A 144,179-nucleotide genomic window follows, 5' to 3' on the forward strand; every position below is an offset into this window, starting at 1 on the left:
CACAGCTTGTAAGGAAGCCTCAATACACATGTATGCAGATGACACAATCCTGTATGCACACAGCCATAGCCTCTCTGACCTTCAACACATACTTCAGTCTGACTTTTTGAGACTCGAAAACTGGATTTCCCAAAACAAACTGTTTTTAAACACTGACAAGACTGTAACAATGGTATTTGGGACCAAGACTAAATTTGTAAAGCTTCCAGTGACTGAGCTCCTGATTAGAACCAACGCTAAAACCACCCTAACACCTGTCACTAGTTTTAAATACCTGGGCTTATGGTTTGACTCCCACTTAACATTCGGGATGCACATTGATACCCTGACAACCAAGACCTATGCCAAACTAGGGGTACTTTACAGGAACAAATCCTCCCTAAGTCTCCTGGTCAGAAAGCGTATTGCACAGCAGATGCTAATGCCAATTATTGACTATGGAGACATAGTATATGGCTCGGCTCCTCAAACCCACCTTAGCAAACTTGACACCCTCTACAATTCAATTTGTCGTTTTGTTCTCCAATGCAACTACAACACACATCACTGCGAAATGCTCAAAGAACTAGATTGGTCATCACTAGAGTCTAGGCGCAAAGTTCACCTTTCCTGTCTCACCCTCAAATACTTTCTGGGCAAGCTACCCAGCTACCTGAACAAGCTCCTCACCCCTACCACATGCAGTACCTATCACCTGAGATCAGACTCCAAAAGACTATTCATGGTCCCAAGACTCAACAAAGTATCCGGACGTTCCTCCTTCTCCTTCCGTGCACCCCAAAACTGGAACAACCTACCAGAGACTCTCATATCCACCACCAGCTTAAGTTCTTTCAAATCTAAGGCTGTCTCACACTTTAATCTGGTCTGTAACTGTTTCATACGCTCATAATATATATTTTCTTTAACTGTGCATGCAATGTCTTGTATATAAATGTATACCTTGTTCATTTATGTAACTGTATTTGTAACCATGTATTATTTGTTTTACTCTGTGCCCAGGACATACTTGAAAACGAGAGGTAACTCTCAATGTATTACTTCCTGGTAAAATATTTTATAAATAAATAAATAAATCTTCATGTGAGCGGGGACTTCCACATAAAGACTGCAATAAGTAAAAACGTCAAGCGCCGAGCACACAGCACGCTGAGTGCCGGCGGGAACGCAGCCCATAGAGGGGTGAGCAGTTTGGAGCCGCGCTGACGCTGAGGCTCGCCTGCTGAATTCTGTGCGATTTCATGCACATGCAGACGAGCCAGCGTGCGCGATCGGGAGGCGGGGGGAGGCAGAGGGAGGCGGGGCTGTGATGTCGCTGGGCCAATCGCCTGTGCCTCAAGCACCAAAAACATAGATTGTAAGCTCCACAGGGGGGCCTATGCCTGCAAAATGTCTCTGTAAAGCGCTACATAAAACTAGCTGCGCTATACAAGAACATGCTATTATTAATAAGCATGTCTTTCACACGGCCTCTAATTAACTGTGCAATTGCTTCATATAGTCATACACTAGCAGGTGGGGAATAAACTAGTGGCAACCAACACGTTACACAAATGGACGCACCTCAGCAATTACATGTGGCTTTTGTTAATGTATGTTTATGTCTCGCATGCCCGCGTGTTCTCTGAGTGCGCGCGACTGCCATCCTCCCGAGGCTGCCATGGGAGCGCGCGCAGCCCGACATCACAAAGCAGCGTTTGGAGTGCGCGCGCATCTTAACCTCACATTGCCGGGTAGGTGCGCGCGCGCGCGGCTCGTCCATTCACAAATGAAAGCAGCGCTTGGGGGTGCTATTGCGCGCGGCCCGACGTGAGATTTGAAATCCGGGGTACGGATTGTCTTTGAAACGGATCACGGTAACTTCAAAGCAAGCGCGGCATGAGCCCGTCTCCTCCCGGTTGTGCTTCGCGCGGATGGCGGGACGTCATGTGCTGTAGAGAGAGGCGGCGCTCCAGCAGAAACCCGGTGCAAGCGCTGGCTGGGTGTGAACACGCCAGAATGTGCATCTGTTCCACGGAGGGATGGGAGAGGTAAATAACCCAGGCCTGATGAAAACAGATCTCTTCTGACTTTTTCTTAGATTGTAAACTCTTTGGACAGGATCTCCCTTTGCCATATGCTGTGTTTTTGTTTTTGTTTTTTTAACCTGGTCTACTTAGACCCATTGTTTGTCATTTATTAACCTTGTATTGTAATTTTGCAACGCTTTGCGTATTTTGTGGTGCGATGCAAGTAAATTTATACATACATTTAAATTAAAAATGTCTATTTAATGGTGTCCAGGTTGCAAAAGTTGGCCATAGTTGAATCACTTTTGCACCTGGGGGATTGAAAAGCCTGTCCCTTTTATTTATCATACACACAAAACAATTTATCATGATTAGCCATAGTGCACGTTATATAATAAGTGATATTTTTTTATTTCCCAAGCCGACTCTTCCTTTGATTCCATATAGATCCCAAAATATTGGGCCTATTTGTTATATTTTTTTGCATTATGAGGCTCGGCCCAATAAAGCATATATGCAGACATGCTTTGTTTTCCCACAACTTCCATAACTGGCATCATTACTTTAGCAAATATTACACATCTGCCATTTCAATCACTTTACCAACAATGTAAGTTTTGGAGCACTGTTGAGTTTAGTAAGAAAGATAACAGTTTAAGCATAATGTGTCTTGTTTGCAGTTTTTTTTTAATTAGATTAGTCATTTTGATGCTGTGATCTAACATTATTGAAGTTTTTTTTTTTTAATCTTGGTGTCTAAGGCTGAGTCCCCTGTGCCGCTGAGCGCGCGGTGCTTGGCGAGATTGCTTCTGGCAATTTCAATTTTTATGTCCCCGCTCACGTAGAGCGCGCAGGCACGGACGTTCACCCACGCTTGGCTCTCCAAGCATGAGCGTGGTCAGCGGCACAGGGGACTCAGCCTAAGCTAACCCGCACTCACGCTTGGCAGTGAGCCCCTGCAGCTGCAATGAGAGCGGCTTTAGCAGGGGCTCGCGTGCGGAAGCGTAGCCGACAACATTTTTTTAGTTTAAGCACTCATGGGAGCGCAGGGCCGGTCACGTGAGCGGTTCGCCCAATGAGGGCGAACCAGCTTTGTGATGTCACTGGCCCGCCCCACGACGCCCCAGGACGGCGCGCGAACTAAGGCCAGGGAAAGCACCCGCTTTCCCTCAGCCTCCGCGCGGCTGAAGTCTCTATGGACTCATCCTAAGGCTGCGTCCCCGCTAGTGCTGTTAGTCCCCGCTGACGCGTTGCCTGCACGCTCACCCATACTTGGCGCTTGGGAAAACAAACAAATATAAACTTTTGAGCGCTCCCAACTTGCCCGCAACGAGCCTCCTCCCACCGCACTTCAGAAATAGCCAGGACACCCGGCGCTCATGATTGAAGAGCTGGTGATGTCACCGCTCTCAAGCATGAGCGCGTTCATCGCTAGCGGGGCCGCAGCCTAATGCTTGCCTCTTTGTCAGAGTTACGTTTTATTTAGGTAGTTGCTATTTCAATAACCTTCTTTTCTCATTTTAGGTTCTCGGTATGTTCCAGATAGACCTCCACTGTAATTTACAATGAGCATCAACTCTTCTGATGGAAATGTGGGATCGGGTACTACAGTTGAAAATGGCGCTACCATAGTGGCGGAGTCTATTGCCATCATTATTATTGACATTCTCATTTGTCTGGGGAACCTTGTCATAGTGGTTACCCTTTACAAGAAGTCTCATTTGCTTTCACTCAGCAATAAGTTTGTGTTTAGTTTGACACTTTCAAACCTCCTTCTTTCAATGCTTGTTCTTCCGTTTGTTGTTGTTAGCTCAATACGAAGAGAATGGATTTTTGGAGTTGTGTGGTGCAACTTTTCTGCGCTGCTTTATATGCTGATCAGTTCTGCCAGTATGCTTACCTTAGGAATTATAGCAATTGACCGGTAAGCCTTTCTCTTTCTTCTCTCTCCCCACGTATGTTGTTGTCAGTCGTCAGAAGAAAACATAGGGTAGGTAGTATGTAATGACAATTGACACCTTTTGAATGGTAAGATATGCACTCACAGAATAGTAATTTTAAAGGGCCTTTTATCCACCCTGGGATCTGGGTGGGTAAGAGACACAAATATAGTGCAACTCTATTTTATAAAAAAAAAAACATTAGTATACCATGATAGGTAAAAAAAACTCACATTGTATGAGCCCTTTAAAAGCAGTTGAGGATGTTAGGAGTATCTCACACTCATCCTATGAACCGGATCTCACAATGTCCTGCAGTCGGTATCTCAATATACCTAACGTTTTCTGCGTAATCTCTGTGATTACCGCTGGTCTGTGGACTCCCTCTGGTGCTTGTTACAAGCACCAGAAGGAGTCCACAGACCAGTTGTAATCACAGAGATTCCACAGAACAAGTCAGGTATATTGAGATACCGACTGCAAGACATTATGAGATCCGGTTCGATTTTTTTTTTTTTTGATTGCTAGTTTGTCCTTGCCCAACAGGATTTCATTATTTTGCTTAATTGTTTCCTGTATGAAAAAATATAAATATGCTTGTATGAAATTCATCATGATCACATACCATTATTATTCACACTGCTAGAAGTGAAGAAAATAAGTACTGTATCATATTTATTTATTACAAAAGAGCAAAGAATATGCCTGTAGTTGTAATGGTTCACAACGGCTCACCAAAAGTACCCAAAAAATAAAAATGGATTTAAACATACAACAGAACAATCCAACGTTTCGGTGCTGCAGCACCTTCATCAGGGTTCACAAATAGTCTCATCACGAAAGAGATTTGATAACGTTTGTAACAGCCCTTGGCTGCAACGAAAGGGCTTGTGGGCCACATTTTTGGGCATTGTTGGTCTAAAGGAATGGTGTGATGTCTGTGTTGTGGGTATACTTTAGCCCAATATGATGATTCACAAATACTTCCTTCTTCAATGTATGGGTTTCACTGCTAGTGCTTTGGAAAGGTTTACAATACAGTTGGGAGGGCGGGGGGGGGGGGGGAGGCTGCAAGTATACCATTGGTAAATGATGTAGATCCCAAACACAGGTTTTAAAATGGATAATTTTGGCATTGACGACTTGACTGACCCTATAAAATACTGTATCCCATATGTTAAATGTATCATGGCCTAAATTATAAAAGCTATCCTGTAAACGGAGAGAAAGTAAAAACAAAATATATTACAACTATATTTTAAGAAGTATGCATGATTGGGTTTTGTTTAATATCCTTCAGTGTACAGTTATTTAAAAGTGTGTGAAATGTCTATTTTATTATTTTTTTTTTTTTTTTTTTTGTACAGATATTATGCTGTTCTTTATCCAATGGTTTATCCTATGAAGATTACTGGGAACCGAGCAGTTCTTGCCATAGCCTACGTTTGGCTGCATTCTCTCATTGGATGTCTTCCTCCCCTGTTTGGATGGTCCAACTTAGAGTTTGACCAATTCAAGTGGATGTGTGTAGCTGCATGGCACAAAGAGGCAGGGTACACAGCCTTTTGGCAAATATGGTGTGCTTTACTACCGTTCATCATTATGATGATATGCTACGGTTTTATCTTCCGTGTGGCCAGGATTAAAGCACGCAAGATTCACTGTGGAACTGTTGTAATTATCCAAGACGTTTCCCAAAGGAACGGGAGGAAAAATTCCAGTACTTCTACATCCTCTTCAGGAAGCAGAAAAAATGCCTTTTCCAGTATTGTTTATTCTGCCAACCAGTGCAAGGCCTTCATAACAATATTGGTTGTTATTGGTGCTTTTGTTCTTACATGGGGGCCTTATATGCTGGTAATAAGCACTGAGGCGTTGTGGGGGAAAAACAGTGTTTCTCCCGTATTAGAGACTTTAGCTACCTGGCTATCATTTACAAGTGCCATTTGTCACCCACTCATTTATGGACTGTGGAACAAAACAGTACGGAAAGAACTACTAAGTATGTGCTTTGGAAACAGGTATAGAGATCCCTTTCATCAACAACATAGAACATCAAGAATGTTCAGTATTTCCAATCGGATAACAGGTAATAAAAGCAGCTTCTCAGTAACATATTTTTTGGGGGGTATTTAAATTCTTCAACTTGATATAATGTTGCTTCTGAACTAAAGTGGTTGTTATTTCTGTAAACTAAGAATAGCATATGCAATAAGAAATTTACTGTACTGCATTACCTTTTTTCTAAGTGCTTATTTCATATTTGTTTTGTGTATGGACAGATCCAATTACTCCTAGTATTTGACAGAGAAAGGGTGGTATACCATTTTAATTAAAATGTAATTCTTATAGGAATAGCATTTGTAAACATGCTTTTATAATGTTATTTTTCAGTGTAGTTTAACTTAAATGTTTGGTCCTACCATCAAATCTGGAAGTGCACCTACATATTTTAACCAGTTTACATATCAATTTTTACGACTGAGTCCCATTTCCTAATGATGGGAATTGCTTTCCCCCCGCCTTTTGTCCTTTTGTAACCTCTGGTAATCTCACGGCATAGGCTACCGAAATGCAATGATGGAGTCGAAACATATTCAATGGCCATTCATCACATTCATGTTGGCAATATCATATTTTTATGGTAACTTGTATTTTTTTGTTTGTAGTGGCGTTACTAAGCATTCAGTGCAAGTGAATGGTTGCCAATTAGTGACTTTTTGTAATGTTATTTTAACATTTTATATCTCGGTTACTGGGTTTTCATTGCTTATTTTATGAGAAAGGGGCCCTTTTTGTGCCCCATAAAGAGCAGAGGCTATGATTTTAAGAATGTTTGCATTTTATTTTTTATGATTTATGTGAGGATCTCGTTTTACAGACCTTGGATCATCGCCCCATCTCACTGCTCTTATGGCCAGTGGTAAGGATTTAGATCACCAGAGCACTACAACAAATACGGTCAGCTATTCAAATGATTCAGGTAATTCTTTCCATTTAGTATTTCTTTTTAGATCTTGTTTCTCAACAAACGCTTTGAATTGTGTCCATGTGGAATTATTACTCTTCATTTTTGTACAATTGAACATTGCAAGACTACCCATTCCTGACCACTCGGCACCTACCATTTTATCAAGGGTAGTATTTGTTACCAATCGGAAGTATTCCAAAAACAACCTGTTTTCTTGGCTGAGGTGGGAGAAGATACCAATAAAGTTCAACGTAGGAAAAAAAATAATAATAATGGATGGCTATATATCTGATTCCATGTAAATTCTGGAGATTATTTTCTTCAGTATTTTTGAGCAGTGAGCTGCCGTCCTATTTTGGCCACTGCCACCCTTTTTTCCTGCTGCCACCCCGAAGAAGCAGTCTTTCATACCCTGCAAAAAGGTAGCCATTTGACTGCCGTGTACCACCCTATGACATCATAAAACCAACCATTTCCCCCTGTCTGCCTCAATTAACGTGGCCATGTCCCTAAAGAACACAGAAAACTTCACGGTCCTGATGTGAAGCGACAGCTTTTTGGTGGTATTCTACAGATAATAAAAATGTTACTGAAAAAGCAATCCAGCTTTGTTCTGATTTTATGTACTCTTTGTTTACTTAGCATATCTTTGGAAGTGACAGCAACATTATAAACAGAATTCTTTTTTGCGAAAACATATTTTGGTGACACCATAATTGAATTGATAACTCCTATTGTATTTTTAATATAAATTTTTTTTGCTAAAGACGAATCAGTGTACATTTATATTAAATAATCTTAATATGTACTTAATATTTATTATAGTGGTTTTATTTTCTTTCCCTTTCTAGGTACTGATGTTATGTTGCTTGAAGATTACAGCTCAGATGGTGTACAACAACCTAGACTTATCTATTCTAGAAGGAAGAGTTCTGTGACATTTGAAGATGAAGTGGAGCACAAAAATGGTATGCCAATAAATGACAGTTCAGGATAGTACATAAACTTGCCAGCCAAGTCATAATCCATTAACTACTAATAAGGAATGCAGTGTTGGCTATATTCTTGAATTATCTCCTTCAAAGTATATATTATTTAATGTTCCTGTTTCTTGGTTACTAGTCAATCCATTTATTGACTGTATGTTTGCAGGAGTCCACAGAAATTTCATAAAACAATTATTATAGGCAGAGGTGGACCCAAATTAAAAAAATAAAAAAAAATCAGGAGCTACAATTTTTAGGAGCCAAACATTTGAGTCGCGGGGTGGTTATTCTCGCTACAGTGTGGCAGCGAGGGTGTCAGTGTGCAACACGTGACGCACTGAAACACTACAAGCACACTGACTGGTGACGGTCACACTTGCCACTGTGCACTGACCACTGATGCACACACCCCTACCCCCCTCTTTCGCACTCACTGGCTTAACCTGTCAGTCACCGGCCAGTCACAGCGCTCCCAATCCTGCTCAATCGAGCAGAATCGATCACGCTGGGGACTGACAGATCAAGATACTGCTGCATCGCCGTTTAGGTAATAAGGAGGAAGTCCCGGGCACCCAGGATTTTCCATCCCTGATTACAAGTCATTAATGTTTTCAAGTCTTGTTAAAAATTGTAGGAGCCTATGGACAGTATTGATCAATGGGGTATTTCATTTTGTAAATTACATTTTATTTGTGTTTACAAATGGTATTGGGGAGAAAAGATGTTCCATATAAATCTTGTATTTTTTTACATAGTGACCTTGTAGAAACTTTAAATTACAGATTACTTGGATACTTGTATGTCATTTGTGGTTTATGTGTAAGAAATTAACAAATTGGTGCATTTTTTCCCCCCACAGAAGTTAACACAATGCCAGCTCAAGAAAATGCATCAAGTACATCTTTGGAAGCCTATGCATTCAGTTTAGCCAAAGCAATTGAAATGGATGCTAAGGTCAGTTTGTTTGGAGGAGAAGCAATGCATGTTTCTCCTATTGAAAATATGCCAGGAATTATTGGTACGAACAGAAACAGCAGAAATCATGGGATTCAAAGGCAGAAGCTGCAACTGCAAAGCATTGATGAAGGAAACATTTAACAGGACAAATGAATACAAGGGGATATGTATCCAAATGGTGCAATGTGCACCAGAGAACAGAACAGAATTTGATGAAGATCTCATGTAAGCAGGTGTTGGCACCACGTAAAACCTAAAGGATTTATCTGATGCAAAGAGAGACGGGGGGGTGGGGGGGGGCTACGAATTAGAAGTGCACAGTTTGATACATTTGGTCTACTATTGTGCTGATGGTCTTTCTCTAACTCCTACAACCACTCCCCCATAACACTCACTGCATCAATGTATCAAGGTGATTTGCTCCACTTCTGCCACAGTGCAGCAGAATCAAAATGTACTTCTGCTTTTAGAGCAATGCTTTAGTTTGCCACACATAACCCCTTCCGTGATTGAGGGTCCTGCGACCTCTGTTGCACCGGCCCCATCTGGCACTTGCTGATCATGTGATCTCTCAATGTCATTCTGGGGACGTGAACGGAAGGGGAAGGTTTTTTCCTTCCATGCAGATTGTGGTGGGAGCGCTAATTCCCCAGAAAACAAACATAGTGCCATGATGTACAGGGTGTGCCGGCCCTCATGACGTACGCTATACTTCATAGTACAGTAAAAGGTGTTAATACCCCCAAAGTGTTTTAAAGAGATAACAATGGTATTGATCAAATTGTTTTCCTTGAGTATTTCAAGTCTCTTTGTATTTAAAGAAAATGTATTTTATTTGCATTGGAAAACAATAAGACTAATGTGTACTGTGTACTGCTGTTAATTATTAAAACGTCAAAATACAAATTAATCAAAGCACGCCAAATGAGATGTGTTGGAAGAACCAAGTTAGAAATATTTCAATTTGTATTCATTTTAGAGCACTAAGAAAACATTTGTTTACATGATATTTATTTGTATTGAAATAGCGATTGGCTGTTAATATTGAGGACCCTTGTTCCATATCACTTGTTGCTGTAGTCTGTCCAAATGTAGTGGACAATTTTGAGGACACTTGGTACCAGCACTTTTACATTTTAGATTTATTCTGTAGTCTTTTTTTTTTTGTTGTACAAATGTATTTAACGAGTGATATTCACAAAAACTATATACTGTAGTTGCACAATTATCTTTTCTGCTACCAAAAGGTTTAACGATTTTACGTTTTTTATTTTAAAATGTCTCTCCATGCGTTTTGGTTTTGTACTGATTTTCACATTTTGTACTGTTTTTCTATGGATTTTCTACAAATATATGCAAGTTTTTTTTTTTAGTTTTACAATTTCAGTTTTGTGAGTATTTCTATTGCATTATAAATGGAACACATCTTACAGATAAAACCCGATTGTGACTTTTAAAGGTATTGCATTCAGTTGATTATAGAATCAAGCTGATTTAGTGCTTTATTGAATGCTTTAATTGTATTTTCATACAGTGTCTTCTGAAAAATGCCCCGTTTCAGTATTTGATAGTAATATACCAAAAATATGTCTGTAGAATTGATTGGTGTCACGGGAGACCAGGATCCTTAACATCAAACAGAGCAAGAGGTTAAATAAAACAAGTTTTTTTGACTCAAGTCGACAGGTGCAACACTAAACACTGCTCGCTACAAACTCACCTAAAACGGAATACAGGTGGAATTCTATCTCAACTAGGTGCCAAGTGCCGCATCAAAGGATTATCCGGGGGAAGCTTCCACTCTGTCCGCGTTCGGTACCGCAGTAGTTCATGGATGCGATTTGAGCTATAGCACAGTCAAAATACCCTGCTCACTTCCACTACGAGCCTCGCTTTGATGTCTGGCAAAAACCTTCGATAACACCTACTACACTATGACCAGCATCGTCTGTGAAATTGAATTTGGCAGTTCTTTATTAAGGCTTCCCGTCTCCATAGAAAGGCATGAAAGATGGGGTGCCAACCACTCGGCATGCAAAGGACCAATCACTGAGTGGAGGCTTGTCTGTGAGGGGCCAATCCAGGATGTAGGCAGTGACCGTGCCTCTAAGCTAGCCCACAGAGGTGGGCTTGCAGAGTAATATAGGAAATTCAAACTGGCCAATAGGAATCATACCTATGGGACTCATACCCAGCAACGGTTCCCTCAACCAGCCTGATATCTCCCTCAGAGTCTGTGCTGAACAATGGCTCGGACATTGCTGCCCAGACGAGTCAGCACCTCATCCGTACTCCTAACTGGCTGGAGCAAGTTAGGAAAAAAAGTTGTATTAGTGTAAGGCTAGACTCCAGTTCAACTGTTTACCATCCTCCCTTGACACCTCCTGTAGCCATCTGCGGGGGTTGGGATCAGTGACCAACGTAAAGAGTCACCCATACACGTACAGTAGGGCTGCTGATTTTTGAACGCCCAGACGTTAGCTAGACACTGCTGTTCGATTGTAGCATAGGAAGCCTCCCGTTCTAATAGTTTGCGGCTGAGGTAAACAATGGGGTGCTCTACCCCATCCTCGCCGACCTGACTGAGCACAGCACAGATGCCGAAGTTGGAGGCATCGGTCTGTACAAGGAACCGGTTTCTGTAGTTGTGGGCTGCCGGGATCCGAGCGCTTGCGAGGGTGTTTTTGAGAGCCTGAAAGGCGGTTTCACACCGGAGACCAGTTCACAGTGGGGGGAGTCTCTTCTGTGAGGTCCGTCAAGTGTTTGACTAAAGCGCTATGCTGGGAGACAAACGGTCATAGCCATCAGTACCCAGAAACGCTAACACCTGTTTCTGGGTATTGGTACCGGCTACTCCACAATAGCCTCCACTTTGGCCAACTCAGGTTTGAGGTACCTGCCACATACACAATGCTCCAGGTATAGGACCTCTGCCATCCCGATCTGGCATTTGGCTGGCTTCAGGTCAACCCTGCCTCCTTTATCCGGTCTAAGACCATTGCTACATAGATGAGCTGGCCCTCTCACTGAACACGACTAGATCTAAGCACACCCAGACATACTCATGCATCCCTTCCAGCAACCAGTTGACCAGGTGTTGGAAGGTAGCCGGCGCGTTCTTCTCAAAAGGCATGACCAAAAATGTATTCAAGCCACTCGGGTGAGCTCGTCTAGCAGCTCATCCATGTGGGGCTTAATGTAGGCATCCAACACGGTCTGGGCATTGAGTTGCTGGTAGTCTACACCGAGTCCCAAAGATAGTGTGTGGGGAATACGGCAGATAGAAATAAAACTACAACATTTTTCCCTTTCTGTCCCCCTGTTCTTCAAGACTCAGAAGTATAGTAAACTATACCCCAATGTATGAAAATATACTTTATTAAATGTAATGTGTTCTTTACATTCGGAACCGATATCCAAACAGGCTGCCCAAGCTAACCCATAGGCGCCGGTAAGTCTGTGGACATCGGAGTTCAAAGCAGTCAGAGAATGCCAGAGGTGAGAATAGCATTTGGTCAGTGGGGAAAGGCGGAGTACCAGGTCCGGAGATCAATGGCAGTCGTCCGGGCTGCCACTTGCTCTGCCAGACCTGGTGAAGCCTGTCCCAGCGAGTGGCATTGAGATAGCCATGCAGAAAGGTGGCAAGCTTGTGCATGTCCCTTGGCTATTTCAGTTTTCCCGCTGACTCGGCTTTCTAGCCGGCTTGGCTCTATTTGGTTGCGTGGGAATTTTCCCACGCATTGATTGGCTGCTGAGTTTTGTGAATGAAACTCAGAATACTATAAGAATCTGTGAGCCAATCAGATTGGAGTTCTCCGATAGAGCGCAGGCGGGTTTTTTCAAAGTTGCTCTTGCGCGAATAGTAGAGCAACCGGCTTCAATTTAAAGCCTGCCAGAAACTAAGTCCCGACTTTTGCGCCCAGGTTCTCCAAATCAAACGTAGCGGACGCGGCTGGAATTTTTTGCCGATTTGAGTTTTAGGAGATTTTGAGTAACTCACGGTCAGGAGGGACCAAGTTCTCAGAAGAGAACGTAGCGGTGGTATGTGGAACTTTATGCCGATTTGGGTTCCAGGAGATTCTGGGCTAAGTCCCGGTCATGGTAAAACTCGCCTAAAGAGTTCCCTGCACCTAGGAAAGCTTAGTTTTCAACCCCAGACCCAAAATAAGTGTCTTTTTGTCTGTAATTTGTGTATCATTGTGTGTAAGCTAATTTATGCAAATAAACTACAATTTATTTCATTACCTTGTTTTGCTCAATGTATGATGCCGGTAAATGGTGTAAATAACCTGGTCTCCTGTGGCAGTAGCCACGACCACTACCTCAGGAGTGCATTCAGCCCCGCGGGCCTAATGCCACTCCAATTCTCTTTCTAGGAAAGCCTTAGACTACCTATATTCCGGCAGGCCATAGCTTTGACACCGGACAGCCACGGCTTCCTGACTCCAGGACCTGTTCCATCCAGACCAAAGCGCCCAGCCTCAGCCACTACCCCAGGAGTGCAGTCAGCCCCGCAGGCTTCATGCTACTCCAAGTCCTGACGCAAGACTACTACGGGTCTGCCGTTCATTGGCAACCCATACTGCTCTCACCGGCCAACCACAGATGCCCGATCCCAGGACACATACCTTCCTTTTGGGGTCCACATCTTCACGTTTCAGGCACTAATTACCTAAGGGGCACTGAACAGTGTGATTCCCTGCTTTTGTATAACGTGTTTTCCAACACCACTTGTTTTGAGAGCTTGCAATCTACAAGCTCACTTTGCACTATAATTCCCACAGGAAGCTATAGTGCAAAGCCTTATGATCCCACATGCTGCCACCAGAAAAATAGCCTGTCACTGTAGACCAGGTCTTTTAACACATTTATATTTAAGGGATCAGTCACAAGGCAATAAAATAAAATGAGGTTTATTTGGATAAGACCTCAGGAACACAAAATACAGAGAATATACACGTACTGGGGGTTGAGATCTAGCCCTTCCTAGTTGCAGGGCGCCTGCTTCAGCAAAAGGCATTACCCTGTTCGCTCCGGTTGGTTCCAGGCTGCTGGCTGCGCGCCTCCATGCTTCTCTGGGGGGTGTATAGCTCTTTCACATGGAAGCACCTTTGAGAAGTCCGCCAACAGCTCCTTGTCTCTTCAAATCTCCAACAAAAAAAAGTTATCTGCTACACTGCTCTCCCTTATATAGGGATTCATGCCTATCTAATACATTGAGAGGGCTGGCAGCCAATTAGAGCACAGATTGTGGTTGTGCAATCAATGACAGGACAGTAAAATTAAAAACTTGCCAATGGATATTGTGCCTATGAGTTTGAAATCCAGCAACCGTTTTCCTGGCTCCCCTGTGTCTAGGTGAAACGAAGGCTTTCTCTGAAGATAGCAAGTCCACAGCCCTTCCCCCTCACCATGTTGCAATTAACACAGGGAATCCCTATTCTTGGGCTGGTGGCATTGAAATGCTAATTCACATCTGCCTGCCTTTTGTCCTGTATGCCGTTCAGTTCACAGCACAAACACAAAATGCACTGTAGTTTAAAAACACTTAAAAACTAACATTTGGTCCCTAGAGCTTGCACTCTATAATTTGGACCTCAAATGTGGGGTCTGTGAACTGCGGTTCTAAAACCTGTTCTAGGACACCAGCACCTACACTCAATACAGTAACAGTAACATTTGATCCCTAGAGCTGACACTCTAAAACTGGGATCTGCGAGCTGGGGTTCTAAAACCTGCATTAGCATGCAAGCCTTCTAGACCCAGCTCTAATACCTTGCTTACAGGCAATACAGGTTAACCCCATTTGCCCCCAACTATCCCCCTTTTTTCTCATGTTCCAGAAGTCTGCCCTGCAGCTATTTCTCATAAGGGACCACCCATACAAGGCTACCCACTTATAAGCGTGCACAGGCAGCTACGGGACCATGAGTCAAAGGGAATACAGAATAGAATGTATTAACTGGCCCTCTAGGCTTACATAGTTAACACCACACACACTGCTCCTATCTTATAACTGAATCAGGGGAACAGAATTACAGGGCAACATGGTAAGGTACAATATTAGACCCAAGAGCTGATACTCTCAGCCCTTGCCACATGGTTTCAGGGGCAGCAAGCCGGGCTCAACCTTTATTAATGAATGCCGGCTACCCCTACCGTCACATATTAATCCACAATTTTTTGTGGTTACTCGATGCGAGTAGGAAACTTTTTGTATCCACCTTCTTAAAGAAAGTTGTGGTGGTGACCAAATTACCTGGAATCGCCTCCACATGGAGATCTTAAAAGTCAATATTCGTGTCATCACTTATTGATGTAAAGATCAAATTAATATTGTTCAAATAAAGTATATATTCATCAAGGGAATCAGAGTCCCATTCCCATACACAACTGATATAATCTATAAAACGTTGCCAAAGAATAATCTTCTCTGAATAAATATTGGTACGCCAAATAAATTGATTCTCCCATGCTCCCGTATAGATATTGGCATAGCTAGGGGCAAAACGCGTCCCCATTGCTGTGCCACATATCTGAATATAAAATTCAGTAAGTAACATGAAATAGTTATGGGAGAGTATAACCTGAATAGAATTGGTAATAAATATTTAGCGGATGCAAATTCTTATCGCCCATTAGACAGTCCCTTACAGCTTCTATCCCTTTGCCATGTGGTACAGTATGTGGGTATATGGGTGTACAGGGATTGACCATAAAAAGTTACCCATTTGTATGTCTCCTTCCATTGAAAATTGGTAAACAAATTCAAACTGCTGTTATGTCTTTAATATAAGACGGCAATAAATGTACATATCTTTGCAAGAAAAAATCAACATACTGGGACAAATTTGCAGTTAGTGAATTGATTCCCGAGACAATGGGTCGTACTGGTGGATTAGTCAGAGATTTATGTAATTTTGGAAGATAATAAAATATTTGTATAAGTGGGAATTCTAAAAATAAAATGGAATATTCAACTTTAGAAATAAAAATTTTCAATAATGCATCATCCAACACATTTTTCAATTCGAGGATAAAGTCAGCAGTTGGATTAGTATATTATTTGCTATAGAATACAGAATCTTTCAGAATCCTATTGGCCTCCTGCTCGTAGTGAATTCTATTAAGGAGTACCACACCCCCACCTTTGTCTGTCTGTCTTATGACAATTTCATTATTGTCTTGCAGACATTTAAGTGCTTGATTTTCTTCTCTAGTGAGGTTTTGTTTGACATCGGAGGTTTTAAAACCCTTTACAATATCAGTAAGTTCATTACTTACAATATTAAAAAATGTATCTATAAAACACCCAGGACTGGGTTGGATAAAATTTAGATTGCATTTTAAAATCAGTGTGTTGACAGGATGCTCAATTGTCAGCAACAGGCGATACTTCAACTGCACCAGCAGCCTGCTCTGATGCAGAAAGAGTGTCATTCTTAATAAAATTACGTTTTAAAGATAGGTTCCTAGTAAATTTATGCAGATCAGCAATCTCTATCGATCTCTCTGTGGGGGTACATCAGGGCTCTGTCATGGGACCTCTCCTCTTTTTTTCTTTACACAAACTCTCTAGGTCAGCAGTGCACAAACTTGGGGGCGCTCAAGATTGTCTGCGGGGTGCGCAGGGATAATAGAGGCCCTTAAAGGCACTTAAATTAAGTGCCAGGGAAGCAGCGAAGGCCTCTGTAAACTTCAGTTACCTTGGCTCCGGAGACGCGTCACCATGGCAACGCAGTGTCAAATGACGCCGCAAGGTCATGTGATGTCACGTTGCCATGTCAAACGCCGGAGCCGAGGTAAGAGGCGGAGGCGCAGAGAGAGGGGAACAGCCAGCAGGGGGCGCCGGGAAAAAATGATTGCGTTCCCCTGCTCTAGGTGATTTAATCAAATCTCTTGGGTTCAAATATCACCTCTATGCTGATGATACACAAATTTACTTTTCAACCCCTGACCTTACACCTGCTGTACAGACCAAAGTTTCTGAATTTCTCTCTGCTATATCATACTGGATGGCACTCTTCCGACATAAAAAGAGCTCCTCATTTTTCATCCCAAACCTGGCCCTATTTCCTCCTTCCACATTACTGTTGGAAGTACTGTCATACACCCAGTAGCACAAGCACACTGCCTAGGAATCATACTGAACGCCTCTCTCACATTCTCCTCTCACATTCAAAAGGTATCTAAAACCTGTCGCTTTTTCTTCGGCAATATTACAAAGATATGCCCTTTCCTCTATTGCTCGACTGCTAAAACTCTGACACAGGCCCTCATTCACTCCTGTCTTGATTACTGTAACTTCCTGCCTCTCACCTGTCTCCACTACAATCTATCCTAAACACTGCTGCTAGAATCACTCTACTCTTTCCTAAATCTGCCTCAGCGTCTCCCCTGAGATCCCTCTCCATGCTTCCTATAAAATCCTGCATCTAACACTCAATTCTCCTCCTCACTTTTTTAAAGCTTTACTCTCTTCTGCCCCTCCTTACATCTCAGCCCTAATTTCTCGCTATGTACCATCCCGACTCTTGCGTACCGCTAACGGATGTCATCTCTAACCCCTATGTATCTAAAGCCCTCCCGCCTTAAACCTTTATCACTGACGTCCCACACCTCTGGAATGCCCTTCCTCTCAATATCAAACTAGCACCCACTCTATCCAACTTTAAGACTCACCTTCACAATCACAACACTCACAACCAACACAACCAACACACACACTCAATCACAACACACACAGACAGACAACCAACAGGCACAGCACACACACACTACACCCACTCAATCACAACACCCACACACAGCACACACACTCAATCACAACACACACACACACAACCAACACTCACATAATCACAACCAACACACACAACACCCCCTTTTTTATCCATGACTAATAAATAATTTTTTATAGGATACGCACCTTCTTTTTCCTACTTTTTGATACTTATAGTAGTTCTCCTCCAATTTCCTCTATTCTAATTCAATATAATGTTGAAATTAAACACGTGTTACCTACATATGATTACAGTATTAATTATACGTCAAGTAGGAAAATAGGGCAGTGCACTGCCAAAAGTAACAGAAGGAGGCTCACGGTTTGTAGCAAAAAAAGTTAATTTATTACATTAAAAAAGTGGACAAATAGGTCCCCCCTAAGCCGCCGCAGGGGTCCACCAACGTGTTTCGGGCAGTATGCCCTTTAACAAGGTGTTTATTATGCCAAACAGGACTTGTTTTTTCTGATGCACTGGCTTTCTACACAATCTTAATTATACGTCAGTCACACATACATGGGTTGGGCAGTTCAAGTGAACTACAGGCCACGACTTAGACATTACAGACATGTAACAATAAGTAACAATTTTTCAATTTAATCTCTATAGTAATGTTTATAATAGCCTCACAGAAACATGGCTAACTCCTAAAAACTCCGATGCAAATATCACCATGTATGGATACTCTATTTCTAGGAAAGATAGGTCAAAGAGAGGAGGAGGGGCATTATTTTGTATTGCAGACACCTTACAATTTACACTGTTAAATTGCCCCCCAAGCCCACCCTTTTTTGATATCCTAGATGGCAAAATCTGCCTCCCTTTTTCTAAGCCTGTCTTGATTTCTGGCATCTACCGCCCCCCCTAAAGCCCCTCTACTGTCCCTGACTCCCCCTCAATTTCCTCTCTGAATGAGAAGAGTGAGATGCTAGTTTTTGGGGATTTCAACTATAATTGGCTCGACCTAAAAACCACAAAATCCTGATACAACTCAAGTCACTTAACCTAACGCAACTCATTCCCCAACCCACACGGACAAAAATGCTATCCTTGCTAGACTGGGTTCTCTCCTCAAATCCCAGCAGAATCCAATCCTCTGGCACCCTTCCTGACATTTTCAGTGACCATGCAAAGAGTGTACTGTGTAAGGAAAATTAAACGACCCCAATCAAGCCCTAAAGTTCTCACTAGAACATTTAGCAACTTTAACCCACAACAGTTTCTGGCTGACCTTACCAACTGCCCTTGGTACAGAATCGACTTACTGTAATTCCCGACCCTGATTATGCGCTAGACTATTTCCAAACCGAATTCTTAAAACTCTGTGATACCCATGCTCAACTATGCAGAGTAAGAGTATAGGGGGCACACATTTGTGGTTTACAACTGACCTTATAGTGCAATACCATTTCCGGAATGCCTTGTGGAAAAGTTACAATGTATGCGCTGGATTGAAAACTGGTTGAATGGTTTGTGTACAAAATAAAGCAAATTGGACTCAGTAAAAATATATGCACCTGGATTGAAAACTGGTTGAAGGACAGACAACAGAGGGTTGTCATAAATTGAACTTTTTCAGGTTGGGCTAAAGTCGTGAGTGGAGTATTTCAGGGATCGGTACTGGGACCCCTACTTTTTAACTTGTTTATTAATGACCTTGAGGTTGGCATCGAGAGCAAAGTCTCCATTTTTGCTGATGATACTAAATTGTGTAAGGTAGAAGAATCAGAGCAGGGTGTAACTTATCTTCAGAAGGACTTGGAGAGACTGGAAATGTGGGCAGGTAAATGGCAGATGAGGTTTACTTCAGATAAATGTAAGATTATGCATTTGGGATGCAAGAATAAGCGGCGACTTACAAATTAAATGGGGATAAATTGCGGGAATCCTTGATGGAGAAGGATTTAGGAGTGCTTGTAGACAGCAGGCTTAAAGTCAGTGCCCAAAGTCATGCAGTAGCTGCAAAGGCAAACAAGATCTTATCTTGCATTAAACGGGCAATGGATGGAAGGGAAGTAAACATAATTATGCCCCTTTACAAAGCATTAGTAAGACCACACCTTGAATATGGAGTACAATTTTGGGCACACCTTAGAAAAGACATGATGAAACTAGAGAGAGTGCAGAAAAGAGTGACCACATTAATATAGGGGATGGACAATCTAACTTATTAGGAGAGGCTAGCTAAATTAGATTTATTTTTTATTAGTAAAGATACGTCTAAGAGGGGATATGATAACTATGTACAATCATATTTGGGAATAGTACAAGGAGCTTTCAAATGAACTATTCGTCTCAAGGGCAATACAAAGGAGCATCCCTTAAGGTTGGAGGAAAGGAGATTTCACCAGCAACAAAGGAAAGGTTTCTTTACCGTAAGAGCAAGTAAAAATTTGGAATTCATTACCCATGGAGACTGTGATGGCAAATACAATAAATTTGTTCAAAAAAAGGTTGGACATCTTTTTAGAAAAGAAAGGTATACAGGGATATACCAAATAAGTATACATGGGAAGAATGTTGATCTAGGGATTAATCCAATTACCAATTCTTGGAGTCAGGAAGGAATTTATTTTTCCCCTTATGAGATATCATTGGATGATATAACACTGGGGTTTTTTGTTTGCCTTCCTCTGGATCAATAAGTAAGTACAGCCATACCCCACATTAACGTACGCAATGGGACCGGAGCATGTATGTAAAGCGAAAATATACTTAAAGTGAAGCACTACCTTTTTCCCACTTATCGATGCATGTACTGTACTGTAATCGTCATATACTGCTGCGGCCAAGTTTATTCGAGCATTTGCCCGTTCTTGGCCGCAGCAGTAGCCTGGCGCGCGCCCGAGTGTGACGGGCGCGCGCCGAAGCAGCGGAAGAGCGCCCTCCGATCGGGGCACTCTCCCTACCGCTACCGGGTCCGCCGGGTCCCCCGGAAACCCCTGCCGCCGTCCCGCAGATCGCGGGACACCAGGGCTCCCTCGGGGAGCCCTGGACGCGCGTGCAGGGGGCGCAGGCTCCCGAAGACGCGTGACCGCGCGTCTATGACGCGCGGCACGCCGAGGGGCAGCCACAAGCAAGCCGGGAAATATCCCGGCTTGCGGTACTGGCCACACTTTAATAAAGTGTGTCGGTAGTGTACGTGCATAACTGATGTAAATAACGCATTTGTAACAGGCTCTATAGTCTCCACGCTTGCGCACAGCTTCGGTACAGATAGGGAGCCGGTATTGCTGTTCAGGACGTGCTGACTGGGGCATGCGTGAGCTGCCGTTTGCCTATTGAGCAAGATGTACTTACTCGCGAGTGTACTTAAAGTGAGTGTACTTAAACCGGGGTATGCCTGTATAGATATATGATAAAGTATCTGTTGTCTAAATTTAGCATAGGTTGAACTTGATGGAGGTACATCTTTTTTCAACCTAATCTACTATGTAACTATGTAACTGGCACTACCAAGGATCTTAATAACTGTCAGGAATCGGCGTTCTCCTCGCTTCTCACACAAAGCACTCCCTCTCCGCAAGGAGTCCCTGGACACACTAAACAATCCTGCCTTACCGGTCCCCACGGCTCCTCGCCCCTGCCGCTGTCGCGGGATCACTCCCCTCGGCGATTCCTCGGCTCAGCGCCGGTCGCGCCCACGTCCTCCTACACGCACGCCAGCCCCAGACGTTATGTGCATGCATTCTCAGTTTACAGAGCACACGCCTAACAGAGCACTTTTAACTGCTGCTACTGCAGTGAGGCGTCGCCCTCAAGCATCACACAGTTCAAGGCAAATCAATGATTACACTCAGCTGGGCTGTAACACCTCTCTCCTATCAGGGAGGACTCCTTGCAGTCCTCCAGGCCTGCCCCCTTTTCCCATTGGCCTGCCCAGCTTTATTATGCCTGTGCTTCCCATCACTCGTCGCTCGACATAGTTCTGTATGGAAGCATTTGACTTTTCTATCAGTGACTCCTCAGGTATTGACGCGGATTGGACGACTACCCCCTCTGGCTCTCGACTTTGGCTCTACTTGGACTTCGTGACTTCTGGCATCCCTGATCTTGGCAACGGCAATAACTACTCCTTCTCTACTACCGGTACCGGCAAGTATTGTTTTCACTACTATACCTGGCCTGGCAAACAATAACACCACACTCCGGACACGCTCCCTTTGCTGTGGGTGCGTGTATCCCTTCGTCCCACCTCACCACAGGGGACGGGTCTGGTCTGCGGGCAGCACCGGCGTAACATTATGTCGAGCGCACAAGACGCAGACCAGACCGAACTACAGCAGTTTCTCTCTAATCTGCTTCAGCAAAACCAGGCCATGGCGGATCAAATTGTGGCACTTACACGCCAGGTCGCAGTACTCTCAGACAGGGTACCGGCCGCGACCCCGCCAGATGTAAGCCCCCACTCCGCAAGCGCAGTTAGCAGCTCAGATGTAAGGATTCCTCCTCCCAAGCCGTATGCAGGTGAACCGCAAGATTGTAGGGGTTTCCTAAACCAGTGTGAGGTGCAGTTTGAAATGGCTCCCCATCTCTACAATACAGATCGCAAGAAAGTAGCCTACATTTATATCCTCCTCACTGGCAGCGCCCTGGCTTGGGCTTCCCCGGTTTGGGAGCGACGTTCTGACCTTACCCAAGATTACCCAGCATTTAAAGCAGAGTTTCAACGGGTATTCGATTCCCCCGCTCGTCGGGAGATGGCATCTGTTTCTCTCCTCCAGATCACGCATTGACGGCGGATGGTGACACAGTATGCTGTGGAATTCCGGACTCTTGCAGCCGAGACTAACTGGGGACAAGAGGCTCTCGTCTCCATATTCTGGTAAGGCCTGGCAGATCCCATCAAGGACGAACTCTCTCGCCAATCCAGGCCGGATCAACTGGAGGTCCTGATTGATTTGGCCATCCGAGTGGATCAACGCATCCAGGTACGCCGCTCAGAGCGTCAGCGCGCTCGCTTCCATAACTTTCAAGTTCCGTTCTCCAGTACTCTCAGCAGCACTCCTGCTCCCTCAAGTGCTACCACACCTCTTCGTCCTGCACTGGAGTTGCCAGAACCAATGCAATTGGGGGTACAACGCATCCGCACACCGATACGGCCGTTCCGCCACGCCGGGGGATTGTGTTTTTACTGCGGATCCATGGAACATCGGGTTCGGGAGTGTCCATTGTGTCCGGGAAACGGGAACACCCAGTGAGTACAGAGGGGCTCTCTCTGGGTGTAATGTCTCCACGTCCCCTTTCTAAAGGTGAACTCCCTAAGAAACTTACATTTCCAGTCTTCCTTTCAGGCGATAAGTTCAAGACTTCTACCGCCGCTTTCATTGACTCAGGAGCTGGAGGAAACTTCGTGGATCTAGAATTCGCCAGGGTTAACCGCATACCACTAGTGAGAAAGAAGGTTCCCATCGCACTTGTCGGTATCGATGGACGTCCTCTTACCCCGGCCCACATCTCCTTAGAGACGGCTCCCTTGCTTCTGTCTTCACATCTACACAAGGAGACCTTAGTTCTCAATGCCATTCACGCTCCTGGGATACCCATCACCCTTGGTCTTCCTTGGCTACAGCTTAACAATCCTCTCATTGACTGGACTTCCTCCGCTCCCATTTCCTGGAGGCCGAGGTCAGGCGAGACTCATCAACTGCTAGCCAATACCTCTGTTCCCGAAGTTATTCTAACTTCCGTTTACCATCAATTCCGGGACGTTTTCAATAAGGTACAGTTAGACCTCTTGCCGCCACACAGGACTTACGATTGTCCAATCGATCTAGTTCCTGGTTACTCCCTACCCAAGACCAAGACCTACCCCTTGTAGTTACCAGAATCTCACGCTATGGATGAATATATTGAGGAGAATCTCAAGAAAGACTTTATTCGTCACTCCAATTCCCCAGCAGGGGCTGGGTTTTTCTTCGTCAAGAAAAAGGATGGGTCGTTGAGGCCTTGCATCGACTACAGGGGTTTAAACCACATCACTATTAAAAATCGTTACCCCCTTCCCCTTATTACCGAACTGTTTGATAAATTACAGGGGGCCAAGATTTTTTCCAAGTTAGATCTACGTGGTGCCTATAACCTGGTGCGCATCAGGAAGGGGGATGAATGGAAGACGGCCTTCAACACGCGTAGTGGACACTACGAATATCTGGTAATGCCTTTCGGCTTATGTAATGCTCCCGCTGTCTTCCAGGATTTCATCAACGACGTCTTTCGTAAGGTACTCAATATTTTTGTTATTGTATACTTGGATGATATCCTGATTTTTTCCAAAGATCTCCAGGACCATATACGCCACACCTCATACGTCCTTTCCCGTCTCCATGAACACCATTTATACGCTAAACTGGAGAAGTGCACCTTTCACACGACCTCTACTCCGCTCCTGGGGTATATAATTTCCGATGAGGGGTTTATGATGGACTCCGGTAAACTTCAAGCGGTCACTGAATGGCCAAGACCCAATTCTCTCAAGGCCATACAACGTTTTTTAGGCTTCGCTAATTATTATCGTAAGTTTATACGGAGTTTTTCCACCATTGTGGCACCCCTTACTGCGCTCACCAAAAAAGGAGCTGATCCTACTGCTTGGTCATCCGAGGCCATCTCCGCCTTCGAGACACTCAAGGAAGCCTTTATATCCGCACCTATTCTCCGTCATCCCGACATTGAACTTCCCTTTGTACTGGAGGTCGACGCTTCTGATTGCGGCGCTGGTGCCGTTCTGTCTCAGAGACCCACGTCCCAAGATAAGTTACATCCCTGTGCATATTTTTCCAAGAAATTCTCGTCTGCCGAGAGGAACTATGACGTGGGTAGCAGTGAACTTCTGGCCGTGAAGATGGCTCTTCAAGAGTGGAGACACCTGCAGGAGGGGTTGAAAGAGCCATTTTACTATTCTCACGGACCACAAGAATCTTCTTTACATAGAGAATGCTCGACGCCTTGGTCCACGACAGGCTCGTTGGGCTCTTTTTTTTTCTCGATTCGATTTTCACCTGTCCTATATCCCCGGAACCAAGAACGTAAAGGCAGACGCACTCTCCCGAATACATTCTTCTGAGGAGAGTCCAGAGGAATCGTTGGAGACTATCCTTCCACATGAGCGGATTCTCGCCACGTCTACTTTCAAGAATCTTGACAAGATTTTGCACTCCCAGAGACGCATTCCCAAGGACTTGGTCGTTCCCGACAACACACTCTTTGTACCATCCAAATTTCTTCCAGAGGTCCTGTCTTGGGGTCACTCCTCTAAATCTGCAGGTCATCCAGGTTTTAAGAAGACTACTGATCTCATTCGTCGGAATTTCTGGTGGCCAAGGATGTCTCAAGATATTCTGGAATTTACCCGCGCATGCCCCACGTGCGCTCAAAGCAAGACTCTCCGTCAAAAGCCTCAGGGTTTTCTGTTACCCCTTCCAGTTCCCGACCGCCCCTGGTCCCACATTTCTATGGACTTCATCGTGGAGTTGCCCAGGTCCAGAGGAATGAACACTATCTTGGTGGTCGTGGACAGGTTCTCGAAGATGTCCCATTTCATTCCACTTAAAGGATTACCCACCTCCCCCGCCCTTGCTGATATCTTTACGGAGCAGATTTTCTGGATTCATGGGATTCCTTCGTCCATTGTCTCTGACAGAGGTTCTTAGTTCGTATCCAAATTTTGTAGAGCTTTCACGAAGAGAGGGCATCTCTTCTTCATTCTCCTCCGCCTATCATCCTCAGTCCAATGGACAAACGGAGAGAATCAATCAATCCCTGGAGAAGTACCTGAGATGTTTTATATCCGATTTCCAGGATGATTGGTCTCAACTCCTCTCTTGGGCAGAGTATGCTGTCAATTCTGCAAAAAACGAGTCTACCCGGGAGTCTCCCTTCTTTATAAATTATGGGTTCCACCCTCCCTGCCTTCCCATCCCCAACATTCCTTCTGGAGTACCAGCCGTAGATGAACGCATTTCTTCCCTCCAAACCGCCTGGTCCAGGATTCAGTCTACCCTTCTCAACTCCTCCCGCAGATCGAAACTACAGGCCGATCGTCGTCGTCGTTCGGCATCCAGTTACAAACCAGGGGATTTGGTATGGCTCTCCTCTAGGAATATCCACTTCAAGGTACCATCTCCTAAACTGGCACCTAAGTTCCTGGGTCCCTTCCCTATTTGTGAACAAATCAATCCTGTGGCATTCCGGCTCCAACTACCACCCAGTATGAAGATTCCCAATGTCTTCCATGTGTCCCTCTTAAAACCATTTATCTCCAGTCACTTCTTTCCGGATCAGACTCGTAAACCGGATCCCATTACTGTACAAAATAACGAGGAATACGAAGTTCACTCTCTTTTGGATTCTCGCCTATCCAGGGGTCAGCTTCAGTTCTTGGTGCAGTGGAAGGGCTTTGGCCCTGAAGAGAGATCCTGGGTACCTTCAAAGGACATTCATGCCCCGGCCCTTCTTAAGTCCTTCAGGAAAAAGTTTCCAGTAAAACCGTTCTTGGACCGTCCTGAGGCCGTTCCTGAAGAGGGGGGTACTGTCAGGAATCGGCGTTCTCCTCGCTTCTCACACAAAGCACTGCCTCTCCGCAAGGAGTCCCTGGACACACTAAACAATCCTGCCTTACCGGTCTCCACGGCTCCTCGCCCCTGCCGCCGTCGCGGGATCACTCCCCTCGGCGATTCCTCTGCTCAGCGCCGGTCGCGCCCACGCCCTCCTACACGCACGCCAGCCCCAGACGTTATGTGCATGCATTCTCAGTTTACAGAGCACACGCCTAACAGAGCACTTTTAACCACTGCTACTGCAGTGAGGCGTCGCCGTCAAGCATCACACAGTTCAAGGCAAATCAATGATTACACTCAGCTGGGCTGTAACACCTCTCTCTTATCAGGGAGGACTCCTTGCAGTCCTCCAGGCCTGCCCCCTTTTCCCATTGGCCTGCCCAGCTTTATTATGCCTGTGCTTCCCATCACTCGTCGCTCGACAAAGTATCAGAAGGAGGCTCATGGTTTGTAGCAAAAAAAGTTAATTTATTACATTAAAAAAGTGGACAAATAGGTCCCCCCTAAGCCGCCGCAGGGGTCCACCAACGTGTTTCGGGCAGTATGCCCTTTAACAAGGTGTTTATTATGCCAAACAGGACTTGTTTTTTCTGATGCACTGGCTTTCTACACAATTGTGTAAGGTAGAAGAATCAGAGCAGGGTGTAACTTATCTTCAGAAGGACTTGGAGAGACTGGAAATGTGGGCAGGTAAATGGCAGATGAGGTTTACTTCAGATAAATGTAAGATTATGCATTTGGGATGCAAGAATAAGCGGCGACTTACAAATTAAATGGGGATAAATTGCGGGAATCCTTGATGGAGAAGGATTTAGGAGTGCTTGTAGACAGCAGGCTTAAAGTCAGTGCCCAAAGTCATGCAGTAGCTGCAAAGGCAAACAAGATCTTATCTTGCATTAAACGGGCAATGGATGGAAGGGAAGTAAACATAATTATGCCCCTTTACAAAGCATTAGTAAGACCACACCTTGAATATGGAGTACAATTTTGGGCACACCTTAGAAAAGACATGATGAAACTAGAGAGAGTGCAGAAAAGAGCGACAACATTAATATAGGGGATGGACAATCTAACTTATTAGGAGAGGCTAGCTAAATTAGATTTATTTTTTATTAGTAAAGATACGTCTAAGAGGGGATATGATAACTATGTACAATCATATTTGGGAATAGTACAAGGAGCTTTCAAATGAACTATTCGTCTCAAGGGCAATACAAAGGAGCATCCCTTAAGGTTGGAGGAAAGGAGATTTCACCAGCAACAAAGGAAAGGTTTCTTTACCGTAAGAGCAAGTAAAAATTTGGAATTCATTACCCATGGAGACTGTGATGGCAAATACAATAAATTTGTTCAAAAAAAGGTTGGACATCTTTTTAGAAAAGAAAGGTATACAGGGATATACCAAATAAGTATACATGGGAAGAATGTTGATCTAGGGATTAATCCAATTACCAATTCTTGGAGTCAGGAAGGAATTTATTTTTCCCCTTATGAGATATCATTGGATGATATAACACTGGGGTTTTTTGTTTGCCTTCCTCTGGATCAATAAGTAAGTACAGCCATACCCCACATTAACGTACGCAATGGGACCGGAGCATGTATGTAAAGCGAAAATATACTTAAAGTGAAGCACTACCTTTTTCCCACTTATCGATGCATGTACTGTACTGTAATCGTCATATACGTGCATAACTGATGTAAATAACGCATTTGTAACAGGCTCTATAGTCTCCACGCTTGCGCACAGCTTCGGTACAGATAGGGAGCCGGTATTGCTGTTCAGGACGTGCTGACTGGCGCATGCGTGAGCTGCCGTTTGCCTATTGAGCAAGATGTACTTACTCGCGAGTGTACTTAAAGTGAGTGTACTTAAACCGGGGTATGCCTGTATAGATATATGATAAAGTATCTGTTGTCTAAATTTAGCATAGGTTGAACTTGATGGACGTACATCTTTTTTCAACCTCATCTACTATGTAACTATGTAACTGGCACTACCAAGGATCTTAATAACTGTCAGGAATCGGCGTTCTCCTCGTTTCTCACACAAAGCACTCCCTCTCCGCAAGGAGTCCCTGGACACACTAAACAATCCTGCCTTACCGGTCTCCACGGCTCCTCGCCCCTGCCGCTGTCGCGGGATCACTCCCCTCGGCGATTCCTCGGCTCAGTGCCGGTCGCGCCCACGTCCTCCTACACGCACGCCAGCCCCAGACGTTATGTGCATGCATTCTCAGTTTACAGAGCACACGCCTAACAGAGCACTTTTAACTGCTGCTACTGCAGTGAGGCGTCGCCCTCAAGCATCACACAGTTCAAGGCAAATCAATGATTACACTCAGCTGGGCTGTAACACCTCTCTCCTATCAGGGAGGACTCCTTGCAGTCCTCCAGGCCTGCCCCCTTTTCCCATTGGCCTGCCCAGCTTTATTATGCCTGTGCTTCCCATCACTCGTCGCTCGACATAGTTCTGTATGGAAGCATTTGACTTTTCTATCAGTGACTCCTCAGGTATTGACGCGGATTGGACGACTACCCCCTCTGGCTCTCGACTTTGGCTCTACTTGGACTTCGTGACTTCTGGCATCCCTGATCTTGGCAACGGCAATAACTACTCCTTCTCTACTACCGGTACCGGCAAGTATTGTTTTCACTACTATACCTGGCCTGGCAAACAATAACACCACACTCCGGACATGCTCCCTTTGCTGCGGGTGCGTGTATCCCTACGTCCCACCTCACCACAGGGGACGGGTCTGGTCTGCGGGCAGCACCGGCGTAACATTATGTCGAGCGCACAAGACGCAGACCAGACCGAACTACAGCAGTTTCTCTCTAATCTGCTTCAGCAAAACCAGGCCATGGCGGATCAAATTGTGGCACTTACACGCCAGGTCGCAGTACTCTCAGACAGGGTACCGACCGCGACCCCGCCAGATGTAAGCCCCCACTCCGCAAGCGCAGTTAGCAGCTCAGATGTAAGGATTCCTCATCCCAAGCCGTATGCAGGTGAACCGCAAGATTGTAGGGGTTTCCTAAACCAGTGTGAGGTGCAGTTTGAAATGGCTCCCCATCTCTACAATACAGATCGCAAGAAAGTAGCCTACATTTATATCCTCCTCACTGGCAGCGCCCTGGCTTGGGCTTCCCCGGTTTGGGAGCGACGTTCTGACCTTACCCAAGATTACCCAGCATTTAAAGCCGAGTTTCAACGGGTATTCGATTCCCCCGCTCGTCGGGAGATGGCATCTGTTTCTCTCCTCCAGATCACGCAGGGACGGCGAACGGTGACGCAGTATGCTGTGGAATTCCGGACTCTTGCAGCCGAGACTAACTGGGGACAAGAGGCTCTCATCTCCGTATTCTGGTAAGGCCTGGCAGATCCCATCAAGGACGAACTCTCTCGCCAATCCAGGCCGGATCAACTGGAGGTCCTGATTGATTTGGCCATCCGAGTGGATCAACGCATCCAGGTACGCCGCTCAGAGCGTCAGCGCGCTCGCTTCCATAACTTTCAAGTTCCGTTCTCCAGTACTCTCAGCAGCACTCCTGCTCCCTCAAGTGCTACCACACCTCTTCGTCCTGCACTGGAGTTGCCAGAACCAATGCAATTGGGGGTACAACGCATCCGCACACCGATACGGCAGTTCCGCCACGCCGGGGGATTGTGTTTTTACTGCGGATCCATGGAACATCGGGTTCGGGAGTGTCCATTGTGTCCGGGAAATGGGAACACCCAGTGAGTACAGAGGGGCTCTCTCTGGGTGTAATGTCTCCACGTCCCCTTTCTAAAGGTGAACTCCCTAAGAAACTTACATTTCCAGTCTTCCTTTCAGGCGATAAGTTCAAGACTTCTACCGCCGCTTTCATTGACTCAGGAGCTGGAGGAAACTTCGTGGATCTAGAATTCGCCAGGGTTAACCGCATACCACTAGTGAGAAAGAAGGTTCCCATCGCACTTGTCGGTATCGATGGACTTCCTCTTACCCCGGCCCACATCTCCTTAGAGACGGCTCCCTTGCTTCTGTCTTCACATCTACACAAGGAGACCTTAGTTCTCAATGCCATTCACGCTCCTGGGATACCCATCACCCTTGGTCTTCCTTGGCTACAGCTTAACAATCCTCTTATTGACTGGACTTCCTCCGCTCCCATTTCCTGGAGGCCGAGGTCAGGCGAGACTCATCAACTGCTAGCCAATACCTCTGTTCCCGAAGTTATTCTACCTTCCGTTTACCATCAATTCCGGGACGTTTTCAATAAGGTACAGTCAGACCTCTTGCCGCCACACAGGACTTACGATTGTCCAATCGATCTAGTTCCTGGTTACTCCCTACCCAAGACCAAGACCTACCCCTTGTAGTTACCAGAATCTCACGCTATGGATGAATATATTGAGGAGAATCTCAAGAAATACTTTATTCGTCACTCCAATTCCCCAGCAGGGGCTGGGTTTTTCTTCGTCAAGAAAAAGGATGGGTCGTTGAGGCCTTGCATCGACTACAGGGGTTTAAACCACATCACTATTAAAAATCGTTACCCCCTTCCCCTTATTACCGAACTGTTTGATAAATTACAGGGGGCCAAGATTTTTTCCAAGTTAGATCTACGTGGTGCCTATAACCTGGTGAGCATCAGGAAGGGGGATGAATGGAAGACGGCCTTCAACACGCGTAGTGGACACTACGAATATCTGGTAATGCCTTTCGGCTTATGTAATGCTCCCGCTGTCTTCCAGGATTTCATCAACGACGTCTTTCGTAAGGTACTCAATATTTTTGTTATTGTATACTTGGATGATATCCTGATTTTTTCCAAAGATCTCCAGGACCATATACGCCACACCTCATACGTCCTTTCCCGTCTCCATGAACACCATTTATACGCTAAACTGGAGAAGTGCACCTTTCACACGACCTCTACTCCGCTCCTGGGGTATATAATTTCCGATGAGGGGTTTATGATGGACTCCGGTAAACTTCAAGCGGTCACTGAATGGCCAAGACCCAATTCTCTCAAGGCCATACAACGTTTTTTAGGCTTCGCTAATTATTATCGTAAGTTTATACGGAGTTTTTCCACCATTGTGGCACCCCTTACTGCGCTCACCAAAAAAGGAGCTGATCCTTCTGCTTGGTCATCCGAGGCCATCTCCGCCTTCGAGACACTCAAGGAAGCCTTTATATCCGCACCTATTCTCCGTCATCCCGACATTGAACTTCCCTTTGTACTGGAGGTCGACGCTTCTGATTGCGGCGCTGGTGCCGTTCTATCTCAGAGACCCACGTCCCAAGATAAGTTACATCCCTGTGCATATTTTTCCAAGAAATTCTCGTCTGCCGAGAGGAACTATGACGTGGGTAGCAGGGAACTTCTGGCCGTGAAGATGGCTCTTCAAGAGTGGAGACACCTGCAGGAGGGGTTGAAAGAGCCATTTTACTATTCTCACGGACCACAAGAATCTTCTTTACATAGAGAATGCTCGACGCCTTGGTCCACGACAGGCTCGTTGGGCTCTTTTTTTTTCTCGATTCGATTTTCACCTGTCCTATATCCCCGGAACCAAGAACGTAAAGGCAGATGCACTCTCCCGAATACATTCTTCTGAGGAGAGTCCAGAGGAATCGTTGGAGACTATCCTTCCACATGAGAGGATTCTCGCCACGTCTACTTTCAAGAATCTTGACAAGATTTTGCACTCCCAGAGACGCATTCCCAAGGACTTGGTCGTTCCCGACAACACACTCTTTGTACCATCCAAATTTCTTCCAGAGGTCCTGTCTTGGGGTCACTCCTCTAAATCTGCAGGTCATCCAGGTTTTAAGAAGACTACTGATCTCATTCGTCGGAATTTCTGGTGGCCAAGGATGTCTCAAGATATTCTGGAATTTACCCGCGCATGCCCCACGTGCGCTCAAAGCAAGACTCTCCGTCAAAAGCCTCAGGGTTTTCTGTTACCCCTTCCAGTTCCCGACCGCCCCTGGTCCCACATTTCTATGGACTTCATCGTGGAGTTGCCCAGGTCCAGAGGAATGAACACTATCTTGGTGGTCGTGGACAGGTTCTCGAAGATGTCCCATTTCATTCCACTTAAAGGATTACCCACCTCCCCCGCCCTTGCTGATATCTTTACGGAGCAGATTTTCTGGATTCATGGGATTCCTTCGTCCATTGTCTCTGACAGAGGTTCTTAGTTCGTATCCATATTTTGTAGAGCTTTCACGAAGAGAGGGCATCTCTTCTTCATTCTCCTCCGCCTATCATCCTCAGTCCAATGGACAAACGGAGAGAATCAATCAATCCCTGGAGAAGTACCTGAGATGTTTTATATCCGATTTCCAGGATGATTGGTCTCAACTCCTCTCTTGGGCAGAGTATGCTGTCAATTCTGCAAAAAATGAGTCTACCCGGGAGTCTCCCTTCTTTATAAATTATGGGTTCCACCCTCCCTGCCTTCCCATCCCCAACATTCCTTCTGGAGTACCAGCCGTAGATGAACGCATTTCTTCCCTCCAAACCGCCTGGTCCAGGATTCAGTCTACCCTTCTCAACTCCTCCCGCAGATCGAAACTACAGGCCGATCGTCGTCGTCGTTCGGCACCCAGTTACAAACCAGGGGATTTGGTATGGCTCTCCTCTAGGAATATCCACCTCAAGGTACCATCTCCTAAACTGGCACCTAAGTTCCTGGGTCCCTTCCCTATTTGTGAACAAATCAATCCTGTGGCATTCCGGCTCCAACTACCACCCAGTATGAAGATTCCCAATGTCTTCCATGTGTCCCTCTTAAAACCATTTATCTCCAGTCACTTCTTTCCGGATCAGACTCGTAAACCGGATCCCATTACTGTACAAAATAACGAGGAATACGAAGTTCACTCTCTTTTGGATTCTCGCCTATCCAGGGGTCAGCTTCAGTTCTTGGTGCAGTGGAAGGGCTTTGGCCCTGAAGAGAGATCCTGGGTACCTTCAAAGGACATTCATGCCCCGGCCCTTCTTAAGTCCTTCAGGAAAAAGTTTCCAGTAAAACCGTTCTTGGACCGTCCTGAGGCCGTTCCTGAAGAGGGGGGTACTGTCAGGAATCGGCGTTCTCCTCGCTTCTCACACAAAGCACTGCCTCTCCACAAGGAGTCCCTGGACACACTAAACAATCCTGCCTTACCGGTCTCCACGGCTCCTCGCCCCTGCCGCCGTCGCGGGATCACTCCCCTCGGCGATTCCTCTGCTCAGCGCCGGTCGCGCCCACGCCCTCCTACACGCACGCCAGCCCCAGACGTTATGTGCATGCATTCTCAGTTTACAGAGCACACGCCTAACAGAGCACTTTTAACCACTGCTACTGCAGTGAGGCGTCGCCCTCAAGCATCACACAGTTCAAGGCAAATCAATGATTACACTCAGCTGGGCTGTAACACCTCTCTCTTATCAGGGAGGACTCCTTGCAGTCCTCCAGGCCTGCCCCCTTTTCCCATTGGCCTGCCCAGCTTTATTATGCCTGTGCTTCCCATCACTCGTCGCTCGACATAGTTCTGTATGGAAGCATTTGACTTTTCTATCAGTGACTCCTCAGGTATTGACGCGGATTGGACGACTACCCCCTCTGGCTCTCGACTTTGGCTCTACTTGGACTTCGTGACTTCTGGCATCCCTGATCTTGGCAACGGCAATAACTACTCCTTCTCTACTACCGGTACCGGCAAGTATTGTCTTCACTACTATACCTGGCCTGGCAACAATAACACCACACTCCGGACATGCTCCCTTTGCTGCGGGTGCATGTATCCCTACGTCCCACCTCAGCACAGGGGACGGGTCTGGTCTGCGGGCAGCACCTGCGTAACAATAACTACAGATGCCTACGGAATATGTGCACAAGGCAAACAAGACATGCAAAAGCACAAAATTACTCTGACAATCTTCGCCAGAATACATCAAACCCATCTAACTTTGGGAAGGTTATCAAAAATATATTGCAGCCTTCCAGCCATCAACAACCAAGTAATATCACTAAGGAGGATATTAATCTGACAAATCCCACTGACATTGCAAATGCATTCAATGATTACTTTGTGGGTTGTGCTACAAACTTCTTAGCGAAACACAACCCAAACCACAAACATGAACCTCATTCTGAGAGTACCCCTATAGCCTCACCCTCTCCCAACACTGCTCACAATTTTCAATTTGTCCCAGTATCTGAAGAGGAGATTACACAAGCTCTCCTCAAATTAAAACTAAGCAACCAATGTGGACCTGCAATCTACGTTCCAAAGACTTGGTGCCCCCACCATTGCCAAACCAATTGCGTCCATAGTCAACTCTATTCTGTCTGCAGGCCATATCCCTAACACCGGGAAAACTGCCAGAGTTGTCCCAATCTTCAAAAGTGCAGACAAAAACACTGTCTCAAACTACAGGCCAATCTCTCTTCACCCAATACTATCCAAAGTCATGGAAACGTGTTCACTCCCAATTAAACAATTACTATATCAAGACAAATTTCCCTAGCCAATTCCAATCTGGCTTTCGCCCCAAACACTCCACGGTAACTTCCCTGCTAAAAGTTTGCAATGAATTCCAGTGTGGAATGAAACTGGGACAGCTCACTGGTACAATATTCCTAGATTTTGAAAAGGCTTTTGATACTATTGATCATATTATCTCGCTTAACAAACTCCAGTGCTCTGGAATAGGGAAACATGCTTTAAATTGTTTCATTCCAACCTACCAGGTAGATCCCAATATGTGTCTATCTCAGGCTCTAACACTAACCCCTTGGATATCATCTGTGGTGTCCCGCAAGGCTCTGTTCTGGGGACCCTACTCTTCTCAGTGTTCATCAATGATCTTTCTACAGCTTGTAAGAGAGCTTCAATAGACATGTATGTAGATGGCACAATCTTATATGTACACAGCCCTAGCTTCTCCAACCTTGAACACATTCTTCAATCTGACTTTTTGACACTTGAAAATTGGATTTCCCAAGACAAACTGTTTTTAAACACTGACAAGACTGTAACAATGGCATTCGGGACCATGGCTACATTTTTAAAGCTTCCAATGACTGAGCTCCAGATCAGAACCAATGCTAATACCACCCAAACTCCTGTTACTAGTTTTAAATACTTGGACATATGGTTTTACTCCCATTTAACATTTGGGATGCACATTGATACCCTGACATCCAAAACCTATGCCAAAATAGGTGTACTTTACAGGAACAAATTCTCCATAAGTCTGCTAGTCAGAAAGCGTATCGCACAGCAGATGCTAATGCTAATTATCGACTATGGGGGCATAGTATATGTCTCGGCACCCCAAACCCACCTTAGCAAACTTGATACTCTCTATAATTCAATATGCCGTTTTGTTCTCCAATGCAACTACAGCACACATCACTGCAAAATGCTCAAAGAACTAGATTGGTCATCACTAGAGTCTAGGCGCAAAGTTCATCTTTCCTGTCTTGCCTTCAAATGCTTTCTGGGCAAGCTACCCGTCTATCTGAACAAGCTCCTCACCCCTACCACATGCAGCACTTATCATCTGAGATCTGACTCCAAAAGACTGTTCATGGTTCCAAGGTTCAGCAAAGTATGCAGCCGCTCCTCCTTCTCTTAACGTGCACCCCACAACTGGAACAATCTAGCGAAGACTCTCAGCCACCAACAGTCTAAGTTCTTTCAAAACTAAAGCTGTCACATTTTAATCTGGTCTGTAACTGTTACATACGCCTATAATATATATTATCTCTAACTGTGCATGCAATGTCTAGTATATAATGTATAACCCTGTTCACTTATGTAACTATGTACTTGTAACCATGTATTATTTGTCATCATAACTCTATGCCCAGGACATACTTTAAAACGAAAGGCAACTCTCAATGTATTACTTCCTGGTAAAACATTTTATAAATAAATATTATATTAAAAAATTGTTATCATTATTTTATATTAAATATAAACTTGTATATTATTAATGGCATATAAAATGTATAACACATTTATGTTTATACACACACACACACACACACACACACACACACACACACACACACACACACACACCTATTATGTTACATACATATACCAAAAACACTTATTACTGTATTTCACTATATCTTTTTCTTTTCTCAAGGACCATTGCACAAATAAGTAACTGCTGCATTAGACAACACTTTCGAGATCTCTTATGAGGAGTAGCAAAAAGAAGTCACAGTCATCTTGAAACTGACTGAAGTACCTCCAGATGAGTATGTTTCTCTAGTTCCAGTTGCATTCCATCTCCTGGATCAGCTCCATTTCCAGCTGGACAACGTTCAAGAGAGAAATATGATGAGTTATCAGCATCAGTTGATGAGAATTTAGCATTCTGCCTATAGTGCCCTAAATACCAAATTTAGGCAGCTGATAACTCAGATTAGCTGTCATTCTTTCGTAGTTCTTTCCCAGATCCTGTGGCAAAATAATACGAATGTCACCAGTATAGCTGGGGATGATTGGTACAGTTAATATGCTAACATGGGATTTGCTGCAAGTCACAGCAAGCATGCAAGTCTATTCCACTGTATCTCCTCCAGCAATTTCAATGGAATTATTTACAACATCTGGTGGTTCAGTTCTCACATCCACTCCTCTTCCTCCCCTCTTACCTAGTCCGCCAGTGGTCCAACCTCCATTAAGGCATGGGAGACCACGACAAAAGGGGCCTAGTCAGCCTGCATCATCCTGTGCCAAAAACGTGAAAAGATAGATTGGTTGTAATGGTTTTTTTTTCCTGCAAATATCAATTTGACTATTTTTGATTATATTTGTTCATTTTCGCCACAATGCTTGCACTGTGAATTATTAAATATTTAATTCATAATTACTGTTTATTTGTATTTATTCTTAAAAATTATTTTTATGTATATAAAGTTGCTCTTGGTCCAGACAAAAAGGGTACCATTTTTTACTTTAACTTAAACTTGTATTTTTATAGGTAATTTTATGAAATAACATTACAATAATCAGGGTCTGACTGTGAATAATGGCACATTTTGGTGTGACCTATTTATCATAATTGTATTTCCCTGCGCTAACATTAACGATCTGCAATGTTACTATAATAGATCATTAGCATATTATTTGGATATGTGTAAGCCTAACATTCATAGAAATGTATCGATATGCTATTTGACTGATTAACACGAGGTTAACATTATATTAGTCTCTTAAATAGGTGTTAGGATTAATGTAACATTAATTTAAGTTGTTATGTTAAATAGGCTAACAGAGCTTTTTGCAACTGACCCGCTGTTAGATGGACCCAACAACATTTTTTTTACAATGGGAACATGGTAGATACTGGAGAGTCATAGCCAGAAGGTTAAGGATCTCCCTCAGCCAACCTGAACTGGTTAATAGCCATAAATCTGATGCAGGAGCATTAATTTATGATCCAAAAGAAATGTGTGAACATTTTCAGTAAATATTAAGGCTTTATATAGCTTTACCCTTCTTCCTACCCATTATTCTCATCACAAGTAGAAAAGTATGAATGTATATCTGTATTTATATAGCCCCATCCAGGTACACAATGCTTTACAGCAGTAATACATGTACCATAATACTATAACAACTATACAATAAGGAATTTGATATTCCAAAACTTAACTCAAACAGGATCAAATAGATGCTTTATTACCTATTAAGAGAACACAAGTTATCAAAGAATAAAAATAACTTTAAAGCCCCAGAACTTAATGGCTTCTCTGGTTTATTTTATTTAAAAATAATAATAAACAGCTAGTTCCTCAGTTAAGCATACTTATTAAACATACTGTACTTTATTTTGACTGGTGCCTCTTTTTCTCCCAAACTATAGACCTATATCTCTCATTGATATAGATGCAAATATATTTGCCAAAAGACTAATTTCCCCCTACAAATCATCCATCCGATCAGGTACGTTTTACACCTGGAAGGCAACCTTTCTGAATTCAAATAGAACAATTGACCTGTTCCACCTGGCCTCTTACAAATCTCCAGGGCAGATGGAGCGGTGAATTTACAAGCAAGAAGAAGAAGAGACAACGAACACTAACACACAGAAAAAAACCAATACACTGTAGCATATTCAAACACTTTTTAAATATACTATGTCTGAAATTGTCGGACATGGTATATGACACATCTTTTTACACTGCCATCTTTGGGGCATTAGAAATGTTATTGAGGGGGGAAGGGGGGTTGTCTAGGTGCTGTTATAAAAAAATGTTTGTGGTCATATGCTTAGAATTAGGGAAACACAATCCCTTGAACAATAGATTGTAAAATGTAATGGAGGATTAGAGAGCGACAACCAGCACACACTGCTGCCTTCTGGCTCTTTGTGTGCTATAAATACAGCTACATCATCAGGCTTCTCCTTTCCCAACCTGAATAAAGGGGAGATTTAAACCCAAAACTCTTCTGCAAAAGGCTTATTAAAACGCGGTACTTACTTGTGCTTCAAATACTAGCCCTTTTAAGCAGAGGCACTGCCATTTAGATTATTGAAATTGTACTCAGCCTACGTTGGTGGACTGACCACTTTATACTGGTAATTCTCTAATTCTCCATCCCTAGAAAGATCAACTCAAATCTCCTGTTAGATCAAGCGCCACACATGGTTAAAGGTATTACCTTAACACATCTCATACCACCACCCTAAAGATATACTACACAGCTATAATAATGATATATATTTTTTTAATCTCAACCCATCACACTGATAATGATCCTAAATATATAATTAATCAAGATCTGTTGAATTAATATAATACTGCTCAACCCCGTTATAACGCGATCCGTTACAACACGAATCCGCTTATAACGCGATGCAAGCGTGGCTCCCAATTTTCATATTTATGAATACTTTACAACACGATTATTGCTATCTTAAATACTTTATTGTACAATGCATACAATTTTACATTATTCCTAACGCGATCCACTTATAACGCGATGTGATTCTTTGGACCCCAAGCATAACGTTATAAGGTGGTTGAGCTGTATATACAAGTATTATATATTTTAGTAATATAAAGTAATCGGCCCCTAACTTTTACATTCCTTTCCGTTTTTAATTTGGACCAAAGCAACATTTTAGCACAGTACAAAACATGTCTAACAGAAGGACAAGATAAATGAAATGATTATGAGCTGCCTACTTTTTGGGGGGGGGGGAGTTTTACTGTGCATTTCCTACTTTCCTTGTCCATAAACTTTTATTTTGCATTTATTTTGAGATAGCAAGCAAAAATTCCCTGCATGTCCAAAGGTACAGAAGGATGTAAATAATTCCACATAAGTTAATACACATCGAAATCAGGGCCGCCAGCAGAAATCATGGGACCCAGGACAAATGAAAGTAGGGTAGTGACTGGGTGAATATTTTGGTGACTGGGTGGGTTAGTGACTGGGTGAATGTTAGTGACTGGGTGGGTGGGTTAGTGACTGGGTGATTGGGTTGGTGACCGTGACTGACTGGGTGACAGTGACTGACTGGGTGGGTGGGTGACAGTGACGGACTGGGTGGGTGACAGTGACTGGGTGCGTGACAGTGACTGGGTGGGTGACAGTGACTGACTGGGTGGGTGAGAGTGACCAGGTGGGTGGGTGAGAGTGACTGGGTGAGAGTGAATGGGTGGGTGACCGTGACTGGGTGACAGTGACTGGGTGGGTGACAGTGACTGGGTGGGTGACAGTGACTAGGTGACAGTGACTGAATGACTGGGTGGGTGACAGTGACTGGGTGACAGTGACTGGGTGGGTGACAGTGACTGGGTGGGTGAGAGTGACTGGGTCGGTCAGTGGGTGACAGTGACTGGGTGACAGTGACTGGGTGGGTGAGTTTGACTGGGTGGATGGGTGACAGTGGGTGGGTGACAGTGACTGACTGGGTGGGTGACAGTGACTGGGTGGGTGACAGTGACAGGGTGGGTGGGTGGATGACAGTGACTGGGTGAGAGTGACTGGGTGGGTGACAGTGATTTGGTGGGTGGGTGACAGTGACTGACTGGGTGGGTGACAGTGACTGGGTGGGTGACAGTGACTGGGTGAGAGTGAATTGGTGGGTGACAATGGGTGGGTGACAGTGACTGTGTGGATGACAGTGACATAGTGGGTGGGTGAGAGTGACTGGGTCGGTGGGTGACAGTGACTGGGTGGGTGACTGGGTGACAGTGACTCGTGGGTTGAGTGACTGGGTAGGTGAGTGTGACTGGGTGGGTGGGTGACAGTGGGTAGGTGACAGTGACTGGGTGGGTGGGTGACAGTGACTGGGTGGGTTGAGTGACTGGGTGAGTGACAGTGACTGGGTGGGTTGAGTGACTGGGTGGGTGACTTTTGAGTGACTGGGTGGGTGACAGTGACTGGGTGACAGTGACTGGGTGGGTGACTTACCTTGACCGGGTGGGTTCTGCTTCCTTCTTCCTTGCCCACCAGTTGCTTTGCCCCCCTGCCTGCGATATCCCCGCGGCAGCTGCCCAGGGCGGGAGCGGGGCGCGGGAGGTGGGCTCAGGGGGCGTGAGAGAGGTGGGCGGCTGGGATGGGGGGGGGGGTGCGGGCAAGACTGGCGGGCTAATTCTGCGGCTGTTGCCCGGGACAGGAGATGCGGTGGAAGTTGGGTTGGCGCGCGCAGGGTAATCTCAATTGGCACTTCCCCTCCATCCCACGTGGGGAGCGGAGGGGTGGGAGCGAAGGGCGAGCCCACAGGCAGCAGGCAGGCCCACACGCAGCAGGTGGGCCCACAGGCAGCAAGCCGGATACCCTGCTTGCCCTGCGCATGCGCGCGGGAGAATCGTCGCCATTTAAATAAAAAAATTAACGGTCATGGCCGCACAGGGGGCCCGGACGGCCAGGCCCCCCTTACTCACAGGGCCCAGGATGCCAGTACCCTCTGTCCACCCCTGTTGGCGGCCCTGTATTTAATATAACATTATTTTGTCTTCCCTGCAGTGAGCTATAGCTCATCAGTGACATCATAATGCACGTAGCCTGGTGGCAGATATGGAGAGTCCGATAATTATAAAGTTTAGACAGAAAGCAGGAAAAAAGAGTGTCAATTCACATGTGAGGAGAAAGCAAGAATGCTGGAGGAAAGAGAGGCGGAAAGAATTGATGAGAGATACATTTGCACATTAACTACATATTGGAGTGTGTAATTATATAATTATACAGGTCATATTTGCTAAGTGGTGCTATTTTATAGTGCCGCTTATACAAGTGTCTTCCAGCACCAAAAGATGCCTTATGGAATAGCATTGCTTAGTAAATATGGGACAAAGGCGTTAAGTTCAAAGGTCAGATATTTACAGGTAGTTTCTGATAAATCGAGTAGCAAATGAGAAGACTAACTGTAAGAGTGTATTTTTACTGACTATATAAAATATCAAAAAAATTCTTTAATATGAGTTGTTCAATAATTAATTTCTGAATGTTACAATTCCATTTGTGATAAATAACTGATAATTCCTCCTCCATAAATAGAGAACTCGTGGGGAGAAAAAATGCTGTTGTCAAAAAAACAAACAAAACAAAGTTTTATTAAAAGTTTATTATGAATTCCACAGTAGACACTACCCCAACATTTCAGACAAAAATCTTACCTGAAAGGATCACCTAAATTCCTAGGTATCTTCTATCATTAAGGGCCACATTTATTAAACAGTGCTACATCACAAGACACCTTCTGGCACTGGAAGGCAGATTACAGCCTATTTAAGTGATTGGGCTCTCAGGTGTCTTCCAGTGTCAGAAGGTGTCTTATGTCAAAGCATCAATTTGTAAATATGGGCCTAAATACCTTAGTTGGTGAAGACTGGGTCCAGTTAATGCCCCATTGCACGGTTATGTAACTGACATGTATCTCACAATGTAAAAATATTTTGTAATGCATTAAACATACACTGTAATGGCTGCCACCCTAGAGATCAAATGTGGACTTCACACAAAGAAGTGTTTTTAAAGGTCTAAGCAGGCACTTAGAACTCTAGATGACCCTTGAGAAAGGACTCTTGTCCATAACGTTAGAGGAGGCAATCATTCAGCTTTTTTATTTTTTTCTGGAGTATTTTATGTAAATTTTATTTCTAAAAGTAAAATAACACTGAGCAATGTATAAAGATGTATACTTAACAAATAACAATGTACAAAATCTAAATAAAAAAAAACTTTTTTCCCATATACTTTAAATGTGATTTACTAGATATATATAAGACCAATGATCTATTAATTTAAAATACAACGATTTTAATATTGCTGTAATTTAATCAATGATAAATGGAATATAGCATAATGACAACAAGTAAAGGATGGTTAAAATACATTGAATAAAGCTATTGAGAAGTGTAAATAGAATGAAGGGTTCTTTGGAGTTCAACCTCTGATGGTTGTTTGATGTAGGTGGATATCTAGAAGTTTTCGAATTCACAGTTGAAGTCTGTCATTCTGCACATGATATACTTCCACTGACGATCCCTTTAATGAAAAAAAAAATTAAAACAGGAAATATATCTGAGACTTTTGGAAGTAAATGTCTAAGAAGAGTAAAACAAAATATAATTAAAATTGCTTTATGCATATAAAAAGCTATCCCATGTGAACTGTAAGTTCAGAAACTCCAGGTTTTTATTTGCATGCATGCCGAAAATGAGTTGAAAACATCAATTAGAACATACTACTGGAAATGTGCTAACAAATATTAAAATTTACTGGCATCAATATTTGTACATTGATAATATTGTATGTTTTTTTTTTTTAAACATAACAGACGATCTCCAGGTAGCTTAGTATAAGGGAAAGGATATGCAAATGGTGTGCCTGCCTGAAACATTTTTCTAAGAATATCCTTTTTTTTTAATACATCTGATATACTGAGATGACAGCTTCTGATCATGTTTCCTTGATTTTTTTTGTTTGTTTTGTTGTTGTTGCGAAATTGTGATTACCACTGAACTTTGAAGCAACTTGACATTTGTGTCAATATACATCTGAACTTTTTGACCGAAGACCAATAAGAGAGCAGCTATAAAATCAGCAAACGGCTGCAAATGGCTGACACCCTTTCATTACCGCCTTTGCTGCGACTCAGTGTTGTTTCACCGGCACTGGGCTCTTATGTAAACAAAAAAATCTAACTTTCCAGCGCGCTCAATGCCCCCCCCCCCCACCCCCCTGCGCGTAAATGACAGGACACCCGGCACTCATGCTTGGAGCGCACTCAGCGCCAGCAGGGGACTCAGCCTAAGAGCGTCTGAGGTGAAGTGAACACAGTTGAGTAGTAAACAGACCCTCAGAGCAGAGGTGCAAGGGGAAGGTGATGATGATATCCAGATCTTCGAAGTTGTCTGTCTTTTCCTGATGATATTCACCCTGTCCACTCTGGCTTAGTGGACAGGAGCAGTTAAGATGAAGCATATTGGGGAGACTCCTAGGGACCTGATTTGATGCGACTTAGGTGTTGTTTCTAGGAGCGTCTGAGGTGAGATACAATGTTACCTAACCACTTAATTGCTTCGGGGATGTCTATTACAGAAATCTTTTTGGACTGGTACTGCGTAGATAATATTTTTTAATACAGTACATACAAAAATATTTGTTTTGTTGTATAAGAAGGTGAGGAAGTGTATTTAACTTTTGATTTGTATGAAGAGATTGAGGTGGTCATACATTGTTTTTACTGTTTTTAATCATTTGAAGTAACACTTAGCAGACAAGGTTTAAAAAATCTGGGTATTCTCTATCCTCCATAGCAAGTGCAAGACGGTAGATAAGGATTGCCATACTGAGATGAGATGGAGCAGAAAATTATTTCTGTCTAAGATAGATAAAGATGTACTGTAGGCAGTGTTCAAAGTGTCTTAAAAAAGTAGTGGTACTCTGTATGACCAGTAGATTTTAAAATACTTTCAACACTCCGGTAAAGCTATTGTGGACAGATTTTAGAAAGATGTATTTAATATATATGCTTATGTACCCGCTTTGTAACTGCAGGCAGCTGACAAACCTACACTGCCCTTTGGCTGCAATAGGAAAACACAATTTCCAGCTTGCCGCAGCGTTTATGGGGAATGTTATGTGGATGTGTTATAATATGAATGTAGTGATCCTTTGCTAAGGGTCATATGGTACCTAAGATTAATCCATACTTGCTATATAAAAATGGTTATATTACAAACATCATTGTAGTTTGTCTCCTTGTGTCTGACCTAATGCCACGTGTGGCATACAACCACCCTTAAATAGAGGACTCAAGCCCCCACCGCAGCAACAGGTATCAGTCTAGGGGCAGGATAAAGACTGGTTACACTTAGAAATCAGAAAAGGACATAAGATTCCTAAAAAATACATAATTTTTTTGTCTAAGTAGAAATAAAGAAGTAGTGTAATCTGTGTTTCCAAATAAAAAGTGCTGGTGCTCTGAACCCTCTAGTGCCATCACACTTCAATCACTGGATGTAGGGCTATTTTCACTAAGCAGTGCTATTCGCTTACACATTTCTGGCACTGAAAGACACCATATGACCTATTCACTTAAAAAACAAGTGGGGGGGAAAAAAAGAGATTTCCATAGGGTGATTAAAATGTTTTATTGCAAAGCCACTGTTTTCCTATATATCATTGATGAAATTGACAAAAAAAAAAAAAACGAACAAGCAACCATTAAATAATTGAGAAATATGCCATTGGGATCCTTTCCCACCATGTCCTTGTCTGCACACCACACAGGGAACAGTGATTAAATCCTGATAATCATGTAACCCTCCTTGCCCGGGTCCCAGGGAGTTTACATCACTTGACCATGCACATGGCTTTGCTCAGTCTCTCATACCTTGTCAGGATTCTCGATCTGCGCGTAGATATGCTGATGTAATAATGAAGGGCACCAGGAACTTTTATAGTACAAACAAGAGCTTTACTAACAGCCGTTGAAAATGCTGTATGCATGTGAGGAATCGGGGAACGCGTCCTTGCGGCGCGCTCCCTCCTCGCTTACCTATAGTACTGCAGCGGCAGCTGCCGAAGATCCGCCCCCTGCTGATGCGCGCACCACCGCTCCTGTTACAGAGCGTGCGCGCACCCACTCCTTCTACGCACGGCCACCGAACATAGCTCCGCCTCCACAGACGCGCCGCACCTCCGCTGTGCGCGGTGCACGCGCATGACGGCGCGCAATGAGCCCAAGCTGCGTGGCAAGTTTAGCTATGAGCCTTTGCCTCCTGCAACCTATCCTTAGCATCTGTGGAGGCCCCGCCTCCGCTCCGCCCCCTCTCCTACTGGTTCCTGTCTGCTATAAAGGACTGCCTCTTCCTGTCATACTTTGCTGAACATAACCTTGTGTAGCTTTTGCGTGTGCCTGTCTTGTCCAGCTCGGTCTTGTCCAGCTCGGTCTTGTCCAGCTCGGTCTTGTCCAGCTCGGTCTTGTCCAGCTCGGTCTTGTCCAGCTCGGTCTTGTCCAGCTCGGTCTTGTCCTGCTCGGTCTTGTCCTGCTCGGTCTTGTCCAGCTCAGTCTTGTCTTGTTCTCTGCAGTTAACCTCTCGTGTACTGACCTGGCTTTACATTTGGATTCTCTCTGGCTTTTCAACCCCTGGCATACGGATAACGACTACGAGTACCTCTCCAACCCCAGACCACAGGTTTACGGACTCCAACTACGTGTACCTCTCCAGCCCACGGACCCCGGCAAGTATTGGATTAACCCTTTCTACATACCCAGACCCAGCAACGCTGCAAACCACCTTGACTCGCCCCCGCTACTGTGGGTGTGTGGCACTGTCCTTCCCACCTCAGTGCCGGGGTCAGGTCTTGTTTGTGGGCTCGCGCAAGCGTTACAATGCATCAAGACAGTCGTTACTATATACAGTTTAACTGGTCAACAAAATTGTTTGTACTATTTAATTCATCCCCCAATAATCCTTACTCTCATGCTAGGGAGTTGCTTAGGCTTGTTGCTGTTAATGTAATCTTAAGTGGCCATCTTCTGCGTAGCGTCAATAATTCTTTATATCAATTGGGCTCCATCTTAGGTTACACTTACTATCTTGAACTATGGGATCACTATCCCGGTGCAAGGTACTTTGTGCATCTCTTAAGCCATGGTTGAGCAAACTTTTTATGCCGAGCCCCCCTTTTCATCCATGAAATTTCTCGCCCCCCCCCCTGCCTGATGTCATCAAAATCACATGTAAAAAAAAAACTTTTATTAAACGGTATACAATGCAAATACAAATATGTCTAAATACTTACATATTTCAACAGCTCGCGCTTGCAAAATTAGGCTGCGTCCACACTGCCGCTGAGAGTGGTCACATCACCAACTCTCCAAGCATGAGCACTGGGTGTCCTGCATAATTTTGCAAGCGCAATCGGTGGGGGGGCATGGATCGGAGCCGTGGGGGGAGGGGGCTGTGTGCGTGGCTGATGTGTGTGTGTGCATTGACTGCTACCGAGCGAGCTTCTAAGTCAATTTTGTTTGTCTCCCCAAGTGCCAAGCTTGGGAGAGCGTATGTGCACAAAGGCAATACTTTTTTTTGGGGGGGGGAGGGGGTGGGGGGAATTTTTTCTTCCCCTCCCTTTTTTCTTCCCCTCCCTTTTTTCTTCCCCTCCCTTTTTTCCTTCTCCCATTTGCCTTTTTATTCTCCCTGCTCTTTGGCTTGCTGTCCCCAGTGTCATCCAAACTCCTACCTATATTATGTATTTATTTTTTTCCGTTTTCAATGTTGTGTTTTCACCTTTTTTTTGAGTTATAATTGTACATTCATATTATGATTGATATAGTGGCAGCCTACCCTTTCAATTGCAGAGGATCGCAGCGAAGCAGGTTGCCAGCAGAGGAGAGCAGGAACACAGCGCTATTGCAGGGCAGACACCGAAAGGAGGGACGTGTGACATAACAGCGCTGGAGCGTGCTCCTCACCCGTACCTCTGAAGCCTCCGTGCGTGCACACACAACATCACTTTGCCGCCACCTGCACTATCCTGTTCAGCTGACCATCCGCGCACAGCTTCTTCGGCTGCCCGTGCACAGCTTTTTTGCCCTCCCGTGCACAGTGTCTGCTGGCCCGCGCACACCAGGTTTCGCCGCACACTGCCTGCGCCCCCCCCCCCTGGGGCGCACCCACCAGTTTGCGCACAGCTGCATTCAATCACAACACCCACAATCACAACACAGACACAGCACACATACTCAATCACAACCAACACAGACACAATACACACTCAATCACAACACCCACCCACATACACAATCACAACACAGACACAGCACACATACTCAATCACAACACACACAGACACACACACAATCATAACAGTCACACACTTTCACCTGGGGGTGTAGTACTCAGCATGCTCCGGTCCCCCGTGTATGGGGAAACAGACAGGAGGAGGACGGGCTGTTTGTGTGCAGTGAAGGCCTGCAGCAAGCAGAGAGCAGAGAAGCAGCAAGGCCCCGCCCCCACAGCAAGGCCCCACCCCTGCAGCAAGCAGAGAAGCAGCAAGGCCCCGCCCCCACAGCAAGCAGAGAGCAGAGAAGCAGCTAGGCCCCGCCCCCACTGCAAGGCCCCGCAACAAGCAGAGATCAGAGAAGTAGCAAGACCCGCAACCACAGCAAGCAGAGAGCAGAGAAGCAGCAAGGCCCCGCCCCCACAGCAAGGCCCTGCAACAAGCAGAGAGCAGAGAAGTAGCAAGGCCTGCCCCTGCAGAGAGCAGAGAAGCAGCAAGGCCCCGCCCCCGCAACAAGCAGAGAGCAGAGAAACAGCACAGAGCTTGGTCGACCGCCTGTCCACGCACAGCGTCTGCCGGCACGCCGCATGTGCCCCCCACCGAATAATCTTGTGTCCCCCCCAAGGGGACACGCCCCCCACTTTGCGCACTGCTGTCTTAAGCACTAAACAACAAACAGGGACAGGACTTTATCAATATACATGGGAACATATTTACATTACCAACTGTGAGGCTCCTCCAACTGTCCCTCCCAGGAACCTAATTTCTAGAATCTTCAGTCTGAAGGTGTTGTCACTGGTCACCATGCAGTGGGAGTGACTTATTTCCTACTAAGATAACCAAAAGGGAGATTTGAAAAAAGGCGCTTCCACACTAAAAGTGCATGTGTGAGTGACAAAAATTTATACATTATTGTAAATTATTATAAAGTGATATGTGATAAAGATGATATCGTGAGACTATCAATTTGTGATCAATGTAAAAGGTTTTATCTGATATCTTGGTGATCTGTGAAATCTCAAAACCTCTGATGGAAATTTGTTTCTGAAAATCCCCTTTGATGTACACACTCTCCACGGTCCACAGAGGGAGCATTTACACAGATCACCCCCCATAAAAAAAGGTATATTGTGCAAAAAATGTGTGATACGTCTGAAGGGGATCTTGGCTCTTTCAGATGTTCTACTTACACTGCGTCATATTATAAAAGGCAGATAGTCCCAAATGTGTGGTGTGGAATCTTCTTGTACCAGGTGTGTGGTTTGCCAGAATGTTATCTCAAGATATAAAGAGACATATAACTGTGCAGACCAGTATAAAAATGTATCATATCGAAAAAAACAATGGGTAAGTGTACTCACAGAATGTACATTACATAATATATATATATATATATATATATATATATATATATATATATATATATATATATAGTGTGCGTGTGGAAAAAAGAGAAGAGAGAGCGCACGCCCCATAGCGTAAAAAAATTACATTTATTGATGGGAAAGATGAGGTAGGGGGAAGGAATCTCACTCACACAGGTAAGTAAAAATACAAAAGTCTTGAACAGCCACCAGGAAGACCAATAGTCTCAGGGGTTGGAGTCGATAATGTCCAGCGTGTCCTAATATGTAGATTATTTTCTACAACCATTTGTGGTCAAGTTAAAATCATAATTAAGGGACACGTTGCACGTTATCGAATCCATCTCTGGGTTTCCATGGAAGTCAACATACATATGGACCACGTGTGATGTGACCTCTTTATACATTTGTATTGATCATCAAAAGGGCTTGAAGGCGGTGGAATATTTTTTTAATTTAGATTCAATTTTTTGCAACATACACAAGGAATTTATTTTGAAGGCAATAGGTTTTATTTTGGAACACAATTATTTTTTATTTGAGGATCAATATTATTTGCAGGTCTGTGGGACGGCTGTGGGCACCAGATTCGCCCCAGCTATGCTAACCTCTACATGGGATTGTGGGAGGATCTGCATGTTTGGGGTGATGCGTGGCTGGGGGCGGGTCTGGTGTTCTATGGCCGCTTCATAGACAACCTTTTGTTTATTTGGGATGGAGAATTGGAGGATTTAATGATGATTTTGACATCATTTGATAGAAACGATATGGCTTTACGGTTCATATATGAATCCAATAAAGAAAGGGCAGTATTCCTACATCTCGAACTCAGAATAGATGATAATAATCAAATCATTACAAAAACACATTTCAAACAGGTTGCAACAAATAGCTACTTACATAATAGCAGCAATCACTACAAGAAAAGCCTGGAAAACATCCCCAGGGGCCAATTCTTCAGAGTTAGAAGAAATTGTTCCCTGGACGAGGACTTCATGTCCCAGGGTCAACTTTTGTTGGACAAATTTGTCAGCAAGGGCTATGACAAAAAATTAATTTTAGAAACATTTAAACAGGTAGTTCAAATGAATCTAAATAGTCTCTTAGAAAAAGGAAACAGGATACTTTTGTGGTAAAGGAAAATAAGCAGATGGGGAAAAAAACCAATATGAAAATACCAGCCTTTGTTACACAATTTAATAACACAGCTTGGAAGATCAGATCCATTTTAAATAAACATTGGTCTATCATATTAAGTGATCCAGTTATTGGTCTCAAATTGCCTTTACGAATACCCTTGGTGTTTCAGAAAGCTCGTAATATAAAAACATTGGTAGCACTAAGTAAATTAAAAAATGTAGATAATAATATTACAAAGGGGAAACCGATAAATGGGAATTTTTCTTGTAGTACAGGGTTTCCCAAACTTTTTTTTCCGTGACCCGGTTATTTTTTAACTTCTTTTTCGTGACCCACTAAAAATGTTATCGCCTATAGGGCCTGCACAGACACACACACAGCCACTGATATACACACACACACACACACACACACACACACAGCCACTGATACACACACAGACACACACACAGCCGCTGATACACACACACACAGCCACTGATACACACACATACACAGCCACTGATACACACACACACACAGCCACTGATACACACACACAGTCACTGACACACGCAGCCACTGACACACACACTGATACACACAGAGCCACTGATACACACACACGCAGCCACTGACACACACACACAGCCACTGACACACACGCAGCCACACAGACACTGCTACACACACACACTGATACACACACAGAGACACTGCTACACACACAGAGACACTGCTACACACACACACAAACACTGACACACACACACATACACTGATACACTCACACTTACACTGATACTGATACATACAGACACTGATTCACACACAGACACACACACACAGACACTGATACACACACACTCGCTCTCCCCTATACGCACACAGACACAAACAGTGAATTACAGGCAATGACGGATGTGAGTGACTGGAGGGGGGGCAGGGACACTTGGGTAGGGGGCCCAGGGACACTTGGGTGGGTGGGAGGGGGCCCAGGGACACTTGGGTTAGCCCAGGGACACTTGGGGGCCCAGGGACACTTGGGTGGGTGGGAGGGGGCCCAGGGACACTTGGGTGGGTGGGAGGGGGCCCAGGGACACTTGGGTGGGTGGGAGGGAGGGGGCCCAGGGACACATTGGGGGCCCAGGGACACTTGGGTTTAGGGAGGGGGCCCAGGGACACTTGGGTGGGTGGGAGGGAGGGGGCCCAGGGACACTTGGGTGGGTGGGAGGGGGCCCAGGGACACTTTTGCCCAAGGACACTTGGGTGGGTGGGAGGGGGCCCAAGGACACTTGGGTGGGTTGGGGGCCCAGGGACACGTGGGTGGGTGGGGGCCCAGGGACACTTGGGTGGGTGGGAGGGGGCCCAGGGACACACTTTGGGTGGGACTTGGCCCAGGGACACTTGGGTATGGGTGGGAGCGGGCCCAGGGACACTTTGGGTGGGGGCCCAGGGACACTTTGGGGAAGGGCCCATGGATCACTTTGGGAGGGGGCCCAGGGACACGTTGGTGGGTGGGAGGGGGCCCAGGGACACTTGGGGTCCCAGGAACACTTGGGGTTGGGGGCCCAGGGACACTTGGGGTTGGGGGCCCAGGGACACTTGGGTGGGAGGCAGTGACTGGGCGGGGTGACTTACCTTGCCACCGGACGCTTTCCCCTGCTGCCCCCGATATCCGCTGCTGCCCGGGATGGGAGGTGGGCTTGGGGGGACGGGAGGTGGGCTTGGGGGCTCAGGAGGGGGTGCCATGGGAGGTGAGCTCAGGAAGCTGGCCACGGGGGGAAGCGGGCCGCAGTAGGAGATTGTACTTCCACCCTGCCCCATGAAACGTGCGGGCCGCAGAGGAGCTGGTACTTCCTCCTCCGTCCCACGTTGGGAGCAGGGGGAGGAAGGGAGCGGGGGGTGGAAGGGAGCGGGCCCTGCTTGCCCTGCGCAAGCGCGCGGGACCGCGGGGGGAATCACCGCCATTTTTTTTTTACTTGAGCGGGGGGGGGGGGGGGGGGGAGGGAGGGGAGACACCGCGCGACCCACCATTTGGGAAACGCTGTTGTAGTAGAACAAGATGTTTGACATGCAAGCATCTAAACAAAACAGATCTAGTTAACTCCCACTCAAATGGATCTGTGCACCCAGTACAAGGTAGGATCAACTGTTTGTTCACATTTGTCGTCCACATTATTGGTTGTCCTGGTGGCATCCAATATGTAGGGAGGACAACGCGTACTCTCAGCACGTGCTTTTTGGAACACCACCGGAATATAATACACGTTTACAGTCACTTAGCCTGTGAAGGCATTTTATGGACAAACATAATCAAGATCCAATTTCATTATGGGTGTTGAAGCCATTGGGTCCTCTCTACTTAGTGGAGACATACAAAAGACTAAATCTTAGAGATACATATTTGATACTTTAGTTCTAAGAGGTTTGAATGAATCTATAGATATTAGCACCGTGGTATAGTTGTTTATCCTTCTCCTGTTCATTGAATTGGTTTAAAGGTCTGGTTTGAACATGTTTACCATGTTTCCTTTGAATGTCTTCCGTGATAGGTCCTTGGTACAAATAATACACATAGTAGCACATAGAAAATATAGTTTATTACTAATAAATTATTTGATATTAAATATATAGAATTTAACACTATTGATTATAATTTTCACCATTGATTATAATTTTCAAATGTAATTATTTCATGTTATAATTTCACCACTATGAAAGTATACACTTCACAGTTAATTATATATTATTAACGTTTAATTGATATCTCGGATCGTCAAGAATCCAAGAAATATTAATAAATATTATTATTAATTTAATATGTTTTTTTACATGATTGCTGTACATGCAAAGTTGTTTGGATTGTAATGCCATTTGCTCTCTTGTAAAGATGGCCCGGGAAAGGTTCTCTTTCTTTCCAGATTCGTTTTCCTCTTTCTGTTATTCTGTATTTTGAGGATTAATATAAAGTAAATATAATAATAATTAAACACTATTTTATAGTTATATTAAAGTTAAATATCACTATTGCAATACATCTGGCACAATGTAATTAGACTATAGCCTCTTTGATTATTATCCTGCAAAGGACCATTAATGTTATTACATCTACATATATTGCTAAAAATTTGAAATTAGATTGTATGCGTCAATCGAAGCATTTATTGTTAAGTATTTTGAATGAAGAATGTATGTGTCCATTCACAATATGCTTACAATGTAATGTGAGTAGAAAATGTATTGATTATTTAAGATTATAATTCAATCTTTGCTATTCTTTTTCCAAAACTAGCCTATTGAAGAGGAAATGTTTTATTCACATATATATCAATGAGTAGATTTTGCATTATTCCTCAGTCTATACACATATATAAATGACTGTTGATATTCAAGTAAATTAATTGGTTTCTGCAAAAATTCTCTATATAGATCCTTATTAAATGTGAAGGTGATTAGAATCATATGTATAGAATTTTTTAATTAAATCAAGTCTCCTGTGATTGGACTCAGGAGATATTTAAGCATTAGGCCAGGTCCCCACTGGCTACTGTATCGACCGCTGTGGCGGACGCTGCAGGGACAAGAGCCACCCCACAATGGGGCCGGGCATGCTGTGAGGGATACGCCGCGCTGCGCAGAGAGAAACTCCTGCTCTCAAGAAAATTGGGAGCAGGAGTCGCGAACCTGCCGGGTGATGTCACGGCCGCACCCTGTCACTCCCCCATCACGCCCCCCCTGTCTTTCCCCCTGCAGCTCTCTGCAGACCGGGGGACTAGGCTGCACGCGCCGCTTGCCTCGCAGACGCACGTGCAGTGCAGGCAGCGGGGCCGCTGCCTTAGAATTCCTGTCCAAGTCTACCCCCTGATGAAATCAGCGTTAGACTGATGAAACGCGTACACGTAGGGTCATGTGTTCATTGTGAGCAGTTGCAGTGAGGAGTTGTTTGTAAGCTGAAAGACGCTGGAGTAAATTGCAGCTGCACGCAGAGAGAACCAGGAAACCCCTCTACACAGGATCTTGAGATCAGAGCTGTGTGTTGCCGGAGGACACTTTACAAGGTGGCACCACGCAGAGGGAAAGTTTTGCCAGAGTGGTTGGAGCGGAGCCGCGTCCCAGTGGAGCATGTTGGAGCATGAGATTGTTCTCATACAATGCGCAATTTAAACGGATGTCCAAGGTGTATTAAATCTTTTTATATGTTATCACACTAGGATCAGCGCCTTTTCTTTATATATATATATATATATATATATATATATATATATATATATATATATATACATACACACAAACAATGTGTATAGTGCCCCGACTCACCCAGTATTATTATGCTGTTACAGTATATTGATGGCAATTTATCAGTGTTTTGTTTTCTTTTTCTTTGTATGGGTTTGTTGGTAATAATACTTCTCATGGGTGAGTGCTTTATTGTAGTCGCTTCATCCTCTACTTTCTGTTTGTGGTATAGGATTGTTATCTCCTATATACTCACCATTTTCCCTTGTTCTGCGATAGATTCAGTACATTAGGGAATGGGAGGATCAATGAGTCATGTGGATATGCTTTCTCCATGACATCACCAATGAAGCACCAGAATACTGGAATCAAGTGGATGTGATTCAGTTTCTATTTCACTGAGTCTCAACCCGACATGTAACAATGTTTTGTTTGGATGTATTTGTTCTATGTGTAACATTAATTTTCTGATTGAAATCATAAAACGCAGTCTTTGTTTAAGGGGTCTTTTTGACGTGAGTGTAAAAGAAATTATGTCATGTGTTGGGGGTGGATCTTCAGATGTTTTCTATGTATAAATACTATTGCTTTATGTCAATTTTGTATAACATTGATAAAGGTTCGTTATGTGACCGAAACATTGGAAAATTGAGGAATAAAGCAACCTAGAGTGACGATAAAAAGTTTGTGAACCCCAACGATAATTACAGAAATTACATAGTTTTTCCACGATAACCTTCTTGAATCAAAACCAGTCTTTTCTTAAATATCCAATATGGTTTTTATTAACCAATTCCATGTCTTTTGAAACAAAATGATGTATGAATTAAACAAACAATGAGTAATTAAGAGTCAGGGTATGCGCACAAGTAAGTAAATCCCTGGTTTATCAGCTAAATTAAAAGGAATAATTAGAATCAGGTGTTTTGATAATTAGTTAGATCTTCCAGTGTTCATTTGGGAGGCACTACACTATATAATAAGAAACTTTGTGAGTTTGGTCTTCACCATACAGGTGTGTGGAAACAAGTCATGCCATGTGTGACAATAGGGTTAAATGTGACTGCTTTAAAAAAAAAGCTGTGTGTCCTGTGCACGCGCATAGTAAGTGAAACTTTTTTGACTTTTGTCACAGAAATTGTATTTGTGTTGGTGATGTTTTAATTAAAAATCAAAATACAATCTCAATGACAAAACGCAAATAAATTTGACTTAGAATGCGCGTGCTCGGCACACATCCCCTGTATTAGCTATTTGCACTAAGTGTGAATTCCGCGTGTGACTGAGAGTGTGCGTGTGACTGAGAGTGTGCGTGTGACTGAGAGTGTGCGTGTGACTGAGAGTGTGCGTGTGACTGAGAGTGTGCGTGTGACTGAGAGTGTGCGTGTGACTGAGCGTGTGCGTGTGACTGACCGTGTGCGTGTGACTGTGCGTGTGACTGAGTGTGCGTGTGACTGAGTGTACGTGTGACTGAGTGTGCGTGTGAGTGTGACTGAGTGTACGTGTGACTGAGTGTGCGTGTGAGTGTGAGTGTGTGTGGGGGTCTGGGGGGGTCAGTCAGGGTGTGTGTGGGGCTCTGGGGGGGTCAGTGTGTGTGGGGGTCTGGGGGGGTCAGGCAGTGTGTGTGGGGGTCTGGGGGGGTCAGGCAGTGTGTGTGGGGGTCTGGGGGGTTCAGTCAGTGTGTGTGGGGGTTTGGGGGGTTCAGTCAGTGTGTGTGGGGGTCTGGGGGGTTCAGTCAGTGTGTGTGGGGGTCTGGGGGGTTCAGTCAGTGTGTGTGGGGGTCTGGGGGGTTCAGTCAGTGTGTGTGGGGGTCTGGGGGGTTCAGTCAGTGTGTGTGGGGGTCTGGGGTGGTCAGTCAGTGTGTTTGGGGGTCTGGGGGGGTCAGTCAGTGTGTGTGGGGGTCTGGGGGGGTCAGTCAGTGTGTGTGGGGGTCTGGGGGGGGGTCAGTGTGTGGGGGTCTGGGGGGGTCAGTCAGTGTGTGTGGGGCTCTGGGGGGGGGTCAGTGTGTGTGGGGGTCTGGGGGGGTCAGTGTGTGTGGGGGTCTGGGGGGGTCAGGCAGTGTGTGTGTGGGGGTCTGGGGGGGTCAGGCAGCGTGTGTGGGGGTCTGGGGGGTTCAGTCAGTGTGTGTGGGGGTCTGGGGGGTTCAGTCAGTGTGTGTGTGGGGGTCTGGGGGGTTCAGTCAGTGTGTGTGTGGGGGTCTGGGGGGGTCAGTCAGTGTGTGTGGGGGTCTGGGGGGGTCAGTCAGTGTGTGTGGGGGTCTGGGGGGGTCAGTCAGTGTGTGTGGAGGTCTGGGGGGGTCAGTCAGTGTGTGTGGGGGTCTGGGGGGTTCAGTCAGTGTGTGTGGGTCTCTGGGGGGTCAGTCAGTGTGTGTGGGGGTCTGGGGTGGTCAGTCAGTGTGTTTGGGGGTCTGGGGGGGTCAGTCAGTGTGTGTGGGGGTCTGGGGGGGTCAGTCAGTGTGTGTGGGGGTCTGGGGGGGTCAGTCAGTGTGTGTGGGGGTCTGGGGGGGTCAGTCAGTGTGTGTGGGGGTCTGGGGGGGTCAGGCAGTGTGTGGGGAGGGTCTGGGGGGGGGTCAGGCAGTGTGTGTGGGGGTCTGGGGGGGGTCAGGCAGTGTGTGTGGGGGTCTGTCAGTGTGTGTGGGGGTCTGGGGGGTTCAGTCAGTGTGTGTGGGGGTCTGGGGGGTTCAGTCAGTGTGTGTGGTGGTCTGGGGTGGTCAGTCAGTGTGTGTGGGGGTCTGGGGGTTCAGTCAGTGTGTGTGGGGGTCTGGGGGGTTCAGTCAGTGTGTGTGGGGGTCTGGGGGGTTCAGTCAGTGTGTGTGGGGGTCTGGGGTGGTCAGTCAGTGTGTGTGGGGGTCCGGGGGGGGTCTGTCAGTGTGCGGGGGGGTCAGTCAGTGTGTGGGGGGTCCGGGGGGGGGTCCGCACGGGTTGCGCCCGGGTTTTTGTACCACCGCTTCCTGGGGACCCGCAAACGCCCGAGTCACTGGAGGGCTGAATGGCGCCGCTGCCAGCCGCTTCTGCGCATGCGCGGCATGGTAGTGGAAGTTAGGCGGGCCCATGTGTGGGCTGGGAGGGAGGTCCCATTCGGGTTAGGAAAGGGTGGGGGGGCTGTCCCGGTCGGGCGGTCTCTGCTGTCCCGGGCAGCAGACGGGGAACGGCAACACATGTCAACAGCCGTGGCAGCGGGCAGGGAACGGCGCCGCTGCCAACCGCTTCTGCGCATGCGTGGCTTTCCTCCAGTCCCCATGATTACTGGGCATGCGCGGCTTGGCAGCGGATGTGCGGGGGGAATGGCGGCCGTTAGGAGCGGCGCCGGCGGCTATCGCCGCCGCCGCCGCATATGTCATCAGCCATGTGGGGGGAGCGGGGGCCATTAGGAGCGGCGCCGCCGCATCTGATTTGTGGAGCGGGTGTGATGTCAGTGTTGGGGTCGGGCTGTGCCAGAACACAGCCCGACCTCAACTGCCAGCACTGACGTCACATCCGTTTCATTTCTGTCTCCACAATTCATTTTTGCCCCATCACGAATGAGGTGCCACTAAGGAAGTTTCACTTCAAAAATGTCAAGCCTGCCATTCCCCTTACTTGTTAATAATACAGTTGTATTATGTGTATGTATACCTATGTATTATGTAGCCTGGTTCCAGCAATTCAGGGACCAGGGGTTAATGTTATGTTCAGCAGGAATGTTGCAAAGTTGTCTGTGACCTTTCCAAGTAACTCTTGTTATGTTGCTCTTTTAATGTGTCTGCTAAACACATCAATCAGGGACTAGGGCATATTGACAGCTCCTGGCCTTGAATGTTTCAATGTTGAAGCATAACGTATAAAAAAGGTGGGGAGGGAGACCCCTAGCTAGCTCTAGAACACTAGGGCCAGGGACCTCCTCATCAACCTGCTCCTGGCATTAGCCAAACTGGCTATTTATAAGTCCAGGAAGCAGTGTTTGGCTGGGGAGGTGTCCCTTACCTGCCAGGCCTTATTCCGGGTGCTGGTGCGCTCCCGTATCCGAGCAGAGTACACCGACGCTATGGCCACTGGGCAAGAAGCTGCATTCACTTCCCAGTGGGCCCTAATCGGGGTGCTCTGCTCGGTATCCCCCCATGATCTTTTTTTTAAGCTTAAGCTCCTTATTTAGTGCACTGTTTTTCTTATTTACAGTTGCACTAGTTTCTGGCCTAAGTTTATTTTAGTTTGAGCCTTACCGTTTTCTGGTTGGTCTCTCGGCCAACCAGATGTCGTATTACCTGATTGGCTGGCTTCGTCAGCCAATCAGTATAAGGCTTCAAAATATATCTAGCTCTCGTTATGAGTTCCAGTTGCAGATTCAGAGCTTCAGTGCCAGTCCCAGGCTGAAAACCAGTCCCTGTAAGCGCTGTGAAGAAAGAAGGACAGGGAAAATCTCTGCAAGGAGGTCCCTGCAACTAGTTCTGCAGTGTATTCCCAGTTTTCCCCAGTTGAGTATGTGTGTTGTGTATCTGTATAGTTGTGGATATTCCTTTTTCCAATAAATTAATTTTGTAAACTCTGCGTTTCTGTCTGGCGAATTGATTCCTGGTGTGATAGCCCTAGCCTCCCGTGTCACCATTATCAGAAGAAATCTCTGAGGACCTCAGAAAAGCAGTTATTCATGCTCATCAGTCTAGAAAGGGTTATAAAGCAATTTAGAAGGATTTGGTGCTCCAAGAATCTGCTGTCAGACAGTCTACAAATGGAGAAAGTTAAAGACCACAGTCACTCTACCCAGGAGTGGTTGTTCTACCAAAATCTCTCCAACTGTAAATCTCTCCAACCTGTAAATCATCCAGGAAGCCATAAAGAACCTCAGAGTAACATCCAAGGATCTGCAGGCCACTCTTGCCTTGGCTGTGAGTGTTCATGACTCAACTATCAGAAAAAGACTGAACAAGAATGGTGTTCATTGAAGGATAGCCAGGAGGAAAACACTGCTTTCTAAAAAGAACTTTGCTGCCCGTCTGAAGTTCGCCAAAGAACACATACTGTAGATGATCCACAAGACTTCTGGAACAGCCTTCTCTGGATAGATGTTTCAAAGGTAGAACTTTTCAGCCTCAATTAGAAACATGATTGGCAAAAACCAAACACTGTATTAGAACAGAAGAACCTCATCCCAACCATCAAGCATGGTGGTGAGAGAGTGATGATTTGGGGCTGTTTTGCTGTCTCAGGACCTCAGCAGCTTGCCATTATTGACACAACCATGAATTCGGCATTGTATCAGAAGATTATAGAGGAGAATGTTAGGCTATCTGTCCATGAGCTGAAGCTGAAGTGAAACTGAGTCATGCAACAATACAATGATCATAAACATACAAGCAGATCTACAAAAGAAAGCCTGCAGAAGAAGAAATTCCGCGTTTTGGAATTGCGTAGTCAAAGTCCGGACCTAAACTATGGAATTTTGTGGCAGGGTCAGAAGCAAGCAGCCCATGCAAGGAAGCCCTCAAGTGTCACTGAGTTCAAGAAGTTCTGTAAGGGGGAAAGGGCCAAAATTTCTCAAAACCCATGTGAGAGTTTGACCAGCAGTTACAGGAAATACTTAGTTGTTGTCATTGCTGCTCAATGGGTACTGAATCTAAAGGTTCACATACTTTTTCACACCTGGATATTGAATGTTGAATCATTTAAGGGTAAATAAATGTTGAAAAAGTATCATGTTTTTGTGTAATTTGTTTGATCAGTAAATTGTAATAAAGGAAAGGTTCCCTATGCGATGCACTCTAAGCCTCCACAAGTATATAAAAAAATAACTTTTAATGGTATAAGGGTACAACATATTCGGAGAGGATAACTAAAGGTATTAAAAACTAAACGAGCAGTGTATCGTTGTAACTCAAAATATTAGAGTCCTAAACTTAAGTGCAAGGTATCGTGCGAGGTCAGAATGATGTAAAAACTGAGATTGATCTAGTGCAGAGGGGCGCAAACTTTTTTCCCTGCGCCCCCCCTACCAGCGGTCCCCTCACTCCTGCGCCCCCCCTAACCTCCACTCACCTGCGCTCCGGCGTCATGACGTCACGTTGCCATAGCAATGTGACGTCACATGACCTCGCAGCGTCATTTTGACGCCGCATTGCCATGGCGATGCAGGAAGGAAGCCGCCGGAGCCTAGGTAAGTGAACTTAATTTAAGTACCTTTGGGAAGAGCGCGGGGACTCTCTAAACCCCGCGCCCCCCCGCCGGCAGTCTCGCGCCCCCCAGTTTGCACTATTAGTGGAGCCGTAATGAATAATTAATTAACACTCTTGCAGATAAAGTGAAATTAGGTGAATAAAGAGAGAAATGGAGGTAGGAAAAAAACCAACCACTTTGTTGATACTCCTACCGTGCTCACAAGGAGTGTGTGTGCAGAGTCTATATGCAGTACCTCAGCATTGTCTGTTAAATACTACTGTATCTGTATACTGCATAAGACTAGTTGCTACCCATTAGGGCAGGGGTGCGCAAACTTATTTTGCTCCGCCCCCCTGCCTTGCTCCCTCCATTCCTGCGCCCCCCCCCCTTACCTCCCGCCAGGGGTCGTGTGACGTCACATCATTTGACGCCGCGTTACCAAGACAACCATGATGTCACATGATGCCGCGTTGCCATGGGCACGCATCCCGAAGCCGGCTGAACCTTGGTAAGTAGAGGTTGCAGAGGCCTCGCACGGTCCCCTGGCATTTAATTTAAATGTCTCAGGGAAGAGCGTGGGACCTCTGCAAACACCCGCGCCCCCCCAAAAAAATCGTGTGTACCCACCCCCATGTTTGCGTACCGCTGCCTTAGGGTCCACATCATAATTATCTATCTATAAATGTAGTAAATATAGTAAATGCGTATAAGCCCCGCTGTGACTGTCCAAAATACTGCGTTCAAGATTAACAGTCTACTCAGACCGGCACACATGGATATTGAAGGTTTAATACAGGATAATATTCAGGAATACCTAATGGAAAACAAAATTATTAGTAATAGTCAGCATGGATTTATAAGGATAGATCATGCCAAACTAACCTTTATTTGTTTCTTTGAGGCGGTAAGTAGGAATTTAGATCAGGGTAATTCAGTTGATGTGGTCAACTTAGATTTTGCGAAGGCTTTTGATACAGTTCCACACAAGAGGTTTGTGTACAAAATAAAGCAAATTGGACTCAGTAAAAATATATGCACCTGGATTGAAAACTGGTTGAAGGACAGACAACCGAGGGTTGTCATAAATGGCACTTTTTCAGGTTGGGCTAAAGTCGTGAGTGGAGTGCCTCAGGGATCGGTACTGGGACACCTGCTTTTTAACTTGTTTATTAATGACCTTGAGGTTGGCATCGAGAGCAAAGTCTCCATCTTTGCTGATGATACTAAATTGTGTAAGGTAGTAGAATCAGAGCAGGATGTAATTTCTCTCCAGAAGGACTTGGAGAGACTGGAAACATGGGCAGGTAAAGGGCAGATGAGGTTTAATACAGATAAATGTAAGGTTATGCATTTGGGAAGCAAGAATAAACAGGCGACTTACAAATGAAATGGGGATAAATTGGGGGAATCCTTGATGGAGAAGGATTTAGGAGTGCTTGTAGACAACAGGCTTAGCAATAGTGCCCAAAGTCATGCAGTAGCTGCAAAGGCAAACAAGATCTTATCTTGCATTAAACGGGCAATGGATGGAAGGGAAGTAAACATAATTATGCCCCTTTACAAAGCATTAGTAAGACCACACCTTCATCTGGATCAATATACTTGTAGTCCCGGTATCCCTGTTGGCTCCAAGACCCCTTGGTTGCGGGGTGCGGGAGGTGCTGCAGGGGTGGCTAGTAGGCGAGCCGGTTGTCGGGAACTTGCGGTGCACCCGGCTAGCGGGGACTGCCATTTTGGAAATGTGTGCGCATGCGCAGAAGCAATCGGGAGATGCGCAGTGCATGAAGGAGAGGCGGCCATTAGCGTAGGAGCATCCCTAGCGACAACCATTACCAGAGAAGGCTCTGTGTGGGACTATAAGTCCCATGAGCCTCAGGGAGTTGGGATACCAGGTGGTCACAGCAGCTAATGGGGTTGTTAGAACTTTCTGCTCTCTGATATTGATACATTTTGCGCTCTGGAGAAAACAGGCAGTTGGTGACAGGAGCAGGTTAGAGGAGGTTGCAGGTACAGGGAGCAGTAGCCCCTGTACTAGGCTAGCTTACCCCCAGAGGCCCCAGATAAGTACTATAATTACCCCGAGCTTGTGGTTGCTTCAGTGACAGGCCCTAAGTAAGGAATCTGCCCCTTTAGCTATTTGATGAGATCAGGAAACAGCTCATCTATTGCGCAGCCCTGATCATTGTGTCTGGGATCAGATTCCCTCTGAATAGAGACGATCTTCGCGGAAGATCACGCCACGTGGTGACTGCGGCCTGCGGACTGGGAACGGACCAGTCCCACGGTATAGACGGTATGTTGATATTATCCACGCCGGAATTCACCCCACACGTTACCGGACGCCACGTCTGATCAGACGGATCCCCTTCTGTTATTCTTCAGTACCCGGGTGCAGGAGCCCCAGGCAGGTACCTATTGCAGTGCACTAACATCACAGGGATAGCGCTATCTCTAACACTTTGGGTGGGCCTGGACATAAGAGAAAGGGACATCAGGGAATTGGTGCCCAGCACCCAGGTACATTTGGGGACACCCATGTTGGTATGCGGTGGGGTGAACTGCTATATGCATGGTCTTATGTATATTACTGTGTGGTACAGAGTACAGAGTTATTGCTTATAGTAAAGGTTGCTAGCATATATTGTGTGTGTGCATTACTATTATTATTGTTCCTGTAAGCGGACCATCCCACCCTGTTGGGATCCCTTACAGGTGGAAGTGCTGTATCCAAAGAATCAGGTAACCCCAGGCTCCCAGCGGCGGAGGTTCAGGCCTTCTGTGAGCCTATCAGGTAACGCACCATACACGGTAACACAGGTGTATTTCCACATATGGTCCCTATCTGTGATTGGGGGGGGGGGGATATGTGTTACATACTTTAAGTACAAATATAGGATAAAGTATCTGTCATCTAAATTTAGCATAGGCTGAACTTGATGGACGTGTCTTTTTTTTAACCTCATCTACTATGTAACTATGTAACTATGTAAAATGTAATGCAGGTGGTCTTGTTCATTTTTATTTGCAAAGTAGAAGCTAAATTCACCGCTAGCTCATGTACCAAGTGATATTATATAGAAGTGCAGTACAATTCTTGGTCAGGTGTTTTGTGAAGTTCATATTTTAACTGGGTTACCCAAAATTGAATTATTATTCATAAACTAACCGGTCAACTCCAGAGAAAGTGGTAGTTGCTCCTCTGATGTAATAGCCATAGGAATAAAGAACCATGTCCACTTCCTCCCCATAATGTCCAGGATATTCTGTTGTCAACCTATAATTGAAGAAAAGAACTAAATTATAACATTTCCCTTTTCTCCTCACCGTATCTCTAACATTCCTAACCATCATTGGTCACAATCTCCATCTTTCCTCATTTTCCCAGCTCAGTTAAAAGCCCACCTTTTTCAAACAAGCAATTAAGTATCTTAGAGTAAAACAACTGTAGCCCCACCTCAATCAAATTTACTGATAGGACACCTTTGCCATCATTGACGAGGAGATGCAGGAGGAAGACTTGTCACAACCCAACACTTGATTTATAACTCCTCACATATCAAATGCTACTGTATATATCTCTCTGCATGAGTCTGTTGTTTCTAACTGACCCCTCAGCCTCTTTACCTTTAAAGAGATAACATTTTAATGTTGCTGGGTCAACCCTGGCAGGACCAGAATGATCACATGGCCATACAGTCAATATGAATAATAATACAAATAATAATAATAATAATAAAAAAGAAGAATAGGCACACTCACTCACAAATTCTTCTTATTTAACACTATGGATGCACATCCTTCCACAGTAGGTGAGGAACATATGAAGCTACAGAAAAAGAAGACAGCTCTTCTGTGGACTTGTTCAAATAGATGTGAAGGTTTATCAAGGATTGATGTTTAGGTCCTAGTTTGGACCTTTATCCTTTTTCTGCTTCTTCATACTGTCGTATATACAGAATGTGCCTCTTTTTTGGTGGTATTACACATTCACGTCCGATTAAATGTACATGCCCTCATGTATAGTTACCTAGTAACATTATACAATAAATCAGCTATACCATTTTTAACATACAGATGTAGCTAATGTTATTACACCTGCTGAAAATGCAGAATATTTGTGTAATAATGCAGAATATGATATAAAAAGGAAGGAGAACTCACAAGAATGGAATTACTGCCATGGGTGCACACTAGGACAGATCAAGCAGTCTGTGTGGCATATCAATCACTTGTGTGGACTTGTATAAAGATGTATTTATTATTATAAATGATCAAAGTTTCGGTCCCAACCAGGAACTTTCTCTGAGAAAGGTCCAGGTTGGGACCGAAATGTTGACCATTTTCTATAATAAATACATCTTTATACAAGTCCACCCAAGTGCTCTCAACCTTTCTTATTAATAATGCAGAATATCATAGATTTTCCATATGATTCAATGGCAGTGACAACACAAACTATCCCACCATAACATGCCAACGGGTGCAATAACCTTTGCTACATTTGTACTTATACTATTTGTGTAGGGTTACAGCTACTAATGTTGTAAAGTCCTAACATACTGTACAGTAGTATATAAACTTAATAGTAAAATTATCCAAACTTTAAATTACCTTTATACATACAGAACACAAATAATTCTAATATATGAATGTCAACATTGCAAAGCACATCAAATAAATGATTTTGTTGTAGACCAACTACTGCACAATTCAAAATGTTAGAAGAGCCTCAGCAGGGTCCCATCTGGTAGTGCGGTGCATAATGCCACATCCACACAGTATGACGTTACATTTCTGCAGCACTTGTGTTTAGAATACTGTATTGTCTTCTCTTGTCAGTTTTGCTGTTTTGCGGTTAGATATGTCAAGAATGTTTGTGCATAGTGCTTATATGGCTTATGATCTGCCCCATAAATTTACCCTTTCTGTACCAGAGACATTAGGGGAATATTTACTAGGCACTATTTTGCCAAAAGATTCCCTTTCGGATTCCCGTCAATTGGTTGCAAGTTATCATCTAGTTGTAGTATTATTTTTAGCAGAACTGTAATAAGCAAAATGTGTTTTTTTTTTTTAGGAATTATCTTTCTTAGTCCCATATTCCATTCATTTTTATTATTATTATTATTATTATTATTATTATTATTACCGCTTAAAATGTATTACTGTACTTACCAGCTTCACACAATAAGGAATTCTACAGTTCCAGCATACTATAGCTGCACGTTGCCATTTTACTTAGAGGGAATATGTAAGATAAAAATTGTCATCCAGCTTTGGTGAATGACTCATCTGAAAGTGAATTCACCCATTTGGTCGTACTTTAGACAGCTACTTTTCTCAAATAACTGAGTTTTTTGATCTGTAGAAATGGTCTTCTGTTATTTTGAACTTACCAACAACTATATGAGCATCTTCGACTGTAACGGCAGCAGTAAAATTGCCATTCTCGATCCAACACTGCATTAAAGTACTGACTCTGAAATCCTGCCACAAGTCCGTTATTGGAACATGTCTGATACCTAAAAAATGAAATTGAAATATTGTGAAAAATTAAAAACTCCAACACACACATTTTTAAAATGGAATGATTCAAAATAAAAATATATTTTCCAAATAAGTTAAGTAACATTGCTGCATTTTTCACTGCAAGTCATTGAATTTCTACACTAGTATGTATTGCCCTGTACTAAGTAATTTCGGTATAAAAATCATCAGATGCTATGCTTTTAGGCATGTGATTCAAATGGGAATGTGAGGGCAAGACCATACAAGTATGATTCTCCTTGCCAAATGTACCAGTTTGGAGTATGGTTTATGTTACAATTGGAGTATGTTTTTTTGTTACTTGTTTTGTATGACATTGTGTTACATCCTCAATTATCTTATGGGCTACTGTATATGGGATGAAGAACGGTGGAACTAGGAATTCAGAATTTTCCAAGCAACCACTGTGAAATATCTACATTTTATAATGTTTCTTAAACAAATGTAGAGGTAAATTATACAGAGAAGCACTCACAAAATCAATTGTATCCTGCCACGGGTGCAATTTGACCCCAAGTCCTGGGGGTAGAATATGTCCTGGGGGCAGTAAAGAAGACTGGGCGGCACTCCACTGGCATGTATCAAATCAATAGTATTTTTATTGTGCAAACATATTCAATCAATGTTTGGGTCCTATTTTTTGAACTTTGTCAAAATAACAATCTGTGATACTGTGCAGCTACTTATGCAAACTGGACGCCAAGTGAAGGGGAGTGAGGGCAGTGGTGGGAATAAAAAAAAGGTGCCAAACTGGTCCTGGCCCCTGGCTGCAAGGTAATTATCATAACCATGAGGGACATGGTTGTAAAACAAACAATACAAGAAAAAAGTAGCTTATGGCGGTCACAGCCGTCAATGAACCAAGCGCAATTAGTTGAGGTAGAAAAACATTTATTTAATCAAAAATAGACATCCGCAAAGGAGAAAACTCAGAGTTTTCTTCTACTTTTTCTTCTATACCAACCAACCGGCAGGAGCACGCCGATACAACGTGGCAGTGGAGCATCGCTGTACATACATCAGCATCACCTGGCAGTCTATTGGATTATACTGTGAGTACTTGCCAGCTGATTATTTTGTGTGGGACACAGGGTGTTGGTGAGGGCAGCAGCTGCTGGTTTTAATGATTTACCCTGAGACACGTTACCTTAGCGTGTCTTTCGTATCTCTATCCTGCATACTAGCCCCCCTCCCCGAGTGAGACTGATCGCATTTTGTGTGATTTCAAGTGGATATCCAGTTATTCAGCCCATGTCCCGCTGTTTTAAACCTCAGTGATCTATGGAATAAAGGATTGTCCTATATCTTTATTTAGCTACGGTTGCAGCATCAGTATTTGGGGTTCATGCCTCATTTTTTTCTATAGTAAAACAAACATTAAACATCATCATAGTGTGTATAACTAAAGCATAGTCATTGTGTACATAGCAATGGGCATAATTCATATATAAGTCAGGATATTCAAAACATGACCCAAAGTGAAAGTCTAGTTAAAAGTTAAAGGCCAACAGGTAAACATGCAGAGCAAAATGAGTGGTTAAAAGGCAGTAATAATAACAATAGAGTGACCAGATTTACAAAAGTAAAAACTGGGACACATTACAAAAATATTTATAAAACAAATGACATCACCAACTGCGCCCCTTCCCCTTTATGTCTCTCCGCCCCACTCTGTCCCCCCTTCTCTCACACACACCCCTTTCTCTCTCTCCCCAGCCCTCCATTCTCTCTCTCCCCCATCCCTCCATTCTCCCCCCATCCCTCCATTCTCCACCCCCACTCCTCCATTCTCCCCCCCCCACTCCTCCATTCTCCCCCCCCCACTCCTCCATTCTCCCCCCCCCCACTCCTCCATTCTCCACCCCCACCGCTCCATTCTTCCCTCCATCCCTCCATTCTCCCCCATCCATCCTCCCCCTCATCCCATCCTTCAATTCTCTCCCCCATCTCTCCATTTTCTCTCCCCCAACCCTCCATTCTCTCTCTCCCCCATATCCCTCCATTCTCTGTCCCTCCTATCCCTCCGTTCTCTGTCACCGCTTCCCATTCTGTCTCTATCCCCATTCTCTGTGTGTCTCTCTCCCATTATGTCTCTCTCTCTATTCTGTGTGTGTGTCTCTGTCTCTGTCTCTCTCTCTCTCTCTCCTGGGTCTGTCTCTCTCTCTTCCCATTCTGTGTCCCCCCCTTCCCATTCTGTCTCTCTCTCCCCCATTATATGTGTCTCTCTCTCCCCCCATCCTGTCTGTGTTTCCCCCCCCCCCCCCATTCTCTGTGTGTGTGTCTCTCTCTCCATGCTGTGTCTGGCTCTCCCCATGCTATGTCACTCTCTCCCCATGCGGTATCCTCCTCTCTGTCCCCATGCTGTATGTGCTCTGTCTCCCCATTATGGATTCTACCTGTCACTGTGGAGCATGGGTAGGGAGGAAGCCGTTTGAGCCCTGGCAGCAGACACCGGAACTTCTCACTGACTCACTTCCGGGTCTTACTACTGGGGCTCCCCTGAAGCTTACCCAACCACCACCCACTGCAGATAACCCCGCCTCCATTCTCTGCTGCCCCCTGGCCTCCGTTCTCTGCTGCCCCCACCTCCCCCCCTTGCTCTGATGTTCAAAACCGGGACATTCAGAAAAAAATGGGACATTTTAAAGAATGTCGGTCAACTGAGACAAACCTTAAAAAAATGGGACTGTCCCGGCTAAACCAGGACTTCTGGTCACCCTAAATAACCAATCAATTAGATCTTTAAAGCACACAACACCATGTATCAACAGGGAGAGGGAGTGGCTCAGTTAGTAAAGACACTGACTGGCACTGAGAGTTTGGACCAGGGAACCTGGTTTTCTGTAAAGCGCTATGTAAAACTAGCAGTGCTATACAAGAACATGCTGTTATTATTATTTTATTACCCTAGACTGCATCATAAATGTAATAATAAAGAATACACCTAAATTCAGAGGTTATGTACAGTATATACTAGATGCTGAATCTTTATCCTTTGCCGCACACATCAGATTAGGGGACAATGTGCTTTTAAAAAAAAAAAAGCTGTGTGTGCTGTGCACGCGCATAGTAAGTGAAACTTCTTTGACTTTTGTCACAGAAATTGTATTTGTGTTGGTGATGTTTTAATTAAAAATCAAAATACAATCTCAATGACAAAACGCAAATAAATTTGACTTAGAATGCGCGTGCTCGGCACACATTCTCTGTATTAGCTATTTGCACTAAGTGTGAATTCCGCGTGTGACAGTGTGCGTGTGACTGAGAGTGTGCGTGTGACTGAGAGTGTGCGTGTGACTGAGAGTGTGCGTGTGACTGAGAGTGTGCGTGTGACTGAGAGTGTGCGTGTGACTGAGAGTGTGCGTGTGACTGAGCGTGTGACTATGCGTGTGCGTGTGACTGTGCGTGTGACTGTGAGTGTGACTGAGTGTGCGTGTGACTGTGAGTGTGACTGAGTGTACGTGTGACTGAGTGTGCGTGTGACTGTGAGTGTGTGTGGGGGTCTGGGGGGGTCAGTGTGTGGGGGTCTGGGGGGGTCAGTCAGTGTGTGTGGGGCTCTGGGGGGGTCAGTGTGTGTGGGGCTCTGGGGGGGTCAGGCAGTGTGTGTGGGGGTCTGGGGGGGTCAGGCAGTGTGTGTGGGGGTCTGGGGGGGTCAGTCAGTGTGTGTGGGGGTCTGTCAGTGTGTGTGGGGGTCTGGGGGGTTCAGTCAGTGTGTGTGGGGGTCTGGGGGGTTCAGTCAGTGTGTGTGGGTCTCTGGGGGGTCAGTCAGTGTGTGTGGGGGTCTGGCGTGGTCAGTCAGTGTGTGTGGGGGTCTGGGGGGGTCAGTCAGTGTGTGTGGGGGTCTGGGGGGGGTCAGTCAGTGTGTGTGGGGGTCTGGGGGGGTCAGTCAGTGTGTGTGGGGGTCTGGGGGGTTCAGTCAGTGTGTGTGGGTCTCTGGGGGGTCAGTCAGTGTGTGTGGGGGTCTGGCGTGGTCAGTCAGTGTGTGTGGGGGTCTGGGGGGGTCAGTCAGTGTGTGTGGGGGTCTGGGGGGGGTCAGTCAGTGTGTGTGGGGGTCTGGGGGGGTCAGTCAGTGTGTGTGGGTCTCTGGGGGGTCAGTCAGTGTGTGTGGGGGTCTGGGGTGGTCAGTCAGTGTGTTTGGGGGTCTGGGGGGGTCAGTCAGTGTGTGTGGGGGTCTGGGGGGGGTCAGTCAGTGTGTGTGGGTCTCTGGGGGTTCAGTCAGTGTGTGTGGGGGTCTGGGGTGGTCAGTCAGTATGTGTGGGGGTCTGGGGGGGTCAGTCAGTGTGTGTGGGGGTCTGGGGGGTCAGTCAGTGTGTGTGGGGTCTGGGGGGGTCTGTCAGTGTGTGTGGGGGTCTGGGGGGGTCTGTCAGTGTGTGGGGGGGTCCGGGGGGGTCAGTCAGTGTGTGTGGGGGTCAGTCAGTGTGTGGGGGTTCCGGGGGGGTCCGTCAGTGTGTGGGGGGTCCGGGGGGGGGGGGGGTCCGCGCGGGTTGCGCCCGGGTTTTTGTACCACCGCTTCCTGGGGGGCCCGCAAACGCCCGCGTCACTGGAGGGCTGAATGGCGCCGCTGCCAGCTGCTTCTGCGCATGCGCGGCATGGCAGCGGTAGTGGAAGTTAGGCGGGCCCATGTGTGGGCTGGGAGGGAGGTCCCATTCGGGTTAGGAAAGGGTGGGGGGGGGCTGTCCCGGTCGGGCGGTCTCTGCTGTCCCGGGCAGCAGACGGGGAACGGCAACACATGTCAACAGCCGTGGCAGCGGGCGGGGAACGGCGCCGCTGCCAACTGCTTCTGCGCATGCGTGGCTTTCCTCCAGTCCCCATGATTACTGAGCATGCGCAGCTTGGCAGCGGATGTGCGGGGGGAATGGCGGCCGTTAGGAGCGGCGGCGGCGGCGGCGATAGCATATGTCATCAGCCATGTGGGGGGAGCAGCGGCCGTTAGGAGCGGCGCCGCATCTGATTTGTGGAGCGGGTGTGATGTCAGTGTTGGGGTTGGGCTGAGCCAGAACACAGCCCGGCCTCAACTGCCAGCACTGACGTCACATCCGTTTCATTTCTGTCTCCACAATCCATTTTTGCCCCAGTTCGAATGAGGTGCCACTAAGGAAGTTTCACTTCAAAAAAGTTAAATTAGTGCATCTATACAACCCTGAAGTCCCTAAATTAATTATTATCACATTACACTATACATAAAAAAAAAAAGAAAAATCAACTGCGCTCAGTGATTGGAGGTAAAATATAAACTAATACCAATAACCTTATATAAGAGTGAATAGGTGAACAGTTTAAACTATATTGAAGTGGTTATCTTAACCAATACAAATGTGAATAAAACAGAACAAAGTGAATTAAATAAAACCTGTCCCATTCACGTGTGTAAATAGATGAGGTAAACTGCAGCTGTTCTATTAGGATGGCTCTGCAACCAATACTAGGACAAAAAAACAAGAAGAAAGAACAGCGCAAAACCTCATAGTGTAGTATATATAAATTATGAGTTCATTCAGCAGGTGAGTATTGCACGTACATTAAAATATAATTAACAGGCATGACATGTTAGGGACATGTTACCACAGCTGCTCACAGTATGGAACCACTCAGGATTCTGCTGGGCTAGGGAAGAATGAATTATTTTCTCTCCCCAGGTGTTCTTGGGTTATTTCTCCCTCCAGATCATCATCACAAGATACACCTGTATCTGACTCAGCTGATAGAAGCTGTGCTTTAGCCCACGTCTCTCACCGCTCCACGAACCCCACGTGTTGCTGTGTACTGAACTCCGTCGCTGTGCTCCCGCACTCAGCTCCAATCAGTGTCCCCAGAATAAACAGAAGGGGACGATAGTGCAAATCTACGAGGCTTTAATTAAAATAAACAATACACAAAGATACACTTACATTGTATCCTGGTTAAAATGTGACACTTATGCCATCCGCTACATGTGCCGGCTGAGTCACAGTTGCTGCACGTCTACTCGTGCGCTCCCTAGTCGCGGGCCGCCGGGCGTGCGCCAATGACGTGACTCTGAGGCTCGCTACATACTTCCTGGTTAGCAACGTGAATTGGCTCCTCCTCCCTACTAGTTTCTTGATAAAGTGCTCTGTGTAGCACGAAACATGTTGGTAGGGTAATGACTTGCCTTTTTTCCTTCCATGACTATTAAATCTTAATTTTTCTTGTTTGGATGATTCCGGTTGTGCTCTGCCACTTCTCTCTTCTTTCTTCCACATTAGCAAGCTCTTGATTCATTTGAGGGTAACATTTCACATACTGCTGCGGCACAGTTTATTCGAGCATTTGCCCGTTCTGTGCCGCAGCAGTAGCCTGGCGCGCGCCCGAGAGTGACGGGCGCGCGCCGAAGCAGCGGAAGAGCGCCCTCCGATCGGGGCGCTCTCCCTACCGCTGCCGGGTCCGCCGGGTCCCCCGGAACCCCCTGCCGCTGTCCCGCGATCGCGGGACACCAGGGCTCCCTCGGGGAGCCCCTGGACGCGCGTGCAGGGGGCGCACGCTCCTGAAGACGCGTGACCGCGCGTCTATGACGCGCGGCACGCCGAGGGGCGGCCACTAGCAAGCCGGGAAATCTCCCGGCTTGCGGATCTGGCCGCAGTGTAATAAACTGTGTCGCCAGTGTATTGTGCTCTTTTTGTACTTATATACTCCTAAATGACCCTTATGAACCCTTTGAGGTATTTCTTTCTGGAGACTCATCAGTATTATAGTTTTGCTGTCCTTAAAAATTACCCCTTTTATTTTATCACTTTAGTTTATGTCTGTGGTTCCACTAGTTTCTTACATTTGTAGAGCAATTGTCTTTCTCATCAGACTACCCTTTCATTATGACATCTACAAGGATCCTTAGGCCAGGTCCATAGCCCGTGTGATGGCGTGAGCGACGTCGCGCGCACCGCAAACAAAAGGTCGCACATCAATGAGGATGGCCATAGAGTGCGTGTGCACGAGAGCGATGAGGCGGACGATTTTTCGCGAGTTTTTTTTTATTTTGGCGCGTGATGGCCGGTCAAGTGCGCGTTTCAGCCGATGAGGGCGAATCGCTCACGTGATGTCAAAGGCAGGCCTCCAGCACACCCTCACCACGCCTCCCCTTCGCGCAATCCTACAGGCCACGGATCGCGTCCCATATAGGAGCGCGTGATGCCATGCGCTCCGTCACGCGCCCGCCTGTACTATATCCGAGGCCGAAGGGTTTCATCCTTCTTAGTTTCTCATTTGCTAATTTTCAGTTGGTGGTTAGCAGCTACAGGGGCTGATTTTACAATTGGATAAACATAAGCATCTCTGTTTCTTCTTATGTGCATTGTTGGAGCCCCTGCTCTGCGAAGCACATCTGCTGTGAACATACCTGGCATATACATTGAAACTAAATCATACTTCTGTAATGTTATGCTTATAATCCATAAAGTGCAGTCATTTAGTGGTATACAAATGAGTGTCTTGTAATCTGTTTATATTTCCACCTTTTGGCCATAAGTACTATACCACAATAAATGAAAACGTATAAGGAGTGTTTTTATTGTTAATGTTTACAACACATCTTTACTTCACTGGTGTATCTCCTCCAGAATTACGTTACTTTTATTTTTATTAGTCAATCAGTTTTGGTTTATATTCAGTCTCTTATATTCTTTAGCAAACAGAATGCTAACATAAGCGCGAGTTTCCAAGAAATAGGTGTTTGATTAAGTTTCACTGTTAGCATCCAATCTCTTTAATTCACTGCACCGGTGTCCAGAGCATCTACATAACATTTCTGATACTGATTATGTTCAACTGCATGCACTTCCTATTTCTGCATCTACAATTCACAGCATGAGCGGCCTCGTCTGGACTTGTTGTTGCTATAGTGATTAGTCGTGGGGTTGTTTATCACTGCTGTTGGTACCCCAGAAGGTTTCTTTGGGCCATGTAGCACCACGTTAGCTGGTGGATTTCTGAACATCACTTTGCATATCTGGACTAGTCTAGCTCACCAGGAACTTTGTTTCATAGGTTCAATTATATATGTTACATCAAAGTTTATTTGTGGAATATTCCAGGAGATGTAGCCATTCTCTCAAGAGGCTGCAACACTCTACCCACTACATACAAAACTTGGCCTGTGTGTAGCTATACTCACACAGTTCTTTAAAGACTTTCAATTCAATGCTATACAGCAGGGCCCCGCTTCTCGGCGATCCGCTGATACGGAGGCACTGAGAAGGGGGCTGCCATGTTGGTTTTAAAAATCGCGCATGCGCAGAACGGGCGGGTGCGCCCGGCGCGCATGCGCAGACAGCAGGTTGCGCGTGCATACCATAAGTTGCGCGTGCATACCTTAGGTAGGTTGCAAATGCGCAGAACGGCAAAAATGCCGGTTTGCGCATGTGCAGAAGTGAAAATCGCCGGATCCGCTTTCCGGTGATTTTCACTATACGGCGGGCCACTGGAACGGAACCCACCGTATACCCGGGGCCCTGCTGTATTGCGATTCCACATAAATACAGTATACATATAAGTGTAGCAGTGTTTCCCCTGGCCCCCCTCACCTCCGCGGAGTAGCGGGGACCCCTGCGGGATGTCAGGCAGTTGCAGTGACGATCATGGTGCCGCCATCTTGTGGTGTTCGCGCATGCGCGGTGCGAGTTTGCAGTCACGGCGGTGATTACACATAGCGCAGGAAAGTGTAGAGAGGCAGGAAGGTCCCTTAGATTTTGCGCATGTGCAGGATAGTGGCGCGGCGGCCATTAGTCTAGCGCAGGCGCAGATAGAGAGAAAAGCCCCGGAGGGGACTCCAACTCCCAGCAGGCTTAGAGGCATGTGAGTCAGATGATTGCAGGCAGCCAATAGTGTTTGCAGTTTCCCCTGCAGAGAGTGGATACATTGTATGGGCAATGTGCTGGAAGTCAGTCAGACTGAGGAGACAGTGGGGGAAGGAGAGCTGTGAGCTTCTGCCCTAGGCCAGAAGTACCCCGGGCTAGAGTTAAGGCCCTGACTCTCCACTAGTGAGGGTGGGTGTTCATAGGGACAGGCCCTTAGGTAAGGACCCTATGCCCCTTCAGCTGTGTGCTAGGCAGGGAGAGAGTGAGACCCTGTGCAGTTCCTTAGTGCAGGGAGAGAGAGACCCTGTGCAGTTCCTTAGTGCAGGGCGAGAGAGACCCTGTGCAGTTCCTTAGTGCAGGGCGAGAGAGACCCTGTGCAGTTCCTTAGTGCAGGGAGAGCGAGAGACCCTGTGGTTCCTTAGCGCAGGAACCCAGTGATAGGGTTTGCTGCATGTTCCTGTATGCTGTGTTGCTGATCCAGAGACTGTCCTTACGGTGGGACGTCCGGCTGGACCCCATCCAACGCGGAGGTAAAGATCAGCACTGGACCAAGCAGAAGACAAACCTTCCACACGTGCACCAACTTTAACTTGCTCCTCACATGTGACAGGCCTGTTCACACACTTGGGTGGGCTTGGACTCTCTGGACACGGGGTTGGGAAGGGGGTGTAAGGGTATAGCCCAATTAGGAGCAAGGTTATAGCTGCCAGCTAGTGGCAGAGGGTGACACGGCTGTGTTGCTATATGTGATGTGATGTGATGTTATTGTTCTACCCATATAGTAAACAGTTACATATATATACTCCATTGTATGTGTTTCCTATTTGTGGGTCCTGTGTCAGGGGTCATTCTATACACCTGGAATCCCTGCACAGGTGGAGGCGCTGTAAGTATAAGTTCCAGGATACACACCAGGATACACACCAGGCTCCCATTTTCGGAGGTTCAGGCCTCCTGTGAGCCTAACAGGTATTGCACCACAATGGTAACAGATGTAGTAGATTTCCCCACATGGCCCCTATCTGTGATTGGGGGGGGGGGGGGGGGGACACATTACAAAAATATTTATAAAACAAATGACATCACCAACTTCACCCCTTCCCCTTTATGTCTCTCCGCCCCACTCTGTCTCCCCTTCTCTCACACACAACCCTTTCTCTCTCTCCCCCAGCCCTCCATTCTCTCTCTCCCCCATCCCGCCATTCTCTCCCACCCCATCCCTCCATTCTCCCCCCCATCCCTCCATTCTCCACCCCCAACCCTCCATTCTCTACCCCCACTCCTCCATTCTCCACCCCCACTCCTCCATTCTCCACCCCCACCCCTCCATTCTCCCCTCCATAACCGTTACATAAGTAATGTAAAAGAGCATCGCAGATTAATAATTACAGGTGCATGTCACGGTAAGACCCGCTTAATACCACTTTTAATTACCGGGATCATTGATTGAGCAAGCAGAGAGATAAAAATAAATTGCGTTTATTCACCTAATGAACACACACAACAATGTTACACAAAAATACAGTAAAAAGACACACTTACTTTGGAAAACTGGGATAACAAAACTAATCTTTCCTAATTGCAAACACCCAGCAAAATATTCCAGGCCACTTCTCCAATGGGACTGAATCTCAGGTGAATCACACAAGATGGAACTGATGGAACTCTTAGAATACTTAGAACTGAAGAATCAGACCTGTGTCAGGGCTTTTCAAACCTCTGGTGTCCAGGTCCCAGAAAACCTGCAGCCCAATCAAAAAACCTTAGCAACCGCATAACGACCAATCTAAAACACTCATACAGGGTTTCCCACCCCTGAGCCTTTTCCCATAGCAGGTGAAATAGCCCCCTCTGCCCCTTCGCCCCCCCACGGTGCGAGGCTCCACGGCGGCTGGCTGTTTAGCAAAGGGTAATGGATAATGGCAGGGCCCATATGGCCCTACACCTAGGCATCTCTGAGCCCTTTCAAGTATGGCCCCTGGACAGACACACCGGAGCCGAGCTTGGTAACCATCTGTGCCTTCCAGAGTCTATAACTTAGAAAGCCCTACAAATCACTAGCCTCATTCCTGGCACACATTAGAAATATACTTTTAAACACTGCAAATCTGCTCAGCTTCATAACCTTAGCACCTTCCTGAACCCCTACTCTAGGATACATGGGCATGTACAGTATGGGGGTACCTCTGCTATACTGGGGAGTCCCATGCTATACTAAGGACTCTGTGTATACCTGCAGATATCTTTTAACCCCTTCATACCCATTTACCTTGTCTGGAAGATGCTGCAGCAGGGACTCTGGCAGTGAGTCGTAAGAGCGTTTTCAGGGTACAAGGTCGGCGGAGTAATGCGCTTAGCAGTATCAGAGGATATCACTCAATCTCCGTATACAACTTTTGGGGTATCCCATAACCCGGAACCCCGCTACACAGACGCATTCTGCAAAGACTTTCTCCGCCAAACCCACCCTGAAACTTACAGCCTAGAAATCTCCCGATCCCAGCATCCCCGGAGAGGAAATAAAATCACATCATTCTTTAATGTCGCAAAATCAGTATACAGTTGCAGTAATACATTTTTGACATCTGGGTCCCAGAGCTGACACTCTAAGACCCTAACACATGGGTAAGGGTTAACCAAGTGGGCCTGAACTTTATTACAAGCCCAGTTAACCTCTTCCCCGCCACAGTGCACAATATTGAGAATCAAATTGATTATATCTCAGTTATTTAATAGACCGGTAGTTCTGCTTATCAAACTGTTCTTCTCATCACTTTTCTACTGTATACTGCATTTGTGTCTAAAAAGGAGCCCAAACTTTTATGGCTATACATTTGCTTGAAATGAACATTTGATGCAAACACAAGCAGAAAATAAAACAGTGCATCAAAATTAAATTCTCTTTGCTCTCTCTTTACGTTGATACATCTCCCACTTCATGTTCTGGGGTGTTTATATATAACCGATCTCACACTGATGAGACCCAAAAAGTCAAAACAGCTGTCTGTGAGTAGGACTTCTAGCTATGTACTTCATTAACCCAGGCTCTGCTGAAAAAACTGTGTAATCCGGTAGACAGGGGTCCATGTTAGAATGGACAAGAGGCAAAAAGTGACACACTGAGTGCTCATTTGCTTGTCATTACCCAGAATCCCTGGCTGCAGTGGAAGCATTGCTTGTCCAGTGATAATGGGGAAAGACTCTCTTGCAGACCTGTCTGAGACATGTGAATGTGCTCACAAATTGTATTTTTATTTGCTATATCTTTTTGAGACATATTTTACTTTCTAACATTCTATTTTCCACTAGATGGGGCTGACTGTGCAAAGATAATGGCCCAGAGTGATCAAACTTCGATATTGAAAAAATACGATGTTAGTGGGAAAAAAAAAATAGTTGGATTGTTTTTATGGGGGTTTTTATGGCTAGGCATGGATACTTTTTGGTTTTGGTTCCATCTACAGCAGTGATTTCCAACCTTTTCTGTTTGGAAGAACCCTTGAAGTATTTCGAAAAATCTCGGGGAACCCCTATCTGGCTGACACATATTAGGTTCGACAGGGGTCAGTCACAACATTTCACACCTCACGAGCCACCTCTATTTCCCACCCTTTACCCATGTATTTCTCTCCCATCCCTCTCACTAACTCTCCCCCCTTCCATGTATTTATCCCTTGCGTCTCACTCTTACTCCCTCTTTTCCTCACTCACTCCCTCCTGCCCCCCTCTCTTCTCTCACTCGCCCCTACCTTCCGTCAATTACCCCACTATCTCTCAATCCACCTTACAAAATACATACCAAAAAAACCCTCCCCCAGGGGGGGGGGGTCTGTGGTCCATTGGAGGAACCCCTGAGACTGCTTCAAGGAGACCTGGAACCCTGGTTGGGAATCACTGATCTACAGCCTTGAAGATGAGAACAGTTTTCATTCAGGTAGTGCCTGAGTGAGACATTATTGCGCCCCAGGCAGACTAAAAATTTGGTGCCCCTGCAACACAATATTATTTTTACAGGGGTGCCAAATTTTTAGTCTGCCCGAAATAGGATGTTTGGCCACCGGCGCTCCACTGCCAGGACTAGTCACTGCAGGTCAGCTCACCGCCTTCAGGCCTGCCTAGTAGCCGTTCATTTTTCTCTCTATATATGCATCAGAGACTATCTACACACCACTTGTACCAGTCCCATTGTGGACATTTGGAGCACCGGACACTTGGGGTTCATTCCCACATACCACACACTGCCAGGACTAGTCACTGCAGGTCAGCTCACCGCCTTCTGTTATTTTTAAGTGCCCTCACTGCTTAGATCTCCCCAGCCGCAGGGAACATCGCACGGCTGCCACTCTGATGCCATTTGTGCGCGCGCCCATGCGCGAGTCGGTTCTGTAGGACACAGCATGGTCACCAGCAGCCAGGACACATTTTACCACGCACTGTGAAAAATTAAAACATGTGTCCTGGCTGCTGGCGGCAAAACCTAAGTGTCCTGTGTGTGCGCTCACAAATGGCGTTGGAACGGTGAGAACATCTGAGCCGTGGCGAAACGAGCGATGAGGACATTTAAAGATGGCGGAAGGTGGCGAGGTGACCTTCGGCAATGGCTATAGGTGCCCCTTTTCGGTTGGCGCCCCGGGCAAGTGCCCAGCCAGCTAACCCCTTAATCCAATCCTGCGTCCAGGGTAGAGTGAGTAACCAAATTTTCTTACAGCTTACAGCTACATTGGCAATCTAGGCAAATGACTAATAGGGCTCTTCACCATTGCTCAACAGCAGGGGGGTTATGTTTGTTAAGGGGTGGGTATTATGGGTCGTTTTCCCCCCCTGGAAGGGTTAATAGCCCCCCACGGGGGGAGGGGGTGGTATGGGGTTAACCCCTTTTTTGCCTTAGCGGTTATTGCATGGCAATGCCTTACTAGCCATATAGGTAGCCATCGGGGGTAGGTAGTATAGTTTAAGTAATATTAACCCTTTTGATGCCTGTGGTATTCCTTGGTAGCCAGAGGAATCAAAAGGGTTAATGTCATTTCTGCCATAGGGTTATCTAATAATTTATATATAACAACTTATATTATATAGTCCTATGGTAAAAATATTAACTTAACCCCCTCATGTGATCGAGATGCAATAATTAACGCATTATTATCGGCTGCGTTAATTACCACATCGCATTGTCTACAAATATTGCACGTGTGTGTGAAAATATTACCGCAATATTGATGACTTGGGTCACAAAATGGCAGTAATAGCACACAGTATTTTATTTTTACCTGAGTGTTATAACACCTGAGTTTCAACTGAGTTTTATGACTCCTGGCCAATATCTTTACTTTTACCAATTAATTCATGTTTGTGTGAGTGAACCACAAGAATAACAAGAAACTCATCATAAGAACATGATTTAGTTGCCATATTTATGATTAGTAAATGCATTTTGTGTGTGTGTGTATATATATATATATATATATATATATATATATATATATATATATAACAGAAAAAAGAAGAAAAAGCGCCCAATCTTCATGTGATAATGTAGATAAAATGTAATAAAACATGGACATCATGATTCAAAACTCACAACATTCCAAATATTAAAAGCATTGTATGAGTAATACTCCTGCTCCGACCCGTCGTGTGTAGCCGCCACGGCGCTTCTGCTCCACTGGAACAGCTCCGGACTGACGTTACGCCTCTCTGGATGGTGTTACTCCTTAGATGTTCCTCCGGCAACTCCCATCTCTTAGGTGTAAGTTCCCTTCGTGGTAAAGAGTCCCAATGCACCGGGACAGGGTCTGGCTTCACTTATCAGAACTGACACTGGTTCTAAGCACTTGTAGAATGTCAGTAATAACACGTCCCTGGGGATAGGGTGGGGGCCCGCCAGCGAGCCGGTGCCCCCAGAGTCTATTCAGTGTGAGTGGAAGATAATGATGGACAGCCAGTTATAAAGCCGGAACCTAGATACTACCATTAGGTTAAATCCATCTTGTTATGTTAATATGTCATCACTGTCATCAGTGGATGATATGGGTTTTGTATGTATATCGGCTGATGTATATATGCTAATCATGTGTAAATTTGTATCATTCTGCAGATCCCAGAATGACGGATGGTGCCACAAATTTGGACCCAAGCGAGGTTGTTGGGAATTTCACCCAGGGGAGAGTGTAACAGGGTATGTCCAATAATACCTTTCATAATACCTCCATAGTATATCTGTTATGTAAGCCCCTGGTATGTTCAGGGCAGTAACAGGTTAATCTATGGGCCAGTGACCTCCTCTTATGCTCCACTTGTAAGTGAAGGAAGTAAGGTGGTGACTCCTGGCCTGTGTAAGCCTATCAGGGATAGGTACAGTCCACGAGCCTGCCCCTTCCAGAGACTTCCAAGTGGGAGTATCAAATTTAGTCAGTCTTGTGCTGGGTGGAGAAGAGAGCACAAGGGCTGTTAGTCTTCCCCATCGGGGAAAAGCATGCCCACCCCAGGCTCAGGCCTGGGGACCATTAAGACTCATTTCCCCTACTATCGGGGTATGCACCCTCAAGAAGTCTGGGACTTTGGAGATTCCATTCTGCTGCAATGAAGCGCTGCAGTGATCACAATAAACCTTGTTCAATATACCTCTGCTTGGGTGTCAGTTCCTGGGCAGGAGGGGTAAGAGGTGTTGTGGTGGGAGCTGATGTCTTGTAACCTGGGAGCCCATAATAACTGGAGGCGCAGAAGTACCAACAAAGAACCCAGAGATCACCATAAGCCTGTCCTGGTCTCACTACCATCATGCAGACGACTCAGTATTTCCTGGAGCCTAACAGGTACCGCACCACACACATTAGTAACAGCAGTGGATCTCCCAGAGGGATGGGGGAGGGGGGGGAGAACAGTGTTACATATATATTATATATATATTTTTTTATATATATATATTAGAAAAGAAAAAAAGAGAAGCGCGTGCCCCATAGTTTAAATTTGTATAAATATTTATTGCCAAGGATAAAAAGTTCAGAGGTAACACACTCCTAAACAGAGCTAGAACATGCGCATTCAGAGAGAAAATCTCTGGTGGTTGTTACTCATCTGCAGGGAATCCACACCAAATATCCAGACCTCCAAGTTGTTTGTAACGGAGTAGAGTCCTGAAAGTCCGCTGCAGCTCACAATCCAATGTTTTACTGCTACATGGTAGCTGTGTCTGAGAGTATACGGCTAACAATATACACAGCAAGCATGGTATGCAGCTGATTGTAGGCTCATAGGCATTCACAAGCGATTCATGAGCGTGATGACGTCAATCGTCTGTAACATCCGGGTACCCACGCGTTTCGTCAACTAGATAATTGCTAGACATGATTATGAAGGATAATTTGATTAGTATGTCTACGAGTTAAAAGTATATATTAATCTACATTTTATACCTTACCTATTATCATGTACATATTAGTTTGTTTTTTTGCTCTACAGTTCTCCACTGTTTTTCTTAGCTTCTCTATGAAAATAATGCATATGAAGAGACATCTGTAAAAAATGTTTTGTCATGACTGCCACGTCTTCCAAACCCCGCTTCGATCCCTCTGGAATACTGCACAGTTTTATTATCTTAATAAATGATTAATACTTCTGTTTTATGGGTTCTTCACCTTTTGATTTCCTTTTCCCACTTTCTTTTTCTGCACAGATGATTTTTATTTTATTATTCATGCATACTGTTAGCAGATGTTATTTCTTTACTTGGTATTTTATGTATTTGACTGTAAACTGATTGCACCCTCATTGTAATGTATGTATGTCTTTATTTATATAGCGCCATTAGTGTACGTAGCGCTTCCCAGCAGTAATACACGTGGCAATCATATAAATAACAAATAATACAAATAACAGATCATGGAAATAAGTGCTTCAGATGTAAAAGTAACATTTCGGAAGAGGAGTCCCTGCTCCGAGGAGCTTACAATTTAATTATTTTTGTTATATTTGTTTCCAAAATTGTTGAAAATCAATCAACACATTTTTTTTCTAAATAAAAAACAAAACATTGGTGAAATACAACGTGTCACAAATGTTATTTAATTGTGACAAATATAGCCTTCTCCAGGCTCTAAGAACTAAAAAAAATTGCAGATGGACAGTAATTAGGGAAAGCTGCACTTTTGTTTGTAAAATACTAATAAAAGCTTCTTTTTTGCCCCACATAAAAAGTAAATATGCGAGATGACGTGGCCCATTGTATACTGTAATTTTCCTTTAATTCTGGCAAAAAGTGGGGAAATACCGGCAAAATTGGCTCAATTCTGAGCAGATATGAACTTTCACGGAAATAGAAACAGGAAATTTAAGACAAAACTCAAAATAAAACTTTGCAAAGAGATTTGCACATCTATAGCGACATCCTCTAAGTTAGTTGAACTATTTCACAAATAGGGATACTATATTTAATGGCAAGGGACCACAATGATTTGTAATACTTTATTCTATAAGCTATTTAGACACCTTTATTTGAGATATACAAAACAAGAAGAGTTAGAGCCCTTTTAAAATAGTTTCCGTTTTCTGTGATAAAGAGGTGAAAGTTTAAGTGTAGTAGTGGTACTCCACACGACTGCACCATTACACTATCACCACTGCCCTAACTCATACAGCAAATAAACAAGCTAAATAGAAGTGGTCTACAGTAAATAACGAAAAGTGAGGCACTTTGACAAATGACATCACAGGAAGTGACAGCTAGTTAATAAAAAGATGCGGAAAATACTGAACAAGTAAGAAAAAAAAGGTAGTCCATATATTTTAATTGGTTGTTTTATTGATATTTACACCTTTCCTGATAACTACCATTATTACTTGTAGTGCCGACGAGTATTCTAAAACAAATCTGGGGCAATCACCAACAAGACCCAAGTACATGCTGGGTACATGCTGGGTACATGCTGCAACATTTCAGTGACATTTCTGCAGACAGACTAATGGCCCATCGGATTAACAGCGGGGGTTCCTGGCAGTCCCATTCAAACTGAATGGGACTGCCAGGGACCCCTGCTGTGTTAATCCGATGGGCCATTAGTCTCTGCAGAAATGTCACTGATATGTTGCTGCATGTACCCAGCATGTACCTGGATCTTGTTGGTGATAGCCCCATATTTTCCAAGGCAAGTTTTAGAATACTCGTCGGTGCACCTGTACCTTACATCAAAAACATTGAGATTGCAGGTGAGTAGCCTGCCTTAAAGAATTCTAGCTCACGCTGGAAAAACACATTGTAGCAATGTGTTTGATGTCGCTGAGCGCGAGCGCGCACCTGCTCAGCATCACCCCGGCCGCAGCCTTAGTATATAATACTTTCACTCAGCGGCGTATTTCCAAATCCGCCGCCCTTAAGCACTTGTCTGTGTCTGCCACCTACTTTCTGCCACCCTGCTTCTCCTTCAGAATCCAGCGTCAAATGACGCTGTGGATGTCACCAACTTGATGTCACACGGCGTTGCGTTACCATGGTAATGTGGCATCGTGACGTCACGGTTGCCATGGCACAGAGACGCCGTGTAACGTCTGCAGCATCACTTGACGCTCGATTTTGAAGGAGAACCAGGGCGGCAAAACCGAGGCGGCCGGCACAGACAAGTAAGTTCTTCCCATTAGGTCCGATAGGCCCAAGAGCGCAGCAAATGCAAATGGGGCTGACATTTTTTCCGCCCCCAAATTTTGCCGCCTTAGGCCCGGGCCTAATGGGAAATCTGACACTGCTTCTAGTATACACAGGGATTCTGGGTAAAGTGCTCATGTCACACACATGAGCACTCACATCTGTGTGAATGTAGCGGCCTGGAAGACAGCTTGTGTACTCTCCTCTGATGGCAGTGAGGAGCAGCAGGACAAAGGGAGTGGTAACTAGTATCATTGTCCTTTTGCCTTTTTTTCTCAGAACTAATGGCATCCTTTTCAGTATTCTCCTTTAATGCGAGCAGCATTAAGGACATCAAGGACCAGATTCAACGGATCAGTGTACTAAACTTTCTTTCTTTACATAAGTATGATGAAGTTGCATGAAGGTGCTGTACCCTTTCTTCAGTACTACAGGCATCTGGGCAGGCAGTGGTCTCATGCTACCTCCTATTGGTCTGGGGGAAATGACTGGAAGGGTGTGGGTTTAGCCATTTTGATCAGGGGAAAATTTCACGGTTTATTCTCTCCATGAGTAGAATTCTAGTTGTAGACCCATCAATGTTTACACCTCCCCTGGGAGCTCCCCCAGCTTGTGACATCCAGGACAATAGTGATGGGTGGGAAATTCAACTGTCAAATGAGGAGGACCCGGCTCCGGCAACTTAGTGTTCATGCAGAACACAGTGGGATCTTAGGGGACTGACTCTTTGAATTATTTTTGGAGCCACTATGATGGCTCAGTGCGTTCTTTGACAGACTTTTTTTCACCTCCAGATCTGAACAGCACAGAAACCACTCCATGGTCTCAGTGCACATATCCAACATCAGGGCTATTCACTTTCAAGGGAGTTTGGATAATAGAACTATTGGTTTCTATGGTCCCTGTAACAGGGGAGTTATCCCTGTTCAGGTAATGTGCCTCTAATCCAGCAGTGTGGTGGTTAACTGCTGGTAGCAATTAACAAACACCACCTGCCTGATTAGATGGCTTAGAAAAGCCTGTGTTTTGAGACAGGAAGTGAGACTCCTTAGCTCACACCTGAGCTGAACTTGGAGACAGAGCAGAGATTGTCCTTGACTCTCACAACTTGTCTTGAGCCCTGCCAGAAGAAACAGCAGAGCTGCTTTCAAGACACAGGGGAAACTTCTAAACCTGAATGTTGACAAAGCCTGAGGAAAGGTAGCAACGCAGGAACAGAGAAGATTTTCCCTCCAAACCACAAGGAACAGATAAGACTTTCATTTATGAGACTTTATATATCTGTTTATTTTCATGCTATATGTTTGGGGCTGGGAGACATGCTTATCTAAATGGAGTGTGGACTGCATACAGTAGTATTTCACTAGAAATACTCCCAAGTGAATGGAAGCTTTGTTTACCCCTTGTTTGGATGGTTTCCTGATGTTAAGGAAACAGGCGCAATAAAAAGCCTTATTTAATTTCACTATAACCAGACTCCCTTGTATACCTCTGTGTGCGTCCGCCTACAGTCCCCTTCAGACATTAGATTAATGTCATAGAGCATATGATCCTAGCATTGGCCCTTACGAATGATGTCATGAAGTGACCCTGGAAAGCTGGGGTTTGGGTTCTTTGTGAGTGTTTTGGGGTTCCGAGCGCTATATATTGGCACTAACACTGTTGTACTGTATGTTATGTCCTGATGAATGTCTGATTGTACAACCGAAACGTAAACTTTACAATAAATGTTTACATTTTTCTCTGACAACTCTGGTGTGCCATTCTATTTTTGCTATTTTGGTAACATGTTTGCAGTAACAGGACTGCTACAAGTGTGCACCCAGCACAATTTCTTATTGGAGGAGATCCATGAACGTTAAAAACGGAGCACAGCAGCAAGAATTCAAAGGGCTACAATACCACAGCTAAATTAAAAACCATTTAATGAAAATAGTGACAACATGGAGTAGGTAGAGAAAGGTTACTCTAACGCGTTTCACACATGTTTCAGTGCTTTGACAGAAAGTATTCTTATTGGTGTGTATCTCCACTCCCCAGAATGTTGGAGGAGCTGAGGATAGCATGCACAGCATGGAAGGAGGAAAACAACATTTTCCCCACCTTTGTCAAGTACGGAAGTTCACAAAGTTGAAGATCTGCTGCTTCCTGCAGATAAAAATCAGACTACGGCGTACGTGAGGAAGGAAGAGTTTGGTGTCCTGCAGTGGAAACTGCAGTCCAGTATGACTTCAAATGCTGCAGATGAGACTTGGATGAGGACCTGGAGGAGACAAAGAGGGGCCTGAGAAGGCACTTTGAGTACGAATTCAGACAAATGATCTTCCATAACAAGGTGTAGAACCTGGAGATGGGTGAGAAATGGAAACATCACTCTGCCCACACACCCCTAACAGAGCTGCGAGATAGAGATGGCAAGAAGGAGACCATGCTGTTTGAGCAGTGGGACCTGGCATTGTGGAAAGATTTCTATGAGGACCTCAACTCCCCGAAGACTTCAGACAGAGACCAGGCTGACAAGTTCCTGTCTGGTACAGTACATTTTACAAATACAATTGGCCCTGCAGGAAAGGCAGCTATGAACGCACTCCTCGTGTTTGAGGAGTTCCATGCTACAGTAAAATCCTTGGAGCCAGTTTGGAATCTGGACACTGACGGTCTCTCAGCTGAATTATACACTAATCTGTAGGATCTCATTGGCCCTGATCTTCTCACACTTTACGGGGAGATTGAGACAGAAAGCTCACTACACTGAGGGAAGGAATGTTGACACTCTTCAAAAAAACAAAACAGGTGAGATGTGACCTTAAAAATTGGTGTCTTATCTATCTTCTGAATGTGGACTACAAGATTCTCACCAAGGTACTAGCAAACAGGTTAAAGAATGACATGCAGCAGATCATCCACCCAGACCAGACATGCAGCATACCCAGTTTCATAACCGCAGACAGCTTGGTCCTAATCAGAGACACAGTCCACTTAATTTATGTTAACTTGATATACCTTGATATTTGCAGTATGACAATGGTGAACGGCTGGAAGATTGTCCTCTCAGGGATAAGGCAAGGTTGCCCTCTCTCACCTCTTATATTTGCCTGTTGTATAGAGTTATTTGCTGAGAGCTCAGTCAAGATGTTGGGATCAGAGGTATAACCACGCCAGGACCACAGAGATTGGAAATGAAGCACACACTCTACAAAGATGAAGTCACCATCTTCTACACAGACAGCCAGTTGGTGAAAATTCTCATCCAAACGTGTGAGGACTTTGTAAAGGCTTCAGGTGCAAAGGTCAATTGTGGGAAGCAGGATACCATGCTATTTGAGCAGTGGGACCTGGCTTCTGCCCGCTTCACGCTCCCCATCAGAACGGACCTCATCAAGATCCTGGGTATCTGTTTTGGCGGCAAAGGGGCAGCTCTGAAGTGCTGGGACTCTAACAAAAGATTGGACTGTGGAGCTTCAGAGACCTTACCATTGAGAGCAAAATGCTGATCATGCGGAACAAGATCCTTTCAATTCTGGAGTACATGGCCACCCATGGCCACAGTTTGCAGGACCATCACAAGGATAGTGATTTAAGCGCACAGTGATATACAAGGAAGCCAAACAAGGGGGGGGGGAAGGAGTCCCCAACATCCCTATTATGCTGCGTAGTTTCTTTGTGTGCTACTGTATGCGAATCTCGAGGAACTATGACAAGGACTTTGCTGACTACTCCATTGTCATGGGAGACCAGGACAATTACACCAGGGATTGGTACACTAGACAGAACTGCAGAGTTAAACAAATGTGAATTTATTGGAAAAAGTTTCCACAAACCTCCACTACATAAAACACACAAACTCAACCAACTGGGGTAACAACCAAAATTCCTAGGTCTGGGGACCTCTGTTCAGATGATTCCACAAATACACATTCTCAAACTTGTAGCGCTGTCCTCAGTAGTATAGGCAGTCCCCGTGATGTGAGGTCTTGCATGCATGGAAGGACCCACTGCAGATAAAGGACCATTTCCAGGGATTTCACCTCTGACTAGACTCCTCTGAACCTTTTCTGAAACTGTCCCTTTGTGCAGTCCTTGCTGAAGCAACTGGACTCGCAACTAAAGGACTTTATATCGAAGAAGTATTTGCATACCATTCAGTCTTTTATTGACTCTTCTCAGATGCACACACGGTGGGCACAATTCAGAACTATTGGTGCCTCTATATGTTGTATTAAGGATGTCCTACTTTTTGCCAGAAGACGCTTCATCATGAAGCGGGAGGATATGACAGTACAGGATTGTTGCAGGCTTATCAACAGCCTGTTTAAAGACTATTCCATCAGAGATGGACTGAATAATCCTCCTCTCCCTTGCCCAGGTGTTTTCTCTATAATCATAAGTTTAAGATATGTAATGCTTGTACAAGAACAAATGTATGAATATATGTACTGTACCATTTTCTTCAAAGTTTTCAAATCAGTAAATATTTTTATACTGTAAAGATTTATATATACAGCTCAACCTTGTTATAGCGCAATCCGCTAAAATGCGGACCCGCATATAACGCAGTGTGTATGGCGCACATTTTTTAAATGCAAAATGAAAAAAAAAAAAGCTTTAATGCTAACGGACGGATGGACGAACAGACAGTCACACACAATACTCCCCTGCACACCACATCCCCCCTTCCTGAACATCAATCCCCCAGCCCGCACATCACCCCTTCCACAACATCAGATCCCCCCTGCACATTCCATCCCCCCTTCACATCACATCCACCCTTCTTGCACATCACTCCCCAGCCTGCACATCACCCCTTCCTGCACATCCCATCCCCTCCTGCCCATCACATCTCCTGCCTGCACATTTCATCCCATCCCCCCTGCCCATCATATCCCCCCTTCCTGCACATCACCACACACACACACACACACACACACACACACACACACACACACACACACACACACACACACACACACACACACACACACACACACACACACACACACACACACACACACACACATCTCTCCCTCCCTGTACGTCCGCTGGGGGGGGGGGGGGGAGAGAAGGGAGCTGGTTACTGGCTGGACACACACACACACACACACACACACACTGTCCCCTCAGTCTGTCACTGTTACACAAACACACAAACCACTCCCTCCCAGTACCTCCGCTGGGGGGAGGAGAGAAGGGAGCTGGTTCCTGGCCAGGGACTCCCAGAGACAGCTGACATCCCAGCCCAGACTCCGTGAGATCCCCCCCTCGCAGACTCACAGCTTCTCTGCACAGATCAGCTGCTGCTGCTGCGGGTAGTGCTGCATGGGGTGGGGCTGCCGCTGCAACGCCGGGCTCAGGGAGAGCTGGGAGAGTTATCCCAGCCGCGCCCCGGACGCGGAAGCTGTGATCGCAGCGGCCATTTTTTTTTTTAAATCGCGATCCTGGTATAATGTGGTCATATCGGGTGGACCCTGAGGACTGCGTTATAACGGGGTTCAGCAGTATATATATATATAAGAAACAAACTGTGTGAGTAGGTTTACTGGCCATGCGCTTCTTTAATCCAGACTGTATTTAACATCTGTGTAATACAGCAGGCATAGTTTATAGAAATCCATGTTGGAAATAATAAGCAAAACGTATCACGAGTGCTCATTTGCTTGTCATTACCCAGAATCCCTGGCTCCAGTGGAAGCATTGTATGCTAAGAGATAATGGGGAAAACCAGGTTTGTGGACCTGTCTGAGATATGTGAATTTGCTCATAGGTGGTATTTTTATTTGCTATACACAGCAAGATGGGAGGTTTTTGCCACTTTTGTACTCGCCATAATTTACTTTGCGTCTTGCTTCTATATGGTTTTTTTCATTGTCATTATTTGCTATCCTTTTGTAACTTTAGTAATTGTCATTGTATTTGCTACTAGATGTGTATTTTCGCTTTCGACATCAATAACCTAAACCTAACTGTTTCTTTTAATACACAAGCAATATTAATTAAATACTGCATTTGTTTTGGAAGTAATTGATCCATACCGAGAGGAGTTTGAGTCTGAGCTGACCCTTACTGAGTTTGCAGCTTTCAGACGAGACCGCAAGACACCTCTGAGGACAAGCATTCACACAGGGTCGTGTGAGTGGCAATTTATCTTATTATAGTCTATCTATCTCACCCCCCATACCTTGACAAGGGAGAGGGTAGAACTGCGTTTTATTGATATTCGCCCACCTCCCCTGTGTACCCCATCTTCTTCCTTTGCACTGATTCTCGCTGTGTATGTGCATATCTATTCCGAGGAGGAAATCACCCAATACCAGCAAGCAGCAGGGATGTTGAAGTGGAAGACGACACGCCGGAACACACTACAGAAGATTCAAAGATACCTCTATATACAGTAACAGCGCTCACACAGGGCCGTGTGAGTGATATTTTAATTTACTTTTGTTTTCCACTTTATCCCTTCAGTTCAGCAGCAGCTGTGATGCTTTGACTGGGGTCTGACCCCTTGAGCACCAGGCGCAGCATTTGTATTCACACAACTATTTGGTGCGTTTACGCTGATGTCATTGTGTTCTCTTTCCCACAGGAGGTATTCTACTCCGTATCTTTGTCCATACTGTGCTCCCCAAATGCCTTTTTTTTTTTTTTTTTCATTGTTATTATTTGCTATACTTTTGTAACTTTAGTAATTGTCATTATTTTTGTCACTAGATATGTATTTTCCCTTTTGACTTCAATAACCTAAACCTAACCGTTTCTTGTAATACACAAGCAACAGTAATTAAATACTGCATTTGTCGCGGAAGTAATTGATCTCAGTTTACCTTGGTAAATTTGTTCTTTCAATCCCTAAAGTAAGAGCTGGTTTATTCCAAACAATGCTCTTTTGTGATAACTTTAAATGAAATCAAGTTTTCTTACATAGTTTATTAAAGTTAGTGAAACACGTGAGAATCTGAGACGCATATACTTTGGAAGGAATTTCATTTCCTTTGGCCTCTCCACTAAGTCCCTGTTGTCCTTATTCTTCTAATTGTTTCTCCAGCAGAGTATGATAGGGAATAATAAAGGAAATATTTGTTTGACATGCTCCCTATTCCCATTCACAGTTGTTTTAAAAAATAGTATGTTTGATGGAATTATGTTTACATTTGGATTTAATACAGTTTACATTTAAGGAAATAAATTACTTTTTAGGTTGTTTATAATATTTTGCTGTCAGCTTTCAAGTGAAAGAGAAAATCTGAGGCTTAGCAGCATTAAACAAATCTGGGTCTGGTTGTTCAACATATTTATTTGGTTGTCAAGGCCGATAAGCATCATTGGGCCAGGTCCACAGAATTCTGTTGTCAGGGATCCAAATGGTCCATTAATAAAAAAAATTGAAAATGGATGTAAGTTTCCCTGAACATAATGGCGATCCATAGAGCTAATTATATGAAAAAAACAATGGCTCTTATGGCTCTCATTAGAATATGGCAAATGCAGCGGTAGCAAGCTAACGCTGGGATTAGACACCCGCAGCTAGGTGCCAGTACTGCTGGCTCAAGTTAACCATATTCTTTTTTTTTTTTTTTAAATCGCTTTATTTGTATTTTCACATAATATCCATTTTAACAAATACATTGCCAAGTATAAGTAAGGCTTTGGTCCCGCTGCGGCCGGCGGCGCGCGTGGCTGCGGTCCACCAGCTGCCTGCCTCCGGTCTGGATGTCCCCACTGGCTCCTTCCGGCGTGGCTGACTGCGTGCTGTGACGCGTCAGCAAGCCGGAGCTACAAGGAGCTTGTGGTTTCGGCGAGTGCCGCGTCACGTGACACGCAAGGCAGCAAATCCGATTCCCCCGCCTCTGCTCCGATCCCCCCCCCTTCTGATTCTCCCCTCTGCTTCGATCAACCCCCCTGCTCTGATGAACACCCCTGCTCCGATCCCCCTTTCCGATTCCCCTCCTGCTCTGATCCCCCTGCCTGTGTGTGTGTGAGTGCCTGTGAGCCTGTGAGTGCCTGTGAGCCTGTGAGTGTGTGAGGGTGCCTGTATGTGTGAGGGTGCCTTTGTGTGTGAGGGTGCCGAGGATCTGAGGGGGCCGAGGGGCCTGAAGGTGCCGAGGGGCTGAGGGGCCGCTGCAGTGCTGTGCTGTGGGGCTGTCTTGCCCTCTCACGTTATGGCTGGCCCCCCCCACTCGTTTTGGCCACGCCCCCCCCCCGCGCCAAAAAAAATCACTGCAGACCGCAGATCGCGGTGCAGTGAATTGCACGCGCCGCCGGCAAGCACGGCGGCTGTGCGGGCGCGTGCAGCGGGGCCTTAGCCTAACTCTTAACACAGATTAATGGTATTCTACATTTGGATCTACAAAATTATAATGGAGAGATACATCTTAATAACAAGAAGCAGAAAACAGAAAATAAAGAACAAGCGAATATATAAACCAGGGGGGATGGGGAAGGGTGAAGGGGTTTAGAGGGAGGGGGAGAGGGGGGGTTAGAGGGAGGGGGGGTCACCACATTTCGCAATCATAACGGCTTCAGTACAACATATCAATATAGTTATTTATCTTGCTCTTATTACTTCTAACATTTAATTTGAGAAAGAAACCCAAAGATCTACCATACCCCTCAGCTCTTACATATATATCCCTATTATAGAAAGGGATCCCAGACTCTCCAGAATGCAATCATAGAGTCCTCGAGATAGCTTGTTAAATTCTCCATCAACATAACATTGGGTATTTGTTCCCTGACATTTCTGTATGTGGGCGAATTGGTCTGCGTCCAGCATCTGGCAACCAGACAGCTGCACTAAGAATATGTCCTATTCATTTTGAGTCAATTTCGTTCACACCGTCTAATGGTTTACTTAACAGTAAAAAAACATTGGTAACTTGATATCTCGAACCCTGTAATATTCAAAATGAGCCTAAATATATTCTCCCACAGTGGTTGGATTTTGGGGCAGTCCAGACAGATGTGAGACTCTGTCTGCAACCTCTCTAACACAGTGGAGAGATATTTGGATCTATTAAGTTTAATTTAATTGGTGTTTTGTACCATCTGTACAGAAGTTTATAGGAGTTTTATTTTATTAAAATGCAGGTGGAACTTTTGGCCACCGCCTCCCAGATATCCCGCCAGTCCCCCAGTCGAGTTTCTCCCCTAGTCCTCCCCCAGCATATATCTATCCTTGTCCTGGGGGCCTAGTGCCGGGGAGCACAATCTTTTTTCCCTGCGCCCCCCTGCCGGCTGTTTCCCTCTCACCACCGCCTCCCCCCCACCCACCTTGGCTCCGGCTTCAGTGTCGGCTAATCATATCTTGCCTTGTCAGAGGTATGTGGTGTCCTCCCTCTTTGTCTACCTCTCAGTCCTTCTGACCTCTTGGGGATCCGCCATCGTGTCACAGTTGTGGTAGCCGATGTTGGCTTTTTGAAGAAGCGGGAGGCTTCCTGAGCGGTCCCTCTGTGTGCTTTTGACGTCATCGCTCATGTATAGGATGGGTTGGCTGCCAGACTCTAGTTCACCGTTGGAGTTATTTTTACATTTGAGTGTTTAGTGTTCCCAGGTTCTGGGTTTTGCGGCGGTAGTAGGCGGTGCTCCACTACATTGCGGTCATCACCAGTGTGTTGTGTTGTACCCTCCAGCTTGTTTTTTGTTGGCAGATCTTTGCTCTTTTATATGAGGGGTTTAATACATAATACTTATGTAGCCCTCTTACCCCCACCCTAAGTGAGATTGAGGTGGGTAGGTGTATCTGACTACTTATCAGTGTGGTGCTGTACCTGTTTGGCAACCAGAAGGGCTGAGCTTCCGCCACGGGGAAGCTGGGGTGAATTACTCTTACTACTATATGGTGCAGCGCCTCCACCTGCGATGGCTACCAGCAGAGCGGGAGTTGTTCCTCGCAGGACACATACAAATGAACACATAAACTGGATGTAAAATAGCAACGGTCTTTACTATATGCAGAATGTAACTTAACACATACATCAGCAATACACAACAAGATATATGAACCACCCTCTGCCACTAGCTGGCAACTATAACCTTGCCCCTAATTGGGCTATAACCTCCTTAGCCCCTAACTGGGCTATACCTTTACACCCCCTTCCCAACCCCGTGTCCAAAGAGTCCAAGCCCACCCAAGTGTGTGAACAGGCCTGTCACATGTGAGGAGCAAGTTAAAGTTGGTGCACGGGTGGAAGGTTGTAAATACCTGCCCAGGTGTCTCTACACCTGGGTGTCTTCGCAAAGGATCTACCAGTGCTGATCTGTACCTCCGTGTGGATGGTGTCCAGCTAATGTCCCACCATAAGGACAGTCTCTGTATCAGCAACACAGCTTACAGGAACATGCAGCAACACTATCACTGGTCCCTGCACTAGGAACTGCACAGGGTCTCTCTCTCTCCATACACTAATGAACTGCACAGGGTCTCTCTCTCTCCATACACTAATGAACTGCACAGGATCTGTCACTATGTCCCCGCCTAGCACACAGCTGAAGGGGCACAGGGTCCTTACCTAAGGGCCTGTCCCAATGAACACCAACCCTCACTAGTGGGGAGTCAGGGCCTCAACTCTAGCCCGGGGATTTCTGGCCTAGGGCAGAAGCTCGCAGCTCTCTGCCCCCCTTCTTTCCCCCTCTGTGTCCTCAGCCTGACTGAACAATCCCTGTCTGCACACAACATTGTATCTTCTTTGCAGCATGAGAATCTGTCAGCCTAAGGGCTCGTTCAGGGAGGCAGCTGAGGACTCGGAGGGGGGGCGTGCGGGAGGCAGTGCTGGGAGTTTGCTGGCGACATGTGATTATCCCCCAGCTGCCTTTTCAGCGTTGGGGAGGGGGCGGGGCTACAGGCTGCAGGGTAAAGTATCCAAGCTGCAGCCATGAAATCATTCTGAAGAATGATTTCATTGGCTGCCTTGGTCCCTGTGACGCGGCTTCAGCTCCAAGAAACGAAATTTTCGTTTACTGAGCTGTCGTCAGCGGCAACGCCTGGCTTCGGAGGCAGGGCAGTAGCTACCTTGAAAACAAGTATTCAAATTGAATACTTTGTTTCTCACTGCAGCAAGCACGTCAGCACGCCCTCCCTCCGAAGCCAGCACCCTGAACGAGGCCTTAGTGGCTGTCTTGTCTGCATGTGACAGGGATCATAGGGCATTCCCCAGAGGCTGCTGGGAGATGTAGTCCACTCAGGACCTCTTTCCTATGGGGACCGCGCCTGTGTGAAGATGTAATGGCCGCCGCTACGCTTAACTGCGTCTGCGCAACCTCCCAGAGCTCATGCACACTTGTAATGGCCACCGCTACCCTTGCCAACCTCTGCGCATTGCGCGAACCTCGCGCCACAACCAAGAAGGCGGCGCCCATCGGGAGAAGTCGCCGTCCCCTTCCCCCACTGTCACAGGGGTAAGACAGGGGGCAAAGGAAAATCAGGGATACCGGGAGTGACCCCCTTACACTTAGATTTTATTTTCTCCAATTTATAGTGTGTCTTGTGGGGGGAGATGTGAGATGTAAAGGCTCCTCTGCTCTCTAACACAGGGGTGCGCAAACTGGGGGGCGGGAGATTGTGCTGGGGGGGGGGGGGGGGTGCAGGCGGTTGCAGAGGCCCCATGCTCTGTCCCATGGCATTTAAATTAAATGCCCGGGATCACATGAGGCCTCTGCAACTCTTTACTTACCCAGATTCAGACACTCTGTGATGCGTCACCATGGCAACGGGCGTCAAAGGACGCAGCGGGGTCATGAGACTTGACGCGTGTGATACCTAGGTGCTATCAGGTAGCCTCAATGGCACTCAATGGATACCAGAAACAAAATATTGGACATACCCCATCGTAGTAGACAGGCACCATCTTCAGGTCAATGGGCCCAATGGAACCAATCTCTCCAAAGGGGCTACTATGGCTTCTAAGCGGTTAATACAGGCCTGCAAAACTCCAGTCCTCGAGGGCCATAAACAGGACAGGTTTTCAGGATAGCCCTACTTCAGCACAGCTGGCTCAATTAGTGGCTCAGTCATACTGAGCCACTAATTTTGCCAGCTGTGCTGAAGAAGGGATATCCTGAAAACCTGGCCTGTTTGCGGCCCTCGAGGACTGTAGTTGTGCAGGCCTGCGCTAATACATAGATCTTGCTTGAATTTATTGACCTAGCCCAGGGTATTCACTTTGGCTTCCTCTATTGCCCTAGCAATATAGAAATTCAAACTGGGGCGACTTATGCACCTTGGACAAGGACCACAAATGTGCTACGACCTGGCATAAGGTAAAGCAGGGGTGCGCAAAGTGGGGGGATATTCGGGGGCGGCAGTTACAGCGGCCCCGAGCTTCCCTGAAGGCAGTTAAATTAAATGCTGTGGACCGCGCGAGCTCTGTAAATTTCCTTACCTTGGTGTTGGGCAACACATCGCCATGGCAACCTGACTTCAAATGACGCCGCGGGGTCATGTGACGGCACGTTGCCATTGTAAATTGAGGTCACATGATCCCGCTGTGTCATTTGACTCTGGAGCCAAGCCAGGAGGGGGCAGGTGGGTGGGGGGCGGGGGGGGGAGAGCAGACAGGGGGGTGCAGGGGGAAACGTTTGCGCTCCCCTGAGGTAATGGAAGCACCTATTGCTAAGTTCAGATGTGACCAAATATGCATTATTTCCCGCATTAACTTTGACGGCCTACTGTGGATATATGTTGAGGTGTTCCACACCTCTTTTCAATTTCATTAACACTAATAGCCGTTACAGTTAATGGCAGGCCATCTGAGCCATAAGATGGACCTTACCGCTAATATATAATCATTAAAATAATTAGTAATCTAAAATAATAACTGACAAATTTAAAATAATTTAAAAATATAGGTTAAACACCGATAACTCCTCTAATTCCGGTGCTAAATATTGTTTCAGATTAGACACTGGAAAGTGTACAGCTTAAATCACAGACATCAATGGTAGCAGAGGACCTAATATGCTTTGCAGGAGAGGAGTTATGCTGGTGCTGAGCGGATGGAAGAGTAACATCGGCACACTGCGACTCTGGAAGTAGGGCTGTTGGCCATGCACTCTTCTGCACAGGAGCCCTGATCATATGTAATGTTTATATGTCGATTATATTGGTATACGTCCAGAGGCAGACTTACATTTCTGCCGCTTGCAGGCTCGGGAACACCCCTCTACCCTGGCATATTGACGTCCTGACGTCACGGTGTCATGCAATGCCATGTTGTCATGGCAATGACGTGATGTTGCGACGTAATTTAACGTCTGGTCGCCATGACGACGCAATGCTACAGGAGGATGCCGCTCAGGAAAAGGTAAGGCTTTATCACACACATACACACGCACATTTTCTCCCCAAAAATGTACCGCTCCCCCAAAAAGTCCTGCTCTAGGCAATAGCCTACTCAGCCTAATGGGAAGTCTGCCACTGTATACGTTTATGTAGTAAATGTGTGGTTATCTGCTCTGGTGTCTTCTGTCATATCATTGCATTTTTTAATGCATGACTGAGATGAAGATTCTCCCTAACATTTTGTTAATTTTATAACCTGCAGCTCTGTGTTACCTCTGGGCTCTCATCCTCTGTTATTTATACAGTTAAGTCCCCAAAAATGTATAATTATATCCCCCTCGATATTCAATATTCACCACCACTTCCTGGACCTTAGTTTCTTCCTTCATATTGTTCGTCGATGCTTCTGCTTCCACTAAAGTTCTCACTGCATTTTATAGTGTTATAGTTTGAAGGCTGCTTATTTCCCCAAATCATTATACTTTTCCACCTCCATAATTGTTATATTATAGCCATCATTACATACACCCCGTACATACTAGTTTAGCACAAAGGGCTTTGCTAATATGTTTAGTCTTCTCCCAACTATTGGCAGCTGATCATAGCTTCTCCCAACTATTGGCAGCTGATCTCCCAACTACTGGCAGACTGAGCCCCTCTGTTTCTCTCTGTGGAACATTATGTTGCATTGTCTCCCTTCCCCAGCTGTGCACATTTGACCCTTCGGCACAATGCTCCTCACGCTCAGGACATTGGGCCCGCTAGCATATTCTTCCCTGCCACTTCTCTCAGCACATTGGATTTGTCATAAACCTATTCCCTGTGTCCCAGTTATCATGTTGGCAGGCTTGCTTCTGGGTCTCCTGTTGGTCCCACCTCTTTTCTTTAAACCTGAGGAGTCTCTACTCATTTTATTTATCATCATGGTAAATTGTCTGATTTTCCCTTGAGTTTAATTGAGCATGTGCAATTTGTTGAATCAAGTGGGAAATTACAATTTTGAGATTAACGGGGCTACTAGCTATTACTACAATGTAATTACTACCACTGGTCTGGGTTCATGTCTTAAGCAGAGAGACCCATGCTGAAACTCTGGAGGGAGAGAAGACCAAAGGTCTGTTTGTATTGGAACTATTGCTCTTTTGCAGCCTGCACTTGAACTATCCTTGCTGGTTAAGATTAACTTCATTAGATGGGTGCAAAGAAATGCCCCACCTTTCAGTGATATAAAATTCTCAATATATCTTTTCTCAATTTATTTAGAGACAAATAGCAAACATCTTGTACAGCCTTCTTGACCCCATTCCGTCCCATCTCCTAAAACCTCTTGCTCCTACTATAATCCCTACGCTCACACACATTTTTTAACTCCTCCCTCTACTCTGGTACCTTTCTCTCCTCCTTCAAACAATGCACAGTTATACCATAACTCAAAAACAGCAAGCTTGACCCTACCTGTCGTTCTAACTATAGACCTGTCTCCCTCCTGCCTTTTGCCTCTAAACTCCTTGAACGTCTTGTATTCTCTCGCTTGCTCCACTTTCTCAACACCTATTCTCTTTTAGACCCTCTACAATCTGGCTTCCGCACTGCTCACTCCACTGAAACAGCCCTCACTAAAATAACTAATGACCTCCATGCTGCCAAAGATAGAAGTGATTACACTGTGCTCATATTACTCGACCTCTCTGCAGCACTTAACACCGTGGACCACCCTCTTCTCCTTCACATTCTCAATAGTCTTGGTATTCGGAACAAAGCTCTACCCTGAATCTCCTCTTACCTCTCCCATCGTACTTTCAGTGTCTCTTCTGCCAACACCTCCTCCATCGATCTCTCTGTGGGGGTACCCCAAGGTTCTGTCCTGGGACCTTTTCTCTTTTCTCTGTACACACTTTCTCTAGGTGACCTAATCACATCTCTTGGGTCACCTCTATGCTGACGACGCACAAATTTACTTTTCAATCTCTGACCTTACACCTGCTGTACAGAAGCAAAAAAAAGACCAGGACTGGCCCCTAGGTATAGATGGTGTCACAGTCAAACAGAAAAGACAATGGGATGGTACCACCCTCTGGTAACTGGGAAAACTGTATGATGTACCCACAAATAACAGATAGGATAAATATATGAAATATACCCACTCAACCTAGGCAAAAGGAAAGTCTTCGTTTCCCTTGGAACGTGATGGATGGATGTGGTAAGGGAGCGGGAAATCATATATGTGAAAAGAAGAAAAATGGAAAAAATAATACAGCATTGTATGGCACAATACGCAGTTTATGAGCAATAATTCGCACACATTATAGTCACATGTAAAACAGTGAGTTAGAGCATGTCACACTTAAAGTGTACAGGAACAGTGGTCCCACGTAGAGGAACCTCTGAATATCAGGATAGGAGGATGGGTTCCGGGGCTTCCAGTGCGGGCGTGCAGGAAGAGGAGATCTGAAATTAGAGGACAGAGAAGTAGCAGTACGAGAATGTTGGCGTTCAGCCCGCCTCTCCAGAAGTCTCTGATCCACCCGAACGCAGAGAGCGATCAGTGGTCCCACGTAGAGGAACCTCTGAATATCAGGATGGGAGGATATGGTGCACTATAGCAGGAAATGGAGAAACACCATAGCGCAGACTGTATAACAATTTAATTACAATAAAAAGCACTTCACAAGTGCACACTTACAATAAAGCAGTGAATAGCAAGCAATGGTAAACAGAGAGGTTCAGGCAAGATACAATCTCACCCCTCCTTCTTCTCCGTAAAGTTCGCTTGGTGGGAGTAGGGACGCTGCGCCACAGGTGTTCCTGATTGTGGCCGCAAGAAACACCAAACCGCTGGGCGTCTTTTCCGCCATGTTTTGCTCGCCACAGGTGTTCCTGATTGCGGCCGCAAGAAACACCAAACCTCTGGGCGTCTTTTCCTCCATGTTGTTGCTCACCACAGGTGTTCCTGATTGCGGCCACAAGAAACACCAAACCGCTGGGCGTCTTTTCCTCCATGTTGTTGCTCCATATCTGCCTCAATTCGACGCTTTTCGCTAGAGAACTAGCTTCGTCAGGAATCAGGAGCACCTGTGGCGCAGCGTCCCTACTCCCACCAAGCACAACTTACAGAGAAGAAGGAGCAGTGAGATTGTTTCTTGCCTGAACCTCTCTGTTTACCATTGCTTGCTATTCACTGCTTTATTGTAAGTGTGCACTTGTGAAGTACTTTATATTGTAATTAAATTGTTATACAGTCTGTGCTATGGTGTTTCTCCATTTCCTGCTATAGTGCACCATATCCTCCCATCCTGATATTCAGAGGTTCCTCTACGTGGGACCACTGATCGCTCTCTGCGTTCGGGTGGATCAGAGACTTCTGGAGAGGCGGGCTGAACGCCAACATTCTCGTACTGCTACTTCTCTGTCCTCTAATTTCAGATCTCCTCTTCCTGCACGCCCGCACTGGAAGCCCCGGAACCCATGCAACTGGGCACACTTCACCTCCCTTCTACGGAGCGATTATGTCGGAGGAATGAAGGGCTGTGCTTCTATTGTGGTTCTCCTGGGCATATGCTACCACGCTGTACTTCGAAGCCGGGAGATTCCAACGCCCAAGTGAGGTATGGGGGAGTCTCACTGGGTACCATCTCTGCTTCTTCTCTTCCCTCACAGCATCTCCCTAAACGTCTCCTATTGTCGGTGCTCCTTAAGCACGCAAATATCCAGACCCCTGCTAAGGCCTTCCTTGATTCCGGTTCCGGAGGAAATTTCATAAACCAGGCGTTTGCTACTCAGCATGACATTCCTCTCCGGGAGAAGGCCTTTCCAGTCGGATTAGAGGCGATTGATGGTCGACCCCTGCAGCCAGCCTTTATTACCTTGGAGACACTTCCTCTTGAACTCTCTATGGATGATGGACATTCGGAAATTATCTCTTTTGATGTCATTCTTTCTCCTTCGGTTCATATCATCCTGGGCTTGCCTTGGCTGCAATTACACAATCCCATCATCAATTGGACGGCCGAGGTTCATGTTCTATGGAGATCCTCTCAAGTAGGAGTGTCTGCTCCATCCACAGCGGTATTGGCCGTCCTGGAGACCACGTCCCCACAAGACGTCTCCCTTCCGGACGTCTATTCGGAGTTCCTGGATGTCTTCAGTAAGGCCAAATCTGAGGAGCTTCCCCCTCATCGCCCTTTCGACTGTCCGATAGACTTAATTCCGGGTTCTCCATTTCCCAAAGCCAGGTCTTATCCGTTGTCTTTGCCTGAGTCTGAGGCCATGTCCCAGTATATCTCAGAAAACCTTGCTAAGGGCTTCATCCGGAAATCTAGTTCTCCCACTGGAGCAGGATTCTTTTTTGTAAAGAAGAAGGATGGGACGCTTCGCCCCTGCATCGATTTCCGTGGCTTGAACAAAATTACCATAAAAAATCGTTATCCTTTGCCGCTTATTCGGAGCTCTTCGATAGACTGCAAGGCGCGACCATTTTCTCCAAACGACCTAAGAGGAGCATACAACCTGATTCGCATCCGCAGAGGAGATGAATAGAAGACCGCGTTCAACACGCGCAGTGGTCATTATGTGTACCTGGTGATGCCGTTTGGGTTGTGCAATGCCCCTGCAGTCTTCCAAGACTTTATGAACGAGGTTTTTTGTGACCTATTGAACTCTTGTGTAATTATCTACTTGGATGATATCCTCATTTTTTCTAAGACTCTCGAAGAACACATTCTTCATACCAAGATGGTGCTCTCTCGTTTACGGGCCAACAAACTCTATGCCAAGATGGAGAAGTGTGTCTTTCATCAATCTTCTACTACCTTCCTGGGGTACATTGTCTCGGATCAAAGCTTCACCATGGATCCGGAGAAGCTCAATTCCGTACTCGAATGGCCTCAACCTAACTCCTTAAAAGCGATTCAGCGTTTCCTCGGCTTCGCAAACTATTACAGGAAGTTCATCACTGGCTTTTCTACTTTGGTGGCACCCATCACGGCCCTTACCAAAAAGGGGGCCGATCCGTCCTCATGGCCATTGGAAGCCACCCGGGCCTGTGAATCTCTTAAAAGAGCCTTCGCTCAGCTCCGATCCTGCGACATCCCGTCCCCACCCTCCCCTTTTACTTTGGAAGTTGATGCCTCCGACGTAGGAGCTGGTGCGGTTCTCTCTCATAGGACTACTCCCGAAGACAAATTACACCCTTGTGGGTTTTTTCTAAAAAAAATTATTCTGCAGAAAGAAATTACGACGTGGGGAATAGGGAATTGTTAGCCATCAAGATGGCTTTACAAAAGTGGAGACATCTCCTGGAAGGAACCAAAGAACCCATTTCCATTCTGACGGACCACAAGAATCTATCCTACATTGAAGGCGCTCGTCGCCTTGGTCTTCGTCAAGCTCGTTGGGACCTGTTCTTTTCTAGGTTTAATTTCACCATCTCATATTCCTGGAACTAAGAATATCAAAGTGGATGCACTTTCCCGCCAGTTTATCACTGAGGAGAAGTCTCAAGATATCCCGAAGAATATTCTACCCCCCAGTTGTTTATTGCTGCCGCTTCTTTTGACATTCTAGAATCCCAGACTCAGGTTCCCGAATATAGTATACCCGCGTCCAGCGCATCCTTACCTTTTTCTCAGGCCATTCAGGCTCCCGGTGGCATTCCCCGCTCCTGGCTGCTTTCCCTGCACCTCCTGCCCACGCGCGTCAGCCCTACGGGTGCGCGCACCCAAGCCACCATTGGTTGGCGCCTGACTCCGCCTCCGCTGGTGCGGCACACGCTCCTTGCATGTCGCTACTCGGGTCCCGTCAGCTCCGCCTCCCCGCTTCTCCCTCCTTACCTGACCCTTCCCCTGTCCGTCCCTCTGCTCCTCCCCTTCTTCTCTCTGCTCCGGGATCCTCCGGTGCACCTTCCCCATGCTCCGCCTCCTCAGACGTCAGACACATGCCCGGCACGCCCCTTCCCCATCTGCCTTGCCTCTCAGGTCCTCCTTCCTTTTCTGTCCCTTACCTTGTCCGTCCCTCCGTTCCTCCCCTTTCTCTGACCACTCCCTTTGCCTCTAGCAACTCTCCTCTATCTGGGCCTTATCTTGCTCACTCCTCTGTTCCTCCCCTCACTCCCATTGGTTTCAAACTTCCTCACTCTGCTCTCCTATTAGGTTCCTCTTCAGCCCATTCCTCCGTCACTCCCCTTTCTCTGATTGGTCCCAGGCCCCTATATAATCCCTCTTCTCCATTTCCTCTTTGCTCTGCATAGCTTCTGTACCTTGGTGTTGTCTGCTGTTGCCTGGCCTCTCTTGTCTTTTCAGTGCTGCTCCTGTCCCTGGAATCTTTGCTGACCTCCCTGGATTTGATCCTTGCTTTGAACTCTACTACGCTGCTCACTGGAACCCTTTGGACCTTGCTTTGGACTTCTACGCTGCAGACTTCTACAACCCTTGGACACGGCACACGGACAAACTACTATGCTGCCCTCTCCAATACACGACCCTTGGCATACGAACTTAACCCTTCTACGCCGGAGCTGTCAAGTACAGTATCATTTACATTCTTGTTACCCGGACCACCTATGCTACTACCACTCTCCGGCTGTGCCCCCGTTTGCTGCTAGGTGTGTGGTTTTACCCTTTCCACATCAGTCCCGGCGTCTCGTCTGGCTTGTGGGCAGGCTGAGCGTTACAACAGTGCTGTACTATTTTTTCCATTTTTCTTCTTTTCACATATATGATTTCCCGCTCTCTTACCACATCCATCCACCTGCTGTACAGACCAAAGTTTCTGAATGTCTCTGGGCTATATCATCCTGGATGGCCCTCCGTCGACTTAAACTTAACATGGCAAACACAGTGCCCCTCATACTTCCTCCCAAACCTGGCCCTACTACCACCTTCCACATTACTGTTGGAAGTACTATCATTCACCCAGTAGCCCAAGCACGCTGCCTAGGGTTTACACTCAACTCCTCTCTCACATTCTCCTCTCACATTCAAAATGTTTTTAAAACCTGTAATTTTTCCTCTGCAATATTACAAAGATACGCACTTTCCTCTGTTGCTCGACTGCTAAAACTCTGACTCAGGCCCTCATTCTCTCCCGTCTCAATTACTGTAACCTCGTGCTGTCCGGCGTTCCTGCCTCTCACCTGTCTCACCTACAATCTATCCTAGACGCTGCTGCCAGAATCACTATAATCTTTTCTAAATCTGTCTCAGAGTCTCCCCTGCTGAAATCACTCTCCTGGCTTCCTATCAAATCCCGCATCTCGCACTCATCCTCCTCACTTTTAAAGCTTTACACTCTTCTGCCCCTCCTTACATCTCAGCCCTAATTTCTCACTATGGACCATCCCGACTCTTGCGTTCTGCTCAAGGATGTCTTCTCTCTATACCCTTTGTATCTAAAGCCCTCTCCCACCTTAAACCTTTCTCACTGACTGCCCCACACCTTCCCCTCAATACCCAACTAGAACCCTCTCTATCCACCTTTAAGACCCATCTTAAGACACACTTGCTTAAAGAAGAATATGAATAGCACTGTGGCTAATACTATACACATGATACATAAACCTTGGCCCCCTTCAGACGCACTTACCGGAATGCCTACTGTCTCTGTACGTTCTTCCTACCTACCAATTAGATTGCAAGCTCTTCAGAGCAGGGACTCCTTTTCCTAAATGTTACTTTTATGTCTGAAGCACTTATTCCCATGACCTGTTATTTGTAATGTATATGATTGTCACATTACTACTGTGAAGCGCTATGTACATTAATGGCGCTATACATACATACAGCATAATTTCAGTCAGTTACATCAGGTTTTCAGGCATCCATATAGAATTTGGTTATTGAGTGGAGAATTCTCATCTCAGTATATGTTAAATAATTCTTCTTCAACTTGGTGATAATGATTCTGAATCCCATACTGTACATCCAAGTGCAATCTTTAGCCACTTTCCTTAACCAGTGTTAACATAGCAATCACTTGTTTTTCTCACCGGTCAGCCAAGTGTCCTTAGTCAATCATAAACGTTAGAACAATGTTTCTTCATTTAACAATATTTACTTTGATTTACAAAACTCTCTTGTTCTGTCACTAAGCAACAATAGGATTAAATGTGTTCCTAATCCTTAAAACCGATATCCATTTACTAATAAACTGTTTCTAACTATCCTTACATTCCAAACTCATGAGCCTATGTATACTATTCAACTCAACAGACATTAAATATACCAAGTTTTATATAAAATGAAAATTAATAAAACAAGATAGATTCTTGAGTCACATACAGTAGAACATTTCTACACCTGCCTATCTTCAGACTGATTTTTGCCATCTTATCTTTGCAGAGGCCTTTAATAATTTTCCAATATAATTTCTAACTTAATACTTTATTCCTTATTTTAACCAGTTACAGGCTTAATAAATACCGTATGTATTTAGACAATATAGCATCTATTATTCAGGCTGGAAAAATCCCTTTTCAAGGATTTATGTTTTTGTTAACCGTATGCTGAAGATAAGCTCTGTTTTGTTTCAACTTTTTGAGGCTAAATAAAAAGCCTGTATTCAGACAACGCACGGGTCGTTGCATTGTCCCTGCAACATATGGTGAAATTACAGCACCTCTAACAGACCTCACATAAAAATGTGCCCCTACACAAGTGGTATGGTCTAGAGAGTGACAGAGAGCCTTTGAGGAGGTAAAAGGTGTATATCAGAGGGTCCCGTCCTTAAAAGCCTAGATTTTAATCTTCTTGTGCATACCAATGCATCAGAGATAGAACTGGGGGCAGTTCTAGCACAACAGTTTGAGGCAGTAGAACAGCCAATCCTTTTCCTGAGTAGGAAATTGTTCTTGAGGGAAAAAAAACGACTCCATAATTGAAAAGGAATGCCCCACAGTGAAGTGGGCTATTGAGGCCTTAAGGCATTTCCTGGTGAGAGTTCATTTTACCCTGGTGATGGATCCCGCACCACTAAAGTGGATGGTTGGGTTTCAGCTATGTGGGGCATAGGGTCTCAAGGTGTCCAGTATTGAACCGGACTGTCATCTATTTAGGCACTCTGTCCAGTAAAAAATGAGAGGTGATACTGGACATGTATGTGTCCTGTATTAACTATCTGGATATAGTGACCATTGAGATTTCCCCCGAGCAGGGCTGTTGCTAGGGGGCTCGGCAGCTTCTTCCATCCTGGTTGGCTGTTGCTGGGTAATACAGCCAATAAGGAGGTGTCAGGAACCTGAGGTGGTGCCAAGGAGAGGAGCAAACAGCATGGAGCGGAGTGTGTGTGTCTCGCACCTTTCACCAATATGTCCCACATTTTTGGAGAAGGCACCTGGCAACCCTAGTGGGGCACCAGCCACACACAAACATGGGAGGAATGTGACAGGGTGGATTCCCTATCTGATTGGTATGCATAGGAGACCTACTGTATGTTTAAAGGTTGAGCACAGTACTGTGCAGGTTAAATCTCATTCTGAGAACAGGCTGACTTGATTAGCCCACTCACCTGACTTGTTAGAGTGTCTTAAAAGTCTGTAGCTCTCAGTGCTCTGGATTCCTTTCTGAACCAGAGAGACCCATGCTAACATTCTGGAGGAAGAGAAGACCAAAGGCCGGTTCATATTGGATCTATTGCTCTTTTGTATCTTGCTGTGAAAATGTTAAATCCCTTATCAAGGACTTATGTTTTTGTTAACCGTTTATATGCTGAAAATAGGATCCGTTTTGTTCCACCTTTTTTTAAACACTTACCTTAACCGAGCTTAGTGAATATGGTCTGCATATCATCTAGGCTCATTTGCATATCATTTAAACAGGTGTAAAACCGATCTAACATGGCATTACTCAGTTTAGTGAATACGTGTTACAATTACAATGACAGGTTAATGTAATGTTAAATAGGCTAACGGCGCTCACTGAAGCTGGCTATTACATAGATTGACACAACTCTGTTAAAAGCTCTAAGGCACACAAAAATACACACAACCATGATCCGTAAATAAATAGTAGTGTTGAATTATTCCCTTATCTTTAAATTAAGAATGTTTCCCAATGTACTGTAGATCTTCTGACAAGTTTAAAAGATCAGTAACAAATCATAAGTTAGGGAGGTGTGGAAACCTTTCCTTACTGAGGATACAAATTTGTTCTTTTTGATAGCCCCCTGATTTAGGCGATGATATATATTACCAGCAATATGGCATTTATCCATGACAGGGCCATATGGCATCTTTCAAGGATTAATACATACAGGTTATAGGTAAGAATTGTTCATGTTTTTTTTTGTTTTTTTTTACATGAATTATAAAAGAAGAGCAGCTTATCTCTTGAAGTTTATCTTTTAAGGCCATTGTAGCTGACACAGCAATGGAAAGAAGAAAATTACCAGCATTTACTTTCTTGACCTTACAGCACTTTGGAATACTGTATATCTTTTTCCCCTCAAGACTTTTAGGTGTTCTACTAAACCTGACTAAGTATTTCAACAGCATTGTCTACATTTTTATTATAATTAGAAACATGTTTAAAAGTTGATATTTTTCAATGCAATCTCTTTTTAATGAGAAACCTTGAGACTTTGAATGGTCCCATATTAATACAAGTTATACAAATTAGAGTTTAAGGGACTGAAGCCTACAACGGAGCACACATAAGCAGACAACTAAAATACTCCTTTAATGACTAATTGATATTTATATCATGTTAGTAATATACTGTTATTGTATTGTATGCTTATGATCATATGGTCAACAGTTGCACCATTTAAAAAATAAAATATGTGAATCAATAAAATGTGCGTTATGTACCATATTAGGTAGTTCTGATCTTACAGAAACTCTGGATTCTGTAATATCATTTGGAGGTGTGTCTATCTCCTAACTAGTGACCTTTCTTTGATCAGTATAGGGCCTCTTATGCAGCAGGGTGCACAGCACAGTGTATACGGTATGAAAAGAAGACCAAGGCTACAGCCCCGGTGTCGGCGCTAGAATTTTACTGTCTTCAAAAAAATGTGGTCACGCAAAGTGGCGGCCAAGGCAGAAAGAGGGCCCGGCCCCATTGAGGGGCGGTTCTTGTCCCTGCAGTGCATGCCATAGCGTGCACTGCAGCAGGCACCGGAGACCTAGCCCAAGCCTGGTTCCCAGCTAAAGAAAGAGAGAAGCATGGGAACACTGTACTCACATGAAAGTGAATGGCTTGTAAGAACTTTTAAACCAACTAAACATTAAATATAAGACGATACACCTTGCTTATTTTAAAAAGTCTAATCTCCATCTGCAGTATTCAGCAGAAAAAGACTTGCTAAATATGTAAAATTTTTGAAAAAAGGTTTAAACATGTTTTTTATATTATCTATAGACGTCATGATAAAAGTCCACTTCCATCAGTGTTGTTTAAAACATTATTTCCGTTCAGCTAAAAAGCATATTTTTTCATTTTATTTATTCCGATTGACCATCTATTAAAACGTGGCAACATCTAATAACAATAGCTAAGTTAAATAGTTTTAAACAAAAAGTCATAATAAAAATATCTTACCATTCCATTCCAGCTCTATTAATTTCTTCCCACCAACATTCTGTTGGTTCCCCAAGGCTCTGAGGGGTGGGCATACATCCGTAGTTCCATTGCCTGTCCGAGCCTTCTTTTTTGCTAAATGTGCTCCGTATTGCAACTATTACCTGCCCATGGGGGCATTGGAAATTAAATCCCTGTCTAAAAAGATTGACCCACTGATCATCATAGGAATAGTCATGATCTGAGTAATAGTGGTCATGTTGTGCCCAAGTCACAGCCACAAGCTGCAGAAATAAGCCAAAAAGCAACAACATCATCTTGCCTTTGCTTCTGGCACAAATTATAGAACTCAGTCGCTGTTCTTGCTCTTTTTTATTCCTTTTAACATTTGGTTTCCAGATGTTCAGCATCTTGAGCCAACTGCAGTGTCACTGCTTAGCAAAAAAAAAAAAAAAAAAACGAAGACGCAATGGTATGTTTGAATTTTAAGGTGGAGAATATATAGGGAATACACCTTTTCTTTTATATACTGTAAGCGTAAGATTCTAGTTTCATGTAGATTTTTCCATAAAAAGTAAAATCATTACTTTGCAGCCATCTTTTATTTTCTTTCAAATTATCATATTAACTGAGTAGCACCAGCATAATTGTAATGCTCAATACTGCACTCATTGTTTACAATGGTTAAATAAAGAAATGTATAATTATGCAAATAAAATCAATGATTTTTTTTTTACATGTGTGTCTGTGTGCACTTTACTGTACTGTACGTGTGAGCGTGTGAGCGTGTGTGCGTGGGTTACAGTTAATACCCAAAACATGTACCCTTGCACAATGTTGTAGTAAGATGTCCAAAAATTGTACACTACCTTAAAAATGAAAATGGCTTGCAAAAAAACAGGTTTGTTGCTAAATGTTTGGTCTCACACATAACCAAACTCATACTTGTGATTCCTGCTATCTTCATAATTAGGAAAGGTTTAACTAATCCAGAAAAAGCTAGTTGAAGATCATAAAGATCTGAAATACACAAACAAGTCGCACATGTCTGGTTCCCATCTAATCCACATCAGCTTCTGCCAACTCAACATATACATCCATTACCCCTTTTTGCATTCTGTAGCTCCCTGTCTAATTTGTGTGCACTCTAATACTCTGTTGATGCTGCCTGTACTGTAATACTGTAACAAGTTGATATATTATTTGTCTTATCAGCAGAAGCCAGTGGAGGTTGTTTGTACCATGATAAACAAGGGAGTAAATAGAAGCGTAGAGCACCTGTAGAAACAGAGAATTTGATGGTAGATAAGAGACTTGGTCCACCTTTTCTGCCCCTGACCCTTATGTGATAGGATGCCCTGAGGCCTGGTGAGGTGAGAAGGGCAAGATATGGCCAGAAGTCCCTGTGCAGACAGATAATAGAAAAAGGGTCAGGGTGTATTGTAGCAGACGTCTCAACAGAAGCAGAACCAGTGGAAGACTGGAGAGGAGCTTACTGAGAGGGGCTAACATTGAAGCAGTTCCATTAGATAGATATATAAAGTAGGTATAATTGTTCAAATGCATAAATACATTTTTTTTGTTCCAATTAAATAATTCCTTTGTATGTAGTATTATACTGCTTGTAAGTTGGTTATTGTATATTGCAAATAAAAATATCACTTGTCAGCACTTTCGCATGTTTCAGACAGGTCTGTAATCATGCACTTCATCATTATCTGTTAGCATACTATGCTTCTGCTTCACCTAGTGATTCTGGAAAAAGACATGTAAATAAGCACACAGTGTCACATTTTGCTTCAAATCATTTTTGACATGCACCCTGTAACAGGGGATTTATCCCTGTTCAGGAAATGTGCCTCTAATCCAGCAGTGTGGTGGTTAACTGCTGGTAGTCAATTAACCAACACCACCTGGCTGATTAGGTTTGTTAGAAAAGCCTGCCTTTGAGACAGGAAGTGAGATTGTTCCTGAGTCCCACAAGTTGTGGGACTGACCATAGGGACAGACGTCTTGAGCCTACCAGAAGAGGCTGCCAGCAAGACACAGGGGAAAGTACTTCTAAACCTGGATCCTGACATTGCCTTATCGCCCAAAGGTGTGGACACCAGAAGAACAAAGAAGCCTTCCCCTACAAGAAACAGATAAGACTTTCCTTTCTAAGACTTTTTGTATATCTGCACATATCAAGATATATGTTTGGGGCTTGGAGACATGCTAATCTAAAGGGTGTTGTGGACTGCATAGGTTTCACTAAAAATACTCCCAAGTGGAACAGAAGCTTTGTTTGACCCCTTATTTGCATATGTTTGGATGATTTTCTTGTGTTAAAGAAACAGGCGCAATAAAAGCCTTATTTAATTTCACCTTAAAAAAGTCTCCATTGCATACCTCTGCACATGTCCTCTTACACACCCCAATAAACCTATTCCTACCGCATTACACAGCTTTTCAGCACAGCCTGGATTGAAGCAGCTATATTACATTTTCCCCCTTTCCCCCCTTATTTGTATATGTAAAGCATGTGACAATGTATATGTAGCCCATCTACCCTGCCCCTAAGTGAGATAGGGGTGGGTATGCCTTTTCTTGCTACGCTGTGTGGTGGTGCATACCTGTTGGTAACAGGAGGGCTGAGTGCACCGCGTTGGTGTGGGGAGAAGCAGGACAGAGGGACAGCGTACCTTGTTCTCAGTAGGTGCAGCGCCTCCAGCCAGCAGGGATCCTCTGTGGTTGTTCAGGGGATGAGCCCCTACTGACATTCCTCCATACAACAGAGACAGTTACAGACAGCATTGTCTTTTCTGATGTTTATTGTAGGCAGCTCATCATTAAGAGAAGCAGACATTCTTCATAGCTTTAAGTTATTAATTGCAGATCATTGCCGTGCACCACGCCTTATGCCCAGCTCTGGCCTGTGGTATTCCTCCTTTATCTCCTAGTCAGAGCCCTGACTCAGGCCTAATCCTCTTCCCTCCCATCCCCTCATGGGTGGGAGGAAGAGACTCCACTCTTCTTCAACAGCTTCATTATCTTTCAGAACAGGACTCAACCCACAATTTGGGAGAATGTCAGGATTTATAATCTTTGGGGAGTGTCTGTAACTCTGACTCATAATAAGCCAGATCTGGATACTGATCGGCCCTCACATACAGGGTGTGTTCCAATCAATATCCACCCTGTAGAGGCCTGTGGTACTTCTAGGATAGCAAATATCCAATATGCTTTTTGGGCTTCCCCTAGTAGAAAGAGTGCGATAATACCAGCCCATTTGGAGTGGGCCCAACTTTCACGGGAAGCGATTCGCTCAAAGGTAATCCTCTACGTAATTTTTGCAGCGTCATTTTCTGCAGGTATAGGTTTGCCTGGATGGGCCACAGCTTGGCTGCATTGGTCGAGTCCATAGTAATCTGGGCCAGGCGTTGAACCAGCTCCCACTGTTTTCTGCGATAACGCCAAGCTGGGCCGCAAGTATCTGGTTTATCTCACGTTGTGTCACAGCGCTTTCAAGTCCCTTAGCGATGCTGTCCACTCTTTGTCGGTTAGTTTCCTGCTGAACAGCGGTGCTGTGTAGTAGGGCCTTCACAACGTCCTCCATACTGACAGTAACAGTCCACACAGGATCCACCAGTCGCAATGTGCAGCTCCGTCCCTTTTACAGGGTGTTCGGCATCCCACTTCAGATACCACTTGTGGCAAGATGACCGTGGTTAGTGAGGAGACAACACAATTCTTCCGGTGGAATAATATGCTGGTGGATTTATTTGTCCAAGAATACAACAAAACAATGGGTGCTCTGTCCCTTTAAGTAAAACAAAACATAAACAAAAGCTTATCCCCGTTAGGGAAGCTAACTAAACTAGGTTAAGCCTATCTACCTGGCTGGTTAGCTAAGCTAGACCAGACCAACAATATTTGCTAATACAAGTTGGCTCCTTACCTGGGAGCTTTATTCCATTGGAACAGCATAAGTCTGTGGAGCCTTGGTCTGTCTGTCAGCTCTCCGCTGTTCTCTCTCTGTCTGAGAGAGACTGCTGCCCCAGAGGCATTTCTTATTATTATTTTTAAAGGCAGATGAGCTTGCTAATTAGGATCACTGATTAATCAGCTGTGTTAACCCCTCAAATACTGGAAAGCAGGCATACTGCCACCTCCTACTAATGTATACAGTCTATGAGTCTGTCACAATATATATATATAATATATATATATATATATATATATCACACAAAATACCTCAAAATAAAGAAAAAGCATTTAAGAAACAAAAATCTGGACCCAGAGTCAAAGTAGAAAAAATGGCAAAGATTGTAATAATGAGCAGTAGGACACACTAACAATTTAAAAAACATAAAAACACTAATGGCAGACTAGCAGCAATAATTAGCACGAGCACTGAACAAAGAATAAATAGTATATATAACAAAATGAGAAATGTCACTGGAAACTAAACTATGCAGCAAAAGAATAAGTATCAACATATAACCCTAAAATAAATGGGGTGATACAAATAAGCTAGATAGTCAAGACACCCCTAAGAACTCCTAACTACCATGAATAAGCAGAAACAAGGAGACAAGAAGATATATAATGAATAAACTTATATGTACTAAAATAAAGCACACATCTAAATAAAGAATCTTAAACCAAGGGGGAAACACAGGGGAGAAAAAAACAGACAAAATTACTCAAACCCTGTACAAACCAGCAACAGATCAAAAGATAATAAAAATAAAACATAGGTGCAACAGGTATCCGTGAACATGCACAGATAGCAGACAAAGGGATACTCAGCTGACAGTGATGAGTAGGTGAAAATCAGTCCGTGGTGAATCCTAGTAAAATCAGGTTCCTGCATATGTCTGAGTCACTCAGAAAGTACACCATAAACTTCAAGTCGTGCCATAGAAATCAAGTAAAGACTGCCATTAGGGACACTCAACGCGTTTCGCCCGTGGGTGGCTTCTTCCCGGAGTGATGAGGGGTTAGTGGAGGTGTGCTAGGCTTTATGCAGCAGAAGGTGAATATCGGCACCGCCTCCCCCGATTCCAGCCAATAGCGGAGGGCCGCGAGGGCAGCGACGTCATAGGAGCAGCTGCTCGAGGTAGCAGTGTAATTGCCTGTTCCGAGTGATGCAGGGAGAGTGATCACAGTGAACAGCTGTGACCATATTGCACATGCGCATTAGGTAGAAGTGTCGGAACAGCTTTGCAGATCAACAGATTAGCGTCATCAACAGCATGTACAGTACTGTAGTAATATGACCAATCTCCTTAGTGTATAATGAAACACCAGATCTGTGTCCAATCAAACACTCTAAATGAAAAAAGCTAAAGACAAAAAGGCATTAGTATTGCAATAAACATGAGAGATATACAGTGGCAAAAGGAGTCAAGCATAGATCATATAAAAAATAAATGTATGTAATTTTAAAAACTGATCAGACACAAATAATACCAATTAATGTTTAAAAAATATAAATAGTAAAACAGGAAAGAGAGAATGAAAGAGTACAGAGAGGAAAGGTAAATGATTTCAGGGGATGAGGAAAGCAAACTGATTATCAGAATAGAAAGATACTATATCCTCCCCTACAAAAGATGACAACAGAGTAGCACTAAAGATAAATAATAAAAAGGAAGAGAGGCTATAGAAACATGGCAAAGCCAAGGGAATCATTCAGTCCCCTTGGTTGCATGGTGTTTAAAATAACAATCCATCTACATTCTTTCTGAAGTATGGCTTTTTCCAAATCCCCTCCTCTGATACCCAGTGACACTTTGTCTATAGCAAACGCTAAAATATGTGAACTATCTGCCCCATGACACTTTAAAAATTGGCGTGCGACAGAAGTAATCTTTTTGAACGCATCTAAGTCCCGTTGGGCAGATCTAATATTTCTTGAATGCTCCAAGATTCTGGACCTGAGTTCACAGGTCGTCATGCCTATATACATAAGTTTACAGGGACAAGTAAGACAGTAAATGACACCTTTAGATTAACAATTCAAGGTGTAACCAATTTTGTATTTTTTAGTGTCATCACTGGTGGAGAAGGTATCAGTTTGTAACATAAATTTACAGGCTGAGCAACTACTACATTTAGTGAAACCTTTCCTTCTGATGGTAAGGAATGTCTGGCTAACATGGGGGGTATAGTGATTGTGTACCAGACGGTCCTGTAGATTTGGAGAACATCTACTAGTCAGATTAACCATGTCATCTATGGTGTCCCTGAGGTCACCATCGGTACAGAGGACAGGCCAATGTTTTTGGAGAATCGATTGAAGTTCTCGTTATCTGTCATTATAGGTCCCAACGAACCTGATCTTAGAGTCACTAGTTTTCTTTTTTGGTTGTAACAATAAAGAACGTTCATTCTTGGCACTATGCTGGTATCCCTGATGAATACTTTTCTTACTATACCCCCTAGTTACGAATCTCGCCTTCATCTCTGTAGTCCTACCCTCAAAGCATTCCTCTGTAGAACAGTTACGTTTAAGTCTGATAAATTCACTACGAGGAATGCCCTGAATCTGGTGCTGCTGATGAAAGCTGGAGGCGTGTAAGATAGAGTTTGTTGATGTTGTTTTCCTGTGAATAGCTGTCCCCACATTCCCACTAGGATCAATATAAATTTTAAGATCCAGGAAGTCGATAGAAGTGGGGCTGAATTTACAGGTTAATTTGATGTTATGATCATTGTGGTTGAGTACATTGATGAAATCCCCAAACTCTCCAGCAGAACCCTGCCAGAGGATGAGGATATCGTTGATGTATCTCAACCACAACAAAACGTGTGAAGTCATATCAGCATTTGCTTCACTGAAGACTACCTCCCTCTCCCACCAACCAAGAAACAGATTAGCATACGATGGGGCACATGTGGCCCCCATCGCAGTCCCTCTTTTCTGAAGGTAAAATCTATTCTTGAAAACAAAAAAATTGTGATGTAAAATAAAAGACAGAAGTTGCATAAGTAAATCAATCAAGTTGGGACTGAATTGTGACATCTGGAGGAAAAACCTTGTAGCATATAGCCCATCTTGGTGACTAATAGACGTATACAAAGCTTCCACGTCACATGTTGCGATAATGGTATTGGAATCTACCGTGACACCACCTAGTCTGGAAAGGACATCCATGGTGTCACGGAGATATGAAGGTAGTGATTCCACTGCTGGACGTAGAAAGGGGTCCAGGAATTTACTGATGGGCTTGCACAAACTACCCATCCCGGCCACTATGGGTATCCGAGGTGGGTGGGTTAGGCTTTTGGGGATCTTTGGTAGAAGATAGAAAGTGGCAGTTGTTGGATGTTTAGAGATCAAACTGTCCCTATTTTTATTGGTGATGGTACCCAAAGTACATGCTTCATTGAGAATACCATCAACTTCCTTTTTGAACTTATCAGTGGGGTCAGCAGTCAGTTCCATATAGCATGTAGGATCTCTGAGTTGTTTGAAGGCCTCATGCTCATATTGAAGCTTCGGCCATACCACAACGTTGCCGCCCTTATCTGCTGGCTTAAATTCAACTGTTGTTAAGTTACCTAATTCTTTGACTGCGAGCCATTCCTGATAGGATAAATTTCTTACCCTGAGTATTCTGATAATTTAAGAATGTCATGAGTCACCAGAGATCAAAAACTTCAATTTGAGGACAGGTCTGAAAGGGGGGGCAGAAGGACGATTTCGGAAGAAATTGTGAAAGAAGCATAGACTCGCTCAGAACAGGCTCCTCTTCCATTGAGAACTCTGTGGCCATGTCCTGTATGAGTTGTCGTTCGGTATCACTCCAGCCATCAGGGTCTCCCGGTTGGGTATTGCGGTCTTTTGATTTTGAAAATACATTTTTAAGCAGGAGCTTACAGTACACCAAAATAAGTGAAAGTCTTTGACCCATTCAAATTTGTCCAAAGTGAATGTTGGAGCAAATGAGAGACCTTTTTTAAGGACCTTGATCTCATTTTCTGAAAGAGCTATGTCTGAGAGATTGACAACCGTCAATTCGTCTGATGTTATCTCGACTGTCACTTGTTCTTGCCTTTGTAGCTGTACTGTTGCCGATCGCGCAGCTGTCTTGCCTCCCCGCCTCGTCCTCCTCTTAGAGTATTGTTTGAGCCACCTCTGCCTAAAAAAGGTGCTCTCGCTGTGGTGGTGTCACGCTGCGCTCACCACAAACAGGACGGAAGACCGCGGGGCTGAGGTGGGGTTGTATAGGCACCGACCCACAACCACGCAGTCCTGTCTGGAATGCGTAGTCCTAGTCGTACCGCGTCGTAGGGTTGGAGAGGTCAGGGTAGTCAGGGTACTTGCCGTGTTCCAGGGTTGGAGAGTCCGGGTAGGTAGAGTTTCGTAGCCAATGTCCTGGGTAATAGAAGGTAGAGTAGTCGAGTAACGAAGCCGGGGTCAAAGCGCTGGAGAGTGTAGAAATCCAAGTAACAGGCAGGGTCAAACAGGACAGACAAAGTTCAAGACAAAACTAGACAGCAGCGGTGAGCACAATGCATAAACAGGAGTTTATGCTCAGCAATGAAGGACAGGCAGAAGCAGGTATATATATGGGAAGGGTCCAATTACCTTGCAGGGGTGTGCTCTGGTCCACCAATGGTGTCAGTGAGACACTGATCCAAAACAGCTTGTAATTAGGTTTTCTTGATGCTAGTTCTGGTTGCCGAGCAACCCGCGCTCGTGCGCGATGCGCGTCGCGACGTGATGACGTCATGCGGCTTATTCAGCAAGTCTCCGCCTGTGGGAGGCTCTAGTAGCTCCTTCACATTTTCCTGCCTCCTGGTTGCCGAGCAACCCGTGCGCGTGCGCGATGCGTCTCGCGGAGCTCTGCCATCACGCCGCTGCGCCTGCACTGCCCTGGCAGTGCGTGGGCGCATGACTCTGCCCCGTGGTGCTTCCCTGGGTCGGTCTCCGCGTGGATTAGAGGCAAGTGTGACAGTATCCCCCCCTTGAGGGGAGACCTCCGGGCGACCCAGAGATGGTTTCTCAGGATGCCTACGGTGGAAGGCATAGATGAGGCGGTTGGCATGTACCTGATGATGAGGAATCCACTCTCTCTCTTCTGGGCCATAGCCTTTCCAGTGTACAAGATATTGCAATCCTCCTCTGGATATTCTGGAGTTGAGAATGGTCTGAACCTCGTATTCTTGTTGGCCCTCTACCAGTATGGTTTGCGGAGGTTTAGATTGTCCTTTGGAGGATGAGTCTTGTAGATAAGGTTTGAGAAGGGATGAGTGAAATACAGAAGGAATCCTCATATTTTGTGGCAGTTCAAGCCGATAGGCTACTGGGTTGATCCTTTTGGTGATGCGGAAAGGGCCGATAAAACGTGGTGCCAGTTTGGGTGAGGCTACCTTTAGCCGAATGTTTTTGGTAGATAACCAAACCCTTTGTCCTACAGAGTACCCTGGGACCTCTCTTCGGTGACGATCCGCTTGTCTCTTGTGTAATATACCAGCGTGCTGTAGATTCCGATGGATCTTCTGCCATAGGTTTTGTAAGTGGCGAATCCTGTCCTCTGCGGCCGGGACTCCAGACTTGGAGATGAGGGAAGGAAGTGCCGACGGATGGAAGCCATAGTTGACCATAAATGGTGACTGTTGGGATGATTCGTTCTGTAGATTATTGTGGGAGAATTCTGCCCATGGGAGAAGTTCCGCCCAGTCGTCCTGAGTGTCAGCGATAAAGCACCTCAAAAACTGTTCCAGAGACTGATTGGTGCGTTCCGTCTGTCCATTGGTCTGGGGGTGATATCCTGATGAAAAGTGTAGAGTAACGTCCAGATTTTTACAAAACGCCCTCCAGAACCGGGAGATGAACTGGGATCCTCTATCAGACACTATGACCTGAGGGGACCCATGTAACCTGAAGATCTCCCTGATGAAAACTTCGGATAACATTGGTGCAGTGGGTAGACCCTTCATAGGGATGAAGTGTGCCTGTTTGGAAAATCTGTCCACCACCACAAGTATTGTGTCCATGCCTCTAGATTTAGGCAACTCAACGATGAAGTCCATCGATATATGTGTCCATGGACGTACTGGGATGGGTAGTGGTTGAAGGAGACCCGCTGGTCTGTTGTGTGGCGTCTTGCTTCGAGCACAAGTAGCGCACGTAGCTATGAAGGCTTGTATGTCTCTCCGCATGTAGGGCCACCAGAATGTGCGTTCGATGAACTCAGTAGTTCTTTTGGTTCCAGGATGGCCTGCAGTCTTGGATGAATGTCCCCACTCCATGACTCTCCTCTGGAATTTACGGGGAGTGAACAACCGGTCCTCCGGAACGTTGAGTCCTGCCGGGATGTTGTTCTGAGCCTTAGTAATGTCCGTTAAGGCACTAAAAGTATTAGCAGCCAAAATACAAGTGGAAGGGAGAATGGTCTCCTGTTGTTCCACCTTGTTATCCTCTACCAGGAACTGTCGTGACAAGGCGTCGGCTTTAAGTTTCTTTGAACCAGGGATGTAGGAAATGAGGAAGTTAAAGCGAGTAAAGAATAAGGACCATCTTGCCTGGCGAGATCCTAGTCGCCGTGCTCCCTCAATGTACAGAAGATTCTTATGGTCAGTAAGTATCGTGACTGGCGACTCTGTGCCTTCCAGTAAGTGCCTCCACTCTTCTAAGGCTAGTTTGATAGCGAGGAGCTCCCGGTTACCTACATCGTAATTCCTTTGGGCGGAGGAATTTTTTTTAGAAAAATACGCACAAGGATGAAGTGGAGCTTGAGGATTCTTTCTCTGTGAAAGTATAGCACCTGCTCCTACATCGGAGGCGTCGACCTCCAAAAAAAAAGGTAACGAAGGATCTGGATGGGTTAAGATGGGTGCTGAGGCGAATGCCGTCTTTATTCTCTCGAAAGCCTGGAGAGCCTTCTCAGTCCACCTTGTAGGATCAGCTCCCTTCTGCGTGAGTGCCGTGATGGGTGCTACTACCGATGAGAATCCCTGGATGAACCTCCGGTAGTAGTTAGCGAAACCGAGGAACCTTTGGATGGCCTTGAGGGAGAGGGGACAGGGCCATTCGAGTACCGCCTTGACCTTGGTAGGATCCATAGCAAGGCCGGTATCCGATATGATGTAGCCGAGAAAAGAGGTGGATGTTTGATGGAAATGGCATTTCTCGAGCTTGGCATACAAGTGGTTCTCTTTTAAACGCTGCAGGACTTGTTTGACATGCATAGTATGTTCCGGCATGGATCTGGAAAATATTAATATATCGTCCAGGTATACTATAACATGATGGTCCAGAATGTCTCTGAAAATGTCGTTGACAAAGTCTTGGAAGACCGCAGGAGCATTACACAATCCAAATGGCATGACCAGGTACTCGTAATGTCCGTCGCGAGTATTGAATGCTGTCTTCCATTCGTCTCCTTGTCTGATTCTAACCAGATTATAGGCTCCTCTGAGGTCCAGTTTGGTGAAGATCCTGGCTCCTTGGAGATTGTCGAATAATTCGGCTATCAACGGAAGGGGGTCGCGATTTTTTATGGTGAGTTTGTTGAGGCCGCGGTAGTCAATGCAGGGTCTGAGGGTTCCGTCCTTTTTTTTGACGAAAAAAAATCCTGCCCCAGCAGGTGATGAAGATTTCTTAATGAACCCCCTCTGGAGATTCTCCTGAATATATGTTCTCATGGCCTGGGTCTCAGGAATAGATAGTGGGTATGACCCTCCTCTGGGAGGTATGGCCCCGGGTAGAAGATCGATAGGACAGTCGTACGTCCGATGTGGCGGAAGTACCTCTGCTTGACGTTTGTCAAAGACATCGCGGAAATCTTCGTATATCCCCGGCAGCTGTACCCTGTCAGGATCCGTGACCTCCAGTCCTGCCACTGTCTTTGGAGCAGACATGCAATGCTCCAAGCAAAAAGAACTCCAACGAAGTGGCGTGGCCTCTGTCCAGTCAATGACTGGATTGTGGATCCGGAGCCACGGAAGTCCCAGAATGATGTTCGAGGAGGGGGTGTGAATGACATCCAAGGTTATAGTCTCGGAGTGAAAGTCGCTAGTCATGATGTTAAGGGGTGTGGTTTGTAAGGAAATGATCGCGGGCTGCAAGGGTCGTCCGTCATTGGCTTCAAGACCTACCGGTCGATCTTTGAGTACCAACGGTATTTTATTCTTGATGGCGAACTGTTGGTCCACGAAGTTTCCCCCTGACCCCGAATCCAGAAAGGCCCGTGTCTGTACTGTGAAGGTCTCACCGGATATGGAGATAGGTAGATAAAACCTCGTAGAGGGTTGAGGAGGAGGAAGAGTTGCAGTACCCAGCGTGATCCTCCTTATACTCACTGGGCTTTGGCGTTTCCCGGCTTCAGTGGACAGTTGAATACCAGGTGGCCGTTATTGCCACAGTAGAGGCATAGTCCCGCTCGTCTTCTTCGTTGCCTCTCGATAGGCGAAAGGCTAGTCCCTCCCAGCTGCATGGGTTCATCTAGGACAGGAGTTGTGGAGAGTAGAGGCCCTATGGTAGACAAAGAAGACGATTGTATACCTCGGGGGTGTTTGTTTCTCTCCATCCTTCTCTCTTGGAGGCGCTGATCCATCCGGATGCACAGGTCTATCAGGTTCTCAAGTCCAGCGGGACGATCCAGAGCTGCTAATTCGTCCTTCAACCGTTCGGACAGACCCTGCCAGAAGACTGCAGATAGAGCCACATCGTTCCAGCCGGTCTCGGCCGCCACCATCCGGAAGTCCACAGCATAACGAGCCACAGTACGGTCTCCCTGAGAAATATTAAGCAGAGTGGATGCAGCCGTAACCTTACGCCCTGGGGTGTCAAACACCCTTCTGAATTCGGTGATGAAGAGAGTGAGGTCAGAGGTCAAATCTGGGCGTTGCTCCCAGATAGGAGAAGCCCATGCCAGAGCGGCGTCAGTCAGCAGGGAGATTATGTATGCGACCTTTGTACGTGAAACCGGAAAGTGAGAGGGCATTAGCTCAAACTGTATGAAGCACTGGTTCAGAAACCCCCGACAACCGCTGGGATCCCCTGCATATCGGTTGGGCGCAGGTAGTCGTGGTTCGGAGGTAGGTGTGATGAGAGCAGGAGTGGCTGCAAGTGGGACGGGGTTGGTGGTAGATACAGTTAAACGTCTAACTTGTTCAGTCAGGGTATCCACGTCTTGTTTAAGTTGGGAAACTAGTTGTTCTTTTAGTGTAAATGATCCGGTAAGTTGCCGGAAGCATTCCTCATGGGTGTCTAAGCGTCGGGCCACCTCAGCGGCGTCCATGTTTGTTGGGCTGAGCATATTGTCACGCTGCGCTCACCACAAACAGGACGGAAGACCGCGGGGCTGAGGTGGGGTTGTATAGGCACCGACCCACAACCACGCAGTCCTGTCCGGAATGCGTAGTCCTAGTCGTACCGCGTCGTAGGGTTGGAGAGGTCAGGGTAGTCAGGGTACTTGCCGTGTTCCAGGGTTGGAGAGTCCGGGTAGGTAGAGTTTCGTAGCCAAGGTCCTGGGTAATAGAAGGTAGAGTAGTCGAGTAACGAAGCCGGGGTCAAAGCGCTGGAGAGTGTAGAAATCCAAGTAACAGGCAGGGTCAAACAGGACAGACAAAGTTCAAGACAAAACTAGACAGCAGCGGTGAGCACAATGCATAAACAGGAGTTTATGCTCAGCAATGAAGGACAGGCAGAAGCAGGTATATATATGGGAAGGGTCCAATTACCTTGCAGGGGTGTGCTCTGGTCCACCAATGGTGTCAGTGAGACACTGATCCAAAACAGCTTGTAATTAGGTTTTCTTGATGCTAGGTCTGGTTGCCGAGCAACCCGCGCTCGTGCGCGATGCGCGTCGCGACGTGATGACGTCATGCGGCTTATTCAGCATGTCTCCGCCTGTGGGAGGCTCTAGTAGCTCCTTCACGTTTTCCTGCCTCCTGGTTGCCGAGCAACCCGTGCGTGATGCGTCTCGCGGAGCTCCGCCATCACGCCGCTGCGCCTGCACTGCCCTGGCAGTGCGTGGGCGCATGACTCTGCCCCGTGGTGCTTCCCTGGGTCGGTCTCCGCACGGATTAGAGGCCAGTGTGACAGGTGGCTGAATGTTGTCGGGCATCCGTATCAGATGACTCAGCTTCTGATGATGTAAATCCTGGGGATACATTAGTAGCATCAGTTTTAGGTATATTTTTCCTTGAAGATTTCTTACCCCTTTGCCAACGATAGACATTATTGGCCTTATAATCCGCCGAATCACGTGTAAATTTGTTTTTTTTTAATGGCTGTAATTTCTTCAAAGTTTACCAAATCCAACTCAATTTTAGAGATCAATTCTGTTGTATAAACTTCCATGTCCTTTAATATCTGATCAGTCTGTATTGCAATATCCTTTAAAACACTCTCATCATGTGCAATCAAGATGGTCATAAGTCGAAAAGAACACAAATTTAGAGCTTCCTCCCATTGTTCCTTGAGTTTGATATCATTAAACTGAAATGCTGAAAATGTCTGTAGTCTCAGACCCCTTGGTATAAGTTTATTCAAAATATATCTCTCCAAGGCAGTCTTATTCTACCAAACTCGTAATTTCTTTTATAGTGTGAGAGACTTCCTTTTGTGTATATATATATATCCAGAAAGAATGACCTAGGCGCAAGTGGAGACAAGAAAAACAAACATAGGGTAATACGTTCTAACAATTTAACCACCAGATGGTATGATATGCACTCACAGCGTATAAGATATAAGCAGGCCTTGTATCCACTCTGGGATCTGGAACAATTATGAAGAATCTGGAACGTCCAGCAGCTTATCCGCAGGAAACGTAATCTCGTGCGTAATATCACATGTAGGAAGAGAAGTGAGACACACATATAGTGTAACACAGTTTATTTAAAATTAGTTGTAAAATGACAATAGGTAAACACTTTGTGAGTTTTCATAAAAACTTTTGAGAATTTAGAGTATCTCACACTCATCAGGGGTGGGTAACACTCTGTAGATATAAACAGTCTTTGTTGTTATCCTTTTAGGTGTGCTAGTGACCACTTAGGATTTTATGGCCGGCTGCCAGAAGTGGAGAAACACTTTATAGCTGCACTATAATTAGTGTCCAAAGCCTCTTATGTAAGATATTAGCTCCGTTGGTGAGGACCCGTTGGTAAGGACCCGTGGGTCTCTCTAACTGCACCTAATGTGCTAGTAGTACTCATGGTACTCAAGGGTACAGAGTGTGCGGTCTCTCCCTTCTGTTTGTTTAATCCCCGGCCGCATGCAGACTCCACTGCTCCTCCGGTTGCTCCCGTCCTCCGTGGCCGTCCTGCAACACGTGACGGCGCAATGACGTCACTCCGTCTCGCGGGAGTTTCGTCTGAATCCCCCGGCTCACTGTTAGATCTGCGTCCCAATCCTCCTCGTAAAAACAGGTACCGCAATGGTACAACGGTGCAAATCGCTACCAACAGCTATCGACTGCTGTCTGCTGCTCCCGAATGTCCTGTGCTCACTCTACAATTGTTTAAACCACGCCCTACGCGTTTCTCCGTTAGGCTTCGTCAGGGGCTGATCTCACTCTCTGTCCCTAAACCTGGGTTAAATACCCTCCTCCATTACATGACTGGTAATCCAATGAATTAAAAAATTAAGAAAATTAACATATTGAATAGGCCAGGGATATGATCGTGCATTACATATTACAATCATCTAGTAATATTATATTCATCTACACACAATTCTTAAACAACATACTAACTAGCGGAAACAGATATTTGCTATACCACCATAAAATTGGAAAATGGGAAGAGATAGACGGTTTTTTATATACTCCTTTCTAGAGGGGGATATATTGAGAAAGTTATTTATAACTTTAAAGAACAATTAGCACTGAACCTTCGTTTTATATAAATAAATTCCCCAAATTGGGATAACCCTTGGAGATAGGTAATCATTGCATTAATATAAATTGGGGAGGATTAGGACTTTTAACCTATATAGAAGTATAATCATACAAATAAAGCCAACACTTCATACAAATAAAGCCAACACTTCATAAAGTCTGGACATATAGTATTATTATCCCTAATCACTTTTTGGGTGTCTTCAATCATGATTAAAAATTAATTCCGAATGTAGAGGGATTGTCACTTCTAAAGGGAATTTTAAAAATTATTTATTTTTCACATAAGTACTGCTGCGGCACAGTTTATTCGAGCATTTGCCCGTTCTGTGCCGCAGCAGTAGCCTGGCGCGCGCCCGAGAGTGACGGGCGCGCGCCGAAGCAGCGGAAGAGCGCCCTCCGATCGGGGCGCTCTCCCTACCGCTGCCGGGTCCGCCGGGTCCCCCGGAACCCCCTGCCGCTGTCCCGCGATCGCGGGACACCAGGGCTCCCTCGGGGAGCCCCTGGACGCGCGTGCAGGGGGCGCACGCTCCCGAAGACGCGTGACCGCGCGTCTATGACGCGCGGCACGCCGAGGGGCGGCCACTAGCAAGCCGGGAAATCTCCCGGCTTGCGGATCTGGCCGCAGTGTGATAAACTGTGTCGCCAGTGTATAGTCAATTACAGATATAATATGCCCAGCTGTAGAGTAGTTTTACATTCATAGACATATAATGTTATTAACATATTTATTACGTATGGACAGTTTAAATAGAGAGTGGTTGACACTCAGATCATTTCCTAAACCAAAATCACACATATTGGCCCTGTTTTGCATGCATAACATTTTGGATAAATAGTATAAGACACTTCTACAGACGGTAAGGTGGATAATTATTTGTATACATATATCCTATTCACATAGTCAATGTTCAACACACCACAAATTGGATTATGGTAGAACCTCACATCGCATAACTACATCTTCACTGATATTTTGTACTAGAAAATACTAAACTATCACAGCTATAGTGTATATATAAACATGGGGGGTAACAATACTAATATCCTATTCTTGACTACCATATTCACACAGATATTAAATCAAACTGAATGTAAGTCATACATTTGACACAGATCTGGCTCAATCCCTTAAAAAGGATCCCAGATCTATGTCAATATTAAGACCCAGCGGTGTTAAGGTTTTGAGGGCATAGATCCAGTATGTTTCCTGTCTGGATATTTTGATTACAGGATTCCCTCCTCTCCAACTACCAGTAGGTCTGATTTTTTCAATACCTACAAATTTAAGACCACTTGGGACCTGACCATGACAATCTTTAAAATGCTTTGATACACTGTGTTGTAGCAGACTCTTTTCTATATTTCTTACATGTTCTGCAATACGATGCAGACGATGTAAGATTAGAAAGTACAACAGGCGAGGAGGAAGATTTAGAATCAATCTTTCTAAAATTAGAACAGATTCTGATTAAGGAGACCAAGACCGTTTGGGACGTTAGATCATTGGAGCATTATATTGCTACCAATAGGATCCCAAGAGGTCTAAGGATCTTTAAAGACATCAGATCAGGACAATATTGAATTTATGAATGAGTGGAACAAAATTTTAGATCAGGCTTCAATGAATTTGATGACATTTTTTAATAGTGCATTGAAACAAAAGTCTAGTTAAATTTGAAGAAGAAATAAAATTAATCGAAAATAGATTAGAGTCAATAAATCAGGATTCTAAGTACAGAGAAATCGAAAAGAAAGTTAAATTAAGGGTTGATAAAAATGAAAGAGATACAAAATTACGGAAACAAAGGAAAGCTAGGAGAGATAAAGAAGACTATCAAAATAATTGTTACAGAACATGGAAATAAAATAAAAAAGATACCAATATGGAATCTAAAGATCAAAAACCACCAAATAGTCAGTCAGGTCATCAAAATGTGAGCAATAGTCAGTATCATGCCCCACAACCCAACTCACATTATAAAAAGGATTACTATCAATGGGGGGGTAATAGAGGTAGATACTGGCACGATAGAGATAGACGGGATTCTGGGGATTATAGATATAGGAAACCAAGTTGGAAGGGGAATTATAATAATTAAAAAACAAGCCCCACAGAATCACACATATAGAGATAAAGCTATAGAGGAGGTGTTTGATGAAGCTGAAAAACCTTCAACATCAGCTGAATCACGGTCTTTTTTAGAGAAGAGACAGGACTGGGACAAACTAGGAGGGGGGGGGGGAGAAAACACAACCCCAGACGAATCACAAATCATTGTCACCCCGCAAAAGAAAAATAGAAAGCCCACTAAAAGAGGGAATAGAGGAGGGGCTAAAGCCTCCAAAAAAAACAACACTGTAAACAATCAAGAGTTAGGAATTTTTAATTTAAGCAATGTAGTTCTGACATCAGATCAAAAGAGTGTACTCAGCAAAGGTATGGCATTTGCCCCTAGCAGTAAAATCTATGTCTTCAATACATATATTGATATTAGTAAGTTTGCCAGAAATTTAACTCTAAAAAAGTATTTTATGAAACAAAATATAACACATGAAGTGACAAACGACAACACTACTACATGTGAAAGATTCATACACACAAAGTGCAAAAAGAAATCATTGTTCTACCCGAGTTACCTGAGGGGGGGACATATTGATACCTTCAGTAAATTAGTTCAGGAGGACATGGAGAAATTGGAACGGAAGAAAAACCAAGGGTTTAAAAAGAATATGCCAAAAAAGGAACTTGATGCAGTGCAGGAATTAATGGAAAGGGATGACATTGTAATTAAAACTGCAGACATGATCCTTAATAGACATGACTATGACTTGGAGTCATTAAGATTATTGGGAGATTCAGTGACATATATACCATTAGAAGGCAATCTAACAGAGAAGTTCCAGATGGAATTGTTGGGATTACTAAATAGAGGTCTTAAAGATGGTATATTGAGTAAAAATGAGTGGGAATATCTATATATAGAATCACCCAGAATCCCCATTTTCTATTATTTACCCAAGCTACATAAGGATCCCATCCACCCACCAGGTCGTCCCATAGTGTCCGGTATCAAGGCCCCCACTTAGAATCTTTCGGGATATATAGAGCAGTTCCTGAAAGAACCTGTGAGCCAACTCAGATCTTACTTGAAAGACACAATTCAGGTACTAAATATTCTGCGAGATATCGAGTGGAAGGAAAGCTACATTTTGGTCACATGTGATGTGTGTTCGCTGTATACAGTGATCGACCACACACAGGGCTGTACGGCTGTGAAAAATAATCTGATATATAACAATAGTTTAGAACCAGCATAGATAGATTTCATTGTTGACTGCATTAAACATATTCTAGGTCACAACTATTTTTAATATGACGACAAGTTCTTTCTCCAGGTGAGGGGTACCGCCATGGGTACCAGGTTTGCGCCAAATTATACAAATATTTTCATGGGTATGTGGGAGGACCAGTTTATCTGGTCCAATCACGAATTTGGCGCAAACCTGGTATCATGGTATCGGTACATAGATGACATCCTCCTGATCTGGGAGGGAAGTGTAGACCTTTTGGAGTTATTTTTGGCAGGATTGAATAATAATCCATATAACTTAAAGTTCACCACTAAGTATAGTAAAAACCAGATTGAGTTCTTGGATCTACTCATTTACATTGATAAAGGTCAAATTGAGACAAAAACATTCATTAAAGTGTGGATACAAACAATTTTTTGTTGGGAGACAGTGGACACTCTGAAAAGTGGTTAAACAACATTCCATTGGGCCAGATGCAAAGACTAAGATGCAATTGCACCAAGAAACATGTGTTTGATGAACAGGCCAAAGATTTAATGGTAAAATTTAATGATAGACACTACAAAAAGGATATAGTAGAAGATGCATACCGAAAGGTTTCCTTGATGGATAGGGCAGAGCTAATTCAGTATAAAATTAAAGACACAAGACGGGGAAAAGAGGATAAAACATCGGTCCCATTTATAACTAGATATAGTAATTCAGCTAGAGATATGAGGAAAATTATACACAAACATTGGGGTATCTTACATAAGGACCCAATGTTGCAACAGATATTACCATCTAAACCTGAAATTATCTTTACCAGGGCAGCCAATCTCAAACAAAGATTGGCCCCTAGCTGTTTAAAAAAAGGATTATCTGAAACCAGTTACGATAACAACAGGGTTTTCTAAGTGTCAAACCTGCAAAGGTTGCAAACTACATCCAAACTCTCAAAAAAGTTTTAAAATGATAAAATCTGAAGTTCACAAGTTACCTATGAAATAAAAGATTTGATTGACTGTAATTCAAGCTACGCTGTCTATTTGTTGCAATGTCCTTGCAGCAAACAATACATTGGGAGGACTACCAGAAAACTCAAAGTTCGTATTGCAGAACATGTAAGAAATATAGAAAAGGGTCTGCTACAACACAGTGTATCAAAGCATTTTAAAGATTGTCATGGTCAGGATCCAAGTGGTCTTAAATTTGTAGGTATTGAAAAAATCAGATCTAGTTGGAGAGGAGGGAATCCTGTAATCAAAATATCCAGACAGGAAACATACTGGATCTATGCCCTCAAAACCTTAACACCTCTGGGTCTTAATATTGACATAGATCTGGGATCCTTTTTAAGGGATTGAGCCAGATCTGTGTCAAATGTATGACTTACATTCAGTTTGATTTAATATCTGTGTGAATATGGTAGTCAAGAATAGGATATTAGTATTGTTACCCCCCCCCCATGTTTATATATACACTATAGCTGTGATATTTTGTACTAGAAAATACTAAACTATCAGTGAAGATGTAGTTATGCGATGTGAGGTTCTACCATAATCCAATTTGTGGTGTGTTGAACATTGACTATGTGAATAGGATATATGTATACAAATAATTATCCACCTTACCGTCTGTAGAAGTGTCTTATACTATTTATCCAAAATGTTATGCATGCAAAACAGGGCCAATATGTGTGATTTTGGTTTAGGAAATGATCTGAGTGTCAACCACTCTCTATTTAAACTGTCCATACGTAATAAATATGTTAATAACATTATATGTCTATGAATGTAAAACTACTCTTCAGCTGGGCATATTATATCTGTAATTGACTATACTTATGTGAAAAATAAATAATTTTTAAAATTCCCTTTAGAAGTGACAATCCCTCTACATTCGGAATTAATTTTTAATCATGATTGAAGACACCCAAAAAGTGATTAGGGATAATAATACTATATGTCCAGACTTTATGAAGTGTTGGCTTTATTTGTATGAAGTGTTGGCTTTATTTGTATAATTATACTTCTATATAGGTTAAAAGTCCTAATCCTCCCCAACTTATATTAATGCAATGATTACCTATCTCCAAGGGTTATCCCAATTTGGGGAATTTATTTATATAAAACGAAGGTTCAGTGCTAATTGTTCTTTAAAGTTATAAATAACTTTCTCAATATATCCCCCTCAAGAAAGGAGTATATAAATAACCGTCTATCTCTTCCCATTTTCCAATTTTATGGTGGTACAGTATAGCAAATATCTGTTTCCGCTAGTTAGTATGTTGTTTAAGAATTGTGTGTAGATGAATATAATATTACTAGATGATTGTAATATGTAATGCACGATCATATCCTTGGCCTATTCAATATGTTAATTTTCTTAATTTTTTAATTCATTGGATTGCCAGTCATGTAATGGAGGAGGGTATTTAACCCAGGTTTAGGGACAGAGAGTGAGATCAGCCCCTGACGAAGCCTAACGGAGAAACGCGTAGGGCGTGGTTTAAACAATTGTAGAGTGAGCACAGGACATTCGGGAGCAGCAGACAGCAGTCGATAGCTGTTGGTAGCGATTTGCACCATTGTACCATTGCGGTACCTGTTTTTACGAGGAGGATTGGGACGCAGATCTAACAGTGAGCCGGGGGATTCAGACGAAACTCCCGCGAGACGGAGTGACGTCATTGCGCCGTCACGTGTTGCAGGACGGCCACGGAGGACGGGAGCAACCGGAGGAGCAGTGGAGTCTGCATGCGGCCGGGGATTAAACAAACAGAAGGGAGAGACCGCACACTCTGTACCCTTGAGTACCATGAGTACTACTAGCACATTAGGTGCAGTTAGAGAGACCCACGGGTCCTTACCAACGGGTCCTCACCAACGGAGCTAATATCTTACATAAGAGGCTTTGGACACTAATTATAGTGCAGCTATAAAGTGTTTCTCCACTTCTGGCAGCCGGCCATAAAATCCTAAGTGGTCACTAGCACACCTAAAAGGATAACAGCAAAGACTGTTTATATCTACAGAGTGTTACCCACCCCTGATGAGTGTGAGATACTCTAAATTCTCAAAAGTTTTTATGAAAACTCACAAAGTGTTTACCTATTGTCATTTTACAACTAATTTTAAATAAACTGTGTTACACTATATGTGTGTCTCACTTCTCTTCCTACATGTGATATTACGCACGAGATTACGTTTCCTGCGGATAAGCTGCTGGACGTTCCAGATTCTTCATAATTGTTCCAGATCCCAGAGTGGATACAAGGCGTGCTTATATCTTATACGCTGTGAGTGCATATCATACCATCTGGTGGTTAAATTGTTAGAACGTATTACCCTATGCTTGTTTTTCTTGTCTCCACTTGCGCCTACGTCATTCTTTCTGGAAATTTTTCGTTACCAGCCCGTGGAGCGGTAGACCTTTCGGCTGCAGACTGAGTCAGGGAAAGATAGATTGTGAGGGTATATACCCTCCAGTATATGTGGTAATTATAGCATTTTTAATTTTTTTGTGATTGCGCTTATTGTATTTCTTTTTCTGTAATATATATATATATTACACACCACACACTATAATAATATATATATAATAATAATATATATATACATATATATATATATATATATATATATATATATATATATATATATATATATATATATATATACATACATATACACACATATACACACCATATTGAATGGTAATCCAATTAAAAAATTCCAGAAAGATCTGATGGAATTATTAAATAGAGGATATAAAGAAGGAATCCTCAATAAGTCTGAATCTGAATACTGTATCTCAATGGATAATCACCAAGAATTCCCATATTCTACTATTTACCAAAATTGCATAAGAACGCCACCAATCCGCCACCAATCCCCAGGTCGCCCTATCGTTTCGGGAATCAAATGTCTAACTGCAAATGTTTCAGGGTATATTGACCAGTTTTTGAAAGAACTAGTCAAATTAAAATTTTATGCAAAGGACACGATTCAAGTATTGAATATCCTGAAAAATGTAATATGAAGAGATGATTACACCCTAGTAACGTGTGATGTATCTTCATTATAAACCGTAATAGATCATACACAGGGCTATATTGTGATTCTAGAAAATCTGCCCAAAAATGTTGAATTGGATCCTATATAGACCAAATTCATTGTGAACAGTATAGGATATATCTTAAATCATAATTACTTTTGGTATAGTGACCAATATTTCCTACAGATTAGGGAAAAAGCAATGGGTACCAGGTTTGCGCCTAACTATGTCAACATTTTTATGGGCATGTGGGAGGAGCAATACATATGGTCTGGTCACGAGTTTGACAAAGTACATCAAAGGTGTGAAAGGTGAGGAAGGGAAAGGAGAAAATTTAAAACAACTTACCATAATTTTCTTTTCCTGGAACCATGGCAGTGGGCACCATTGGGTTAATCCCTTCTCACTCTAGGTAGGACAGGAAGTAGACTTTTGCAGGTAGGCCATATAAGGCCCCTCCCTCTACCTGCACATTAGTCTTACGATTCTTCCATAGCTGAAAATATATAACTGATAGGCATTAGACATACATAGGGAGGGTAACTATGTGCCCACTGCCATGGTTCCAGGAAAAGAAAATTACGGTAAATTGTTTTAAATTTTCTCCTTTCCTGATCACCCTGGCAGTAGGCACCATTGGGACATACCCAAGCAGTGAAAATTTTTAGGGAGGGATACATCAGAATAAACACCACCAGTTAATGCCTTATCAGTTTGATCTTTATTAATACACCTTATACTTATTTCACTACAGATTCTATCACTCTACGACCAAAGCTTCCATCAGCGGATGATTGTACGTCTAGTCTGTAGTATTTCAAGAATGTATTGAATGAGGACCAGACTGCCGCTTTGCATATCTGTCCTGGTGTATCCTGGGCTTTAAATGCCCATGATGTGGACATGGCCCTTGTAGAATGAGCTTTAATGTTCAAAGGTTTATCTTGTCCTTTGCTTTCATAAGCCTTTTAATACAAGACACTATCCACTGGGATATTGTTGTCTTTGATGCTTCTTGACCTTTCTTCGGTCCCTCTGGAATTGATGAATAGTCTGTCTGACTTTCTGATATCTCGCATCCTTTCCAGGTACAGTTTTAGACATCTTACCACGTCTAATTTGTGTAGTCTTTCTTCTTTCTTATTCTTTGGTTCTGGACAGAATGTCGGAATCACAATTTCTTGATTCATATGGAACTGTGATACAACTTTTGGCAGGAATTGATGTACTGGTCTGAGAACTGCCTTGTCTTGATGTATGACTAGGAATGGTTCCTTGGCTGATAGTGCCTGTAGTTCTCCCACTCTCCTTGCTGAGGTGATTGCTATCAAAAACGCCATTTTCCATGATAACCATTTTAAGCCTATCTCCTGTATAGGTTCAAACGGAGCTGCTGTTAGTACATCCAATACTAGGGACTAGTCCCATGTAGGTACCCTGTTCTTGATTTGAGGCCTTAACCTTTTAACTGCCTGAAAGAATCTGATGATCAATCTTTCCATTGCCAGATTTCTTTCCAACAAGGCTGATAGTGCAGACCTCTGTACTTTCAATGAGCTAAGACTGAGACCTTTCTCAAATCCTTTTTGCAGGAACTCCACAATTGATACAATTCTAGGTGAAAGGAATTCTGTTTTTCTTTTTCACACCAATCGCGAAAGCAAAGCCAGATTCTATGGTATACTTTCGATGTGGAACTTTTCCTTTCTTGTAAAAGGGTTTGGATTGTTTTGTCTGAACAACCTTTCAGTCTCAATGTTTCCTGCTCAATCGTCATGCCGTTAAAGCCCATTGTTTGGCATTCGGATGACATATTGGCCTCTGTCGCATCAACCCTTTGCGATCTGGTATGTGCCATGGGGTATCTACTGCCATATTTACCAAGTGTGTGAACCAAAGCCTTCTTGGCCAGTAGGGTGCTACGAATATCACCTCTGCTTGGTCTTCCCTGATTTTCCTGATTGTTTTCGGAATTAGGGGAATTGGAGGGAACAGGTATGCCAACTTGAAGTGCCATTTGAAACTGAGAGCATCTGTACCTTGTGCGCTTGGATGAAACTGTCTGGCACAGTAGTTCATTACCTTGCGGTTTTGGTGTGTCGCCATGAGATCTATGTCTGGCTGACCCCATCGCTCTACCAGTTCTTGAAACACCTGTGGATATAATGCCCATTCTCCTGGGTGTATGATGTTCCGACTTAGAAAGTCTGCTGTGACATTTTCTAGTCCTGGAATATGTATGGCTGTAATTTCCGACAAGTGGCACTCTGCCCAAAAGAGGATTTCTGCTGTGAGGTTCATCAGCTTTCTGCTCCTGGTTCCTCCTTGTTCGGCTATATACTTGACAACTAACCTGTTGTCTAATTCTATTTTTATACCGCCACCTCTTATATGGTCTTGGAAAGCTTCTAAGGCCCTTTGTACTGCTTTTAATTCCAGCAGATTTGATGGAAGATGCTTTTCCTGGTTTGTCCAGGTTCCTTGCACCAATGTTTCTCCCATCTGGGCACCCCAACCTGTGTTGCTCGCATCTGTTGTAATTCTTACCCAGTGCACTGGTTGTAGTGTTTGTCCTTTTTCCGGGTTTCGGGTATCTTCCCACCACTTAATTCCTGTTTTGTGTGTGGGTGTAACAAGATTCTTTGTCTTGTGTCCTTGTGATTCCCGTTCCATTGTTGCAGAAAATTGTTTTGCAGTGGTCTCATATGGATTGCTGCCCATTTTGTGACGCTTAATGTTGAAGCGAATTTCCCTAGGAGCTTCATGCATTCTTCTGCTGAAGTCCTGGTAGCTTTCCTGAGCTTCTTTGTTGCATGGCTATGTCTTGCCTCTTTGCGTCTGGTAGTCTCACTTCTCCTTTTGCTGTATCAAATTCTACCCCCAGAAATCTTAACAGCTGAGTGGGCATGAGATGGCTCTTGTCTCTGTTTATTAACCAACCGTGGTGTTCCAGGAAGGTTATTACCATCTTGTGGTCTTGCTGGAGTTTCTCCAGACTCCTTGATTTTACCAGGATGTCGTCCAGGTATGGGTATATTTCTACCCCTCTTTCTCTCATTTCTGCCACTAGAGGGGCTAGAACCTTTGTAAACGTCCTTGGGAAAGTCGCCAGACCAAATGGCAGTGCTGTGTACTGATAATGATCTTGATTTACTGTAAACCTTAGGCATCTTTGGTGTCCCTTTGCTATGGGCACATGTAGATAAGCATCTTTTAAGTCTATCGCCACCATCCAGTCTCCTGGTTATACCTCTTGAATAATCAGGTTCAACGACACCATCTTGAATTTTCTTATTTTCAAGAATAAATTCACATTTCTTAGGTCTAGGATTGCTCTGTACTCCCCTGTAGGTTTCTTTACTAGAAAAATTCTGGAATAAATTCCACTTCCTCTTCCTGAGGTACCTTCTTTATTACTTCTGCTTGTAATAATTTCTTTAAAGCCGAATTCATCTGCCTTCTTTTTCCTTGGACTGTATCCATGTTATTAAGCCCATATTTGTTGCAGAAAACTGCTTCAGTCGCCCTCCTATTGGCAACTGCTGGGCCCTCTGACCTTCATGTGGACTATTCTTTGTGAATGATCCTCTTCCTCTGGCGCCACGAAAAAGCCGGTTCTGGCCGCCCCTCCATGTTGTTTGTCTTGGAGATGACCTGCCAGGTCTATATGCCTTTGCTTCCTTATATTGGTTTCTATTAGCCTGTTGGAAACCGAATCTTCTGGCCCTGTTACCCTGAGGTAAAAAGTGCTCTTACCTCCTGATGCTTTTGTTATTATTGCATCCAGTTTGTTACCGAAGAGGAACTCACCTTCAATGGTAATCCACACAAGTTGTTCTTTGATGCTGTGTCAGCCATCCACTGTCTGAGCCATAAAGCCCTTCTTGCTGATACCGCCAGCACCATAGATTTGGCTGCTCATTTTACTTCTGACAGTGCTTTAAGAATAGCACTTCTTTCCATACCTTTGTATATTGCTTCTTCAATGTTGGCAATCCACACTCGCATAGCCCTTGCTGCTGAAGTAGTTGCTATGGCAGGTTTGAGGATGTTCCTGCGGTAACGTATGCTTTCTTCAATACGTATCCATCTTCCTATCCATAGCGTCCTCCAATGACGCAGGTTCCGCTATTGGAATTGTGGTCTTTTCTACTATTCTGGAAATAGCAGTATCCACCTTTGGGCTGACATCCCAAAATTTTACCTCCTCTTGTGGGAATGGATACATCTTCCCAAACCTTTTAGGCGTAAATACTCTGGCGTCTGGTTGCGCCAACTCCACCTGAATGAGGTCCTTAATTACTTGATGGATAGGAAAGACTCTACCTTTTTAAAGCAGCAGCAGCAGCAGACTGCTTAGCTTTGTCAACAGCAGGCCAGTACAGAAACTCTTGAAGCAGCCAGGACACTCTTTGTCTCACCCCAAAAAGTTTATCTTTTTTGTGGGTTAACTCCTCAGTGCTTCCTGAATATCTTGATCTGATGAATCCATTTCACCCTCTGACACATGAAAACAATCAATGTCAGACTCATATGATGAAAAACCTTTCCCCTTATCCAGACTGGTCTGAGATCTAGATCTTTCCTGCGCAGGGTTAACAGCTTGCTGGACTGCCGCATCAACACTCTGTTTAACAGCCTCCTTCATCATAAGGAAAGTGCTCATTTGTTCATTGGTATCACCTGCAGGTGCCTTAAGACAATCTTCACATAATTACTTCCCTATTAGGGCTGGTTTCTCACAAGCTGAACACCATTTAGTTTTCTTAGCAACCTTTCATTTATGTTGCAGGGATTCCCCCGTCCCTTTTGAAGATCCTGCTTCTGGGAGGGTAACCACCGAACTAATTTATATAAAAAAAAAAAATACTAAACATACACCCTAATGTATATATATCATCTCTCTTTCCCATGTAGAACTAAAAACTAAGGACTCACCTAGTCTTGGGAACTGAAGTTTTGGGTGTTTCCATTTCAAAACCATTTCCAGCACTTGGCTTCTCCCTGCTGAGCGTTCCATGCTGCAGCTCTTACTCACACATACACACAGTGTGTTCGTCGCTTCTATGACGTCATCAAGTGCTCGTGCACGGCCCGCTTGTCTGTGCACGCATCTGCCGGCCGGAACCTCACGCGCGCGCTCCCGTGCGGCCGCGTGCACTGTTTCCTCTACCGCAGCGTTCCAGACGCTAGTGCGGTCAATTTGAGCCTTTTCTCCGGCTCGTAGCTATGGCTGCTCCCCCCTCCGCGTGTAGCGGGCTCCTGGGGTACTTTTACCACAGCGTACCAGACGCTAGTGCGGTGAGTCTGGGCCTCCACGGCTCTCAGCTACAGCTGCTATGCACCCCCTCTGTTTACCTTCGGTTGGTAACGGGTTTTTTGAACGTAAGCTTCCCCGCTCGCGGCTGCAGCTGCTCCCCACCCCACAGATGTAATGGGTTCCAGGGGCTCCCCCGACTCTAAGGGGTCTCCGTCTTGCCACCAGCAGGGCGCGTTGATCGGAGCTTCAGGGCAGAGAGGCTGAGACCCTGGATATCTGCACTAGGTGCAGTAGGTGAGTCCCTTACAAAATAAAAAATCCTACTCCTAGCTGTGAGGACAGGAAAAAGACTAATGTGCAGGTAGAGAGAGGGGCCTTATATGGCCTACCTGCAAAAGTCTACTTCCTGTCCTACCTAGAGTGAGAAGGGATTAACCCAATGGTGCCCACTGCCAGGGTGATCAGGAAAGTATCTTTACCCTTCATAACTAGATATACAACTCTGTGTCACAAATTAGGAAGATTGTACATACAGTAGACACTGGGGCATTTTTCAGAAGGATCCCATTCGATAACACATTTTACTATCTAAACCTGAGATAATATTTACAAAGCACCCAATTTGAAACAGAAATTGGTTCCCTGTTGCCTGAAACGAGAATGCGTTAGGCCAACTACTGTGACAAAGGGCTTTTATAAATGTCAGAACTGCAAAGGGTGCAAGTTACATCCAAACTCCCAAAAAATCTTTATATCTATAGAAGCTGAAATTGCACACGAGCGCCATGAAATAGGAGATCTGATAGATTGTAACTCTAGTTTTGCGATCTATATGTTACAATGTCCTTGTAACAAACAGTATATATAGAGAGGACAACTCCTAAATTAAAAAAGTGGCAGAACATACACTGGCGACACACTTTATTCGAGCTCGGCTAGTCCCACGAATTCGGGTATACCCGGGTGTATTGAGGTTTGTGACTGTTTTCTGCCCGAGTGCATTGAGTTATTTTCCGGCAGGGATTGAAGCATTTTATTCCCGCTGGCTGCAATACTGCACAGTACATATATATATACTGCATTATAATTCATGAATTTATGCCATCTGGTAGACACGCGAAGCATTGCAGCCTATTAAATCCTAATCATTATCATTTAACAGATCAGCCGCCCATCAGCCAGGCATGAACCCAGGCTGGGAAGGCAAATGCAACGGGGCTTGTCAGAGGTGAGGAGCGGCGCATTCCAGGTATCTGCCAGGTACATACCGGGTATTTGCTCGAATAAAGTGTGTCGGTGCAGTATTAAGAACATCAAGACAGACTTTATCCAACACAGTGTTTCAAAGCATTTTAAGGATTTTCATGCTGAACATCCCAAGGGTTTAAAATTCTTTAGGATCGAAAAAATAAATCCAAATTGGAGCTGAGGCAATAAAGTAATCCAAATTTCCAGACAAGAAACCTACTGGATTTATGCTTTAAAAACACTTGCATCACAGGGCCTCAATATAGACATCGATTTGAGGTCCATTCTTAGGAATTAATAGCCATTATGTGTTTAGAAAATAAATATGTATATATATTGATCAACTATTCTGTACTCACACTGTTTAGTATCTATATACATATATTTTCCATCCAGCCAATACACTCAAACATATATATTTCACTCTGCTCTTGCCTCACTAAACAAAATGACTTGATCCTAATATGTCTTGTGATTAGTTGTCTCAAGTACCATATGTTGAAAATAATGATGTTGTTCATCCCATAATTTTTACACTATTGGGATATTATCCCAATGATTTTTTTTATTATAGTGGGAATAATCCTATCGCTCTGTAACTCCACTAATCTATATAAATTACAGTGAGCGACTCAATACGATAATTAATTGAATTTTGCAATGAATGTGCTCAACACAAACCAGGACCGGACCGTGTGGCCGAGGTGGGGATAGAAAAACACCAACCTGAGACCGCAAAGCTGTGTCCGGATTGCGGATTCCGTCATCGTGGGTATCCGGTGTGACAGTCACTGACTCAGTAGGCTGGAATAGTGAATGGAGAGACGCTGCAGCCAGTTCACAGAGTGTTAATCTCCTCAGAGAGAAAGCACAGCTGAAGACTGATTAAACAGGGGCTGAACTCATCAGTGAAATAAGTGCTTTAAAAAGCAGGAAGTTGCTCACACAAGGAGAGCTTGTTTTTCCACAGGAAGGTGGAGAGACTTCTCCCGGCTGGGAAGCCGTAGCTGTTGCTCTGGTCCCCCAGTCCTGCGAGGAACTATGCTGCTGGGACCAGCTGGGACCCCAACCCAGGATAAAGATAAAGATTGCTGCGAGCTGGACACAGCCTGCTCCCCGGAACCGTGTTCTTGTTTGCTGTTGGAGCTGCATCACAGATAAGACTTTATTATTATACTTATTGGTTATACTTTGTTTATCATATGTTTTGGGCATAACCAGATTAGCTGGCTGCCCTGTTAGTAAGGGCTCAAGAAGTGAGTTAGTTTCCCTAACGGGAATAGGCTTTATTTTCAAGAAAGTAATTTCTTAAAGTGACAGTGCACCCGTACTTATTTTGGTTGTGGCTAATAAACCACTATAGTTTAAAGTTTCCCATCATGTCAAGCGTCTTACTGACCCCGCCGCGAGGCCGTCCTGCCACAGGTGGTGTCAGAAGTGGGATGCTACGCCTCTGGGGGTCAGTAGATGAAGATGTGTTGAGACACTGAACTCAAGCGGAAAAAAAAGCGTGCTATTTTGCTGAAGCATTGAATTTACAGCTAGCAAGTGCCGAGTGTAAAATTTGCCCCGTCGGGTATGAAAGGATTGCTGTGTAAAGCTAATGCCTTTTGCTGAAGCGAGTGAATTTGCAGCTAGCAAGTGCTGTGTGAAAAATTTACCCTGTCTGGTATAAAAGAAAGTGAAAATGAATTTTGGCAAAGATGTTGCCCTAAGAAGAACCCAGAAGGTTCAAAGATTGTAAATCACGTACAACTTACGTGTGTTGTGCAAAGTCTGCCTCGTCGGGTGTGGGGGAAAAAAAGCGGGGTTTTAAGATGGACGCCGTCAAGTGTCAGTTTTGCAATATACATAACCATACAAAACAGTGTCCCTTCAGGCCATATGATGATTATGATGACGACGCATATGTGGCCCGAGAAGAGAGACGTACCCGCAGATGAAATCTGCAAAAGTGACCAGTGTCCAGAGCGCAGGACCCCATAACCTTGGAGTCGGTGACCAGGAGTTCGGAGCTGTGCCGGCTAGAAGGAAACCAGGTGACTTTCTAAAGGATTCAGTATGCTGGGCCTGTCATGAACCAGGACAACAGGCGTCAACAAGGCACCGAGATGTGCTGCAGACCGGAGTGATGGGCAGAATTGTCACAGGAACGGTGGCAAAGGAAAAGGAGGAGCAAAGGGAAGCTGAATCCTTGATCCAGGAAAAAGAGCCTTAATTTCTGCACTCCAAACTGCCCATCGTGATTATGATGTCTTGCAGGAACAATTGAATAGGGAGCGAGAAGCGAACGCCGAGGTACAGAGGTGTATACTCCCAGCTATACAAGAGTATGAGGCTTTAAAGAAAACAGAGTGTCTCTTGCGGAGTGAATTGGAGGAGCTGACGACAAGTTTGGATAAGGCCAACACCGCAATTGGTACCATGGAATCAGAGAGAACAAGTCCTGACTGGAGACAATGCTATAAGATGTCCCAGAGAGATGTGCAAAACTTCATCAAAGACTTAGAAGTTTCTCACCAAGAGGCTTGCATGCTCAAAACAGAGCTGGAGTTCTCACGCCAGGAGGGCCACTGTCTAACTACAGAGCTGGGTACTTTGAAGAAAGCCAATGAGACGGTCCTAAGGGATATAGAGACTGTGAAAATGGAGAATATACACCTGAAGGAAGAAGTTTTAAACCTGACTGGTCAGGTCAGTGATGTTACTGAGAAGCTTCACCAAGCACAGAAAGTGAAGACGCAATCGGCGCAAGAAAAATTAGAAGTACAGGCTGCACTGCAGAATGCAGAGAAAATGCTGGAAAAAGAATGCCTCGCCCTGGAACAGCTGAAGGTCACGATGAGTGCCACAAGAGCATCACTGGAGGCGGAGCTTAGAAGCCAGGTGACTGTGTGAGAGGGAACATGAGAAGTTCCAAAGACTGAAGCAAGAGCTGGAGAAGCAGAGAGGCAGCGCCATCCCAATGAGTCAGTATACCAAGGAGAAAGGGGCCTGGAAAACAGAAGCAGCAGCGATCTTAGCAACAAGAACTGCAGAGCTCAAAAAGATGAAGGAGGCGCTGATGCAAACCCAGAGTAAGCACCGGGAAGAGGTGAAGGCCCTGAGAGGGGACTGGCAGCATCAGATTGAAGAGTTGCAGATGGCTGGGCGCGAGATGCAGCGCGCCAAGAGGAAGGGGGTGTCCGTTTGTCAGGTGGCCTGCCTGATGTTGCACCATGAAACCGAGATGGCTGATATCCACAAGCGGCTGGACTACACGACCAATGAGGGGGCTCGGCTACAGCTGGAGCTGGACAAGGTCCGGGAGGAGCCAGCAGCTGCAGGTCCAGAATAAAGAAACAGATACAGATTTAAGCCTTGCTCTGAGTCTGCTAGGAGACGTAGAATCTCGACTCAATTGTAACGAAGATGAACTAGCAGCCGCACTCAGTGAAAGAAGAAAGGCAGAAGGACTGCTTCAAGACCTGAGGAAGTACCTGGAGTCTGAGTGTGCTGGCCGCAAGATGGCGGAGAAACAAAAGTGTGACCTAGGCAAGGAGCTTGAGGCTCTGAAGACTAAGCGGGACGCTACGTTGGACTCTACGGCTGCCCAGCAGGAGGTTTCTTAGATGAAGCTGTAGGAAAAGCTTACAACCCCAAGACAGACGTTTGGGTCACTGAAGCAGACCAAGGAAAAGGTGGCGGTAGAGATAAAGCAAGGGAGGCGCTCCAGGAAGCATGACCGCAATACCGTTGCAGTACTACAGTCTACAGTCTTCCACAAGGCACGGAAGGCGAAGGCCAAGTGGCAATGCAGAAGAACAGTAAGAATCCAATCATACTACAGTGCCCAGGGGACCCAAAGTGGATTGCTTGCCATGAGGGCAGCCACTGTGAAGAGACAGTCGCGAATGAGATGTACGTGTGGCCAGTAATGCCCTATTCTGAGGCGATTATTACTTAATTATAGGCTAGATGTAGGCTTTTTTTCATAAATAAGACACTTTTGTTTAGTTAGATTGTTTTATTAAAATAAAATGGTAAATACATTAAAGCACCTCTATATACACTTACACTGTAGCTATTTATATCCACACACTGCCGCCTCCGCTGCATGCGTACGCGCACACACACACATACCATGTAATTTAAAACTTCTCAGCTAGTTGATTATATGATTATTGACAGCAGCAATACTACAGTCCCCTTTTTTTTCTTCTTATTTGTATATGTAAAGCATGTGACAATGCATCATTCCACATTCTTACCTAAACTGGGAATCATTTGGTGCTCCTGTTATAAATCTGTCAAAATCTTGATTGCGTGACTAACCCCACCGATATTGCAAATGCATTCAATGATTACTTTGTGGGGTGTGCTACTAACTTATTAGCAAAATGCAACCCTAAACCACAAACCTGAACCTCATCCTGGGAGTACCCCTATAGCCCCACCCCCTCCCAACTTTGCCCACAATTTTCAATTTGGCCCAGTATCCGAAGAGGAGATTACACAAGCGCTTCTCAAATTAAAACTAAGCAGCCAATGTTGACCTGACTTACTACAATCTAGGTTCCTAAGACTTGGTGCCCCAGCAATTGCCAAACCAATTGCTTCCATAGTAAACTCTATCCTGTCTGCTGGCCATATCCCTAAGACCTGGAAAGCTGCCAGAGTTGTCCCAATCTTCAAAAGTGGGGACAAAAACACTGTCTCAAACTACAGACCAATCTCCCTTCTCCCAATCCTATCCAAAGTCATGGAAAATGTGTCCACTCCCAATTAAGCGATTACTATAACAAGACAAATTTTCCTAGTCAATTCCAATCTGGCTTTCGCCCCAAACACTCTACCGTAACTACCCTGCTAAAAGTTTGCAATGAAATGCAGTGTGGAATGGAACGGGGTCAACTCACTGGTGCAGTATTCCTAGATTTTGCAAAGGCTTTTGACACTGTTGATCATGCTATCTTGCTCCACAAACTCCAGAGCTCTGGAATAGGGAAGCATGCTTTAAACTGGTTTCAGTCCTACCTATCAGGTAGATCCCAACATATGTCCATCTCTGGCGCTAACTCTAACCCCCTGGCTATCACCTGTGGCGTCCCGCAAGGCTCTGTTCTGGGGCCCCTACTCTTCTCAGTGTTCATCAATGATCTTCCCACAGCTTGTCAGGAAGCCTCAATACACATGTATGCAGATGACACAATCCTATATGCACACAGCCATAGCCTCTCTGACCTTCAACACATACTTCAGCCTGACTTTTTCAGACTTGAAAACTGGATTTCCCAAAACAAACTGTTTTTAAACACTGACAAGACTGTAACAATGGTGTTTGGGACCAAGACTAAATTTTTAAAGCTTCCAGCGACTGAGCTCCAGATTACAACCAACACTAACACCACCCTA

The 144,179-nt window shown here is 44.8% G+C and overlaps 2 protein-coding genes across 2 annotated transcripts; one reads left to right on the forward strand and one right to left on the reverse strand.

Annotated features, from left to right (window-relative positions):
- Nucleotides 1–1,705: 1,705 nt before the first annotated feature.
- Nucleotides 1,706–13,112, forward strand: GPR161 (G protein-coupled receptor 161). Its single transcript, XM_075589412.1, has 6 exons — nucleotides 1,706–2,030; nucleotides 3,534–3,933; nucleotides 5,317–6,038; nucleotides 6,831–6,932; nucleotides 7,772–7,888; nucleotides 8,766–13,112. The coding sequence occupies exons 2-6, from the start codon at nucleotides 3,575–3,577 to the stop codon at nucleotides 9,002–9,004; spliced, it is 1,539 nt and encodes a 512-aa protein (XP_075445527.1). The 5' UTR covers nucleotides 1,706–2,030; nucleotides 3,534–3,574; the 3' UTR covers nucleotides 9,005–13,112.
- A 28,658-nt stretch (nucleotides 13,113–41,770) lies between these two features.
- Nucleotides 41,771–109,506, reverse strand: DPT (dermatopontin). Its single transcript, XM_075589413.1, has 4 exons — nucleotides 109,098–109,506; nucleotides 65,705–65,830; nucleotides 63,475–63,582; nucleotides 41,771–42,712 (listed from the first exon to the last, which is right to left on the reverse strand). Exons 1-4 carry the CDS (start codon nucleotides 109,484–109,486, stop codon nucleotides 42,646–42,648), a joined length of 690 nt encoding a protein of 229 aa, XP_075445528.1. The 5' UTR covers nucleotides 109,487–109,506; the 3' UTR covers nucleotides 41,771–42,645.
- Nucleotides 109,507–144,179: the final 34,673 nt, after the last annotated feature.

Source organism: Ascaphus truei, chromosome 3, assembly GCF_040206685.1.
Source record: "Ascaphus truei isolate aAscTru1 chromosome 3, aAscTru1.hap1, whole genome shotgun sequence".
NCBI classification, from domain to species: domain Eukaryota; kingdom Metazoa; phylum Chordata; class Amphibia; order Anura; family Ascaphidae; genus Ascaphus; species Ascaphus truei.

Bases quoted from the DNA above. Each gene is read 5' to 3' on its own strand.
- GPR161 (XM_075589412.1), top strand. From the start codon at position 3,575: ATGAGCATCAACTCTTCTGATGGAAATGTGGGATCGGGTACTACAGTT. The intron at 6,039-6,830 runs GTAATAAAAGCA...CTCGTTTTACAG, and splicing joins TATTTCCAATCGGATAACAG to ACCTTGGATCATCGCCCCAT. The intron at 7,889-8,765 runs GTATGCCAATAA...TTCCCCCCACAG, and splicing joins TGAAGTGGAGCACAAAAATG to AAGTTAACACAATGCCAGCT.
- DPT (XM_075589413.1), bottom strand. From the start codon at position 109,486: ATGCTGAACATCTGGAAACCAAATGTTAAAAGGAATAAAAAAGAGCAA. The intron at 63,583-65,704 runs GTAAGTTCAAAA...CTTCAATTATAG, and splicing joins AGATGCTCATATAGTTGTTG to GTTGACAACAGAATATCCTG. The intron at 42,713-63,474 runs GTTAGTTTATGA...TTTTCATTAAAG, and splicing joins ACTTTCTCTGGAGTTGACCG to GGATCGTCAGTGGAAGTATA.